The sequence below is a fragment of the Notechis scutatus genome, chromosome 11 (genome assembly GCF_049901735.1).
Source record: "Notechis scutatus isolate UNSWTSFEM ecotype Mainland chromosome 11, rNotScu1.2, whole genome shotgun sequence".
NCBI classification, from domain to species: Eukaryota; Metazoa; Chordata; class Lepidosauria; order Squamata; family Elapidae; genus Notechis; species Notechis scutatus.
The window spans coordinates 12,974,679-13,118,857 of record NC_142019.1 but is presented as its reverse complement, the minus strand read 5'-3'; the positions used below and the strand labels follow the sequence as shown (position 1 = coordinate 13,118,857).

At 39.3% G+C, this 144,179-nt stretch overlaps 2 protein-coding genes and 1 long non-coding RNA gene across 15 annotated transcripts; 1 reads left to right on the top strand and 2 right to left on the bottom strand.

Annotated features, from left to right (window-relative positions):
• The first annotated feature begins 46,436 nt into the window (after positions 1-46,436).
• On the top strand, positions 46,437-123,290 carry MEF2A (myocyte enhancer factor 2A). 10 transcript variants are annotated; one of them, XM_087972802.1, is made up of 11 exons: positions 46,437-46,552; positions 68,233-68,425; positions 75,544-75,747; positions 93,402-93,539; positions 95,431-95,650; positions 95,767-95,826; positions 109,322-109,512; positions 112,772-112,795; positions 116,888-117,014; positions 119,051-119,177; positions 122,024-123,290. In XM_087972802.1, the coding sequence occupies exons 2-11, from the start codon at positions 68,372-68,374 to the stop codon at positions 122,376-122,378; spliced, it is 1,500 nt and encodes a 499-aa protein (XP_087828928.1). In that variant the 5' UTR covers positions 46,437-46,552; positions 68,233-68,371; the 3' UTR covers positions 122,379-123,290. The 10 variants fall into 10 exon arrangements, with proteins under 10 accessions (XP_087828928.1, XP_087828925.1, XP_087828930.1 ...); XM_087972799.1 differs by having other exon boundaries at positions 112,772-112,816; XM_087972803.1 differs by lacking the exon at positions 93,402-93,539 and adding an exon at positions 93,206-93,337 and having other exon boundaries at positions 46,448-46,552.
• A 4,332-nt stretch (positions 123,291-127,622) lies between these two features.
• LOC148129705 (uncharacterized) lies at positions 127,623-129,101 on the bottom strand. The gene is made up of 2 exons (XR_015750800.1): positions 128,971-129,101; positions 127,623-127,810 (listed from the first exon to the last, which is right to left on the bottom strand). It is a non-coding gene; the product is annotated as an uncharacterized LOC148129705 (long non-coding RNA).
• A 138-nt stretch (positions 129,102-129,239) lies between these two features.
• Positions 129,240-141,423, bottom strand: LYSMD4 (LysM domain containing 4). 4 transcript variants are annotated; one of them, XM_026673075.2, is made up of 3 exons: positions 141,262-141,423; positions 135,314-135,606; positions 129,240-131,905 (listed from the first exon to the last, which is right to left on the bottom strand). In XM_026673075.2, the coding sequence occupies exons 2-3, from the start codon at positions 135,587-135,589 to the stop codon at positions 131,327-131,329; spliced, it is 855 nt and encodes a 284-aa protein (XP_026528860.1). In that variant the 5' UTR covers positions 135,590-135,606; positions 141,262-141,423; the 3' UTR covers positions 129,240-131,326. The 4 variants fall into 4 exon arrangements, with proteins under 4 accessions (XP_026528860.1, XP_087828938.1, XP_087828939.1 ...); XM_087972812.1 differs by lacking the exon at positions 141,262-141,423 and adding an exon at positions 140,135-140,269; XM_087972813.1 differs by lacking the exon at positions 141,262-141,423 and adding an exon at positions 139,558-139,615.
• Between the last annotated feature and the right edge of the window lie 2,756 nt (positions 141,424-144,179).

Below are 144,179 nucleotides of genomic sequence, written 5' to 3'. Positions count from 1 at the left end.
CTTCACTTTTCTTGGCAAGATTTTAGGAAATGATTTATCCTTGCCTCCTTTCTTTGGCCGAGAGAGAGAATGACTGTCATTCGGTTGGCTTTATCCCTAACACAGGAATCGAACTCCAACACCTTCACCCTTAGACCAAACTGGCTGTCAATACGTCAAGTCTCTGAAGCTTTCTAGGCAGCATTTTCAGGAGTGGCCGTCTATTGCCTGCTTTGTAGAGCTGAGAGAGAGAAAGAGATTGGCCCAAAGTCACCCAGCTGGTTTTGTGTCAATGGTGGGAATAGATCTGACACTCTCCCACATTCTAGCCTGATGCCCTAACCATTCTCCCAAACTGTCTCTAACCTTAATTAATAGTACTAGAATAATAGCAATAACGCTTAGATTTATACACCGCTTCCCAGTGCTTTTACAGCCCTCTAAGCGGTTTACAGAGTCAGCCCATTGCCCCCAACCATCTGGGTCTTCATTTTACCCACCTTGGAAGGATGGAAAGCTTAGTCAACCTTGAGCCAATCAGGATTGAATTCCTGACTATGGGCAGAGTTTGCTTGCAATTCTGTGTTGAAACAGGAAGGAAGGAAAAGGAAGGAAGGAAGGAAGGAAAAGGAAGGAAGGAAGGAAGGAAGGAAGGAAGGAAGGAAGGAAGGAAGGAAAATAGCAATAGCACTTAGACTTATATACCACTTTACAGTGCTTTTCAGCCCTCTCTAAGCAGTTTACAGAGTCAGCCTCTTGCCCCCAACCATCTGGATCCTCGTTTTACCCACCTTGGAAGGATGGAAAGTTGAGTCAACCTTGAGCCAATCAGGATTGAAATCCTGACTATGGGCAGAGTTTGCTTGCAATTCTGCGTTGAAACAGGAAGGGAAGGGAAGGGAAGGGAAGGGAAGGGAAGGGAAGGGAAGGGAAGGGAAGGGAAGGGAAAGGAAGGAAGGAAGGAAGGAAGGAAGGAAGGAAGGAAGGAAGGAAGGAAGGAAGGAAGGAAGGAAGGAAAATAGCAATAACACTCAGACTTATATACCGCTTCATGGTGCTTTCCAGCCCTCTCTAAGCGGTTTACAGAGTCAGCCTCTTGCCCCTAACCATCTGGGTCCTCGTTTTACCCACCTTGGAAGGATGGAAAGCTGAGCCAACCTTAAGCCAATCAGGATCAAACTCCTGACTATGGGCAGAGTTTGCTTGCAATTCTGCATTGTAACAGGAAGGAAGGAAGGAAGGGAGGGAGGGAGGGAGGGAGGAAGGAGGGAGGGAGGGGGAGGGAAGGAAGGAAGGAAGGGAGGGAGGGAGGGAGGGAGGGAGGGAGGGAGGGAGGGAGGGAGGAAGGAAAATAGTACTCAGACTTATATGCTGCTTCATAGTGCTTTACAGCCCTCTCTAAGCGGTTTACAGAGTCAGCCTCTTGCCCCCAACCATCTGGGTCCTCATTTTAACCCACCTCGGAAGGATGGAAGGCTGAGTCAACCTGGAGCCTGGTGAGATTCAAACTGCCAAATTGCAGTCAGCCGGCAGTCAGCAGAAGTAGCCTGCAGTACTGCACTCCAACTACTCTGCCACCGAGGCTCTTAACAACATCACGTGATCCTTTTTGCGACCTTCCGACAAGCCAAGTCAATGGGGAAGCCGGGTTCATTTAACCACCAGGTCACTAACTTAACCACTGCCGTAATTCACTTAACAACCATACCACACATTTAACAACTGCAGTGATCCACTTAACAACTGTGGCAAGGAAGCTTGTACAATGGGGCAAAATCCACTTATCCAATGTCTAGCTTAGCGACAGAATTTTGTGGGCTCATTTGGGGTCGTACGTTGAGGACTGTCTTCTTAAAAAAACACGTTGGTCTCTGCCAGTGGATGTTTGGCAGCATATTTTGCTTTGTTTTGCATCTGGCGGCCGCCTTTCCCCTTCTGCCTTGTCTTTCCCGCATGCTTTTCTTGGATCAGGAAGCAAACCATCGAGATGGAATGCAACCGGAAAGCTGCTTGACAACAGGAGAGAGGAGGAATTGCCTTTACAGTACAATGGCCCACTTTTCTCTCCCCCACTCCCGCTCCTCTCTTTCTCTCCCTGCTCCCCAGTGTATTCTCCAACTCTTTTAATGAAAAGAATGAAGGATGGAAAGTGCCAGCAGCTCCAGCTATTTTCACAGAGTGTTCAAACATTTAAGTACACAAGTGGGACTTTCCTCTCAGCTGTCTCTATCAAAGGAGGCACTTTAAATCTTTCCACCCTTGTGCAATGCAACTTGCTTGGATATATTTTTAAAATGCAAAGGGGGAAGGAGAGGTGGCAGGAGGAGGAGGAGGAAAGGAGGAAAAGGGGGAAGGGGAAGATGAGAAGGAGGAGAGGAGGAAGAAGGTGAGGGAGAAGGAGAAGAGGAGGAGGAGGAGGAGGAGGAGGAGGAGGAGGAGGAGGAGGAGGAGGAGGAGGAAAAGGAGGGAGAAAAAAAGAAAAAGAAGAAAAAGGAGAGGGCGAAGGAGAAGGAAGGGGAAAAGGAGGAGGAGGAAGAGGAGGAAGAAGAAGGCAAGGGAAAAGGAGAATAAGAAGAAAAGGAGAAGGAGAAGCAGAGGGAGAAGAGGAGGAGGAGGAGGAGGAGGAGGAGGAGGAGGAGGAGGAGGAGGAGGAGGAGGAGGAGGAGGAGGAGGAGGAGGAGAAACAACAACAACTTGAGGGTGGGATTGAAAAACAAAGTGCCTTGCAAAAAAAAAAAAATCAGGCGCTTTTTCCAACGTAATTCTTCCCAGGATGTAGATAAATTGTCCTTTCTTTTTTGCCACTGATAAAGGATTACATCCTGCTTGGAAATAAAGGGGGAGCAGAGAGCAATCCCTGGGAATGGCGCTTCCAGAAAAAGAACTCAGACTGTGTTGCAATAGTTAGTGTGTGTGACCTACATTTTGGCTCTTTTTAATCTCGTCCTCAGCCTGATCTAGCTATGCTGTTTGTTTTCCTTCGGAGAGATGGATGGCAGAGAGCCATTCTGCAGCTCCTTTTGGTCAAGTTTTGTCTGTCCTTCCTCTTTTCTTCTGCCACGCGCATTGACAGACATAAAACAGGACTTTTCTGTCATTTCCTCCTAGTCAGGAGAGAGCTGAAGGCTGAGGGTTTATAGGTTTAAAATCGAAGAGCAAATCCTCGATGTTAAACCTATAAATGTAAAATCTTAAGAAACCTTGCTGAGAACGTCACCTGCATTACTGCATTACCAGAATAACAGAGTTGGAAGGGACCTTGGAGGTCTTCTAGTCCACTCCCTGCTCAAGCAGGAGACCCTAAACCAGAGGTCTCCAAACTTAGCAACTTTAAGACTTGTGGACTTCAACTCCCAGAATTCATTCTGGGAGCTGAAATCCACAAGTCTTAAAGTTGCCAAGTTTGGGGACCCCTGGCCTAAACCATTTCAGACAAATGGCTATCCAATTTCTTCTTAGCTCTGGGATAGGGTTAGAAGTGGCTGGGCAAAAGCTTCTTTTAGTCAAGAAAAAAGTAGCGATGAGAAATAAAGTCCATATGGGCCAGGTTCCCCATAAGGAGCGTCTCCAGGCACGGCTGGCCAATGTATTATAGGTAATCCTCAAGTTATGACCGTAATGGAACCTGCCCATTCTCTGGAAAACGGCAGACTACAAGAACCATTTGCACTACTCAGGTGACCCTGAGGACACACATAAACCTCCAAATCTTCAACGACCCTCTAAAAGGATGCAAATGACCAGCTGTCTGCAAGGAGTGTAAATCCTTCCATTCTTCACTATGCTGAAGAAGCTTCTTGGATTAGAAGCGAAACGTCTTCAAAGAAAAACAAAAACGTCCAATTGCCTCCTGAAAAAGCACTTTTGGGGCAACCATGACCTGGATGAGTGAGAGTCTCTACAGACTTTTAGCTATACAATTTGGGATGGACACTCTTCGAATGGGGTGGGAAAGAATTTCCAGAGGGGGGAAAAAACAGCAGTCTACAGGAACCAGGAGCACCACTCAGTGACCCTGAGGACATAGATAAACCTCCAAGTGGGCTCAATGACTCACCAAAAAAAAATGTAAATGACCAGCAGGAGTCTTCTCCAGCACCAGAGTTAATAGTTGTACGTTGAGGTCTACCTATTTCCTAATCTTGCAGCTTTATTCTGTTTTATATCAATCCTGGTTTTTTTTTTTTAAAAAAATCTTCATTTATTTATTATCCTGCATTGAGTACAATTTGGGTGGGGGTGGTGAGTCAATAGCAATCACTCCAAAGGCACAGAACCAAATGCATTTCCAGTGGAAAATGGCAATGCAGTACACTTTGTATTCAATGCCTCTATGGGGAGAGCACTCTTCTCCTATGCATCAGTTTCACAGTATTCCCACCGTTGCAATTAGCCTAGCATTGTATTAAGTAAAACATTTCCAGTTTGGGACTGAGCAGTTGTTGTTTTTTCTTGTTGTTGTTGTTGTTATTTTTCTGTGGTGCTACAGACAAAAAAAAAAAAAAAACAGGCCAGATTTAAACTGGGAAGCTGAAGCAAAACACAAAAATTGAAGACAACAACCCTGTCATACAGACCTGCATTTTTGTAGCAGTGGCTGGAGAAAACAAGGGGCTGCCCCAAAGAAGAGGGGGTCAAACTCATTCTCCAAAGCACCTGAAGGCAGGACAAGAAGCAACGGATGGAAACTAACCAAGGAGAGAAGCAACCTAGAACTAAGGAGAAACTCTGACGTGAGAACAATCAACCAGTGGAAAGGCTTGCCTTCAGAAATTGTGCGTGCTCCATCACTGGAGATTTTAAATAAGAGATTGGACAGCCTTTTGCCCAGAGTGGTATAGGGCAGGGGTCGGCAACTTAAAACACTTAAAGAGCCATTTGGACCCATTTCCCACAGCAAAAAAACTACAGGGAGCCATAAAAGTCCTAACTGGAAGCTCCGCGTTCAATTCTGGAGCCGACTGGAAGTCCAGTTCCCCCACCATAGAGTCTCCCCCTAGTGCAGCGTCCTTTTTTCCTCCGCTGACCAGAAGTCCGGTTCCCCCACCATAGAGTCTCCTCCTAGCGCCGCATCCTTTTTCCTCTACCTGTCCTAACCAAAAGGCCTATCAATTGTGCAGCGGACCAGAAAACCCACCCCTTGCCATAGAGTCTCCTCCTGCTGCACTGTGCAAGTTTCCCCCACAACCTCAAACCAGAAGCTCCACTCAAAATTGTGGTGCTGACCGGCAACAGGGAGCCTCAGCAGAGGGATGAAAAGAGCCACACGTGGTTCCAGAGCCACAGGTTGCTGACTCCCTGGTATAGAGTCTCCTTCCTGAGCAGGGGGTTCGACTAGAAGACCTCCAAGGTCCCTTCCAGCTCTGTTATTCTGTTATGTGTGATGGCTCAGCCCATCCTTTCCGATATATTCTTTGGCCAAATCATCACAGCGGTTAAATCAGAGGTCTCATTCTCGCGGCCCGCGGGCCAATTGCGGCCCGCGGGACGATATCCTGTGGCCCCCACCGTGATATGAAAGTATAATATTAATGCGTTCTCCATGTGTCGCTAGCTGGCTAAACACTTCTATGTGCGGCTCAGCCTCACCCAGACTCTGCCTCCAGTGGCCCCCAGGTAAATTGTGTTTGAGACCCCTGGGTTAAATAGAACAAGCTCTCGGCCATCGCTGAATCGCTAGGCATTTTGGGGAGGGTAAGTTAGAGAAGATCATTGGCAGACAGGACTCATTTTCCTTCGTTTGAAGTGATTCCTTGGGAACGTCAGGAAATGACCTTGGAGGATACTGGAGGACAGAGTGTCGCTCAGCCAGGGGCCAGTATTGCACCCAGAGCCCCAGTGGCTTCAGTTGGCCACCTGGAGATTGAGCGAGGATCTCTGATCCGGGGCAATTATTCCTCCAGAGCAATAAGTAATAAGAACTATCCAGGCCTCCAGGAGACCCTCCACCAATGCATCTAAGATGCAACCTGGAAGGCTTTCAGCGAATGGTGTTCTAGGTCTGACATTGTCCCCACTGGGGCCTCGATTGCACAGGTGCTGGAGAAATTGACTCAGTCAGCTAGCTGGACGACGTGTTAATTTCTTCTCCTAAAGAACCAAAAATTGAAGTAATTTAATTCGACAAATAGGGAGGAATAATAATAATCACCAATCCTGAATACTATTTCAACAGACAACGGATCGGCTAAGGGTGATGGGAGGAAGGTCACAGGTGGACAGGGGGAAAAAAATTGGTCCCCAAAGCAAAGTCATTACAGGCGTTGCAAAATGCAGAGATCCGGATTATCTCTCAGGGGGTTTAAAACACCAAGTCTGGAAACTGGTTTTCTTAGTCTGCGATAAGCATCCACTCTGGGACAAGGTCCATCCAGGTAGTCCTTGACTTACATCAACAATTGAGCCCACCTCTGTGGCTAAGTGAGGCAGTTGCTAAGGGAGCTTTGCCCCATTTTATGACCTTTCTTGCCACTGTTGTTAAGCAGATCGCTGCGGTTCCATTAGAAACACGGTTGTTAAGTGAAATCTGGCTTCCCCGTTGATTTGGTTTGTCAGAAGGTCACAAGAGGGGATCCCGTGATTGCAACCATCATAAATATGAGTCGGTGGCTAAGCACCTGACTTTTTCGATCATAAATGTGACAAATGGTCCTAACTCACTTTGTTCAGTGCCGTTAGAACTGCAAACAGTCACTAAACAAACTGTTGTACATCAAGAACTACCTGTATACCTTTCAGTATTTCTGATCAGTTCTATTTTGGGCATATTATGTTCATCCTCAACTCATTTGCATAATTATTTGTGCATGCAATATTTTATTTTCATTTTCATTTTGTTTGTCAAACCTGCACAAGATAACAAGTATAGGTATGAACATAAACAAGAACAAAGGGAGTAAATACAGATACATGGGGACAGTAAGACAGGGACGTTAGGCAGGCTGGTGCGCTTATGCACGGCCCCTTTAAGGACCTCTTAGGAATGGGGTGAGGTCCACGGTAGACAGTTTGAGGTGGAAGCTGTGAGGAGTTGACGCTGTAACAACGCAGTCGGGTAGGCCGTTCCAGGCGTTGATCACTCCGTTCCTGAAGCCGTATTTTCTGCAATCGAGTTTGGAGCGGTTTACCTTGAGTTTGTATCGATTGTTTGCCCATGTGTTATTGTGGTTGAAGCTGAAGAAGGCATTGACAGGCAAGATGTTATAGCAGACAATTTTGTGAGCTATGCCACTAAATGCAACAGGTAATATACATTATATGGAAGAGAGCCAGTTTGGTGCAGTGGTTAAGGTACCAAGCTAGAAACTGGGAGATCGGGAGTTCCAGTTGCCAACTGGGTGACCCTGCGCCAGTCCTTCTCTCTCAGCCTTAGGAAGATGAAGGCAAAGGGAAAGCACTTCTGAAAAACCTTCCCAAGAAAACTGCAGGATCTACTATAGGTAATTGCCAGGAGTAAACAAGAAACAATTGATTTGAAGGCACAAACACACATACAAACATACACATGCGTTGATATATTTACCGCACCATACTGCATTTGTATTTGGCTTTTCAAAATATGGACATTTCCAAATCATTTTAAGAAGTAAATAACATTTGGGTAGAATATTCTTTTCCACTACCTACCTAATGGCACCAGTGATGGGTCCGGTGTTACCTCCTTACTTTCTAAATGAGCTATGGATAAGGTACGACCTTGTTGTGAATTCCCAACAACAAGGGACTCTCTCTTGAACTGGGGTGGGAAGTAAGTCTCTGGGCCAGAGAGACAATGGCTGAGTTGGGCTCTTAGTTCATACTGTAATGATGATGTAAGAAACAGTCACTGTTGTTTGTAGATCACATTTGTGATTGTTTGTTTGTTTGTTTGTGGAATTTATATTGCCGCCTATTCACCCATGGCAACTGAAGGCAGCTTACAGAATATAAAACCTCACAAAGGTAAAGATTCCCCTTGCACATAATATGTGCTAGTTGTTCCTGGCTTTAGGGGGTGCTGCTCATCTCCGTTACAAAGCCGAAGAGCCAGTGCTGTCTGAAGACGTCTCTGTGGTCATGTGGCTGGCAGGACTAAACGCCAAAGGTGCACGGAATGGTGTTACCTTCCCACCAAAGGGGTTCCTATTTTTCTACTTGCATTTTTTACATGCTTTCGAACTGCTCAGTTGGCAGAAGCTGGGACAAGTAACGGGAGCTCAGTCCGTTATGCAGCGCTAGGGATTCGAACCGCCGAACTGATCCACAAGCTCAGCGTCTTAGCCACTGAGCCACTGCATCCCTTTTTAAAACCTCATATAAAAACAATAAAACTAATAAAAGAAGAGTCATATAATAAATTAATATAATAAAATGTATGACTTCGTCTGTTCTCCAGACCCGCCCATGCTGCTCTTAACTTCTTTAACCGTTACTTATTACATGAGCCAAAAATGCACCTTTAATTAACAGTTAGAATGGAGAGTTTTCTAAATAATTTCACAAGCAGTTGAAGGCCAAGCCACCATTACGTCACTTGGGGGCAAATTCTGTAGTGTACCAAATAGAAAGTTTGGTGCCCTGTTCCCATCAGTTTTTACTGAAGAAGACCAAGCAATTAATAAGGCACCATCAAAAGTTTTCGGGCATGGTGAGAGACCTAATTATTTGATGTTTATCAGGATAGAAACAGGTGCTGGCTTTGCAGTTCATAGACTGCAGACTGTTTCAACTGCTGCTGCTTCCTTTAATTAAAAAATTTCCCTGGGCATTCAGATGTATTTTTTTTTCTAAATTATCAGCTAACAGACAAAAACCCTAAAATCTTTTATCAGGTGGCAAAATTTTGCATCAGAATTTATAATGGTGTGCTGTAACATTGAGGTGAAGACTGACGAATGACTATAAAAGTAGATCAAATTATATGGATGTGTATTATTGCGTGGAACGATGTTTGTTTTGTTTAATTCAATCAATCAGTAATATTTATTCAGTCAACGACCAGCAAAATCTAAAAGAGCAAGAAAAACCAGAGCAAAGCAAACAAATGCAAAAATATACTAACAGCTAAATTAAATAAAAATAACATAATTGGAAAGGACCTTGGAGTCTTCTAGTCCAACCTGTAGTCAAGTAGGAGACAATTTCAGGCAAATGGTTGTCCAATCTCTTCTTAAAAACCTCCAGTTGGAACACTTCTAGAAGCAATTAATTCCACTGATTAATTGTTCTAACTCTCAGGAAATTTATCCTTAGTTCTAGATTGCTTCTCTTCTTGATTAGTTTCCATCCGTTGCTTCTTCTCCTGCCTTCTGGTGCTTTACAGAATAGCTTGACTCCCTCTTCTTTGGGGCAGCCCCTGAGATATTGGAACACTGCTATCATGTCACCCCCAGTTCTTCTTTTCATTAAACTAGACACGCCCAATTACGGCAACTGCTCTTCAGGTGTTTTAGCCTCCAGTTCCCTAATCACCTTGGCTCCTCTTCTCTGCACTTTTTCTCATGATTTCTCAACGTCTTTTTTTAACATCATGGCGGCCAAAACTGGATGCAATATTCCAAGTGTGGTCTTATCAAGGCACATGAAAGTAAGCCTTACTCATTTTTAATGTGTGTGTGCTTTTAATAACCCTATTGTCAGGTCTCCAACAAATCCACCCCCATTCAAATCATAAGTCTCTAGCCGCATCTCTCAGAGTAAAAAAATTGATTTATTAGGAATGGCCATGTCGGCATTAGCTGGGTGCAGCCAACACTAAAATACATCATTCATTTCCCCCTTGACCCTTGTCTTCCCCTCACCCCCTGGATGTATATTCCCCAATGGGACACATCCATAGCCAAGAGTCATCAATCATGCTCTCCAGTTATATTCTTGCCTGCCGACAGCTTTGGGCTACCTAGCAATTATCTGAAGCATTTCAGGAATGCACTCCCTTTCTCCCAACTCCCTTTCTGCTGGCAATTAAAAAGACCAAAGAAAAGTATTTTTTTTAGTTGACACCTATGCTAGTGGAGTGTGGGGTTTTTTTGTTTTTTGAACCAAGTACAAACTGGAGGGGAGATTAGATTTTCTTTCCCCAAACACAATTTGAATCTGTACTCTGGATTAGCCTGTGCTTACATCGTATATCAGGACCTGACAGAGATGGCACGAAACACGGCTGACATATATCAAGTTAAGCCTAAAGATGGTTGTGGCTAAGCAGAAACCCTTTCAGCATACATCACAAACCAGTATTTTTTTTTTTAAAAAGAAATGTTTGCATAGAGCTTCTAGCATTTTGTGTATAGTATTTGTCATTTGGGCACTTGGCCAGAATTTTACTGCTAGGATAATGGATCTGTCCCTTCAGCAAACAGCATTTGCGAATGCTACGGCCTTTTGAGTGAGAGCTTAAAAGGCCTTAGATCAGAGTGTTAGAGTATTTCTCAACCTTGGCAATTTGAAAAAGTATAGACTTCCAGAATTGCTTAACCAGCTTGGCTGTGATGATTGGGGAATTCTGGGACTTGAAGTCCGCACCTCTTCAACTTGGCAAGGTTAAGAAACATTGGAAGCTCAAACATATGAAGAACGGTTACCGGAATTAGGTATGTCTAGTTTGATGAAAAGAAGGACTGGGGGTGGGGCATGATAGCAGTGTTCCAATATTTGAGGGGCTCCTACAAAGGAGGGGGAGGATGTTAAACTATTACCCAAAGCACTGAAAGGCAAGATGAGAAACAATGGATGGAAACTAACTTGGGAGAAACTTCCTAACAGTGAGAAAAATCAACCAATGGAACAGCTTGCCTTCAGAAGTTATGAGTGCTCCATCTAGAGCAACAACTCTGTTATTTTCATTTTATTTTTATTTTTTTAATTTAGCTGTTAGTATATTTGTTTGCTTTTCTCTGGTTTTGTGTTGCTCTTTTCGATTTTGCTGGTCGTTGACTGAATAAATATTACTGATTTATTGAATTGAACAAACAGCTTTCCAAGGTCCTTTCCCATTCTGTTATTCTGTAAAATCTGAATTTGCTTTTAAAGAAAGGGGCTAAAGTAAAAATTAGATTTTCTCCCCTCTTCTCCTGGATAGCGATTCCAATCCAGCCTGCGTTATTTATTATTATGCAAATAAATTAAAACATTTAAACCTAGCTAAATACATTCATGGGTATTTTTAACCAAGTAAAAACTTCTGTTGAGTAATTTTGCTCCAAACTTTAATGAGAAAGGCAACATGTCGATGATAGGGTTAGGGTTAGGATCCCTTCCAACTCTACTATTCTATGTTCTATGATCTAGGGAATAAGTTTCATGCTAAGTAATTATTCCCCTAAAGTGTTCTCGGTGTGTGATTCCATGACATCACCAATCCACGCTGAGTGCGCTTATGGGTCTTGGAAAGCAAAGAGCACAGCTGGGAAACGTGAAGCAGCATCTGCCAACCCTGAGTCCTGCGGGTACCAGAATACACAACAAATGCCAGTCCAAACAACAGCAATGAACGCACTCGCAATAGTCCTAGAGGAACCCTTGGGTCTGGGGAAACAAAACAGCTGCAAGGGGGAAAACAGGAGAAATTCTCAGTAGCTGTTCTGGAAAGGACATTCGCAGCCTGGCCACCTGTGTGTTTGCTTTATATATTTGTGTATTTGAGGGCCCCATGAATCATTTTTATGAAAATACAGGACCTCCGCAGAAGGCTTTCCAGACTTCCATCTCAAGGCTGGAAAACATCCTGCTACGTGCAGGGAGAAATCGAAGGAGATCAAAGTCTGTTTCCCAATAACCTGGATTCTGTTTCCTGCCCGTATGTCATGTAGGGTAGGTCTGATCCCTTCTCCCATCTAGTCCTCTGCATCTTTTCCTACATCCTGACTGAATTAAAGTTTTTACTTCTTGCTTTCTTTCCTCCGCGTCTGCTGTACGTTAGAGGATTCAGCTTGAAGAGGGTTCCAATCGCTTTTGCTATAGAGGTAGTCCTTCATTTAATGATCGTTCGAAGTTACAAGGATACTGGGGGGGGGAAGTGACTGTTATAACCATTCTTCACACATATGACCATCGCAGCATCCCTGTGGTCATGTGATCAAACCTCAGATTAGGAATAATGACAGAAGGTCACAGCAAAGGCACAACATATTTAATAATACACATACTGATCGCGGCGAGAATGGTCTATGCACAGGATAGGAAGAATGAAAATACACCACTAGAAAGAGAGATAATAAGAAAAATACTGTCTTGTGCAGAACTGGATAGGCTAACTCTAGAACTGAAAAATAAGGGGGAATCAGAATATTAGGATACTTGGAATAAGTTTTATCAATGGTTGCAGAAGAGAGGGGAAGGTCGGAACAATCTAGGACAAATAGACCTAGATTGTGAATATTGTACTAATAATATGAATGTTAATGGCCTAGTAATATATTTGTATTAGATTAGATTAGAATTCTTTATTGGCCAAGTGTGATTGGACACACAAGGAATTTGTCTTGGTGCAAATGCTTTCAGTGTACATAAAAGAAAAGATACATTCATCAAGAGTCAAAAATCATAAGGTACAACACTTAATAGTAGTCATAGGGTACAATAAGCAATCGAATCATACTAGGAAACAGTCAATATAAATCGTAAGGATACAAGCAACAAAGTTACACTCATACAGTCACAGTGGGAGGGGATGGGTGATAAGGAGTGATGAGAAGATTAATAGTAATAGTAGTGCAGACCTTGTAAATAGTTGGACAGTGTTGAGGGAATTATTTGTTTAGCAGAGTGATGGCGTTTGGAGGAAAAACTGTCCTTGTGTCTAGTTGTTCTGGTGTGCAGTGCCCTATAGTGTCGTTTTGAGGGTGGGACTTGAAGCTGTTTATGGCCAAGATGTGAGGAGTCTGTAATGTTTGGCAGAATGATGCCAGAATGGTCGCACTGTGTTTGATATTTATAGTTGTAAACAATAAAAATATATTTTTTTAAAAAAAACCTCCAGACGCTTGGCAATGGGCATGTAGTTATGACCCAAGGGACATGTGATCCCCTTTTGTGAACTTCTCAAAAGCCAAGTGCATGTGTTGCTAACGTAATGACTGCAGTATTTGCTTAACAGCTGTGCCAAAACATGTTGTAAAACCAGGCAAAATTCACTTAACAACTGTAACTTGAGACTTGGAGACTTCATAAGGCTTCACAGATAGATAGGCAACCCTGAAGGGTGAGCAAGAGACTTTCAGACTATTAATGTGTCATCATCTGATTCCTCAACACACTGGAGATGCTTTCACTGCCTGGGAATTGACTTGTCTATGTGCAGAATGGATGCCCTGTCAGGTGTGGATGCATAGGTGTGATGGTGAGACCAACCAAAAGTCACTTCTTGGAGTGAACTAGTAAGTTGGCCCCCAGCAATGAAAGGAGTCTTTCAACCAGCTCAGCTCAACTATGCCTTCTTTTAGTTATCTTCTTTTGGGCATCTCGGCTTACTTCCAAACAAGTATTCGACTGAAGCTATCTTCCATATTTATTTTTCTATCTCAGTGCGGCATCCCACTATCTTAGAGATCAAAGCAGAGCTGGGATGGGAAAGTCACCAAGTTGTCTTCTTTCTTCTTCCTTGTCCTCCTTCTTCTTCATCTCCTCTTGCTCTGCCTCCTCTTCCTCCTTCTCTTTCTCCTCTTGCTCCTCCTTCATCTCCTCCTTCATCTCCTCCTCCTCTTCCTCCTCTTTCTCCTCCATCTCTTCCTTCTCCTTCATCTCCTCCTCCTCCTTCATCTCCTCTTCCTCCTTTGGGGAAAACTTTGGCCTTTTTCTTAAAACAGAATGATCTCTATTTAAAAACACACATACACCCAAAGAAACTCCACCAGACTCAGCCACACCAATGTGGAGTGCAGCTCTCAAACTTTTGGTGGATCTTGGTCCTCTCCCCCATGTGTAAAGGACAGCAGCCCTCAAAAGATGACCCAGTCAAGGCTAGAGGATGCTATTCTGGTTGCTGCAGCCTGTTTCCTTTTTTTTTTAAAAAAAAAAAACACAATATAAAACTCAAGCAAAAATTCAAGTCAAGTGGAGCAGGAATCTGGGCACTTGGCAGAGAGGTGACCATGGAGACACTGGTTTCCATAGGCACCATGATATTACTTCTGCTGCATTTTATGGGGGCCTGCATGTGTAGACTGCATTGCGTAATAATATAGCAGAAGAACATTTCTTACCCTGCCCCTGCCTCTGTACAGGCTCTGCAGTATTTTCAAATAAAGAAAAGGAAACGAGCAGACCGTTGATTCTGATTCTTCAGCCAGCATCGAGAAATGCTGTGAACATCTGTGGACTGTTCAACTTTCCTAAGTATGATTGAACGAGTCCAGAGGTATTTCACGAGAAGAGTCCTCCTCTCCTCAGCTTGCAATAGAATACCTTATGCCTACACCAGGCTTGAAATTTTGGACCTGGAGAACTTAGAGCTATGCCGCCTACAGTTTAATCTAAGCTTAGTACACAAAATTGTCTGCTACAACGTCCTACCTGTCAATGACTACATCAGCTTCAACCACAATAACACATGGGCAAACAATAGATATAAACTCAAAGTAAACAGCTCCAAACTCGATTGCAGAAAATACAACTTCGGCCAACAGAGTAGTCAGTGCCTGGAACGCACTACCTGACTCTGTTGTTATATCCTCAAGCCCCAAAAACTTTAACCTTAAACTTAAACCTTTAAAACTTTAACCTTAACTGCCTACCGTGGACCTCACTCCATTCCTAAGAGGTCTGTAAGGGGGCGTGCATAACCGCACCAGCATACCTACCATTCCTGTCCTATTGTTCCTATTTATTCATACTAATTTATTATCTATATACTTATACCTGTTTATACATATATGTTTATATGTTATGTTCATACTTGTTTTCTCATACATGCTTGACAAACTAAACTAAATAAAATAAAAATAAATAAATAAGTCCTAGCAGGCCATCACAACAGCAGGAACAAAATGGAATTTCCCCGCCCCCTCTTCCACCACCCAGATGCTGACCATATTTATTTAAGGATAAGCACAGTTTCTGCTTAAAAAGATAACATGTTTTAAAGGTAAAATGAAATTAACAGAATAACAGAGTTGGAAGTCTTCTAGTCTAACCCCCTTCTCAAGCAGGCAACCCTACACTGTTTCAGACAAATGGCAGTCCAGTTTTCTTAAAAGCTTCCAGGGTTGGAGCACCCACAACTTCTGAAGATAAGCTATTCCACCGATTCATTGTTCTGTCAGGAAATTTCTCCATAGTCCTAGGTTGCTTCTGTTCTTGATTAGTTTCCATTCATTGCTTCTTGTCCTGCCTTCAGGTGCTTTGGAGAATAGGTTGTTAGATATTGGAACTGTTATCATGTCACCTCTACTTCTTCTTTTCATTAAACTAGACATTCCCAATTCCAGCAACCATTCTTCGTATGTTAGATCCGTTAGTATTCAGCAGGACACTAGATGCAAGCTCTAAGATCCTTTCTTAAACTTAGTGGAATGGGATTATTTCCAACCAACTTTTCACAAGCTAGTGCTAAATTTTGGTTTAGGAATGTTTCTCAATTCCTGGCTGCACTTTTGTGTTTGAGATGGTGGTATCTTGATATGACTATATTCAATGCCACGTTTGATGTTTTATCCTTCTTTCTTGTCTTTCTCTCTGGCTTCTTTTAATAATCTCTCATGTCCATCCTTCAATTTTTTTTAAAATGTCGTCTAAAGTATTTGAAACCTGGATTCATATGTGGCATGGTAAGAATGCCAAGGAAACCCAAAGCAGTTTTCTCCATGATTTTAAAGGCAAGATGTTGGAGCTTTCCAGAAAATTACATGAAGGACATTTGCGAGATATTAAAACAGATACAGAGGAAGAAAGTTACCCAAGCTGCAGCCAACGAGCCAATACAAGAAGAAAAAAAGGGAGGGAAAAAGAGAGAAAGACTCCAAGGATTTGCAATGAATTGTTTTCAGTGCCCAGGCACAATTCTGTGATCAACATCTGCTCCTGGAATCTTCTAACTACCTGGCCTGGAAAGAATAAAGGAAACAAACTATACCTGCTACACTTTTATAAGTGGGTTTTTATTTTATTCTTCGTGCTGGATGGTGGTTTATATGGGAGGGAGGGAGGGAGGGAGGGAAAGAAGGAAAGAAGGAAATTGAGAGATGTTGTTGAAGAAAGGGAGAGAGAAACTAAGAAGGAGAGAAGGAATGAGGAAAGGAAGGAGGAAGGGAGAGAAGGAAGGAAGGGAGAGAAGGAAGGAAGGAAGGAAGGAAGGAAATTTACAGGGGCTCCTTTGACCCAGGAGAAAAAGAAGCATGATTGTAAATTCTTCAACTTCTTATGATGCTAAAAAAATTCTGATTGTGACTTTCTCATCACACTGGAAAGCATGGAACCAAGATCTAGCGCCCGAGCACAAACTACCAAATGAAGGCAGGGGAAAGCTTGCAAAAACCTCTGAGCAGAATTTGGGGCCGCCAGATGAGCGGCTGCACGGGGACATCTCTACCACAGAAAGGATGTCATGAAGACTGAATCAGAAGATCCATCTCTCCCCCACCCCCACCCCCCCAGCCCAAACAACAATTTCACAGAGCCTCTTTGATGCTGGCTCATTGATTCCACTTCGGGGTTCATTAACAGTGATTGCTTTCCTTTAATTTTGCTGGTGCAGTTATTTAATGGAGAGAGCTCTTGCTCTGGGACTGCTGATGAGGAGCCATGGCTGGAGCCATTTCACCAAGAAAGAAAATGAATTACCTGTTTGCAGGTGATGAGCTTGTAGAGCAACTAGCAGCCAACCCACATCCTCCACCTTCTGGAATTCTCCAAGATCTATATTGAGGTTGACTTGAGACCTTTCTGTAGATAGGCTGGCCCAGTCTTTCTCAAGGGGCACCAAAATATCTGCTGGGGCCAGGGAGCTGGAGCTCTGAGTTTATGTCTCCCTTAGGATTTTTCCCCCCTCTTCTAGGGGGAATATTTTATCCTGCCTTTTTAATATTTCTCAAAATATTTAATTCTTCTGGAGTGGGCTGGGCAGCTTACCACAACATGAAGTCAGCTGTGTGACCTTGAGCCAGCCATTCTCTCTCAGCCCTTGGAAGGAGGCATTTCAAAATCTTGCCAAGAAAACTTCAGGGACTTGTCCAGACTGTTGCCAGGAACTAAGACTGGCTCAAACACACACACACACACACACACACACACACAAATTGTAAGACAACTTTCTTCACAATTACACTGAAAAACCTGGGATTTGGTTGGTGTTGGGGGAAGCTCATTTGCTTCCAGCTTCCTATTGGACATGAAAATAAAGTCTGTATGATGGAGACATGCAAACAACAACAATAACAACAACAACAATAAATAAATAAAGGATTGTTTAAAAATGCTGGAAACATCTGAAATAAATTAAGATCAGTGGATAACAGCTTGTACAATATTGGAAATGTTCCCCAAAAGCACAGGTACATAGAATGACGTAATAAACAATGTGGTGTTATATTCTCCTCTGTATGTTTATGACCTGAGTATGAGGCACACATCTTCCAGTTGTGAGATAAGCAGGGGGGTGTTAAAAGGGACCAAATGCTTTGGGTGATCAATATAAACCACATCTTCCATGATTGTCTGCATTTTGGGAGAAATCCAGCTTTACATTTGCAATTTACCCAATTTTTTTTTCTTGGGCCTTTGTAATTTTGTTTTTAAATCAGTTAATTTGCAATCTTTTCCCCAGCCAATTTAGCTTATCTCTGGTGAAATTCATAAATGGATCTGATCAGAATGTGATCTTCTTCCTCCTTTCTGTTCATCTTCCTCTATTTCCTCTGCTTTCCCCCCTCTCCTTCCCCTCTCACTCCTCTAACTTTTTTGCAGATGATCTGTTGGACTTTATATTTCAACCTTTGAGTTGGTCTAATAAGGATAAGGAGAGACCCAACCTAGAAGAAAGGAGAACTTTCCTGACAGAACAATTAATCAGTGGAACAGCTTGTTTTAGAAGTTGTGGGCGCTCCATCACTGGAAGCTTTTAAGAAGAGATTGAGCAGTCATTTGACTGAAATGGTTTAGGATCTCCTACTTCAGGAAGAGATCTCTAAGGTCCCTTCTAATTCTGTTATCCCATTATTCTGTAAGAGTTTTCTAATTAATTCATAGACATTAACCAACATGGCTACTTTGTTTGTCATTTAAAAAAAACCTGTAGCTTTAGTTTTTCTTGGATATGCATGGCTGCTCCATAACAGAGAATAAGGAACAGTTTGTCTAAGATGATGCTTAAAAATATTGTTTTATTGTTATTAATCCCCTACCCACTAACATTGCACATATTTAATCAATAACACATGACTAATAAAATGTTTTTTTAATTGACTGGCCATCTCAGAAATATTTTTATAGCTCTTTGGAATCATAAATTTATTTTCTAACTAGCACAGAATTCTTTGGCAGAGGCAAACGTAAATTTGTCCTTTTAATAAAAACAAAACAACTACTTCAAGTCAATTTGGTGTTTTCTGTTTTTTTAAAAAGAGATGTCGGTTAGATTTAGTAAGAAGATGAGGCTAAATTGCTGGAGGACAGCTGGACCTTTTACAGCTGGCATTTTGGTTGCTGCTTTTATCACCTTCTTTTCACCCACTTTGTTGTTTCTTCATTTTTTTTATAAATACAAGTACATTTTTCTTTCAGAATAATAAAGTATCCCAGGGAGGACAGACTTTACAGAACTATTATTTAGAATTTCTGATGACACTTAAAACTCATTGAGAGCAAGTGCAGTAATTGAAGACCAAGTCAAGTGTGATTTGTATTCTAAATAGGGTCATTGCATTCAGGCTGCAAAAAGTAAATGACCAGTAGAGGGCAGCAAATATAATTTTGGCTTCTCATTCCTCCCATCTGGTGGTTATCTGGATTTTTGCAGCCATTAAATTAGCAAATTAAAATAATGAGAGAAGGCCAGGGTGGGTTTTTTGTTTGTTTTTAATTTAATAGCATGGAAAAAAATTAGGAAAAAATCTACTATAACTTGTCGTTTATGTTGTTTTTGGAGTCGGGTTTCTTTGAGGTTGTATGTAAACTTAATGGAACATCATGGCATTGGCATGAACAGCACAATAAATCTTTTAATTGCCAACAGGTGGTGCTATTTCTTAACTCTTATTTTTTTTAAAAAAAATGATTAAATGAGCAAGTTAGAAGTGGAAATTCTCCTGGTTGGGAGATATTGGGAGTGGGTGGAACAGGACTAAGAACTCAAAGAAAGGAAAAACATAGTCAGCAATTGAGAATTTCCAGGGCAAAACCTATGGTTATTCGAAACCAAAACCCACAACCAAGTCTATATTTGTAACTAGTATGTCTTTTCCAATTTTAGTTGTGGCTAACATGGTTGATTTTCTTAATTTCATAGGAAATATGTGCTGTGGCCACATGAAAAGGAGGCTTCAAATGTTTTTTTCTCCCCCCTCAAATCTGAGACTTTGTCACCAACTTTATCGCAAGCGATTTTGTTTCATTTTTACTTTGTAGGCTCCACGTCTCACTGAAGACTCTTTTTTTGTGTGTGTATTCTGTTGATTGATCTAAAATGGAAGTTCTTTATTTCTGTCATAAGCCAATAAACGAATCTCTCCCCCACCTCCACACCCACTGCTGTATGCTGAGCACTGAATGTGAAATGAGGAGGCTTATGTATTCATGTTTTTGCAAAACTAATCCTTCACCTCTGTGGGAGTTGAAAAGCAGAACTTGGCACATGGACACCTCACCTGTTTTCTGCTGTCACTGGATGATAAATAGGCCTCCAGATCCCGCTGTTAGGTTCAGGACAAGCCTTTTCAGATGGCATCAAGGTAATATCCACCTGCACGCATCATTAAAGGTAGAAAGTGTGTCAGCCCCCCCAAACAAAGAATGTTCAGTTAAAGAGAACTCGAGTTACGAATGAAGAAAAACATGGGAACAAGGACAAACATTCAGTTTTGCAGCTACTAAGATTGTTGGCTGAGCAGGTACAAAGATAGCCAGGGAAATGATTGAAGCCTGGGAAACAGGCCCTTTATCAATCAACAGGAGTGCTGATTTACTACCAGCTTATTAGATACGTAAGAGCTGAGCGCTTGGTAGCGCAAGGAAACAACAGCCAATAGCCAGCCATCAACACATCAATCAACCAATAGGGAGGCATCACCCCTTTCCTAAGAGGTCTGTAGGGGGCGTGCATAAGCGCACCAACGTGCCTACCGTCCCTGTCCTATTGTTTCTCTTATTCTTCTTTTATTTTTCTTATATGTACCCATTTCATGTATTCACAACTATGTATACACTTATACTTATTATCTTGTAAACAATTGGCAAATCAAATAAATAAATAAATAAATAAATACTTATATGTTTATATGTGATGTTCATACTTATACTTGTTTTCTCATATATGCTTGATAAATTAAACTAAATAAATAAAATATAAATAAATACATAAACCTCCAGTCTCGGTGAACAACCCAGATGGGATCTTGCAGAGCTCAGGTTAGTTGGTCAAACATCTCATTGTCTTCTCATTGGGTCCCTGTTGGTGTAGAGGTGGTGGTAGGCGTTATCAGATTGAAAATGTCCACTCTAACTGCTGGTGACCTTCTACCACTGCACCATAGAGAGTATCTTAACTTACTGCACCTGTGTCTGGTTTGCCAATTGCACAGTGGCAGATAGGAAAGCACTCCAGAGGGTTAATGTCATTGCCTAGAAGATCATTGATTGCCCTCTCCCCTCTTTGGAAGAGCTTTATAGCTCCCTCTGCCTTAAGAAAGTTCAAAACATTCTCAAAGATACATCTCATCCTGGAAACTCTTTTTTTGAACTATTACCATCTGGCAGACGGTACAGGACAATAAAAACAAGGGCAAATAGGCTGAAAAACAGCTTCTATCCCAGGGCAGTAGCTGTGTTGAATTCTACTGTATAGTGCAGTGTTGTTGCGATGTCGGGGTTTTCAGTTCAATGTGTGGAGGGTGAAAGATGTGTGTTTGTGTTTATTTTCATGGTCATGATGTGCACTGAAGATGGTGTGTACGAGGGTGCAATGGCAATAAAGTAAACTAAATAAAGTGTCTGCATCTGGTTTTTAAATTTATTCTATTTTGCAAGCCTTGAGGATTCTCCAGACATGGTTCTTAATTTTCTGTTAAGGAGACTACATCTCTTTGGATTCTTTTGCCAGGTTTGTGGGCCTCAGTTCGAGGTTTACATTAGGAAGAAGCAGAAGGGAGGATCACAGAAGGGAAAATCAGATAGAAAAGGGAACAAAAAGGGGAGGGAGAAGAAGAGGGGGAAGATGGAAAGGAAAAGAAGTTATAAAGAACAGAAACAAAATATAGAGAAACAGGAAAACATACAATAATTAAAGGTATAAGCCTATTTAAAAGACACAGAGACAATGGTTAAAAATTTAATTTAAAGAGAGGATTCTGCAAGGGTACATGAGATAGCATTGTTATATTAGAAATATATGATAGATGATTAAAGTGACAGATAACATTTGCATTGTTATGTAATGGAATATTTGTTAGTAATTAAATGAAACAAAGAGGATAAGAGAATAAGGCTCTCAATGTTTTTTTTTAAGTATATAATTGAAAAGAAACATGAAAGATTTTTAATGAAACTAATATCAGTTGACAGGATGAATTTGAATAAGAAGAATAATTTTATTGATGACTGTTAATTATTTTTTTTGTTTTCTGTTTAAAGATAGTAATGAGTAAAATATGAAATATAGGTGATTAAAGTGAATGACAACTGATATTATTAGGTAATGAAATGTTTCTTAAAAGATGGAAATGTTCTAAATAGAAATGTAAATGATTGTTATCAATATTAATGGTCGAGCTGAACTTGAATAGAATAATTATTTCATTTACTATTGTTATACATATATTTCATATATACATATATACATTTACATACACACACACAGACACACAGACACACACACAGACACACAGACACACACAGACACACATATATATAGGAGGAAATAAACAGCCAGACCAAAACTTACGAGAAGCTGGAAGTTAAAAGAGCAGGAATACTATGTGACCTCAAATTCCTACGCAGCTGCAGAGACAACAATGCAACACCAACCTGCTTCAAATTAACATTTCATCACAGCACAGCAGCTACTAAACGTATCCTGAAAAGAACTGAAATGGCTCTACTCAGGAATGTGCTCCACAGAAAGAGATTCCAACTTGATCAGCTAAACAAAGATCTTCTAATTCTACACCTGGAATTGAGCAACAAAATCCACCCTCTACTTTGGAACAAGATAAAACAACTTACAACTTGGAGAGCTGAAACTGAAACCACTTACAAAAATGACAAACTCCTGAAGAAACTAAAGAAATTAGAACATGGCAAGAAAGCCCCCAACAATTCACAACAACACCTGAAACAATTAGTATACAACATTTCCAACAGAGAACTCACCAGAACAGAAACAGATGTCCTAACCAAAGGATTCAATTATGCTATAGCACCCAAAAAAATCCCCACAGAATCCATCATATATGGACTGGAATCCAGCCTAACTAAATTAAATACAGATGAAGCTGACAGAATAAGACACCAAGTCACTAACATCCTATGCACAAGCAAACCACCCAAAAGCAACTTGCACAAAGAGGAACTAAAAGCCCTGCAAGCCTTAAGGAATGACAGCAGCATAATCATACTTCCAGCAGATAAAGGTAATGCCACAGTAGTAATGGATAGAAAAGACTACGAAACAAAATTGACAGACCTACTCCAAGACTCCACATACAAACCCATAAACACGGACCCAACCACATATCTGGAAAAAATAACCAAGAAGAAAATTATAACCAGCCACATGAGCAAAGAGGTCCAACAGACGATCATCCCAAGAGAAAAATCTTCCAGATGCCCCAAACTATACGGCCTCCCAAAAATACACAAAGAAGGCATACCTCTCAGACCCATAGTCAGCTCCAGAGGAGCACCACTACAAAACCTAGCTAAACACTTAGCAAAGCAGCTACAGCCCCATGCTGAAGCAGCAGCTTCACATGTACAAAACTCATACCACCTCTTGGAAATGATCAAAGATCTACACATGGAACAAGAAGATCTGCTTGTAAGTTTTGACGTGGTTTCACTATTCACTCAAGTCCCGATAAAAGAAACTCTTGAAATCATCAAAAATAAATACCAACCACCCAAACACCTCATGGAACTAACAGAACACTGCTTAACCAACACATATTTCATATACAAAGGACAAAGATACAAGCAAATTGAAGGAGCCCCTATGGGATCACCACTGTCACCTATCATTGCAAACCTGTTCATGGAAGAATTCGAATCCAGAGCTCTAGCCAATGCTACCCACAAACCCAAACTATGGTTAAGATACATCGATGACACATTTGTTATTTGGCCCCATGAAAAAGAAAACCTAAACAATTTCCTAACACACCTAAACAGCACACACCCCAAAATCAAATTCACCATGGAAACGGAAACAAGCGAACAACTACCATTCCTAGATGTACTAATCTACAAAAAAACAGATGGCACACTAGGGCACACCATATACCAGAAGAAAATACACACCAACCGCTACCTCAACGCCCAATCCCACCACCACCCAGCACAGATAAACTCCGTGGCCAAAACACTAATTTCCAGAACCAACCGCCTGGCAGACAAGACACACATAAAGACTGAACTGTGCATCCTGACTAAAGTACTGACAGCCAACGGCTTCCACAAAAGCAAAATCACTGGCTTGATCCACAAAAACACACTGAGACATAATGGAGACCTAGAAGATGAACAGACCTATGGAACAGCTGTCCTACCCTACATAAGAGGTACTACAGACAAAATCAGCAAGATACTACACAGGCATCACATCAAGACTGCCTTCAAAACAGACAGAAAAATAGCAGCCATCCTAAGAAACCCCAAAGATAAAATTGAAAACCAAGGCATATATGAAGTCCCCTGTGCATCATGCCCTGCCACATACATTGGACAGACCAATAGAAGAATAAGTACCGCCTAGATGAACACAAAAATGCAGTCAAAAAGCTGGAACACACTTCCTCACTAGTCCAACACATGAAAGCCACAGGTCATAGCATCGACTTCAATGGCACCAAAACCCTAGCCACCATAGAAAACTCCAGCTACAGAATTATCAGAGAAGCCATAGAGATTGAAAAAAAGACTTGAAAGCATGAATAGAAGAGATGACTCCACCAGACTGTCAATTATCTGGAAGCCTGCACTCTCAAACAAAAAAAATCTCCACACCACAAGCCAGGCAAACACCTGGCCACAAACAGACTTCCCCTGATACCTCCAGCTCAAACACACCCCAACCAGGCACCCAGATGAAACCTGGCTTCCTAATAAATGATAGCCGTCCGTTTACTCGGAGCCAAGCCGCACTAAAAGCCTCCAATACAGGAAACACAATGTTGCCAGCCAATCAAAACAAAAAAAAAGCTACAAAACAGACAGAAGATATTAGAAACACCAATCAAGCAGAACACAGCAAACTCCAAGACCAATAAACACAGACCAAGACTCCCAACCAATCAGGATGAAGAAAAAACCATTCTGGCACAGCAGTAGGCTAGCACCAAATTTAAAACAGAAACGGCTGTGAAAGTCTGACTCACAGACGAACACAATACAGAAACCTGATGATGGCAGATGAGATTCTGCCGAAACGTTGCTACAACTTTAAAAGCACAACTATAATGACGTGGGAAAATACCCGAACAAAGCTGAATACCATACATGTAAGTACCCGCAAAAACTTAAGAAAATTCTGCTTGGTACATTTCCTTAAAAATACACACTAAGTTCTTGAAAAAAAATGTATGGATGGATGGATGGATGGATGGATGGATGGATGGATGGATGGATGGATGGATGGATAGATAGATAGATAGATAGATAGATAGATAGATAGATAGATAGATAGATGATAGATAGATAGATAGATAGATAGATACATTTTTTTTCAAGAACTTAGTGTGTATTTTTAAGGAAATGTACCAAGCAGAATTTGGTTAATAATAGTTATGTGTTATAAAATAGAGGTTAGAAAATGAATGTTATAACTGTAAAAGCATACTTTAAACTTTAAACAAGATTTGAATGGATAATAATTAAAAGATACAAAAGATACTCCAGTTTAGTAACTAAAGGGGAAAATTTGTTTTATGAGAAAAGAAAATATGAAATTGTAAACAGGACAGACAAAAGTATAATATACTGAAAATTAGAAAATTAGAAAAAGATATGTAATTGAACTTAGAAAGGAATGAGATAATTAAAAATAAGGTTACAGAAAGCAAGGGAAGGGAAAAACTATTGAGAAAATTGCGAAAATAGTTATAAGATATAGATTAGAATACGTAAGAGGAATATGTAATTGAGTTTATGTCTGTATGGAGAAGTGATAATCCGGGAGCATGCTGTTCTCAAAAAAAGATATTTTATTTGTACTTGTATGTTTTGTGAAAACCCAAATAAAACTTTTAATAAAAAAAGAAGAAGGATGGAAGGCTGAGTCAACCTTGAGCCTGGTGTCAAATTGCAGGCAGTCAGCAGAAGTAGCCTGCAGTACTACACTCTTAACCACTGCACCACCATGGCTAAATGTTGAGGCTAGTCCTAAAATCAGATTAAACAGAGGTCTCCAATTGTACCTTTCATGGGTATCTGGAGAAGAGGAGGCAAGGAAGACCATTTTGTAGTCATGCGCAACATGAGATATTCCTACACTTCTATTGACAGTGATGGGGCCCTTCTGGCATCACCTGTCCTTGCTCTTATCGGAATGGGCGCCTTGCTTTTCAACTCCTCTTTGATGAATTTGAGGACTGTGACAAATATCCTTGACAGACCCACAGATCGTTGGTTGCCATTTGTTTGTTGGAATTAAGCCTCCATCTGGCAAGTTTTGCAGTGTGAAATCTGTCCCAGCCTTCTGGTATGAAATGTTTAAACAGGTTTCTCATCACCACATGGATTCAGAAAATAAAGCTGCACAATCTTAGGGGATAATATTTAAAAGACATAGCAAAGGGAGGAGAAACACACTTCTTGTAAATATATAGTGGCCAAAGCAATCCAACAATAAACAATGTCCTCTTCTCTCTCTCTCTCTCTCTCTCTTTCTTTTGTTTCTCTTTCTCCTTTTCTCTTTCATTTCTCTCTTTTTCTCTTCCATGTTCTTTCATTTTCTCTTTCTCTATTGTTTCTGTCTTTTCTCTTTCATTTCTCTCTTTTTCTCTTTCATTTTCTTTCATTTCTCTCTCATTTCTTTTTCTCTTTTCTCTCTTTCTTTCTTGTTTCTCTCTCTCTCCCCCATCACTATTTATTTTTTTCTTTTCTCTCTCTCTGTGTATGTGTGTGTTTGTGTTGCCCAAATTAGTATTGATAGCTTTTGATGACCGCAGTTGATAATGCGGGAAAAAAAATTGTTTGGACAGTGACTAGACAGGAATTGTCCAAATGGGAAGAGACATCATCAGAAAGGCACAAATCCTTGTTGTTGGTGGTAATTGACTCCAAGTACATATTATTTGCTTTGAGGGAACAGGTGCTGCTTTACAAATCCCTAAATTTGATTGCCTCAAGGTTAATCCACTGATAACTTCATACAGCTCAGGGAAGGCATCAGCATCAACCCTGTTTTCCTGGCCTTCACTTTTTGAGTTGCAAACATGTCTTTTATTAGGTGCGTGGCAGTCATTGGATCTTTTTAGCTTTCGTTTTACATGCAAACAGAAGTGTGCAATAAAATGCAAGTGGAGGCAAAACATTATCAAACAAACCTCCTTGGAAGTCAGACTTTCACTGTCCAGTGTGCATCCCAATTTTTCATCTCTACTTCCAGTGTATGCAAGTGTGAAAGTGTATGACTTTTGCCCTCTGCACATGGCTATAATCAGAATAGAACTGGAAGGGACCTTGGAGGTCATCTAGCCCAACCCCCTGCTCAAGCAGGAGACCCTATCCCATTTGGCACTGCACACCAGAACAACTAGACACAAGGACAGGTTTTCCCCCCGAATGCCATCACTCTGCTAAACAAGTAATTCCCACAATACTGTCAAACTACTTCGTAAGACTGTATTACTATTCTTCTTCTCATCCTTCCTATTACCTATCTCTTCCCACTTATGACTATAACCGTGTTGCTTGTATCTTTACAATTTATATATTGTTGCATTAGTTTCCTAGTATGATTTGATTGCTTATTAGTAACCTTATTAGTAACTATCACTAAGTATTGTATCTTATGATTCTCAATGAATGTATTTTATTTTTTCTTTATGTACACTGAGAGCTTCTGCACCAAAGACAAATTCCTTGTGTGTCAATCACTCAATTGGCCAATAAGGAATTCTATTCTATTCTATTCTATTCTATTCTATTCTATTCTATTCTATTCTATTCTATTCTATTCTATTCAGACAGATGGCTTTCCTGTCTATTTTTTAAAAACCTCCAGTGATGGAGCACCTACAACTTATGGAGTCTAGTTGTTCCACTGGTTAATTGTCCGCATTGTTAGAAAGTTTCTCCTTCATTCCATGTTGCTTCTCTCCTTGATTAGTTTCCATCCATTGTTTCTTGTCTTTTAGACTTTAGGATAGCTGATTTGTAACTCCCAAAGGGTTCACTCTAGACTCTTATTTGTAACTGCCAAATGGTTCACTCTAGAGTCTAGCGATTTAAAAAGTTCAGTTATTGGTCAGGTGTCACAACATTTTGTTCAAAGGAGGAGTTCTAAGAAACCACTACAATGTAAGTTCTCCTATTTGGGCTTTCAACCAACCAGAAAAGCTTTTATCCATGATGCCAGCTAACTAGCCCTCCTGGTTGATCCCCCTCTTCCAGAATCAGAATCCATACCCATGAACCTTGAAGATGCTTTGTAGTTCTTTCAAGCGTGGGCTTTCTCCACAGATGCTACCAGCACAGCTGATGCTACATTTTGGGTGATATGCAGACTGGGATGTTCCAACGTTTGGTATTTGCCAGGGGTGGGCTGCTGGGGATTCGCAGTGGTTTGGGAGAGCCCCTAGATAAGATTCTGTGCCGTTTGGAGAACCCCCAAATTTCACTCCTGTCTGACCCCGCCCACCCTGCCCCTCCCCTCCCGGGAGTCACCACACAGGCTGTTTTGGATGCAGGTAAGTGCAGGATGTGCATGGAGGCTCAGGGAGGGTGAAAACGGGCCTCCTGGAAGTTCAGGAAGGCCGGAAATGGGCCCGTTTCTAGCCTCCGGAGAGCCTCCAGAGCGTGGGGAGTGATGCCTCCACCGTGATGCAGGAGGATGACTAGGCCACGCCCACCCAGCAACTGGCCAGAGAACCCTTTGCTAAAACCTTTGAAACCCACCCCTAGTATTTGCTACTGATATATCTGTGCACTTTTTGTATCAAAAGATCTCAATGTGGAAGAGAAAGAAGCTTGAGAAAGCCACTCGAAGCCACCTTGATTTTATTAAGCAAGAAATGGGACAAGAAAAGGAGAATGCTCATTCCTAGAATCCGTGCCCTGCCTGTTTAACCCGACTTGTTGGTATCAGCTCTGTTCTGGTTTCCCTCTCTTTCACATTGTATTAAACCTGCTTCCTGATTTTCAGGGCTGTGTCATCTCTTCTTTTTTTAACAATTTGTTCCCTCCTTTCCCAAGATCAGTTCTCGTTCCTTTACAACCAGTGTTTTTCAGAGTTGACAACTTTGAAGACGTGTGGACATCAACTCCCAGCATGCTGGCTGGGGGATTCTGGGAGTTGATGTCTACACATTTTTAAAGTTGTCAACTCTGAAAAAACATTGCTTGGCACCAGTGGTGGGATTCAAGTAATTCAACAACCAGTTCTCTGCCCTAATGATTTCTTCCAACAACCAGTTCACCAAACGGCTCAGGAAGTTAACAACCAGTTCTCCCAAAGTGGTGCCAACTGGCTGAATCCAGTGGTGGGGTTCAGCCAGTTCACATCAGTTCAAGAGAACTGGTTGTTAAACTTTCCGAGGCATTTGGTGAATTGGTTGTTGGAAGAAATCATTAGGGCAGAGAACCAGTTATTTAATTATTTGAATCCCACCACTGGCTGAATCCTACCACTGCTTGGCACACGATTGGAATTAGCACTGGGGAGGTGATTTCATTGGAATATTTTTATGATTGGGTGACTCTGTCTACACTTCACTTTGCATCGCTTTTGAGGAAGTGTCGATCATAGTTTTAAATTCATTGGTTTATTTATTCTAAAGAGCCAGCAGTGGACTGCATGGAACCACTTGCGAGATTCAAATAACCTCAATTAGTCGTGAGCCACCCAGAGCCAAGCTGGTTGAGATGGGCAGCCATAATTGTAACTAAATAATTTAGGCGTGGGAACTACCACTATTACCATCACACCCATTTCCAATGGGCTGCATGGAAAAATAAAATCCAAGGGCTTGTGTCATGGCTAAACAGAATACAGATTGTCCTTGATTTACAACAGTTCATTTAGTGACCTTTTGAAGTTACAATAGCACTGAAAAAAAGTGACCGGTGACCATTTTTCCATACTTACGACCGTTGCCATATCCCCATGGTCACGTCATTTATATTCAGATGCTTGACAACTGACTCCTATTTATGACAGTTACAATGTCTCAGGGCCACATGATCCAGAGGTGGTATTCAGCTGATTCTGACTGGTTTTGGAGAACCAGTAGCGGAAAGTTCGGAGAACCAGAAAATCCCACCTCTGACTGGCCCCGCCCCCATTAATTCTCTGCCTCCAAAGTCCCAGCTGATTGGCTGGGTCTCCTTTGGTTGCCCCTGCACAGGAGAACGGGGCTGGAAAGCAGGTTAGTGGGGTTGGGGAGGGAATGGGGATTTTGCAGTATCCTTCCCCCGCCACGCCCACCAAGCCACGCCCACAGAACCAGTAGTAAAAATGTTTGAATCCCACTACTGACATGATCCCCTTTTGCGACCTTCCGATGAGCAAAGTCAATGGGGAAGCCAGATTCACTTAACAGCCGTGTTACTAATTGAAGAACCGCAGTGACTAGCAACAGCACTTAGCACTTAGACTTATATACCACTTCACAGTGCTTAAGAACTCTCTCTAAGCGGTTTACAGAGTCAGCCTCTTGCCCCCCAACAATCTGGGTCCTCATTTTACCCACCTCGGAAGGAGGGAAGGCTGAGTCAACCTTGAGCTGGTCAGGCTCGAACTCTTGGCACTGGGCAGAGTTAGCTTGTACTACGCCATTCTAACCACCAGGAAGGAAGGGAGGGAGAAGGGAGGGAGGAAGGGAGGGAGGGAGGAAGGAAGGGAGGACATGGAAGGAAGGAATAGCACTTATATACCACTTCACCGTGCTTTACAGCCCTCTCTAAGTGGTTTACAGAGTCAGTATATTGCCTCCAACCATCTGGGTCCTCATTTTACCGACTTCAGAAGGATGGAAGGCTAAGTCAACCTTGAGCATGGCAGAATCGAACGGCTGGCAGTGGGCAGTTTGCCTGCCATTCTAACCACTGTACCCCAAGGGCTCCTAATGGCAATAGCAATGTCATGCCCCTGTCTGAGTCTGAATCCGAGGAGGAAGACGAACAGCTGTCAGGGAGTGGGAGTGTGTCTCCGTGGGGAAGGGCAAAGTCTGGCTGGGCAGAGCAGGGGAGAGGTAGAGCAAGGGAGAGGGGGTTCAGGGGAAGACCCAGGCCATCCTAGGGCACACAGGGAGGAATGGAGAAGAGAGCAACATGAGTTTATCTTGTGTTGACTTTGGTTATCTTTGTTCCTGGTGTTTTCCCAACCATGTTGTTATTGCTGTACCTTCATGTCTGGAATTCCTTCTCTTGCCCTGCCAGACTAATCACCTCATTTTGCCTTGATTGGACTTATAGTTACAGTTTTTGTTGACCACATTTTGGACTTGATTCTCTGCAGCCAAAGGCTGTTCCAGCCAGAAGGTAACCAGGACATTGGGGGCAAAATTGGAGCTAATAAAGGGACTGCTACTGATTATCTGACGGTGTTGCCTTTGTGCCACATCCCGGGTCATCACAGCAACAGCACTTAATTGCTTACACCAGTTGCTTTCCAGCCCTCTCTAAGCGTTTACAGTCAGCCTCTTCCCCACAACAATCTGGGTCTTCATTTTACCGACCTCAGAAAGACAGAAGGCTGAGCCAACCAAGTCATAAAATGGGGCAAAACTCACTTAACCCATTTCTCACTTAGCCACATAAATTTTAGACTCAATTGCGATTGTAAGTCAAGGACTACCTGCATTCTAATTTTAACAAGGAGACTCAAAAGTGACGTAAGCAATACTGCCTATGGCAAAGCAAGTCCTGGCATTTTTCCCCCCCAAATGCATCAAAAAACAAAACAAAACAAAACAACCCATGTGTCTGCCCCAAAGGGCAGAGTTATGCCACAACATCATTTTCAGCTTTCTAATGAAGGCAGGGAGTTATTATGAATGCAGCTCTTCCAGCCGTAACCTTAAATATAATGCAACTTCTCTGGAAACGATATTCTGGCAGCTGGATGTCTGTCTTTTTACTTACCTGAAACAACAAGTTTATCATTTCTGCATGCCCACGATCTTATCTACGAAGTCATTACACCCTTCTGAAACTGATACACATGCTAAGATAACAGAAGAAAGAATATAATTCTTCTGAAAAGCTTGGAAGATGGATTTCCCTCCCCCCTCTTTTTAAAAAATATTCTTTAAACACTCCGGGATCGACCGATCACTGAAAATTAAAAACAATACAGCGCAACAATCCAAAGAATTTTTTTTTAAAAAATGATACTAACAAGAAAGAATTCAACCAGCCATGTTTGACACCTTTCTCTTCACAAAATTTGGGTAATTTATAAGGCGTAATTGGCCCCAGGAATAAGCAGCTCTGATTATTCAATAATAAATAATTCTGATTTATTCTCCATTTCAGATTCAATATGCAGACTCTGCAATTATGTTATTTGGTTTTAGCTGACATGCAGGCTGTGGTGTTTCAGACATATTTGTACAGTTTATTAATGTACATGACCCTAGTAGCTTGTGTTACATTTTTATTATTAAGACTTTCTGCTAGGTTGGTATTTTGCTTCATTCATTTGATCCATAGCGTATACTTCGTTAATTTTGTTAGTAATTTCCTGAATAAATGTTACTACTTCCACAGTATTTCTCTCCTAAATAAATCTGTATACAGGTAGTCCTTGGCTTACAACTACAATTCAGCCTAACATTTCACTTAACAGTTAAGTAAATTTTGTCCCATTTTATGACCTTTCTTGCCACAGTTGTTAAGTGAATCACTACAGTTGTTAAATCAGTAGAATAGAATAGAATTCTTTATTGGCCAAGTGTGATTGGATGCACAAGGAAATTTGTCTTGGTGCAAATACTCTCAGTATACATAAAAGAAAAGATACATGTTTATTAAGTGGATTTGGCTTCCTCATTGACTTTGTTTGTCAGAAGGTTGCAAACAGGGATCGAGTGATCCCAGGACACTCTGCGACCATCATAAATATGAGATGGTTCCCAAGTGGTTGGTCATAAGTGTGAAAAATTATATAAGTCACTTTTTTCAGTGCCGTTGAAACTTTGAACAGTTGAACAGTTGAACACTAAATGAACTGTTGTAAGTCATGAATATAATCATGAATATAATGTACATGAAAATAATCTATTAGAAACTATTTTGATGGTATTGACTCAAAAAAGAAAAAGTGAACAAAATAATTTAATCATAGGACTCTTCATTTCTCTTTGCTATTTAGTAATTTTTTGGCCGACACTATTTCTCACGCTACTAAATTGATTCAAAGATTGAAGTATTTCATTTTTTTCCAATGTTTTGTTTTGTTGTGTTGAATTTGACAGGCAACAACAAAAACGTTAACCTCTTCTGTTATACCATTTTATACATTTTATACAGACAATAGGGAAAATGGATAATAAAAATGGATAATAAAGGCATACCAGCATTAAATATCAAAACCTGTCATATACTTTTTTTTTATTTTCTCAACATAATTTAATGAAAATTAGAAATTAAATGCTAAAAAAAGAAGTACTTCTAAAAAGTATCTTTCAAGTTGATTCTCTAACAACTGTCTAAAAAGACTTTGATTAATACAATGCTATGTGAAGAATATATATCATTATCTATTCTATAGTATACATTATTGAAATGTTTGATTCTTGATTACGTGCTGAAAATAGATTAAAAGAAGGCTATACACAAAGTCTTTTTAAATAAAACTATTAAGTTTCAACAAAAAATAAAGAAATGGAAAAAGCATTAGAAAAAGATCAGAAAAAGAGCAAAATTGACGGTGCAGAAAAGAAAAAAAAGTAGAAAAAGAGCAACTTTGACTTCTTCAGTATAGATATAAATATAAAACATATTAATCTTTTTCATCTAACAATAATACAAAATATCTCTGTAATTATAAACAGATCTAATCTTCAAATCCCAAAATTAAAGTAGAAACTAAGCTGGATGAAGTCTTTTCTTTAATTAAAGAAGATAATTTCACCATCTCAGTCAGTTTTGTTAATTTCACCATCCATTCTTGAAAGAATTTGTATTCTTTCACCTATATTATATGAATTTCCTTCCGCCTCCCTGCATACAGAAGTCTCACTGTTGTTATCATATATAGAAATAAAGATCTGTTTTTTTTCTTTCAAAGTGTTTCATTCATCAACCCTAAAGGGACATTATCTATCTTTCTGAACTGACTCATCAAATTCATCTCCCTTATTCTGGGCTTTTTCAAGACTTTTAGGAGAAACTGATATGTCATACATGAGTTTCGTATAACACTGGGAAAGCTTCCTTCGATTGTAAATGACAACCACACACACGACTGTCTTTAAACATTATTCAAAGCAGTATTTGGAAAGAACTTATAAGCAGAGGGACTTTTTTTTAAAAAAAAAAAAAAAAACTCTGCTGGCCTTTTAAACGAAGGTGGCGAGCAGAAGGATGTGAAAATTTAAAATTACTCCAAGGAAATGAATGAAAATGCTCTGGTTGAGCTCCCAGTCCAAAAACCTCAAGCTACGTTATGTCAGAAAGTTTAACTTGAACGCTGCAGTTTAATGAATGGAAAGATAGGGTGGAAAGCAGGAAGCAGAGGGAGCTTGTGAAAATAAAATCCCCATGGCTGGAGTGGAAACAGAGTCCTCAGCTCATATCTCTGTGTGTACAGTATATACGATTACAAGGAGACATTCAGAGAGTCACATTCCCTGGGCATGAACCAGTTACCACTTAATGCCAGTGATTAATTTCTAAAATTGGGAGATGTATTGCTCACACTGTAAAGGCCTGTTTTTGAGGGCAGAGTTGCTCAGCAGTGGGGAATCCACTGTGCATATGGCATGCCCAGACATACTTTCCTTTAGCTATCGTTTCTTGTTTTCTTGCAAGACATGGCTTGAATGAAGTCAGCCTCGCTTGTCAAGGTCTAGGAGCCTCAGGAGAGAGTTGGCCACCATCTCCATCTCCTTCTTCACCAACCGGGTGATGGAGCGAGAAGAAAGAGTAGTTGGCTCAGTGGACCAGCTGAGCTCCAAAGGATGGAGTGGAGGAGTCAACAGCCCGGGTTGAGGTTCTCAAGAATTGGGGGCTGCTGAATTCCTAATCACTGGTTATGCCAGGTAGGGATTCTGGAAACATCCTACTGACAGCCTTGGAGGGTGCCAAGATCAACCAAAGAGAAGTGGTAAGTAGCAATGCAGTGACAAATGTCAGGCGCAAGCAACCAGAACCACTCATGAATAGGTCCAAGTAGATACTTTATTGTTTGTTCACCTACATTACAAGAATTTTATCAGACTGTCCCTTAGGAGGCAGCAGGTACAGGCAGTCCTCTTACTTACAATAGTTCATTTAATGACCACTCAAAGTTACAAGGCATCAATGCCATGCTGCGTTTTTATATCAGCATATTGGGAGATTGGCTGATCTCGGAAAATTAAATGGAACAGCTTGCCTTCAGAAGTTCTCCATTATTGGAGTCCTCCATTACTGGAGGCTTTCAAGAAGAGACTGGACAGCCACTTGTCTGGGTCTCCTGCTTGAGTAGGGGGTTGGACTAGAAGACCTCGAGGGTCCCTTCTGTTGAAAGGCTGTCAAAATGCCTTTCTTCTGAGGATTCGATTTTCCCGCTGGGAGAGCTCCGGCGCAAGGATACGGACAACTGCTTGAAAGCTGGATCTTTTTATTTTTCAGGAAGGCGGGAGATAGCGAGAAGTCTGCGTTCCTGGGCTAGCTACCTTCGAATGGTAAGTCCCTGATTTTTATACCCTTTTCTCCTTTTGTGTGAGTGCTTGTGTTTGTGTTTCTTAATGTTTTAAATCCTGTCAGGGGTGGTCTTTCTTCCCGCCGGAGGGTAACCTCCGCGGGGTGCAGAAGGCAAACTTTGCGGGGTGGTTTGATTGTTTTATCGGTTTCGTCCTAATCTTTTTTAGCTTAATGGTTTCTTATATTTGTTTTATGGCAATCTCCTGTCTGTCTCCTTTGTAATATATTTTGTGTCTTTTGTCTGTTTGTTTTGCTGATTTGGCATGTCTTGTGTTTGTAAGGGTTTTCTTTTCTTGTTCCCTAGTTTTCTTAATTATTTGGGCTTTTGTCTAAGGGGCTTCTTTAATACCTTTTATTTGATTCCTTTTCCTATGCAAGTTTGTTTTATGGCTGGCCTGATGTTCCCTTTTTGGCTTTTCCTGCTTGGGTGACACCACTGTCCTCGTGAAGTTCCCTTTCCACACTTCCAACTCTGTTATTCTGTTAAACATGGTCAGGCTTGGTTTGGTTTTGGATGTGAAAAACCTGGGAACTGAAGCAAACAAAATTTATTTATTACTTTTATATCACCGGACAATAAGTGACTCTGGGCACTGTAGGACAAGCACGAAAACAGCAAATATATATTTTAAAAATCATGATTAAAAATGCAAAAAAAACAACACTAAAAAACACCAACCGTACTAACTGGTTGTTTATTAATCACAGTTGAGAAAGAAGGCAATTTCAGAAAGATGTCACTGTGGGAGGAAGGCTGAGTTACATAGGCCTGCCTTGAACTCCTCTGTGTAATGCACATTATAGAAATCTTATAGTTGAATAAACAAACGAAGCATCTCCACAGATTTGCCAAGAAAATTGTGTTGGCATGTGTCAAGGACAGCTGTCATTTATTACAGAAGAAAGAAAGAAAACCGCATAGCATTATTCGGAGGAGGGAAAGGGATCCTGTCACTGCTTAGGGGGCCACAATCACTGGGGAGGGTTGGTTAAGGTTGCGGCAGTTTCTGGGGCGGGAAAACGAACTGCTCTCATTGCCCTACTTCACACAAACACACACACACAATTGTTCAAAGCTGGGTAAGAGATTCTGGGGTTGCCTTTATTTATTAATTTATTTTATTTATTTATTGATTTGATTTGTCAATTGCTTACAAGATAATTGGAATAAGTATAAACCTGAGTAAGAATACAGAAAATAGTACTAATAAATGGGGACAATAGGACAGGGACGGTAGGCACGATGGTGCACTTATGCACGCCCCTTACAGACCTCTTAGGAATGGGGTGCGGTCAACAGTGGCTAGTTTGAGGTTAAAAGAGTGGGGTTAGAGGATGTAATAATAAGAGTCAGGAAGTGCATTCCAGGCATTGACCACTCTGTTGCTGAAGTCATACTTTCTGCAATCAAGTTTGAAGCGGATTACATTGAGTTTGTATCTGTTGTGTGCTCTTGTATTGTTGCGGTTGAAGCTGAAGTAGTCATTGACTAGTAGGGCTGATAGGACAGTCTTGTAGGGTATTAAGAGTGGAAATGGAGTAGGAGACCTCCTTCCAGTGGTAGGATTCAATTTTTTTTACTACCAGTTCTGTGGGCATGGTTTGGTGGGCATGGCTTGGTGGGCGTGGCAGGGGAAAGATACTGCAAAATCCCCATTCCCTCCCCACCCCATTAACCTGTTTTCCAGCTCCATTCTCCTGTGCAGGGCAACCAAACAAGACCCAGCTCATCAGCTAGGACTTGGGAGGCAGAGAATAGGTGGGGGCAGGGCCAGTCAGAGGTGGTATTTGCTGGTTCTCTGAACTATTCAAAGTTTCTGCTACCATTTCTCCAGAACTGGTCACAACCTGCTGAATATACCACCTCTGCCTCCTTCCATTTCCATCCTTAGTTCTAAAAACCAAACAAAAACCTGTATCTTTAAAAAAAAGAAAAAGAAAAATGCCAAATCCTATTTTGCAGCCAAATTTCACCTTCCCTTGCTTCCCCTTCCCTTCCTAAAATATCAGCAACTCTACTTGAATGCAACCCAGTCTGTAAGGCAGATAACAACAGGAGTACAAATACTTCACTGTGGTTTAACAGCAGGTGATCGAAGAAAACATATAGGAAGATGAGTCCAAAAATCTGACCTACGCTCTGCATTTGGAAGTGTTCAAAGAAGGTATTTTCTCCCCCCCAACTGTTTGATTCCAATCTAGGAAATCAGTGCTTCCCATGCCAACATTTTTATCCAAGCAGTGTCTGATTTAATCTTACGTACTTTGGCCATTTGTCTTAGAAAAGCAAACATTCCCAAAGCAAGTGATATATTGAATGCCATATATAAAAATGTTATGTTCAATGTTCTGAATGCCATACGTAACATTCATGTAGCAGTCCAGAACTAGGAATTTATGAAGTGGAGTTTCTATTTAGCCAAAATGACATTTTTTTCACCATAATTTTGGAATTTAAATATGTTTTTATTCAATAAGCCACAATTAGATAGCTAAACAATAAAACTTTAATACAATGAATATGTTTCTGTAGGTTTTATATGTCAAGAAGCAGAATAGGAAGCACCTTGATGCTTGTGAATTTTGATACTGGAGAAGATCCATAATACTATGGACAGCCAAGAAACCTAATCAAAGGATCTATCTATGAAGATTCTCAATCGTCCAGGTCATGGTTGTCCCAAAGGTGCTTTTTTCAGAAGGCAACTGGACTTTGTGTTTCCTTGATGACTTTTCACCTGTCATCCAAGAAGCTTCTTCAGTTCAGAAGCTGAAGAACTGAAGAAGCTTCTTGGATGAGAAGTGAAACATCTTCAAGGAAAAACAAAGTCCAGTTGCCTTCTGAAAAAAGCCCATTTGAGACAACCAAGGAATCATCATACAAATCAAAGCAGATTTATCACTTGAGGTACAAATGACCAGGCACAAAGTATTCTGCTTTGGACAAAGTTATGCAAAGTCTCAGCTCTCTGGACAAGGTTCTAATGCAGGGAAAGGTGGAAGAAAAGAGAAGAAGGGGATGACCAACAGGGATGTGGATGCACTCAGAGTAGCCATGTGAACACTGTTGGCTTGGTCCTGAAGGACCAAATTAGAAGCAGGTCATCATGGAGAAGTTCTATTAAGCGGGTTGCTAAGACTCAATACCAATGACCTTTAATAAATTGTTCCAAAGCTGTTTAAATCTTAAATATTTTCAACCCACATTGAAGATGGCTAAGAAGAAATGAATACACAACAAATCAGAATGAAGTGGGCTTTTTAAAAGACATGAAGAGACGGTGCAATAGATAATTATAATACCAGTGTGTGTGTGGGTAGAGGCAATTCTGTTAATTCTTGTAAGGAGCTCAAGTGGTTTGGGCAACTATCACTTTAAACCAATGTGAAGCCATCCTGCAAAGTCACAGAAACTCTGTCATACTCGGGGAATTCCTTAATTCTATATAAATGTTTATGTATGCACACTTTCAAAGAAATGGCTCTTTCCTCATGACAACTTTGGAAAAGTGGTTAAAGATGGAATGCATCATACTGGCTTGTTTACAGACATTAGGTTATCTTAAAAGCAGAGTCTAAGAAAGGAAGGGTGGAAGGAGATATATTTGGTGGTACTTTTCCATTTCTGAAACCTGCACATTTCTGAGATCTACAGAGTTCTATCACAAAGTTCTTGCACTCTGAACATAGTTGTTTGCTTATAGACCTTTCGTTATCAGACTAGGTAAGAACTTCAGTGTTGGAAGGGAATGGGGTTGCTCTCTGTTTATGTACAGTAGCTTGCTCTATCAAGAGTTGGTGGGAGTATTGTTTTCTTTTTGATAGTTCCACAATTAGCCTGTTGTTTACTGCTTGGTTGTTTGTTTGAGTTAGTAGCTCTTTGATTAGGGGTATTGCTTACTGCTTGATTATTTGATATTAATTTTTTTTAATAAAACAAGTTTTATTAATTTTAAAAAACAATACACAAACAAACAAAACGTAGAATAATAATAACATAAAACATCTTTTCTAAAAAACAAAAACAAATAAAACATCTTATTTAAAGACAGGATAATTCCAAATTATCACATTTCCATACCAACACAGTTTAATATGTATATTCATCTTATCTGTTCAACTTCGTATCTTTTCCCAACTTCTCTTTATTTCTCCCTTTCCTTCTATTCAATTATATTTCTTTTACCTTAAATTGTATATATTCATTATATCCATCTGTCTTATTTAAAATTGTTATCTTCCAACATTCTTCTAACGTTTTCATAAACAAACAAGACACAAAACATAAATACATAAAACTTCTTTTTGGAAAGCGGCTTACCCCGGGTAACATCTTTTTGTACAGACATAAATCAAATTCATGCTCACTAATATACTATTTCATATCTTATTTAACATTCTATATTTTCTATATATTTTCTCTCTTCAATCACTCCCTTAATTCTATTTTATTTATTTCATCTCAGTTTAAATACTTATACTTGCATCTTTTGTCCATTCTCTTTCAATTATCTATTTTTCTTTTCTTTCTAATATAATATTTCTCCTGTAATAACTGGTTGAAGTATGACAACTTTTTATCTTTCCCCTAAATTTAACACTTTAAATAATACATACTTTCCATACTGATTCTGCTTAGTACATTCTAAGTATCACATTTTAGAATAGTAAAACAAAAAGAAAAAAAGAGAATTAAGTTTATATAATAGTAAAGACAATATTCCATAGAAAGTTAAACTCTATTGTTAAATCTTAAACATTTTTATACGTTCCCTTTAATGCATTATTAACTCATATAATATTTCAGTTTTCTAACTCAATTTCAAATACTAATATCTACAATACAATCTTATGTACTTTTGCAGAATCATTTTTAAAATTATAGTTTACTCTTTGTCTCTGAAAAAAACCTGTTTTTTAACATCTTGTTTTAAACCTTTATGACTTCTCTTTCCCTTTTCCCTTCCTTTCTTATCAATTCTAGCCTTTTTACCCCCCCCCCCTCATCTCTCAAACTCCACTCTCTTAATCTTCCCTCTCTGTTGTATTTCTCTTTTCTGTTGCTTTTTTGTTGTATCGATTTTTCATCTTATTTTTCCCTTTCTTGGTTGCTTTTTTAGGTTCTGAATTCTCCATTTTATTTCCCTCCTTTCTCTTTTCTTCCTCAATTATCTGTCCATTAAAAATGGCTTCTTCTCCATCCCAGCTTCCTTGTTGTTATTTCCTGGTAGGTAGAAATCGCCATTTCTAAAAAATGAAAAATAGATCCAGAAGAGCCCTTGCCTTCTTGTTCCTCTTCTTTTAGCTTTTGAAATTCCATTTGTAATTCTTCAACTGATAATGCCATTTTTTCCCCTTAAAAACAACCCAAATGTTTTTAGTCTTTCAAGAAATAGTTCCCAAAAATCCCAAAGTCACAAAGCAATCCAAATCAGAACCAATTGTTTCATTTAGCACTTTCTTCTTTTTATATTTTTTCTTCTTGGGGTAGAATTCAATTACACAGTTCCAAAGTAAATTTTTAGAAGTCTAATTGCCACTTATTTCTGATCTTATAAACTCCAAGCAGTCTCCTTCAATACAATCTTAAAATAGGTTCTTTACCTCTTCCCTCCCACTTATAGCAGAATTCCAATATTCAGAAATCTTTAATCCCCTTGGCTTTAAATTTCAGGTTTAGTTACCTTCTGTGCCCAAGCAGATTTTTCCAATTTCCATCAGCTATTTCCATGGGGAGGGAGAGTGAGAAAAAATAACTTTCCCTTTTAGATTCTCTTCCACCGCTTTCACAGTCTCCTTGGGAAACAATGTGGCATTTAAACAATTAAATTTCCAGGGTGTTTCAAGGTTCCTTGCTGTCCCGGTTCAGCCAAAAAACTTTCACTTTCTCCAACTTCCTCCTGCACAATCTTACCCGGCTGCAGGCTTCTTTCTGGCGGCCATTACTGACCGCCGCTCCACCGCCTTGGGAAAAAGGAGTTTTGCCGGCTGAGGAGGGGGTTTGCGATACCCCCAAGCTCCTATCCGGATCCCCTCTCTCTTCGGCTGCCTCTATGGGGCAACCATATCCTCCAGGTCCAAATGGATCGGAGGCACTTCGGCGGCAAGCGCAGCAGGGACCGCGCACGATTGCGGATTCCTGCCGCTGCCGAAGCCTTGCAAACCAGAAACCGATTATTTGATATTAATTTTGATGTTAATCCTTGCTTATTTAGGTGCTGATTGCTGGCTGACAAGAAGATATTCTAGTCTTTTTCTTTCCTTTATAACCTTTTCTAATTTTCTGTTTCAAATGATGTGTATGTGTCATCTATCTCTATGTGCCTGTTGATGGCTGATTTTCTGAGTGCCAGGCTTCCAGAAATCCCTTAGTATTTTGGGGATTCAGCTGCTCACAGTTTCCCAGTTGAAGCTACAGTTTGTCTGCCATGTGTCGTGAAATGAAGGAGCTTCCATTGTGCCTTCTGAGGCTAGTTGGTGTTCATTGATGTGCTCTGCTAATCTTCTGTTTTAGATCGTAGCTGTTAGAATCTTTGATGACTCTTTTTTGACTTCTTGGTCTTTTAGCTTAGTTTTGTTTACTTTATTATCATTGCACCTTGTACAAATTAAATGCCATCTTCATTGTACATTATAACTATAAAAATAAAACACAAACACACATCCTTCACATTCTATACAACTGAATTGAAAACTCCTGATATTGCATTAATATTGTACTATACAGTAGAATTCAAAAGAGCTACTGCCCTGGGATAGGAGCTGTTTTTCAGCCTATTTGTCCTTGTTTTTATTATTCTGTACCATCTGCCAGATGGTAATAGTTCAAAAAAAGGGTGCCCGGGATGAGATGGATCTTTGAGAAAGTTTGAACTTTCTTAAGACAGCGGGAGCTATAAAGCTCTTCCGAAGAGGGGAGAGGGCAACCAGTGATCCTCTGGGCAATGATGTTCACCCTCTGGAGTGCTTTCCTATCTGCCACAGTGCAATTGGCAAACCATACAGAGGTGCAGTAAGTTAAAATGCTCTCTATGGTGCAGTGGTAGAAGATCACCAGCAGTTTTTCATTCACTTTTCATTTACTTAAGATGTTTTGGAGGGCTTTAGTCAGTGACTCCGAATCTTTTTGGGCACCAGGAACTGTTTCCATGGAGAAAGGTGGACCGTGGACCAGAAGGGACATGGTTTTGCATGCTGCCTGCATCCCTTGGGGCTTCACTTGTTTGGGCATCCTGATTGCTGGCATGTCACGGACTGGTGCTGGTGAATGGATGGGGGGTTGGGCACTCCTGCTTTAGTTAGTTTGAATGCTATGGTGTCATTATGTCCCTCCCAGTATCCACACTGGACCCAAGAATGCAGCTCAGACTCGCTTCATCTATTATGAGCACAGAAGGGAACACACCCACTTCAAACATTACTTGAATGGGAGTGTTTACTGAGGGTGACTCAGAAAAATTGTTTCTAAGGGGAGTGCAATGGGAAATACCCAGATTATAATATTGCCAGGAGCTTTCTTGACAGAATTCATTAAAAATATTCACATCTGGTAGAAAACTCACTAGAAGAAACCTTAGGGGAGAACGGTAATATCATCCAGGTAGAAACGGAGCCTAATATTATTATTTGATTGATTGGCTAATCCTCTGGGTATTACATCTGGAGATATTAAGGATAGTCATATTAATCCCTTAACAGCATTGCTATTGTTGGAAGAATTATCCTTCTGGATTCAGTTCCAAGTGGGGAAAAAGACAGTGGAATCATGGAGGCTGTTTGGAAAGATAGTTTAACGGTGGACAAGACCACATGGCTTGGAGCTCCAAAGAAGGAAGGATGATCACATACTTCAAGGTGAGGGAGGAGATCAAGAAGAAGGAGGAGGGCTGAAAGTGTCTGGTTTTATACCCTCTGTTGGCATTTGAATTTGAGCTTGTTTTCTGATTGGTTGTCAGACTTCCATGGGGCCATGCAGGGGCAACTCTGTAGGCTGTCCTGAGTCCCAGGCTTGGTTGAGCCTTGCTGGATGATGATGTAATGAAAGGGCTTTTGGCAATTCCTATAGCTGTACTGGAGATCTTTGTTAAGGCCCACCCATTAACAAAGGTGCGGGGTGAGCTTCTACTTCTCTTTTTAGGGGAAATATTCTGCCTTTTTATTATTTCCTAGGATATTTCATTTTTCTAGGAGAGGGGTGGGTTTAATTCCCAACACTATGATATAGAAAAGAAGGCAGGACAAAAAATGCGAAAACATTAGATAAAACCATGGGGCCAAGTAATTCTTGGATATTAAAGAGATCTCAAAAGAAGGACCAAATATAGGGACTATGAGTAGAATAATAGGACTTGAAGGGACCTTGGAGGTCCAACCCCCCTCCACCCCACCACAGCAGGAATTCTCATACCATTGCAGAGAAATGGTTGTCCAATCTTTTCTTGAAAACATCCGCCAATGGAGCACCCACAATTCTGAGAGGCAAGCTGTTCCATTGATTAATCATTCTCACTGTCAGGAAATCCTTCCTTATTTCCTGATTGGGTTTTCCTCTGATGAACTTCCACCCATTGCTTCTTGTCCTACCCTCAGGGAGAATAAATTGACATCTTCTTCCTGATGACAGCCCTTCAAGTATTGGAAGATTGCTATGCTATCTCCCCTCCTCAGCCTCATTTACATTAAGCTAAGACCATGATGGCAAACCTATGGTACGCGTGCCAGAAGTGGCATGCAGAGCCACTTCTGCCGGCATGTAAGAGGTCACCCAGAAAAGCCCCACTGTGCATACGTGCACACCAGAGGTGGTATTCAGCCAGTTCTGACCAGTTCAGGAGAATTGGTAGCGGAAATTTTGAGTAGTTCGGAGAACCGGCAAATCCCACCTCTGACTGGAGATTTTACAGTATCCTTCCCTGCTGCACCCACCAAGCCACGCCCACAGAACCGGTAGTAATAAAAGTTTGAATCCCACCACTGGCGCCCCCAGCCAGCCGATTGTCCGGTATCTGCTGCGCATGCGCAGTGAATGTAATGTATAAAAAATAAATACATTAAAGGTCAGCTTTTGGAAATAAAGGACTACTCTTTATAATAAAGGGTATATGATCAGTGTAAATATAGGTCATGTTGTCAATTCAACTGCAAGTCAGTCAAGAGTCAGAGAGAGAAACAAAATTCCACCTGGCAAGGTCAAGATTTAGCAATGTTGCATGCAACTCTGGGAGTTCCCAGGAATTCTTCACAGTTGTTGGAAACTCAGACCTCCACCTGAAGTTTGATGGCAGGAGAAAAGTATTGCTTCCGTGTGGAATTGGCATTGCAATTTTTCCATCCTTAACAGCTGCATCAGCATTTACACATTGGTGCTCTTAAGAATCCCTCTAGAGTGGGAGGGGCTGTTTTTACTGGGACTTATGAATAATCAATTGGAAACTTGACGGAAGATTGATTTTATTTATGGTAAGATTATAAGGATAGAGAAATATTGAAATACAGTACCCACAATGGTGGCATAGGTTGTGAAGAGAACAGAATTAGCACTTTTTTTCACCATGTGTAGGTATAAATTCGAACTAGACTTTGATGTTTCTCTGTGCCATATATATGTGAGTATATTCATAATGGTTATCTTTTGAGAGCTGAATGCAATGAAATGTCATTTTAATGTATGCTGATTAGTGTACATTTAAAGTTACAATAAAATTCTATTCTATCCTATTCTACTCTATTTCTACATTCTGTTCTGTTCTATTCTAATTCTACATTCTATTCTACATTCTGTTGTTCTATTCTATGGCAAAATTGATCTGTTTGATCAGGGATTAAGCAGTATGTACTTTTACAAAAGATTGGAAATCTTTTATGGACTCTTTCCTGAAGAAAAGAAAAAGAGTGAAATGTTGAGTTCTGGATTTGCAGACTGAAACGAGTTAAATATGGGATAGAAATAATCTCTGTACAAAAATTTAACTTTTAAAGAGAAAGGACGGATAGTTTATTCCTAACTGTTGCAAATAATTCATGAAATCATTTATTTATTTTTGCTCTCTGATTGTTGCTTTTTGCACTTTTTATTTTATTTCCTTTCCCTAAACTTTCCTGTGTAGTTTTCATTTAACCATTATTTAGATATAAGTGGGCGGGACTGATAGAACGCGTGCTCATAGGAGGACCGTGATTGGCTGGAGTCCTCCTGACAGTGGCTTCTTAAGACGCCTTTCAACCAATCACGTTTCTTCTCTCCCAGCGGCCGCTTTCCGTACCTCCCTAAGGCGTGCGTATGGTGCACGGGTGAAAGAGTGAGTTTTAACGGTGCTGTACAAAAAGAAAACGCTGGCAACAAATTGGTGCCCGCAAAGGAGGCCTCTTCCGTAGGGAAGAGACTCCTAAGGGAGGACGAGTAACTTCTGCGCATGCGCGAATCCCTTCTCGCTTCTGCGTCATTCGTTCCCTTAAGGAAAAGGAAGGTAGGCGCTTTGGGCGCATGCGCCCGATCATTTCCATTGGGTATCGCTGTCAAGGTCTCTACGAGCAGGACCCGCTTCCTAGTTCTGATTGGTCTACTCTTATCCGGTTTACGGGACTCTGATTGGTGCTGCGTCCTGTCAAGCAAAGGAAAGGGGATCCACCTATCAACATTTCCACGATTGGCCCACCGCCCCTCTCTCCCCTACGTCACCCCTGGATTGGATCCTTGCTGCCTCCTCTCCCGCCCACCGCCCTATCCGCTCGGGTCTTCGCGCCCTGACGTCATGAGCAACATCACGGCCCCAGCCGCTCCCCTACTGTTAAGTAAAATATAGTTCCAAGCCGGGGAAAGGGGGAAAAACTTTCAAAAAGAGAGACAGGAAAAAATAAAAAGTCACCCCAAAAGCCACTTCGGCCTCTTTCAAAATACTTCCTCCCAGCCTCAGGATGTCAAGTAGGCGAGAAAGACCCGCGGAAGAACACGAACGAGAAAGAGGGCAGTGAGACGTCCCAGCCCGCTCCAAGCGAACGGGAGGGTGAAGGGGAGGGGGGGGGGGAGGACCGAAAGCAGTTCCGGCCGCGTCGCCTAAAAATAGCGCCCCGTGCATATCCGTGCGCCCGTGTCAGTGTCTCCGGAGGAGACGGCGGCGAGGAGGCGGAGGCAGAAGCGGCTGGAAGCGGTGGCGGCCGATGGGTGAGTCTGGCCGCTTTCCCGGGAAGGAAGGAGGCCGGGTCCCAAAAGGCGAGGGGTCTACGCAAAGTCAGGGCTGCCAAACCCCTCAGAAAGGGGGCCGGTCGGTGGGTGAGCACGGGGGGGGGGGCTGGGCAAAGATGGTCCTTGCCTCCCTTCAAGTCTCCCCGAGTTAGGAAGGAGTCGCATTTGGGGGGAGAAGGGACGCGCGATCGTCAAGCGAGGAGCGAGCCAGCAAGTTATGCCTCTTCCAACTTAGGCTTGGGGAAGAGGAGGAGGGGCTGCTGCTGCTGCTTCTGCTGCTTCGATGGAAAACAAGACGCTTTTAGGCGCCTCCATCCGGAGAGCGCGGCGTAAGGAACGTGAGGATGGCCAGACCCGTGTCTAGGGGGAGGTGGGGGGGAGGGAGTCTCCACCGACATGGGTCGTCTCGTTTCCTCCCCCCTACGCCCGGGGAAGATAATAAGAGAGCGTGAGAGGATGCTCTGGGCATGTCAGAAAGGCACATGCGTGCATGGCATGGCACACGCGTGTCCCGGGGGAGGGCAATCGGCTGAAAAGGACCTTGGAATTAGGGTCAGGGAGGTTTAGGGCCCCTTATTGGTAAGAGGAATGGGGGGAGGGGAATCCATCGGGGACAGGTTTCCAGGTTTGTAAACAGCTGGGATATCTTGGGGTAATCCAAATGCCTCCATCGAAATGCCTGTTTGTGTGAATGTGGGTTGCGTTTAAGGTGCCTTTTCCAGGCAGTCCTCGACTTACAGCCATTCCTTTCGGGGACCCAAAGTTGCGACATCACTGAGAGAAGTGACCGAACGACCGTTTTTGCACACTTGACACAACCGTTGGAGCCTCCCTGCGGTCACGTGATTGACGTGGCCATGCGTGGACCACCGACTTGCCTTTGTGATGGTTTGCAGGAGTTGTGGGATCACCTTTTGCGACCTTCTGACAAGCAAAAGTCAATTGGAGAGGGAGGGGGGAACCAGATTCGCTGAAGGACCTGTCTTATTGATTTAATGGCTGCTGTGATTCGCTTAACAAAGGTGGTGAGAAAGTTCGTAAAGCGGGGCAAAACTCAGATTTCTCACTTAGCAACCTAAACGATAAGGCTCCTTTGTGGTTGTAAGTCGAGGACTTATCTGTATTTGATTCTCTATAGAAGACGTGGGGTTTTTTTTTCTATTCTGGATTGCAGTTGAATTGACCTGTATTCAGGATTTTTCACACATTGGGGGGAAATGTTCTGTTTTTGTATGGTTACCAGAATGTGGAGTTGCAAGAATAAGGGCTGAAATGTGCTTCTCCAGAGGGTGTGTGTTTTGTGTATATCCAACCAGAGAGGTGGTTTTTTTTTTTACACTTTTACCCAAATCATCTTCAGTAGGATCTCTTAGAGATTGGGAAGATCGTTTTCCTCATCTCTTTATTTCTTGTTTTACTGTCCAGGACAAGATGTTCAAGGCAGTTTACAAGGATATTGAGATGTCAGAAACAGGCTTCGGGTTTGTTTGTTTTTTAAATTCTTGCCATCTTGTGTGATTTTTCAGGTTTTTTTTTTAGGAAGTAGTGAGGTTGCCAAGTAAGAGAAATATGGAAGGAATAAGTTATATAAATGGCAATCTTCCTAGTATTAGCTCTTTAGGAAAAATGTGGTGGGGGAAGGATGTCTTTTTCTTGGTATACTCTTGCTCCTTCTCACAGGCTGTTAATTCCTCCATATACTTTCTTGAGGATACCCTTATTTTTTTTCCACTTTACTCCCACCCTCAATTGTCTATGAAGTTGAGAAAAGTCACACACAAAAACTTTGTAATGGCCAAAGACCAGCCCCTATTCCATAATGTAAAAAAAGGTATGGAAGTGTAAAACTATAATATAAAAAGCAAATGGTGATACAGTTTGGGAAGGGCCTGTTTTGAAATGATGTTATTATGATGGTATGATATTTGGGAGTAATGTACCAGCTGTTTTTTTTTCTTTTAACTTCTTGAAATTTTTATTGTCCAATAGAAGTATTGGATGCTGAGACCAAGTTTGGGATGTTTTGAATTCTTAGTCTGCATGTTTGCAGAAATAAGGAGGGAACCAGTTAATGGATTGAGCAGGAAAATCTTTTTCGAGTTTAGGGCTTAGGCTTTCAAGAGCTACTACATTATGGCAGATGTAATGGAAGGGATGCTTTCTCATCAAATAAACAGAGGAGTACATTGCTCTTTTTGTTTTTATTAAAAATTTTGAGCTGGCCTTGAGTGGCAAACTCTAGCTGGAAATATTTATCCACATTCTGTAACATCAATAGAGATACCTGTTTTGGTCTACTGGGAGAAGACAACCATGGAAACATTTTCTCATGCTTGCCAAACAATTTCATTTTTTCAATTTTACTGTCAGTACTTAAAAAACAAAACAAAAGCAAACAATGTTATACTAAGATCTTTAAAAAAAAAAAAAAGGCTTGATTTTTCTGCCAGGAAAAATACATGACAAAATAATAGTTACTTTTATTTCATTTTAAAACGTTCCTACTTATGTAGATGCCCTGTTGGTGATGGAAGAACCCACGTGTTTAGAAATCTATATTAAGTGTTTAATGAGTGGCAGTAGGCGTTTTCTTTCAATGGGTGTTGATAGTTTGGTATTGTCTTTCTGGTTTAGTATATAAAAATGGTGTAAAACTTGTAAGCCTTGCCACGGGTGGTGTTTAGCTCACAGGTTTTCCTTGTGAAACACTTAGCTCTAGGAAGTGAATAGAAGGGAATATTCTTTTTCCAGAATTGCAACAATGTCCCTTCCCAGATAATACTAGTTCTTCCAAACAAGAGATTTTTGTTTCCTTTCAATGTGTTCAACTTCAAAACCTAAACAAGTGAAACAATGTGTCTAATATGTGGCAGTTTTAAGAATAAAATCAACCTTGTGTTGAATAAGAATATAAAACACTTCCAGACTATGGTATTGATAGATATTGGTGTATTTTGAATCATCAATTGGTGATGCAAAGGTTGCCATATTTCTTAAGAAAATTTAAAAGTATATTTTAATGGTAATTTGTTTTTTTATATGAAGCTTACAAGAAATGGCAGCATTTTTAAAAATTAACCAAAATTGTCCAAAAGTGTTCGCCTTTTTTCTGTGTTGAAAATTACATGATTTCTTTTTTACTCATTTTCAGGCTAGTTGCTGTTCATATCAAAGAAAAATAAAAATGATTTAATTTAGTATTATAAGCCAGCAACAATAGTTTTGTATTTATTTTAGGCTATGGTTATGATAGAATTGTAACATCTAAAGTTTAATAATAGTGGGATTAACATATATTTGTTGCTATGAATAATGGGAACACTTATAGGTTTGGGGAAGATAACCAATATTAAAGCAAGTGGCTTGGGGAAGATTATAAAGTAAAAATGCGATGGCTCTAAGATTAATTTTGCATATCTATTGGTGAGTGAAGTATGAGTAAAATAAAAGAATGGTTATCCTATGATTTTGAATGTCTTGGAAATATCTAACATGGATGTAATAAGATGAGCCCTGGAAGCAAATGTGTTGTACTACTTGGCAAATGACTTTTCAAAGTGGATTTGCTCAGTGTAAAATGTTTATAAGGATACAAATGTTTTGCTTGCTGCTATTGGCTACTGTTTGTTCTGCAATTGAAATAATGTGGGGGGAAAAGGGTAGGGAAGAGCAGACAAGTGGCATATGGAAATGAAAATAGGTGAGGTGACATGATGAGATATGTTCAATAGCATTTTTAATTTGGATCCGTGTAGCAGATGGATTAAATATAGAAGGTGGGTGTGATTTTTTTTTTTGAGTACTTGAGAGTCTGATCTGAGAGTCATATTTTAACACTGCTTTCATTACTGCTATCTGTCTGAAACTCTTAACTGTTTAAGAAATTTAGGCTTATGATCTAAATGAAGTTCCTTGTTCTCCAGTCAGTTATTTAAGGATTGAAGACTTGTCTTTTCTTTCAGTATAATACTACAGCATTCAGATCTATAGTTTCTTCATTACTATTGTCCACTATTTCTGAAAAACTGACAATGACATGTGAATGTTTAAGCATTAGAATGATTACAGCATGGCACATAGCATAAAGTTTCATACTTCTTGTGCCTGAAACCTTTGAAGTATTAATATTTACATAATTCTATTAGTTTATTCTTAATGATTCTATATATCATAGCTATTATATCAAATGTATATAGTTTGTCACTGACTTGAGGATGTCTTTGGTCATGAGGCTAAATACTCTATTGGCCATTCTGCTGGGATATTAGGGGTGGCAACCTGTTGTTATGGAAAGCCCCTGGTTATTTAGTGAGAATTCTTCCATTTGTTCTTGCAGAGGAGCAGTATTACAATGTTATATTAACTTGTTACAGTATGTTGTTTAATTCTAGCAAATGCTGCTTAACTGCAATTATTAATGGAAATATGCTTGCTTCAAAATCATAATTTGAAGTTGGCTTATTCTCATTAACCAATTAACCAGAAAGGAAGATGTAGAGAACTTAAGACACTAATTCTTAATATCATGAGTCTTAAAATAGCCAGCATGGAAATATGCTGATCACAATTAAAAGATAGGTGCTGTGCTACAACTTCAGATACTAATGACCTTGAGTAAACAATACAGTGGTTTAAATTATCACCTAAATCTAAAATGCAGCTAAACATCTGTCTTATTACTAAGATCATGGCAACAAACTGCAAGTCGTTTTAATTCCTGCTACTGCAGGTAAAGCTGAAGTGACCTCTATCGCTGGTAGACCAGCTGCTATTTATATGGCAGTTGCTTCAAATGAGTTCCTTCAAAAGAGGCCTGGGCTAGCTGATAAAAATGACAGCAAAAATTGTAACAGTTACTCCTCTGTTGTTGCTTCTCTCCTTTCAATCCTCCATTTTTATAACAAGCTGGAAAATGTCGGGAACTGCAAGATTAATTGTTGCTTCACGTGATTTACTTTTAGTTGAATATGCCTTTATTTATACCTCCATTACAAATTACTCTGAAATAGTTCTCTTTCCTCAAATTTCCATCTTTGTCCAATTTCTTCATTCCTCATGTCCATTCCCTATACATTTCTTGTCTTCCTAGGCTTTTTTCTTGGTGCTGATTGTACTGATAGCAGTTGATAATTTATGTCTACATTATGGCTCAAGTGTATAACAAAATGTTCTGAATTTTTGAAACTTCCACAGCATATGTGCTGAAACTTGAAGACTATGGGGGGGAAGTTAATTTTTCTTATATTAGCCTCCCTGTTTTATACAAAATTATGTTTTCAGTCTGATGGCTGCTGTTGACAAAATTGGAGATTAATGAATAAAAAAACACATGCCAAGATTTGGGATTCTTTAGGAAATTATGGATAGTCCATCAAAACTTTAGCAGCAATATTCTGCTATTTTTAATGATTCAGTAACATGAATGTAAACTTCAGTGCAAAAGGATAGGAAAGGACAGTTTGAATTAGCTGGAATAAATTGTATTCCAATAAATATTTACAAATGACAATCCACTGTCATATGAATAGTTGTTCTGCAGTAACTTGAGTGGAAGAAGTTTGTGCCTTTATCAAGTGTTGTAGTACTACTGCCTGACCTTTGGGCCTTTGAAAATATGAGTGTTCCTAGCAGTGGGGAGGAAGAAGAGGCAGAATTCTGGGCTCTGGGAAGTCAGCCACAAAGAACACAATACAGAGAGCTTACTGGTCATGTATGTTGCTGCTAAAGTTCTTGCTTTGCAGGAGGACTTGCTATTCATATGTCCAATTGTTAGAGCTGTATAAAGTGTGATTCTCTCTTACAATAATTACTTGTTACTTGTCATCCCAGGCGTTTGACTTTTTTTATTTAGGAGATAGATAAACATATACACGATGCTTCCTCCTTCTGTTTTTCCCCAATAGCTTATCTGATAAATCATAACTGACCCAAACTCAGTAACACAGATTTTCTGTAGCTAAGAGTAGAGTAGTACAAGAGCCTAGGTGTCTTCTAAAGCCTTAACTTGGAATGATCCACTTAACAGCTGATGCCATGATGCAGATAACTAGGTGCTCTGCTCTATGCTTCTACTCCAAGTAGGTGAGGAGAATGCCTGGAGGACAGCAAAGCTGTGTTTTACATGACACAGATGTCCTCATGTGATGCTCAGAGTGAAGTGCTACTTCACTTTCCATAGCACATCTCAAGGGGGTGGTGCATCGGGGAAGCATTGATTGAAAATCCACTGCCTCTTGAGACTTCACAGAAGCCTACATACTGTGGTTTTGATATGAGCTGTGATAAAGTCCAGGCAGTTCCCCGATTCAAAGAAAGTTCTTTGAACAGATCAATGGCTGGAATAGATTAACTGACAGTAAACATAGTGTTAAAGGTATAAATGAAACCTATTTTCTCCCTATTCTATGGAAACTCTGTAAATTTATCAGTTGATAAGATTATCTTGATACCAAGACAAATTCCTTGTGTGTCCAATCACACTTGGCCAATAAAGAATTCTATTCTAATTCTAATTCTATTCTAATTCTTGCTAATGATTGGAACAAGCTTGTTATGAGATATTATTGCTTCCTGAGTTTTCCTTAAATAACACTTGCTGAAATGTACTACATGTGGTTGACTGTCTGATTTAGAAGTGTATCTGGCATAGTATCCAATTAATGAGTAAAATATAGTGGCAGTTGAAAACAAACATGGAAGTACAGCAATCTTACGCCTACTGTGTGGGAGAATTTTTAATATGCTCCCAGAATTTGAGTAAGTGTCTGCATAACTACCTGCTTGTTGTAAGTAAGCTTAACAAGTTATGAAACAATTCATCATATATCATCGTATATTTCTAGTTATTTATGAGATTCAACCCTAGAGTGCTAAAAATTCTGGCAAAAGTGACTGAAAGCCCAGTCATATTACTATACCTTTCTTTGTTTCATTTTCAATCATATTTCCTTGTACAGAGATAAATGGAAGATTTGTTATGGTGTTAAAACTCTTACAGAAATGAAATCATTAAGTCGGACTTACTTAGAATTTCATAATACTTGATGCATGATGGTGTTTGCCTTGTGAAGCAAATAATAGTAATTTATCCCTTTGTGATATGCATTGAATAGAATATTTCAACCATAATGATCTGAAAGGTATGGTATAGTTGGGTTGCAAACTGACTTTTTTTTTTTTTACAAACAACTGTTGATAATTTTAAATTGGATCTGTCTTCTATGCCCAGAGCTCTGCTGGATCAGATGAGGGTCTGTCCTAGTCCTGCATTTATTGATTTTATTAAATTTATATGCTGCCCATTTCACTACCCATGACTCTGGGTGGCTTACAAATGTAAAAACGGAAGTCAAGCATTGAATATTCATTTCATTTCACATATTAGAGCAGCTGTGATGGTGCCTTTGGAATGCTTTTAGTCAGGCAGTGGAGAAATAAATTCCACTTGTACCATGGGACCCCCAACTTGTCTTCCATCACAGTACCTCTTGATAGACTCGTCCTCCATGAATTTATTGAATAATATTTTAAAGCCTTTGAAGTTAGTAGATATCACCATATCCTGTGTAATTAATTGCATGGCTCTTTGAACAGAGGTCTCCAACCTTGGCAACTTTAAGACTTGTGGACTTCAACTCCCAGAATTCTCCAGCCAGCTCTGCTGAGTTGAGTTCAACTCTGGGACTTGAAGTCCACAAGTCTTAAAGTTGCCAAGGTTGGAGACCTCTGTCTTTGAATAGGTACTTTTTCAGCTGTTGTGAGCTCCCTTATACAAGTTGCCCTGGATTGAAGTGACTTATGTCCAGTTTTCACACTTATGATGGTTGCAGCATCTGTATGGTCATGTGATCAAAAGTCAAGCAGTTTGCAACCAGTATGTACTGTATTTATGATGGTTGCAGTGTCCTGGAATTACATGCTCACCATTCATAACCTTCCCATCTGGCTTTTGACAAACAAATTCAATGGGGAAAGCCAGATTCGCTTAACAATGGCATGATTCACTTAATAACTGCAGTGACTCTCTTAACAATTGTGGCAGAAAAGAATATAAAACGGGGCACAACTCACTTAGCAACTGCCTTGTTTAGCAGCATAAATTTTGGGCTGCATTGTAGTCATACAAGGACTACCTATAATTAGCTTTATTCATCGAATTCTAGTGCTAAACATTTTGAGAAAGGGCAACAATTTCTTCCTATTCACTTTCCCTATTGTTGTGTATGATCTTACATGTCTTGATCAGATGTTCTTTCAGAAGCTTAAAAAATAAACCAATATATATTTGGCTTTATAAATGTAGCCAAATGCTAGATACAGTTGGCATGGATTGTGATTAACATCACTCAGCTTAGTAGGAAGAAACAAGTAGAAGTAACAAGTCAGATGTTTTGGCAGAGAACAGAGAATGTAAAGTTATGAATCTCTATTTCTAATGGCTTCTTGCATGTGAGTCAAAGTCTGCCAGCTGGGTTTGTGCTAACATAGGATTAAAACTCACAACCTCTCATTTTTAGCCCAGTCCCTTTAACAACTACACCTAACTGGTGCTCAGAAGATTCCTGTAGAGATAAAATAAACCCCCCCAAATTTGTGCACTTGCTACATTTTTAAAGTTCCAAAACATGAAAAAACAAGCATTGCAAGAAAGATTTAGGAACAAACCATCCAAATGTCTTAAGCAGTTATTTGTAATATACCTCACTGTGAAGTTCACATTAGTCTGGGTATGTATGTGTATATGTATAATAATTTGTGTGTTTGCAAACGTGTATGCATATACACAGTTTTTAATTAACCCAAATCACGGTTGATGAAAGCCTCTTCAATGAAAGTTATGGATTATAATCTAGCACACTGGTTGAATGCAGGTTGGTAATGTTTCTCATTTTCCTAGTCTAGCATACTCACAACAGCCAGTAGGAAGAAGTTGATCTTGCTATATCTGTAAGTGGAAAATAAGTCATTTTTCTAATTTATTCTCTTGAAAGATTGAACCTTCATACAGGAACTAACAACCTGAAACCACAAAAGAATGTGTGGTAAGTAGTTACCTCCTCAAAATTCAAGCCTTGTTACAGCTAAGAGGCAAAAACTTTAGGTGAAAAGGGCACTTTATCTCCCTTCCACAAAACACCAGAAAACTGTAAGCAAGCGTTTAATAAAAAGTTATCCATACCACCAATTTAAGACACTACGCACCTAAAATAATCAGGAGAGATTTAAATAATATTGCTCTGTACAATTTTGGCAGCATAAGCATTAAAACACATTATAAATTAGACTAGATTACCTGGTTTTATATCATTTGCTAGGTGAGAAGTGCATACAGTTGTCCAGCATGGACTCCCAATAAATGAAAAGCAGCATGGAACATGGTTTTAAAAAAAAACCTGTTTCTTGGGTTAGAAATAAAACTACATTGCTTTCTTGTGCTTTCTTTGCCTATAGATCTGTAAATGACAACCATTACCATATAAAAGATTCCATTTACATTTTCCACCAGTAATAGTAAGGGGGTATCCACTTCAGATTTACTGTTTATATGTCAAATATTCTGTTACTGGCAGTGGGTGTCAATAAACTCATATACTATTTATTTAATAGTATTTATTTGTAGTAGTAATATTAATGGACTTTGACAAATTTCAGAGTAACAAAGATTTTAACCATAAAAAAAGGAGGTGGAAAATAATTTTTCATCACCAGCAGTCATACCAATAAAATGGTCTCAAATGTGATGTTGAAAAATCAGGACTGTAGGTGAATTCCACAAACGATTCCATAATAAATACGCTATCATTGAGAATACAGTATGCATTTTCTACACTGACACAAAGGAGCCCTATTTGAATTCCCTGTGCATTGTGCTGGTGAGAGAAAAGATATTTGCTAGGGCAGCCTTAACATAAGTAATTTAGGGCTTTAAATACTTTTTAAAAATGGAGACAAAATATTTTAGCATGAGTGCAGTATGCTCCTTCCAATAATTTATTAGCATGAAATGATATTTTCATTTGAAGATTCTAGAACAGGAGTGTTAAACTTGTGGCCCATGGCCCGGGTGTATCACATGCTGACCCCTCCCCCGCCCAGTTTAGCAAAGGGGGAAAAAGTCCCAATACATCACGTGACGCTGCCGTGATAATGCGAGTTTGACACCCCTGTTCTAGAAGATAACCAGAAGTGTATAAAACACGTGGCCTTTCTAGTATGAATTTAGATACACAGTGCTGATTTTTTTCCTTAGTTGAAATGCCCTAGTTTTCATATTAATAACACAAAGTTAGCTGCAGTGAAATTGTTAATGAACATTTTGGAATTTATAACTTTCTGTTATCTTAAGATATGATAGGCTGATTTGAGCATTAGACACATCTTAAATTCTGTGTAGATGTTTTATTTTTCTGTAACTGCAACAAGTGCTTGCACAAAATATTGATTAAGATAGATATTCAGAAAACTAAGAAGGCAATCATACTGTAATAATAATATATAATATAATTATAATATATATATATATATATACATATAATATATATAATAATAAATATAATATAATTTATTATACAAACCATCACAATAACCAGGTTCATTCCCTATGTTAAGCCAGAATCAAGCAAAACCCAGCATACAAATATTGGGATTGTGTTTCCAGTTCATGTATGGAATGATATATGACAGTAGGTTTTAATGGACTAATGAAAAATTAATATCTGCTTCAGTGTTACTCATTTTAGTGAGGTTTTGTTTGTTGTATTAATTGTGGAAAATAATGTTTCACTTTTTACTGATTATATGTTAGTTGAAGATTATGGAAGAAAAAGAGAAGCTATTAACTGGTAAGAAAAAAGAATAGATTGCTAAAATTTTGTCACTATATTGATACAGCAAGCACTTGATTTAGAACGCCGATCAAAGGCATGCTGTGAATTAACAATACCAAAAAAAATTAAAAATGAATAACACTTTCAAGGGATGCTGATCCTCACCAGCCCCCACTTTTTGCTGATGCAAGTTGAAATAGGAGATCAGTGTGGTTGTTGGTATTTCAGCTGTTGCCAGCCGATCATAAGCAGACATTGCTTCAGCTGCTATGGTTCTTCAGGCAAGGAGATAGTGAAAGACTTGAGGATGTACTGCCAACTTTGAATTATTTGGCAGGAACTCCTCCTTCTGCTTGCAGAAGCATCTGGCATGCACTGTAACTCCACTATTACCAGTTTGTAGCGTCTGCTCACATAAAACACGATCTTAGAAAATACAGTCATCATCACCTTTTAGTTTTAATGTATCTGGAGGTGGGTTTCAGAGGGGCCTGAATTGTTGCCACTGGTATCTCTGAAAGACCATTTCAAATTGTGGTTTAGATTTTGGCTTATTCTGAAGCTTCCAAACAGCTTAACTGTTGTTTTTATACAGTTAAGACTGTAAAACAACAAGATCAACTTTAAAACGGAATGTTTAAGTGAGGTAGAGAAATACAGTGCTATACATGCAACAGCACCCTACATTTTGAATACCTTTGGAGACAAATATCTAAATATCTCTAAATACATTTAGAGACAATGTCTCTAAAATTTATTTTATCTAAAATAAAGTGATAAAATGTCCCATGAAACGAGGGTTGGTTTTTTTTATTTAAAATGTATTCAATGTTAATTGGTTGATTTCTTACAATCTAGCTTGAGACAAAGACAAAAGGGAAAATACAGAAAAGTAAAGGAGTAAAAAAGCTAATTTTTATTTCTTATGCACTCCACCTTCCTGTCGCTCCTTTCTTTTGTGCTCTGCGATCTAGTAAGCCAGGAAGTCTTCATCTAAACTAAAAGCGGAAAGCATTGTGTTTTAACTGGGATAGACTTTTTCCATTTTTTTCCTCAGTGTAATTTTTCCACTCAGAATCTGCAGAGAGGTAATTTTGACAATTGTATCTAGGAGCGCCTACATTTTGACAGCACTGTCAGAAATCCATCATAATTAAAGCAAACTATTTATTGCCCATATAATTAGAGCCTGTAAAGTTACATTTTATTGAGCTAGTGTGTGTAGCAGTCAAGGCGTCAAATGTCTTGAGTCTTGTTCTGCCTTGGACATGAAGCCAGATGGGTGATCTTGGGCCAGTCATTCTCTTTCAGCCCTAGGAAGGACGCAATGGCATGCAAAACTGTGCCCCCCCCTCTTTCTGTGTGTGTGTGTATATATATATATATTGTGTGTGTGTGTGTATGAAAGAGAGAGAGAGAGAGAGAGAGAGAGATTTAAGACTTGTGGACTTCAACTCCCAGAATTCCTCATCCAGCAAAACTGGCAAGGAATTCTGGGAGTTGAAGTCCACAAGTTTTAAAGTTGCCAAGGTTGGAGACCCCTGCCTTAAAACATGGTGGAGCAAGGGTTACAATGATAGAGAGATAAAATATGTGTACTTAAGTGTATCATGCATTACAAGGCCTTTTTCCTAAAGCTCATTATGACCTGTTAACAAAGTACGCAGACTAACAGTTGAATTGTAAAGATAAATTAGTTTTCCTAGGTGTTCTGACAAGCTATAATATTTGGTCAGAAATATTGCTGCTTAAAGAATTTGGGGATACAATGCACGCTGCCCTTGGAGGCATCCATCTATACATAACCTTAGATTAGCATTTCAAAATTAAATAGAAGAGGTGGAAGATACAGGACATTTCAGAGGGAATGCCTTTTTGCAATAAAATAATGTGGGACACAGAATAGCATACCGTATTTGCCGGCGTATAAGACGACTGGGCGTATAAGACGAGCCCCCAACATTTCCACTCAAAATATAGTTTTTGTTATATACTCGCCGTATAAGACGACCCCCCCACTTGGAGGCATGTTTTTCAGGGCAAAAAAGTCATCTCATACGCCAGCAAATACGGTAAGTTGTAACACTTGGGGTATTCTGGATATAATTCTTGATTGACACCCCCGCCCCTTTCCCCCAAACTTACAAAGCCACCAAAATGCTTTAGAGAGGCAGCTTCGCCTTTCTCAGGCTGGCACTCAATTCCTCTCCCTTTCTTTGTGACAGCCCCCGCGTGCGTGCCATCGGGACTCCAAGGGTGGGGGATGGACAGCTGCCAACTCTCTCTCTCTCTCTCTCTCTGTGTGTGTGTGTGTGGTGTGGAGGGTAATTCCGGCTATCTCTGGCCTCCGCTCGGTTTTAAAGTCGCTTGGCCGGTTCCCAAGTCGCAAGCGCGCGCTGGCCGGGAGACGCGGCGCCGGGTGGCAGCTCGGTGCAGAGGAGGCGGATCTTTCTCTCTTAAGCGAGGAGGGGACAAGAGGAGGGACGGGACGGGACAGGGGGCGGGAGGAGGTCCCTCGCCTTCTTCCACCGCCCACCGGACCCTTTTCTTCTCAAGGGGACCCTGGAAAGCAGCTCGGGAGCCGGGTGGCCCTGCCCAGCGGGGTCCCATCAGGAACTTCCCGAGGACACCCCCCCTGCCCCAAGCACAGCCCTCCCGGTCTTTCAAAGAGAGAGGGAGAAGCGGGAGGAGCAAATTGCCGCCCCCCGCCCCGCTGCCCAGAAGGAGGGCGCCACAGTCCACCCCCACCACCTTCTCCTCCCACTCCCCGGGCCATTACGCGGCTCGGGCTGGCTGGGCGAGCGGCCCGCCAGAGACCTTCCCGCTCCACCCCACCCCACCTCCAGATTGGCCTCCGCAAGCGCCCGAGCCGGGCGGAGGGGGGGAGGAGGAGGAAGAGAGACTCGGCTGGGCTTGAAGGGGCTTCGCAAGTTGCGGAGCCCCGCTCCCGTCGCTCTTGCACCGAGTGACAACGTATTTACCGGCGTATAAGACGACCCCCCCCACTTGGAGGCATGTTTTTCAGGGCAAAAAAGTCGTCTTATACGCCGGCAAATACGGTACTTGAAAATCTTGGTTGTGAGTATGATCCTGTCGGCCCAATCTACTCGTTACACAGAGCTGCATTAGATTGTAAGTGAACTTGCCCACCTAAAAATGGGGTCACTTGGGGTGCATTTTTTTCCAAGGGTGATGCATTTGAGGAAGGTAACTATAGACTCTTCATTTTCACTCCATCACGTTGATTTCTTGTAGACTTTCATTTGCTTTTTTTGTTAAGGTGTGTAGGCACTTTTCAAAGACCCACTGCTGTTGCATACATGTTAATACAATGTTATCTCAAACTAGTCATGATCAGAAGATAGTATAATTTCTAACAATTTTGTACTTGGGGCACATACCCAGCTTTAGGTAAAACACAATGGCAAATAACTTGTGAAATCTTGCCAGGGAAATTTGTCCAGGCAATCACCAGGAGGCAATACTGACTAGAAAGCACAAATAAATAAATGTACAAACTGTAATATTATATAGTATGCATGTAAAACTAAAAACTGCACAGCCTGAAACTGCGTTCTTGAAAATTTGACAACTCTTCGCTGTAGTATTCTAAACCTGACTGTCTGTTTTATACCTCTTTCCCTGCCCTGTGCCTAATCATTTAGATAAGATTAGAAGGCAGGAGATACATCTCCTATTTTTAGACTTAAAAGGAATTTTTGGTAGGAGCATTTAAGTTGTGGCTGTGCCTCTGGAGAAAGTGAGATTAATCGCCTTTTCCACATGTTAGCTTTCATGGAAACTTCAGATGAGCTACTGAAAGAGACCCCCCCCCCCCAAAAAAAAAATATTTTAGTTTCCTTAATAGGGAAAACAATAGCTTTGTGGAATTTAAATAACACAGTGACTTATCTCCTGCTTCTTACAGTACATAAAACATTTTATCAGGGCCTGGCTGGTTGTTCATATGAAGAGCTGGGTTGGAATCCTAATTTGGATTTTCACAGTAGCCAACTTTCAGCTATTGCTATAGCTTCTGGTGCATATATATATAATGCATATCTGCTTTTGCTGTTGGCATACCATAATTATTATAGGTAATTCATAGTGATAATCTTCTTGTCTGCTCTTCTAAAAATATGTAAGTTTAGTAGCCATTATATATTATGCACCATAAGTCAGTAACTTCATTTATTGTATTCTAAGTTCCATGAAGAATTCTCTTTGTAAAACTAGATAAGCTAGCATTAAGCAAATAAACAGAATAACACAATTGGACCTTGGAAGTCTTCTAGTAAAACCTCCTGCTCAAGCAGAAAACCCTATACCAGGGGTCTTCAAACTTGGCAGCTTTAAGACTTGTGGACTTCAACCCCCAGAATTCCTCCTCCAGTCATGTTAGCTTAGGAATTCTGGAAGTCCACAAGTCTTAAACTTGCCAAGTTTGAAGACCCTTGCCGTACACCATTCCAGACAAATGGCTGTCAAATCTTTTCTTAAAAACCTCCAGGGATGGAGCGCCAATAAATTCTGAAGATAAGCTGTCCCACTGATTAATTATTCTCACTGTCAGGAAAATATAGATATGTAAGGAGTTACAGCAGAAGCTATGAACTCACTAACTTAGAAAGATGGATCACTGTGTGATTCAGGAAGCAAAACTTAGGTGGCAAGGTATAGGATTCAAGGCAATTTCCCCTGGAAATGCTTTTTCTTGAACATATTTAATTACACTTCTATAACATTTCTTATTATTTTATCTCAAGGAGGATATTGCTGAATTGAAAAAAGTGGTAACACCCCCCCCCCCCCAAAAAAAAAAGATTATGGTAAAAGTTCATAGCATTTAGGGCTTTTGAAAAATAAATTCAAAAGAGGGATGTCATAAGTTGTATCAAATTATGTAGGATATGTTGCAAATGCATAGTTCTCCTCTCTGCTTTTAGAATAATGGGAGTTTCAGAATAAAAAGGAAATGTAAGATTCATGTAAGAACTGTCTTTTGTCTTGTTTGATATTCCATGCTTGGGTGTTGAAGGTTCTTGAAAAATAACTAATATGTGTTTTTTTTTAAATATTTAAGGTTATACATATTCTTATATATTAGAATACATGACCTATGTATTGAGCCTTAAAACAGCAGCATCATTTTCAGAGCTTGGGTAGTAATTAAGTGATGCTAAGAAATGACAGTCACTTTAAAGAGTTGCTATGTTTGCACTCCTGTATGGACTAAAGTAACCGTTCTAAACAATTTCTGAAGTCCTGCATGGTTGCTCCATTACTGGAGGCTTTCAAAAAGAGACTGCACAACTGTTTGTCTGAAGTGGTGTGGGGTCTTCTGCTCGAGCAGGGGGTTGGGCTAGAAGACCTCCAAGATCCCATCGAATTCTGTGTTCTACTGCATATTTCTGCTTGATACCAGTGAGGCCTTTACAGGAAACCTTAGTTGCTGATTTTGATTGAATAAATATTTGCGCTGCAGACAGGAGTAGCTCTCTGAACCGAGTTGTCCTTGAAAAGGTGAACAAGGTGGTTAGCACTGGAATGGATGGACACCAGGATACTGCAGGACTCCGGGTTACAGTGGGAAATCAAAGAAACATCCTTGAAGGAAAGAATGATAGGTCTGTCCATGTACTAACCAGGTACAAAGCCTTCTTGCTGTTTAAGAAGCAAATAACAAAGTGTTTTATATGTTTTCAGACATTTCATCAGTCAGAGCAGAGGCATTCAGTCTTTATTCTGTGGCATCAACTGTGGATTAAAACTGCTTGTAAAATATCCCAAAATGGCTTTTGCCAGAGGACAGCAGTTATTGCAAGATCCATATGTAGTCCGATGTCTATTCTATGTAATATGTGCAGTTACTCCTTTTCAAGAGTTGGTGGTGTTCCCAGTCCTTCAGAACTTAGCAATCAGCATTGAAACACTGAAATATTTTTGGCAGAGTACAGTAGCTATTTAGCAGGAAATCAAACTGTCTTGGAAGAAATACAACTCACATTTTTTTGTCTTCAAACTATACCAGTGAAACTTGTGAGTTGCATTTTTAGAGCGATTATTGATTGGAAGTTCTGCCATTATCAAGTCAATGTTGTAGAATTATTTCCATGTATGTTTGCAAATTGGAAACATGTTGATAAACTGTGTGTATTCTAGGGAAGTAAAGTTGACTAGTCCCTGCTTTAAAACATAGTTTTAATCCAATTGCAGAATAAATTCCCAGTGGATCATACCAGGGCATGCCATGCTTGTAGAAACGTTGATAGAAAAGCTGCAGTCTTCACTTTTTCACTCCTGGTATGCTTTCTTAATTACTAAATTGGAAATACACACCCACTCACATTTCAGTAGGCCTCCAACTTCCTGTAAGAAGAAAAATAAAAACCCATTGCTGTAGTTAACTTTTAGCAAATATAAGAAATGTTAGTTGGATAGCAATGATGATAGCAATAGCACTTAGACTTATATATTGCTTTATAGTGCTTTACAGCCCTCTCTCTAAGCAGTTTTACAGAGTCAGCCTATTGCCTCCAAAAGTTTGGGTCCTCATTTTACCCACCTCGGAAGGATGGAAGGCTGAGTCAACATTGAGCCTGGTGAGATTCGATCTGCCAAATTGCAGGCAGCTGGCTGCAGCAAAAGCAGCCTGCAGTACTGCACTCTAACCACTGCGCCACCGAGGCTCTTGGATCATGAACCCAGGGGCACAAATAAGTTTTTCAGATTGCCATGGATGGTCAAAACATAATTGTATAAGACAGGGGTCCTCAACCACCGGGCCGCGGACCGGTACCGGGCCGTGGAGCACTCTCTACCGGGCCGCAAAGAATTTTTTTTTTAAAAAAAATGGCGGCTTTCTTCACCTTCGGTGAATGCTGCTGGGATCGGGGATCAAGGACACAAATGAAAGAAGGGGAGGGAGGAAGCAACCGAAGCCTGTCCTTCTCTCTGGGTCAGCTCTCTCAGTCGCTCTCTCGCTCCTCCACCAGCCCAGGAAGAAACTGCTTCAAAGAAGGGGGGGGCTTTTCCTGTCGCCGCGCCCCGAGCACCCGTTTCTCCCCCACCCCCACCCCGTCCGCCCGCCCGCCCGCGCGCGCGCGCGGGGGGTTTACCCAGTGCTCCGTTCTGCCTGCCTGCCTGCCTGCCTTCGTTAATGGTTGAATCGGAACAGCTTCGGCTGAGTAAAAGAGGCGAATAGTTATTATTCTCAGCCGAAGCTGCTCCCAAACAACCAGAAACTAAGGCAGGCAGGCAGGCAGGCAGAACGGGACACTGTGGATTGAAGCGCGCGGCGGGTGGGGTGGGGGTGGGGGTGAAACGGGCGCTCGGAATAGCTGCGGCGACAGGAAAAGCCCCCCTGGGCTGGTGGAGCAGCGAGCGCGAAGCCTCCTTCTCTTCTCTCCCCCCGGTCCTTGCAAAATTTTCTGCTTGAAACCGGTCCCTGGTACAAAAAAGGTTGGGGACCACTGGTATAAGATTATAATAATAATATAATTTGATATAATCGTAAAGCTTGCCAAATACTTTGGAGTCTACTAAATGTCATGAATCTCCAAAGAATCTGAAAGGAACGAGAACTTTTGTTGTTTCCCGAATACCTTGCCTACTTTGAATATCAATATCTTTTAGGCAATCCCTTTGTCTGATTCTGCATTGAGGATTGAGGTTAATCCAATCAGGAGAATTGTGAAAGAGGCATTTCCAGGCTGACTTCAAAAGAACAAGTCATCCTGTGAAAGTTTTTCTCATTCTTTATGAACTGTTTGCAAATTACTTTCTGTAGGACCAGATAAGTGTTGCAGCTAATAGGAAGGAAGGATATGTTCAAATTAGTGATACACTGTAGGTTCTTATTCTAATCCATGCTTTTGAAGATAATGGCCAATTTGGTCCATAAATTGTGATCGGTGTTTGCTTATTTTTCTCCATAGTTGTTACATCTACTGTGTACTATGCTATGCACCTTGATACTACAGTTTTCAAAGGAATGGAAAACCCTAGATTCTTGAACTGCTGTTGAAGTTAACTCCTGTCACTTTAACTCTCCTTTGTAACTTCTTTTCCTTTCCTTCTTCCCTCTCTTCTTCTCTCTCCCCTTTTTACCCCCTTGTCTCTCTACCTCTATTTCTCTCTTCTGTATTCCCCTTTTCTGTTGCTTTCTGGTATTATACTTATTTTTCGAATTATTTTTTTTTCCTTTGGTTGTTTTTTTAAGTCTTAAATTCTCCATTTTCTTTCCCCCCTTTCCTTTTTCTTCCCCACATAAAATTACTTGTTCATTAAAGATGGCTTCTTCTTTGTCCCAGTCTTCTTGTTTTGCAGTCTTGTTGTTTCTCATAGTTCCAAATCTCCATTTCTAAGAATTGAAAAACAAAGCCCAAAGGACCCTTCCCTTCTTGTGCATCTTCTTTGTACTTTTTAAGTTCCATTTTCAATTCATCCAGAAGTGATGCCATTGTATAAATTTTTAAACAACCACCCGATTGATTTTAGTCATTCAAATATAATAACCAAAAATCCAAAGATCACCAAATAATCCAAAATGTACATGCAAGCTGTTTCTTTTTTGCTCTTTTTTTTCACTTTCTCTTCCTGGGGTTACTATTTAGTTGCAAAGTTTCAGTTAAAATGTATCTTTTAGAACAGGGGTCCCCAACCACTGGTCCGCGGACCGGTACCGGTCCGTGGAACAAGTCCTACCGGGCCGCTGGTTTGCTGGGCGCCGCCATCTTTTTTTGATGAAAAAGTGCTTCTGGTGAGCTTTTCCGGGTAGAAAGCTCACCGGAAGCACTTTTTCATCAAAAAAAGATGGTGGCGCCCAGCTAATGCCGGTACCGGGCCGCGCCATAAAAAAGGTTGGGGATACCGGGCCGCGGCATAAGAAAGGTCGGGGATCACTGTTTTAGAAGTCTTGCTGAAGTTTTACTTTAGATTCTTTTTAATTCCAGGCAGTCTCCTTCCTTTTCCAGATCCTGCCCTTATTCTTTTTCTCTCCCTTCCTGCTTATGAAAAAGAAAGTTTTTAATGTCAGAAATCTTTATTATCCCTTTGGCATTTTGTTTTATTTTCAGCTTAATTGCCTATTGATGTCAAAGCGGATTTTTCCGATCTCTTATTTAAGTCTCTTAGTTGTCAGTATAGGGAAGGAGAGAGAAGGGAAAAAAAAGGCAAACCTTTCCCTTTTCACTTTCCTTTGCTGCTTCCAACTCTTCTTTGAGAGCGATGTTATTTTTTGTAAGTTTAAATTCCAGGGTACCTTGGTTGTTGCTTTTACAATTTAACCCAGTCAGCCAAAACTTTCACTTCTTATCTTCCCCCTGCACATTCTTTTCTGGTCGAGTTCTTTGTGGTGGCCATTTCTGACCACTGCTGCAACCGCCTTCGGGAAAGGGAGTAATGGCCAGCTGTGGAGGAGAGATGCGGCTTTCCTCGACCCTGCTGGCAGTCTCCTCCCTCTTCACCACCTCTACGGGGTGGCTTAGCCCCGAAACCAGCCGGCTCGGGGCACTCCAGCGGCGAGCCCAGACAGAAACCGTGCACGATCACGGATTTCTGTCTGTCGCCGAAGCCCTTCAAACCGGAAGTCCCTGTCACTTTAACCCTCATAGCCCATAGTGAAAGATACCTGGAAGGTGAAGCTCTGTAATAATTAAAGGACTACTGGTTCTCTTATTCTTGCCATGAATGAGTTCTATTTCCCATTTTCTCTATTTTATGCTTTCTTAAGCATTACCATAGTTTGCTAGATAACAATGTCCTGATTCTGCTGTATAATTTGTACACTTGTCTATTAAAAAAAACTTTTTTTCATTATGAATGGCTAATTTGAAAGTTGTTCATGTTTGCTGCTTCATCATAATGTATTGCACAGGTCCTTTTTTAAGGTATAGGTCATCTTTTAATAAATTTACAAGCCTTTGGTTCCATTTCTGTGGCCAATGACGTCGTGTTACAGTTGGAAAAATGTTGAAGCAGAAAAGAAATGTTCCGATTGGTAATTGGCTTGTTAGTGATGTGTGAAAACTTACAAGTTTTACAGTAATGAATATAACCTTGAATTTCTCAGCTATTTGTCAATCCTTATGTTCCTGTGAAATAGCCTTTTGGGAAAAGGAAGTGCTGCATAAAAAGTCTCAAATGGATTTATTTTTAAACAGCATTCAAAAGTTGTTAGTTCTTGAATAGTATCTTATATGTGAGCCTACACCATTGTTGGAGAAGAAGGTACAGAAAAATGCTGAATATGGAACAAGGCCCAGAAATTTTGGTCTTCAATTTGACTTCTTTTGTGGGAAGTTATTGGAATGACACTTCCTTCTAATACTGGAAGGAATTTTATCCTGTTGACAGTAAAACAGAAAGGCTACATATTTTGATTTAATGTAAAGTATAGAAGTTAAATAAATTTCTCTTTAAAATATATATATATCTCACAATAAATAATGAATATATTTTGCCTTACAATATACTTTATTATATGTTTAAAAAGGATCTGTTATTTTTTTTTACATAAAGCATTGAAAGATTACTGCAACATCGATATGGCTTTTGTGGCTGAATTACACCTATGTGATGTGAGTGCTTTAATATTTAACCATTAAAGGACTGAATTCACAAGGCAATATAATAGACTTGTCTAATGCTTTGCACTTAATTTGGAAATAGAGCTTTTCAACATACATAAATGAGAATGCAACACATTAAAACAGGCAAGTCCTATTCCAGGTTCACCTGATTGTTGAGGAAAGATGCATAGCACTAATGTTAGAAACATTACTGATATGAAATACGTGTTTTAAACTGTTTTTCTTCTTTTCTTAATTCTAGATTTCTAAATCAACACCGTGCATGGTTCTGTGTTTGGGCTTTAGTTGTAGAAGAGAAATGCCTACCATGTGCTAGGATACAAGGTTGTGGATCCTTTTATTTCCGTGGTTCTGGAATATAAAGAGAGAAACAGGACAAAATGGGGAGGAAGAAAATACAAATTACAAGAATAATGGATGAGCGGAACAGACAGGTGAGAAACGATACTTCTTTGGTAATATACTTAGCTGGCATTCACTTTTGTAAATGTTTTGGGAAGGACTACTTTTCCAAGCTTTCCCCCTACAACCTCACCCTGATAGCCATCATGGACAGGAGCTACAAAAGAAAGTATGATGAAAGTATTTTTATTTGGTGATATATTTATTTCTTATTATCCTAAGCCTAACGTTATTATTAACTTTATTTGTGAGGATTGCACAAACTCATTCATCATTTTTTTTTAGGTTCAAAGTATTGCAAAAGTTTGAGAACCCCTGTGTTAACCTATCTATAATGTATTCGGATTTAAGACTTCTTTTTCCCTGTATGATATAGAATACTCAGTGGGTTTATAATGATATTTCCAATGCACTGGAATGGAATGGAATGTGCTTAGAAGAGCTACACGTGACAGGCTTTTACTCAATAACACAGATTTATATATAAAAGTTTGTCAATTACTTGAAGCAGGCATTCAATCATAGATTTCTCTGAGCAGTGTTAGAAGTTGTAGCTCTTTCTTTAACCTACATCTCTTTGTTTAAAGCTCTTTGATAATCATAGCTTGGACACACAGTCTCTTTTTGCTTAGTTTGGGAAGCTTTGCAGCATCCCATTCTATTACTGTGATGGCCAATTATGTCATTCACTTCCCTTTCATAAGAAAGGCAAAAATGCAATTATAATCCAGGGAGAGAGTAACCTACTGCCTTGTGCAAAATGGTGCCAACAAATGGTGTAGCCATGCTCATCCTTTACTATTTGGCAATTTTAGCCACTTACTGGGTCCTTCCCAAGGACCTGGGATACGGAGTTATTGTTTGATGTTGTTAAATGTATTGACACAGGATTTAAGCTGTTTCAAGTAAGGCTGCCTTTTACAAATGACTAATGGTGAGGTTGTCAACGCCAATGGTGATGTTCCAGATTGCACTGAAGTCTGTTTTTCTGTTGTTACTATGTTTGCTTTCTTTTGCCTCAGTTGTTCTATTTTGATTGGCAGGTTTTTGATTTTGCTATTTTCTCTAGTTCTTTCTCTTCTCTTCTGCTGTCTTCAGGTATTACAGTTTCTATTACCCAGACTTTTTTGTCTGTCTTATCAACAGTTATTAAGTCTGCAGTGTTTATCTCTTTGAATTCTGATATTCTTTGGAAAGGAAAAAAGCCCCAGAGCTGCACTTTTGTTACTTCATTTTCTGTTACTTTGTCTATTTTGTGATCCCAACATTTCTTGCTTGCAGGCAAATGGTATTTCTTGCAGATATTCCAGTGTACCATTGTTGCCACTATATCATGCCGTGGTTTGTAATCAGTCTGTGTGATCTTGCAGCAGCTAACTAGATGGTCCATTGTTTCTTTAGCTTCTTTGCAGAGGCGGCATTCATTATCTGTTGTTATCTTCTCAATTCTGATTTTCTATGTGTTTGTTCTTAAAACAGCCAGAATTAGCCCTTCTGTCTCTTTCTTTAACTTTCCTACTTTTATCCATTGTATCCATTGCCAGGTCTTGTTATCTGCTTTGCCTTCTTCTTTTTTTAATGGACTGGCCATGTAATATGCCTTTCCATGTCTCTATTCTTCTTTTGGACTTTCTCGTAAGCCAGTTTGATCTCTCTGGCATTCAGTAAACTTTCATAGTGTGCTAGCTTTGGTCCATTTTTCCCCACTTTTCTTCAGATACTCTTCCAATACCTTTTTCCCCCCCTAAAGGTTTGGTGTACTTTCAACATTCCATATCCACCTATTTTCATAAGTAGTAGAATCTGGATAAAAGGGCATGATTCATTGTCCTTGTTTTCTGATCTTCCTGACATCACAGCCGGTTTATGCCATAATCTTTCAATTCTGAATTTCATACCATGAATACTTATGATCTTATCTAATTCTTTACAGTATCTTCTGTTCTACTCTTCCCTGCCCATTACCATATTAATTATCCATACTTACTACTTTTCAACCACAGTTAAATCTGTTGTGCTATGAGCTAAGATTTTGTACTTGAAAACCCCACACGATCTCGTTTTGACTACTTTTTCAGTAAGTTAATTATTGATTTTTTTTTACAGATGTTCCAGTGAATCATTTTGGCAACTGTGTTGTGTTCTGGTTTATGATCAGTTTGTGCAATCTTCTTGCACAATTATTGCATTATTATTATTAAATTGTAAGCTTGTGTTCAATGACTACATTATTTTTCATTGGTCTATCTAGAGAGCAGGTTCATACTATCTTAAAATTAATAATTGTACCATTAAAATGATAGAAACTTGATTTAATAGTATCTGGTTCCTTCCACATACTCCTTTGTTGACAGAGCAGATGTGGGTGGGTGTTGCAGAATATTGTGTTCTATAGGGAAAAAAAGAAATAAAGTAGCAAAAAATAAAGTGTTAAAAATCATGTGGCAGCAGCCAACTAAGTCATTTGTTTCTGTGTATCCTTTAGAACTATTGTTCTGGCAAACAGTTCTAACAAGTAAAGGCAGCTAAGGATACTAGGCTTAGTAAAGCTATAGAAAAGGAAGAACTAGTAATTGTATCTATCTTCACTCTTCCTAATGGCCACAGTTGCCTGTTGGGAAATTAGGAGTTGCGTGTGACAGACAGCACTTTCTGTGGGATGGAACTATAAAAGAGATTAGTTAGTTGATTTTTCATTTGTAGTACTTGACTTCTAACATTTGAAATCTTCCATTTCTATTCCAAATGTATATCCAATAATATTTCTGGTCATTTTTGGAAAAAATATTTGATTGGGTAGAAAGGTATGATGAACTATGCAACAATCTCTCTTTCATTTCTCTTTCATTACAGACTATGATGATTTTATACTGTGATAGGAACCCTGTTGTGTTGTTCTTGCCCAGATATTTTTAAAAGGTTTCTAGTCTGTTTCATCAATTTCTGTGATGTGTGTATTATTTATGTATAATATTAACCCACTTTATTAATTCTATATTAACCTATTGTCTTTAAGCTGGCTATTGGCCTTTTAAATAAGATGAGTATTTCAACTGAAATGTTTCCAAAGCTGAGTATCAAACCACCAAATCTCAGATTTATCAGATCATATACTTTGCTTTATTAAGATTTCATCTTCATACATTAATCTATCTAAGCACTGAATGGTATTCCTTCAAACACTTGTGCAATTCACAGTCCCTAAATTGAATAAATGCATTTACAATTTCTGCACCCCCACTATATATCGAGAAGTATTGAGAGAAAGATGCATTGCCCCATTAGGAGTGATTAATTTAATGTTTACTTTGGCTTGTAGACCTCCTAATAAAATCTTTTAATTATCTTTAATACACGTGGCATATCAGCTCTCTAGAGATAGACTTTAGAACCAGTGGGAATTTCCAGGAATTGAAAATTGAGTGATCACTTTTCTGAAAGTGAGAATTAGAGATCACTATCAGTTTATGTAGTGGACCAAAAAATTTTTATTAGTCTCATAATATTTGAAAACATTTCTAAAGGTGTTGTAATCTGTTTTTAAACCTTTGTTTTTTTCCCTACTGTGTAGATTTCATGTGTTTTCATTGCAACAGAGCTTGCACTGACCATGCTTACAATTATGTTGGAAAGTTTGGTGATCTAAATTTACAGATTAGTCCAATGTGATGTGCAGGGACCTGTCTTAGAATTAAATTAATCGCTGGACAGCATAAACAGAATGCTTTGACTTACTGTTTTCAAGAAAGCTACTTCTTGGCCATCCTTGCAAATTATCCCAATTTATTGTTGTTTACTCCCTTTCCTGTGCTCTTTGTCTCCCAATCCTAACCCTGTTCCTAGAACAATGAGTCTTGTTTTATCTTACAATTACTAAAAGATTGCCAGTAATCATATTTTATCATTGTTTCTATCTTTTATCTCTAAAGCTCCAAAACAAAATTGTCTCTAGGTATTTGCATGTGTTTCTCATAGACCGGTTTATTTTAATGTCATTTCTAAGTAAGTGTTTTTTAGTTCCATTTTTAACTGGATCAGATATAAGTGACTGTGGAAAACTATATTTTTAGTATGTTTGGTAAAAAACAAAGCGAAGCATAAACAAAGTCCTGGGGAGTTTTCAATCTGTTAAAAAAGTTTCAATCTGATAAAACACAAAGGAACAACAGTTTCAATCTGAGAAATTTACTTTCTTGTCATTATGTAGCATTTCAAGGAGTTACTTCTGTATCTGGTTACAGTTAATTAAATAATCAAATCAATTATGATATGATACAGTTGCTTTCGGGAAAGTAAACTGGAAGCAGAGGTTCTGTGCACCATCACCTGAGCTATTTGGAGGAAGGTCTGTACACTATAAAAATATTATAATTCTATATCTCTGAACAATATTTGGACATTAAAACTCTGGTGACATTTTTGTAATGTTTCTGAGAAGCAAGCAAGAAAATGGCTATTGGAACAGATCCACTGTGAACATGTAAACCTCTTAACTATAACTGGAGTATGTTTAGACTTTGGTTTATGTGGGAGATGCACAACCAATTAAATGTCCCTGAAAAGCACCAATTTTCAGATGCTTAGAATCCTTTTGCTTGGTGACTTGTTCAGTTTTGCAAAGGCTAATTTCTCATCCTAGCCCTTTCCTACTTACATTGAGAAATTACAAAGATCCCAGTATCTTTTCTTTTGTAGGTAAAAAGTAACTTGAGGAAGGTAGAAAGATGGTAGATTGGGAACAAACACGCAGCCTATGCACAATTGTGCTGAAATGGCTGCCGCCTTTTTAGTTTAAACGTCAAGTAGTTGGAGATGGGATTTTGACTGATGACTCAAAAGAAAACCCATAACTGGGAACTTGAATAAGATACTAAACAGTCCTGCAGGCTTGCTGGCAGGAATTCTGTCTGGCGCATACTTTATCTATCCATCTATCCATCCATTTTGGAGTTCATTTCTATTATCTTAAATTATACAGACGAATTCACCAACAGGACAAATGCTTTAACTATGTCCTTAAATTGTTTTTACTTGTTAAAGTATTTGGTTGACAAGACTTCCTATCTGGTGCAATTTGCAGCGAAATAATCTCTTCTAGGAATGTTTTCCTGACAGAGCTGTGTGAACTCACTTTTGGGACAACTGCCAGATATGTGTATATCTGTGTGCTTTATTTGACTCTTGATCTCACTTATTACACATGTTTGGCCAGTATCCCAGAAGGAAGTAAGAATGAGCAAATGGATGGCTTTACATGAAAAACTGCTTTATCATTCTGAAACTCGTATTCTTGCATTAAACGTTCTGTAGTCCTATGGGAATTGCCGAGCTTTATTTGTCCCTGGAGCAGTCCCACGTACCTGCTTTTACATTAGAGTAGCATTTAATAATTATTACAGGTGATCCTTGCCTTACAATCACAATTGAGCCTCAAATTTCTGTTGCTAAGTGAGACACTTGTTAAGTGACTATCGCGTCACTCTTCTACCTTTATTGCCACAGTTGTTAAGTGAATCACTGCAGATGTTAAGTTAGTAACCCAGTTATTAAATGAATTTGGCTTCCCCAATGACTTTGCTGGTTAGAAGATCGCAAAAGGGGATCAAATGACACCAAGACATGGCAACCATCATAATAATATCAAGATAATGTGAATGTATAAATATGAACCCATTGCCAAGCATCCGAATTTTAATCCTATGATCATTAACATGCTGCAATGGTTGTAAGTATGAAAAACGGTCATAAACCACTTTTTTCAGTGCTGCTATAAGTTTGAATGGTCACTGCATGAACTGTTACTCTGTAGCTGTACTGTTCATTAAAGCAATCTGTCACTGTTAGATAATGGGCATCCTTCCAAAAACAGATGGAGCAGCTTCTTTGCTTTAAAGTACTGAGCCATATTGTTCCTGGTTTTTTTTAAAAAAAATCAAATATGACAACAAGTAAGAAGGAAATGTTGTGGTTTTTCTTCTCAAATACACTGCCTTGGAGTTGCACAGCCAATTATGCAATTTTACTTATGGAAACCTAAAATCTGTTGAAGTCATTGCTTGAGGCCAAGTATGATATTCCCAGTGATTTTGCAGGTCTAGTCTATAACTAATTGTTCCATTACAGTATTTATATGTGTGTTAATTTGCTGGACTATCCTTAGAGAAATAGACAACACAGAAAGTCAGAGGCTTTCTTCCTTGCCTTTGTGTAACATTATGTTCTTTCTGTGCTGTTCATGCATATATATGTTTTCAGTGTTTTTTTTATAAGTAATAAATTGTTTAATATGTTTATCTGATTATATGTTATCCCCCCCCCCCCCAAACAAACAAGCTTCTTGGCATGGGAAACACAGCAGAAAATACCAGAGGAATGAAAAATATTTGTAGAGGTCAAGTAGATCCTTCCCGTTTAGAGAATATGCTTTCAAATTATGTATTTCTTCCAGGGGGCAGCACAAATTAACATTGGATGATGGTGAGAACAAGTGGTTATCCAATCTCTTCTTAAAAATCTCCAGTGATGGAGCACCCACAACTTCTGAAGGATGATATTTTTTGCCTAATGATAATAATAATAATAATCATCATCATCATTAATCAATCATCAATCATAATATTTTGCCTAATAATATTTTATGGTCTATTTTGGGAAGAACATCCTAAGTTCATGGTTGACTTTGTGTCTATGTGTATTCACTTATTTCTGTTTTTAATCAATTTCTCTGTTGATAAAAATAATAGATATATAGAATAAACTATCTCGGCAATGATAAGATAATCTTGATTTTCACTTTCTTTTGTGAACACCATTAAAAAAGTACCATTAAAAAAAGAAATTCTGATGCCTGCTCTCAAAAAAGAATATATATATATATAAACACACCTGTACACACACATACATACACATATGCTAAAAGACAGTTTGTTCATATTTTTCTGGAATATTAAGACTATATAATACAAGAATTGTACAGTTTTGAAACATAGATTCCAAACTGCAATTTTGTGATATCCTGTAAAGATGCTCTGTTAACATGAAAAAAGGTAACCTGAAAAGTCTGGTGGGCCCAGCTGTTCTGGAAACTTATTCAGACCTTTGCCATTAAATACATCCAGTTGAAATATTTCTTCCCCCCTTTTGTGTTTAGGTGACTTTCACGAAAAGAAAGTTCGGGTTAATGAAGAAAGCCTATGAACTAAGCGTGCTTTGCGACTGTGAAATAGCACTCATAATTTTCAACAGTTCTAACAAGCTGTTTCAATACGCCAGCACTGATATGGACAAAGTTCTTCTCAAATACACAGAATACAATGAACCCCATGAGAGCAGAACTAACTCGGATATCGTGGAGGTAACAGATTACCCATTCCCTACTTCATGTATAATAATTGTATTAAATATTAAATTAATAAGTGGTATTTATTTCAAGATAGATCATTGTTCTCTTCAGTTCTCATTGCTAGTTTGGTGTAGTGGTTAAAGTGTTGAATTAGTTGGGTGGAAACCCTGATTCTAGTCTATTCTGAGGTAAAACCTCATTGGATAAATTTGGGCCACTCTGTCTCTCTCAGCCCCACCTAGCTACAGAGTTGTGGGATAAATGGAAGTGCTATCTATGCTGCTGTCACCTTCTGAATGAAAGGTGGCATATAAAAAGACAAATCATTGTCATTATCATCATCATCATCTTGAACACCCCCTAAATAAACAATCCAGGAGATGAGTCAGGTACATTAGCCTTTAGATTTAGATTTATTTGGCCAGGTTCAAGTTACTGAAAGCAGAGTTTAAGTAAGTAGAGACTTTTAGTGGTTCTTTAACAATATTCACTTGGGGTAACAAATTGGACTTTTGGAGATAGGGGAGATTTAAGGAAGCTCAAAACCTGAACAGTCCGATATAATTCCACAGATCTGGGGAATCTCTTCTCTAGTTCCAATTCTTTCATTCTTGGTGATAAAAAACTATAATAAGTTGAGTTTTTAATTCTGGCTACATCCTTTAACTGCCAGTACTTCAAAGCAGAATTTCCAAATAATTCGAGGTCCATTTTTTAATTCTTGCAAGTGATAATAGCGCAGTTTGCCTACTACAATACAGCAAAGAAAATGCATTATGTTCCATATTCAAGTATGTGTGTAATTAGATGGATTTTACTCTTCCTTTAAAAAAAGACACCCCACAACATCTTGAACTAAGATGTTTCTACAAAAATTAGACTAGATTTTTCTTGAGATTTAAGAAGCACTGATTGATATTTAATCTGTTTCCTGTCTCCAAGAAAGGCCTGTTTAAAGTACATAAAAAAAGGAAGCTTCTCAGGACATATTACCATATTTTGTGTTGTCCTCCAATTTGTCAGTTTTTCAAACTTCCTTTTTGCAGGAATACTTCTGCCACAATATATTTAATGACACATTCCTTCTATAGTGATTGAAATAGCTTATTTGCTATGGTGTACATACTAGGCATGATTTCATGATTTAAAAGTAATATTCAGTACTTTGGGGCATGTGATAATTCTCTATATGTAGTCTTACATTATGTAATGGTTTTGGCTGATCAAAACTTTTGTGTTCATAAATTAAAGGCCATTTTATTAACTGAATGGGAGATTGGGTAGGACATCCTTCTCCATCTGTAAAGAAAAAAGCGAATCCACACCCCACTGCTAGTCCTGCTTGCTAGAGGTCTGGACCCAGCAGATAGAAAGTCAAAATCAGTGCTGGTCTTTAGAATACTGAGCTGAGCAAAGAAAGGTTCGTTCCTTTCTTCATATCTGCAGGACTTTAAAAAAAAACCATCAAACTTGTTTTGCTTCCAGTGGTCTCTTATGTATGGTGAGCGTGAGTTTCTGCATAAGATTCTCTTTGTATATTACTTAAACAGAATCCCAGTCATGATGAAAAAAAATAATCAGAGATCTTTTGTAGGCCCCACAGATCAGCTGTTCTCTTTATGGTGTAACTAAAACAAAAACCGATTTAATTCTTATGATCATTCTGAAATGGATTCTTTTTTTCTTATTAATAATCCTATTTACAAATCAACCAAACATTCATTATTTTTAAATTAGAAAAGCTACTTGTGTAGCAGTAAAATGTTTTTGTTCAGGCTGTTAAAAACTCCTCGGCCTTGTGTCCTCTCCCTTTCAGGTTTCTCTCCCCCATTCCCCCCTCCCCCCCATAAGGGTTTCCTCTCCTCCTGGCCTCCCCGTTGTGGATTGGTGAGATAGCTTTTTAAAGGTAATGCTGTGGAAAATGACACATCTATAAGATGTGAGCATGTGATTGAATGGAGCAGATGGCAGCAGTTGGCTAACCTTGTTTGGTATAAGCATCTAAGCCCAATCAGTCCTGGCTAATACTTCAGCAGGAGATTTTCAGAGGATACTATAGGTACTACTCTCTATAGGCTCTGCTGAGAAGATGAAAAAAAATCTTCCCAGAAGAAGACAGTGACAAATTACTTCTGTATTGCTGCCAAGAAAACTTCAGATCTATGAAGTCACTAGTAGTTGAGCTTGATTTTAAGGAGGCTTAACCTTAAAAACCATGTAGAACTGGGAACATGTTGGATGATATGCAGGGATTAACTTCTTAGTTAAGGATGTAAATCTTGTTCAGGAAAACAATTCACTCATGTGAATTTCTTCTTGAAGAAAGAATAGCTGTTAGATGTCTGAAAGGCTCTTATGAACATTAATCTTTCTTCCTAGCTTACAAAAGTGTTAACATTATTGAATGTATTCATATTAAATTTTCAGCAGTCGTTGACTTAATTTGGGAAGATATTGTAAATTCCCCCCCCCCCCCCAAAAAAAAAAATTATAAAGTTTTGAGTAGAGTGGGATGCATTTAGTATAAACATTTGAAAAATGTTTATTTATACTAAATCAACATATTTTGGTTCATTTGTGTATTAGAAGTTAATATTCTTTCATAGTAGGTTTAGCTACAATTAGAAATGGCAAGGGGTAAAAATAGGTCTAGCAAAGCACCACTCTTGTTATTGTTTAGGAAGGCCAATCTGTTACACACTTAATATTTCCAGAAAATGTTGAGAACTTCTCACAAAGACATTTCCTCCCTGAAAATCGGTGAGTGTAGTGAACAGTTGGTACGGATTCTGTGTTTGTTCCAAACAAATTATAGTGAGTGGATTAAAATGAAATGAAATGCAACACTTTACTGACCTTCGACAAACCTTATTTTATATAACTTTGTAATTACATTTCCCAGTGGCTGGGATTTTGCCAGCATCATGAAAAATCTGGGATATGAAGGACTCCATCCATTGGATCATTTACAAGGTTGCTTGGATAGTTGATGTTGTTAGATGAAGGATGGATGTCAGAGTTCCAAGCAGCTGTGCAACTATAAATCAAAAGTTTTTAAGCACAAAAGAAAATGGTATTCAAAGAATGGGACTATTTCTTTGGATTCCAGTATAGCAAGATCAGAATCATGGTTTCAGTTTTGCTGCCAGGTTGCAGGATACTGTTTACTTTCCTACCTAGACTGATAGAAAAAGGATATGACATAATTATGTTTTTAGCAAACAATAATATACAATTACAATAACTGGTCAATTGGGAAGAGTTAGGGTTTTCAGATTTTTACTAAGTGATCTGCTAAACAAGTTGTTTGTTGGGAGATGTTTGAATTTCATGTCACTGCAATCCTTTTATGTCATTGCAATCCTAGAAATATTAGGTGAAATGAGGTTTAATTTTATAATGAGGTTTAATTTGTAGGAGAGCCTTTTTAATCTCACTGAAAATTCTTGATGTTTTCATGTTTGTTGCCTCCTATAATTGAGTTGAATAAAACATATCCAATGTATCAAAATTTCAGAAATTAAGACTAGTGTATAGCATTTTAATTTAAATACACTCAGCAGTGTTACCATTCATCCATAATGGAATTTAACTGCTGTATTTTGGAAATGCCCTAGATAACGTATTGTAGTAATCGAGTTCGTTTGTGACTAGAATATGAATCAAGATAGCCAGATCTGTTCTTTCAAAGCAGAATTCATTGTCCATGAGAAAGTGTTTTATTAGATATATTATTTTGGGGATCTTTTTATTATTTTAGAGTTTTGAAATTGATTCAAGAATGCATGATGCATTTTAAGAATAATGCTGTGAAGCTATGTTTATAATTTATTTTTATTCCTGGTGAGTAGCAGTCTAGTTAGGAAGTGCTATAATTATGTCATTTTCTGCTAGAAGCTTATCTTCTGTGAAGAGATGACAAATTCAGTATAACTCCTTAACTTAATTTAAATTGACACAATTCAGGTAATTATCTAAACATTATCCTACTTCCTTGTTTGGACATACAACTCTAAAAAAACTGCTACTCACATATGAAAGAATGAGCTTTACTGTGACTTATTTATTTATTTATTTTAAAAAAACCTTGAATGCTTTAGAGGTTGTCATTCTGCTACTTCCAGTGTATTTCCGCCCCCCAATATGTGAATATATTTGCATAAGCTTGTGAGCAAAGAATTCTGTAATGAATTCTAGTTTACTGTGAGTATATTGGGCACACTGTAGGATTCGGCTATTCCTGCTTGACTTTTTTAATCGCTAAAATAAAAAGATTGACAGCAATGACTTCATGGACATGTTCATGCAGTTTTCTTGGCACAGTATACAAGTGGCTTGTTATTGCCTTCTTGAGAAATGCGTTCCTGCCTAACTCTAATAGTTCTGGGATGCTCTGATAGGCTCTTATCCAGACAGTAGCCTCTCTTGATTTCCTTAGCTTCTGAGCCTAGATTAGGTACATTAAGTCCTGCTGCCTGCAAAATATGCCTCCTGCCTATTTCTATCTTCAGTAGAAAGAAATTTTCAGATCCGAGCAGGTGAACAAGCTGTGGAAGCTCCTCCTGTTATTTGTTCTGGGCAAACCTTGCCTCTTCCCTCCATTGCACCTTTGGCTTGTTGGTTCTTGGCATCCTTGGATAGGACACCCGGTGGCATCTGTAAACACAGGCAAGGGGTCAGAGGGCAGCCTAGCTAAAGCGGCATTGCCAGATCAGCCCTGCCCTTTTCTGTTTGAGTTGCAACCTTGCATACAGGGCAATGGAAGGGCAGAACTTGTGGAACAGATCAGTTGATACATGTTTCATCATTCTGATAAAAGCAGCAAGATCCTTTTAACACTGCTAAGAACACTGTTTTGTGAATGCATAGCTTTAGGTTATGATATTGGAGTTAATTTTCACATGCAAAGTTTGCAGCACCAGAAGAAAGGAAAAGAAAAGAAAAGAGGGAGGGAGGGAGGAAAGGAAAGAAGGAAGGAAAGGAGTATTTTTACCAACTAAGGTAGACTGTTGTTCCTGGGGAACATGGATTAAGTAGAATCCAGATTCTAGAGACATTCATCAGATTTGTTGCCTTAGCTTTCCAGATCAGCTGCCTTTCCCCATTTTTACAACAGGGCACACATTTGAGTGAAAGGAGAATCCACATATACAGTAGAGGTAGCCCTCATTTCCCGGCCACTAATGCAGCAGCCATTCGAAGTTACATTGGCACTGTGGTACTCACAACCAGCCTTTGAAATTCCAGCTATTACACCACCCCCGCAACAGCTGATTATGATTCAGTTCTTGGCAACTGTCTCAAACTGATCGCGATGGTCGCAGTGGTTATCAACACCCAGGGTGCTGTACCCAAAATACCTTGGACAGCACTTAGGAAATCTGTGCATTGACAAAATTTCCATCTGTCAATTACAAAAGGCCACATTGCTTGGATCAGCACATGTTCTGGGCCAGTATATTATAACATCCTAGGTTCTTGGATAGAAGTCGATACCTAAGAATTGGGAGCTGTGATTTCACATTGTTGTATACATAATAATGTTAACCCAGAGACAAAAAAGTTTGCATAGTGGATGTTGCGGTGGCTGGAGACAGCACAATAGAAAAGAAAGAACTGAAAAAAAAAATAGCAAAATCCACAGACCTGCGAATAAAAGTAGAATGTCTGTGGCAAAAGATAGCAAAGATAGCACAATGGTCATGGGTGGCTTAGGTGCAATTCCATAACATCTGGAACACCACTTGAACATCATCAGCATTAACAAAATCACCATTAGTCAATTGCAAAAATTACTTCATACTGCATCCTGCAGTGATTCCTTTAATACCATCAAATAGCATCTACTTATTGCCAGGTCCTTGGAATGGATTCCATAGGTGGATAGAAAGACTGGCCAAATCCAGTCTAAACATCTGGTTGATTATATGTGCAACCATAATAATTTATTGAACTTGCTGACTCAGCAGCGCACACCAATCAAAGAAATTACAATTAAATCAACAAAGCATAAAAAGATAAACAATAAGAGATGGCTAGTGCAATGAAATGAGAGGTCTCACTCTTCTTTTGCCAAAGTCTTAGGTGGAGAGCCAGGTTTTCGTGGCTCTCCTAAACAGCAGCAGAATCAGATCATCCAGATCTGAAAACTCTAGGAGTTTTCTCAGGGGGGAGGGACTCGTTCTAGAGCATAGGTCTGCTATAGAATAGGCAGGCTTTCAGGGTCCCAAAATATGACATTGTTTAATGAAAGAAGCCCAGAGTGCAGTACCCCTACCAGGTTGAATCAACCAGTCAGATGTTATGGGAGATAGGCAACCCTTAAGTTCTACATTTGAGGCTTGATAGGTAACAACCAGCACCTTGAATTGTACCTGGAAGTAAATTAGCAAAACTACAGCTCACAAAACAAGAGATATTACATGGGCATGCAGGGGTATACCTGTTACTGCTCATGCTGTAGCCACGTCTTGGATCAGTTGAAGCTTGGTGGGTGGTGTTCAAGGACAACCCCATGTAGAAGGTGTTGCATCCACTAGGTCACCAGGGCATGAGTAAATTGCACCATCAACAGAGGATCAAAAACTGGGTTGTTTTTTTTTAACATGCTTTTAATTGAATGCCAAGTGCAGAGAACATTTTAACTTGAATGCAAAAACGGTGGCCCTTGACTTATAAATCAAGTATTACTACAGTCAAACTGAACGTTTATTTGCCTTACCAACTAAAAAAATGTATGCTGGTCAAAACATTTCTCCCTCTCATCACACATCCATTTGCCGTCTTCATTTGACGCTTCAGCTTGAAAAAAAAATGGTATTCACCAGGGCTTTTCCCAGTTGGGCCAGGTATGCCCACTTGTGTCATATTGTGTGGGAGGAGAGGTGGGCTTAATGCTTTACTGTTCCAATATAAGCCACCCATTTGCAAATTACCCCTTGAGAAAAGTTTCAGTTCATATTGGCTGAAATATGAATTTTCCAAGCATACTTACTATGTGTGTGCATGAATTTTCAGGTTATTATGTGCAGGAAATGGAGGGCTAATCCTGCCCCAGAAGTGCCTCCCACAAATTGCTTCCCCAGGTGACAACCTATGTTAGAAACTACTTGGCAAGAGTGTAAGTTCATTTTAAAAAGAAGCTAATTTATGTGTGAAAGGAGGGAAGAGGGATGCATCTTACCTACTGAAGAAGCAAGGGACTGGAAATGCTTGCTCTTGGGAAAAGTGCTGATACAATGCACTTCAAATATGGGGTGGGAGGGGGAAACACTCAGAAGGTCTCTGTTATCCCATGGTGCAGAACATGGAGTAGTAGCCGTAAAGAACAGGATAATAGATTCTGGTGGGATAGCAGGAAAAACACTCAACAATAAGTGACAGGGCAACCAATTCTCTTGAGAAATGGTCCCTGTTCTTGCACCTATGCAAGCTCTGGTTGGAATTTCCTGAATTTCGATTCCATCAATGAGGAAGGAGTTAAACTCAATGACCTAAATGATAGTTTCCAATTTTCTATTTTTTTTTTGATGATCAAATATAATATAGTAATGATCCTTTTATGGTTTTATAGAATTGAATACTTATTTAATACATGTCTTGCAAGTTCTACATAAACTGCAGTCTTTTATAGGCCTGGGTGATGTTTATGATCATTCAGGCAGCTACAATTCTTTTGTCCTAATAAGATATTCTCAGGGCAGAAATAAATAGGAATATGTTAGGATTAATTTACTTATCTCAGTGAGCAACCAGTGACATGTAACGGGTTTTGCTCAAACTACAAAGTTGAAATTTAATTCCAGGGGTCCAAAACTGCTGAGATGATATGTAGGGAATCTTCCATGACTTTGTAAGTTGGATATGCAATAGCTATCTGGTAATTCCTAATTATGTTATGATTTAAAATAACTGATGTTGTTTTCTTCAAAACTGTAGTAAGGATTGCCCTGCTGACTTTGTATAATTGCCTTTTGGGTAGCACAGTGATGTATTCATTTGATTATAAGCCACCAATTACATTTAAGAGTCAACCTTACATGTGGTTTGATAGAGATAGAGAATTTAGGATTTTTTAAAAATAAGTTTTAATTGAGTTGGCTGTTAAAAAAGAATATACAAGTTTTGTCTTTAGCACATCTTATAGTAAACACCATTCTGCCCAATCAAGCTTTCTCAATGCTGGAAAGAAAGAAAGGAAAATAATTTTATGAGGCTGCTGAAAGTATAAATAGATTTTTTAATTTGTTTAATACTGAATATTGTAATTAGGAGAATGCTGAATATCATGTTCCTTAAAAAAGAAAAAAGAAAAATGGTTTAAATTCACACATTGCATTTTATTAATAGCTAAGCAAAAATAAGTATTCTGTAACTCAGTTTAACCAGTTCAAGTCAGAAAGTCTTGCCATGTAAGCAGCAGCAACAAACTTTTTCCTCAATGTCACACTTGTGACATTGTGTTAAAATAGACGTCTGCTTGTGGTAAGATGACTTGTTTGAACATACAATTTTATGCCATTTGACTTTCACACAGTTTGATGTATGTGGTATAAAAATTCATACTGATTTGCGCACCATTGATTATGTATGCTGTATAAGACAGGTATCAATGATGCAACATTGGGAATAGAGTTCATGTTAATATTGGGTGTTTCATTTCTATTTGTAATGTCTAGATAATTAATATGTGCATAAAAAATAGCCTTTAAATACATATTTCTGAAATATGACAATATATGGGCATTCCCACCATGCTGAATAAACAGCAATTTTTGTTAATATATACTATTTATATAAACTAGTATTTTCATTTAAATGCTTGATAAAATTTGGTTGTGCCACCTTCTTGATTTTCTTGATTTTCTTCATAAAATAATGGCCTAGAAAAGGAACTGTGAATGATTCTTTTAAGTGCAGTGTTTTGAGAATAAAAATGGCTTCCTGCATTGTACAGTTTTTCACCCAATAACCACTTATACATTTTGAAAAATCTGTAAAACTATGAAATGCTATATTCCTTATCTGGTCTTATCCATGGAATTTTTTGCATAATTCTAATTTCTTTGTGCTTGAAGCCAAACAGCTTGACTGTAATTTCAGTCGTATCATACCCCTTCAAAATGTTTCTGGACTTAATCATTATTTTTTATAGTATAACACCAGGTTGATTTAAAATCCCTTTGTACTTGATCATTGCATTTGTATGAAATTAAAGCAGTAGTGTTTTCCAAAAATAAATCCTACCTTCTGTATATTATAAGTCTGAACACTTTTCAAATATACATCATACAATAATGGAATTCTTGATAGCAGAACATTTATCAACATTACTAGTAGCTTTAGCCAGGTAAATGCAGAGTAATATCTTAAGTGCATGAGTGGTCTGTTAAGTACTACAACTACTATAAGTGCAGTAAGTAATATTTTGACAAATCTCACTTGTTTAAGTGATTTGGGAATTTTACTTTAGGACTGCAGTCTTGAAAATCAGTATATGCATGCTAGTGCAATATGAATATTTAATACAGTATATTTTTCAGTACAAAGATACTTTTTTCCTACATTTGCTAATGAATATCACTAGTTCTTGGAAAAGTATGCCATCTTGAATGTATCAAAAATAAAACTCATTGTGGAATGAAATTGTGAAACGCTACCCTTTATGTCATAATTTCAGCCAAACTTCAGAGTGTTGTTCTTTGGATGATAATATGCACTCCAGGTGTGGACTATGGCTGTGGTAGTCTAATGGGCCGTGAGGTCAGCAATATAGTACCTTTCATCATCCTAACTCAAGGAGACTGACCTTCATCCCTCCGTCCCTTCACCATCTTGTTAGAGAGGGTTTAAAGCAGGGCTGTCCAACCTTGGCCCCTTGAAGCCTGGCGGACTTCAACTTTGCTGGCTGGGGAATTCTGGAGTTGAAGTCCGCCAGGCTTCAAGGGGCCAAGGTTGGACAACCCTGGTTTAAAGTACTGCTTTGTATTATTGTATTATTGAATTTAGAATGTCCTTAACAAGTGTCATTAATGCTTATTAAAGGCATTTTAAAGTGCAATAATAACAGGATATCTGTAAATCTGTTAATGTTTATGTTTGGGGGAGAAGTGATTTTTTTAATATAATTGTGAGACACAAATTTCTTGATAGAGAAATTTGTAGGGGATGAGATAGGAAAAGATGAGAAGCTCTGTTGTTAGAAAAAAATATTGTATCAGGAATTAGGTATTATGGCCAGACATAAATTTAACAACAGAATTTGAAGGTTAAGCTTCTACATTGTTTTTATTCTTAAAACAATTAGAAAACTAAGCTGTTTTGGTGAGTGAAGGTAGGTTAAATTCCAATAGGTTGCTTTTGTGATGAGTCAAATTCTTGCCTGATAATTAGGGATTACAAAATAGTGCAACACATTTGTTTCTCTTAAAAATGTGTTTGTATTTGTATAGGCAGCATGATGACTTTGGAGTGGTGCTAAGATGGAGAAATCCTTTGGAAGTGTGCCGGTGTACTTAAAAATTCCATAGAATGATTACTTATTTTTGGTCTTAAATATGACTGGAATTAATTCTGCCTTTTGTTCCTAATTGTAAATGGTATAATGCAAACTGGTATATAATCAGTTTGCCATCTAATGCGTTTCCCAGCAGAATAGGATAGGATAGGATAGGATAGAATAGAATAGAATAGAATAGAATAGAATAGAATAGAATAGAATAGAATAGAATAGAATAGAATTGTGTTTCACCATGCCTTGGATCATTGCTTTTAATGTATATGTATGTGCAACTGTTCGCTTAATGACCATTCAAAGTTACAACAGCACTGAAAAAAGTGACTTGACCATTTTTCACACTTAACAACCATTGCAGCATCCCCATAATCATGTAATCAAAACTTGGATGCTTGGCATCTGGTTCATATTTACGATGGTTGCAGTGTCCCAGGGTTATTGTGCAGATTGTATTTAGAACTAGGTCTACTTCCAACATAATAATTCCAATAGTAGTATTCGTAATTCCAGAAAGACACTTGCTATTATCGAGTGGTATTGGCATCAGCACTTTCACTGATGGTTAACTCGTAGTTTTTAAAAGCAGACCTCTGGAGATCCTCAGAGGTCTTGTGACTCTGCTGATAAAATGTGACTTTGAGTACAAGTTGACCTGGACTTTTGCCATGCCAAAGAGAAGCTGCTTCATTGCTGTCAATGGACACATGTTCATCTTTTTGAAGTGATGCCCTAAAGTTGTTTTGGTTTGCAATGTCCACAAGATAAGTAACTCCTTCAGGGTAATATCTCAATAAGTTCATGATTGAATTGGATGAGATATAAGCACAAAAATATCCATTGAAGAGCAGTAAATACCCTTTCCCCTTTGTTTGCAGAATTTTAGGCATCACATTTGGTGTTTCTTCAGATATGTACATAGTTTCTTCAGGTATACACACACAGCTGGATGTTTTCAGTCAGGAATACCCTGATTCAGATCACGTATACCCCCCAATTATTTGCAAAGTGTAACGGTAGTAATTGTTCACCTCTAAAAGTTTAGCTGCATGGTAATTTAATAACAATCAGCTACTCTTTGTAATTATAACTGTACAAGTGTATTAACGCCATAATTATCCTGTTGCAGAGCCTGAAGTTCTGCATCGGTTGGCGGGAGGAAAGCTAATGATTTTTCTGTGCCACAGTGTAACTTGTCTGTGGCAATAATATCCTGAAGAATATGACTGGTATGCCTTATTTGCAACAGGAATAGCCCAGTCCCATCGAATTTTAGTTGTTGAGCAAGTTATGTAATTGAATGTTTTCTTACCATTCAAGCCCTATGTGGAGACAGCGATTGGAATAAAAAGCCACGACTTCGTTTTTAGTTGGATCTCCGCATGGCGCAGAGGAACAATCCGGATATCTCAGAGCTTGACTATTATATCCCAGAGGAAGAAATTTGTTGGGATGGGACATTTCTCCTCCTCTGGTGGGGGCTGTTGGACCCTGAAGAAGTAGCACATGTGCCAGCTTACTCTACTCACCCCAACTTGAATATAAATGAGCAGTGAGGAAGAAGCTCATCCCTGTGTGCACATGCTGTTGTGGACCAGCCTGAAGTAAACACAGTTTTAGGTTACTTTCATGTCATTGCACTTCACGCGACAAAATTAAATACCATCTTCAGTGTACATTATGGCTATGAAAATAAACACAAACACACATCCTTCACATTCTATACAATTGAATTGAAAACTCCTGATATTGCATTAATATTGCTCCATACACTAGAATTCAATAAAGTTACTGTCCTGGGATAGAAGCTGCTTTTCAGCCTATTTGTCCTTGTTTTTATTATTCTGTACCATCTGCCAGATGGTAATAAATCAAAAAAAAGGGTGCCCAGGATGAGATGGATCTTTGAGAATGTTTTGAACTTTCTTAAGGCACCGGGAGCTAGAAAGCTCTTCCAAAGAGGGGAGAGGGCAACCAATGATCTTCTGGGCAATGACATTAATCCTCTGGAGTGCTTTTCTATCTGTCATTGTGCAATTGGCAAACCCTACAGTAAGGTGCAGTAAGTTAAGATACTCTCGGTGCAGTGGTAGAAGGTCACGAGCAGTTTTTCATTCAGTTGTTGTTTTCTGAGAAGCCTCAGGGTAGTATAATCTCTGCTGGGCCCCTTTGACCAGGGCTGCAATGTGAGCACCCCAGGTCAGGTCCTCTTTTATGATAACATCCAGAAACTTAAAACTGGCCACTTGCTCCACTCGGTCTCCATTGATAAACAAGGGCTGGATGTCTGATCTGTTCCTTCTATAGTCCACTATAAGCTCCTTGGTCTTATTGGTTATGTTGAAAGTGTCACAGAACGATGCAGTTAAACCAGTGGTTCTCAACCTGGGCCCACACAAAGGCTTGAAGAAATATTACAATTTAAATCTTGAGTTATACTTGGTGTTCCGTGGCCCCAAAAGGTATTTAAAGGGGGTCCATAGTGAGGAAAAGGTTGAGAACCACCGAGTTAAACAAAAAGAAAAGCTAGCTTTCCTGATACTGCTGAGCTGTATAAAGTCCTTTCCTGTCAAATAGCCACTGAGTTTTATATCTGGTGAGATTGCAGGCATCCAAACAATGGCATCCTGGGAGAGAGGTTGGCAGAAGTTGGACCAGGATTTTTATGCCCTAAGAGATTACAAAAGAGGAAAACAAACCTTGCATTTTGGGTTTCCCTTCCAGTTCCTCAGAAAAAGGCAACAGGGTGGCTAGATACACCACTGTTTAAGGAGAATAAAACATGAAGGAATGCTGGGATTTAACTACTCAATTTTTTAACATTGCATATACCAATAAAGAGCACAGTGTCTCCTGCACACAGTATTAATCTGGATTGCTGTGGATATAGTGGATTGTCTAAAGTATAAAGAGGTGGAAGGAATATCCTCTACTTAAAAAGTATTAGAAGGGCTTGGTTTTTTTTAGGTGTGCGCAGATTTCATTAGTATCACTACATGAAGAACCATGGAAATTACACATTGAAAGAAAAGAACATTTCATGTAACATATTGTATAAGCTTCAGTCAAGTTTCAAAACAAAGAGTGTCCTGTTGCTGAAAAATACTATGTATCACTCTATTCATGAAATTGAAAATGAGAAACCTCCATTATTACTTTAGATATGCAGTTAAATAAAAATAACCATCTTAATTTTATAACCCCAAACGAGTGATGCAAATATTATGACTTGCAATTAGATAAAAAAAACAAAGCAATAGTAAAAGTTAAAATCACTACAGTTTAATCAAATATAATTTTAATTGCCTTTACTTATTAGGAGTCGAGAAAGCACTGTGCTAATTACCTTTCAACTAGCTTTTTTCATGTAACAATGTGAGAGTTTATGAGAAACGAAGCATTTAGTGACAGTATATGAGTTTGTGAAATGGTCATTTGGAATGTGGAATGCTGGTGCTCTTTGTTGTTTCTTGTGACCTGGGGATCCTATTAAATGACCCTATTAAAATGATAACATTCTGTGAGACACATATTGAGATGGCTGTTATCTTCTGGTTTCTTGGAGGCAGTATGGCCATAAGGTTGGAGCAATATGTGGTTGAGTGGGACCTCATCAAGCTTATGAACCTACTAAGCTGTTAACCAATTCATCTGTAATCAGTGTTACATTATTTTAGCTTGGACACCAGTTCTGATCTTACACTGGGCTTGGAAGCCCTTGGAATTGTACAGTGGTGTGAGGCTAGTGGCTAATTCTGTGTATTTGAAAGTGTTTGGAAGCAGCATTAGCAGGACTAACTTTAATGATGCAATTTAAGAAAATATTCTCCCAAAGAATCTGTTTCTTGCTTTATGAGTCGAGGGAAGGGCTCTGGCATGGCATATATAGGCCTTCCTTGGGCAGTCAATCCATTCTGATAACAAATCTTAATTACTTGTAAGTGTCCCTGACACAGTATAGCATTTCATAGGAAGGTCATTTTTCTGTGCTTAGCTGAGAAATGGTTGGGATAACTTGTCTTTCTATCGAGACTGGCAAAAAGAAACATTCATTTACCTAGTTATTACACTGTGTTTTCTTTAAGAGAGAAGAAAACTTGAAAAGGAGCGCAAGTAGGCTGCTTTCCAGGAAATAGGACCCTTCTCTGTTATGGATGAGAATCTGTTATCTCTGACAAATTGCCTTAGAGAGAACTGGTCTGGCTTATCTCTCACATTCTGTTGGATTTTTGCTTCTAGATGTTAGCTGTCCCATTGCTTTCCATTGACGTATAGGAGTAACAGTTTTGCTCTTACATTACTCAATAGTGATAAAATGTGACATTTCTATCTGAATTAAGCCTCCAGGACAGCTTTGTGAAAGAGATTAGAAGAGCAAACTTTTAAATATCACAAAATTAGTATCTAAGACACCCCAGAACCTGACTGGAAAGGAAAGTGCCCAGATTCAGAAGTGGAAGATAAATAAGATTTTTCCTTTCCTACTGAGTTACGGGTTAATTTTCTTCTGAAAACAACTGTTAACAGAAGGCAATTATCTTTTGTTCAGAAATTATGCTTCAGCCAAATTGGTGAATTTCACAATTCACAATACCTCTAGATTCTAGGGCAGTCATGTATTGCATGCAATACAATGAGATTGGAATGTGTCTTGGGGAATAATGAAGAACGCAGTGGCAGTGTTACAGTAGTAGTATATAAACTCTGCCTTATATAAACTTTTTTTTTTTTTAAAAAAAAACTTATTTGCAGTCTGTAACATCAATAACTTCCTTTTTCTCAGTATGCAGTTTTGGAGCGTCAGGTCATGTTGGGCAAAATGTATTCATTCCTTTATGAATGCCAGAAGCTTTCTGAGTCTATTTATAGTATTCAATAATTTGCAAAGGTTAAATGTAATCCAGACTGTAGTGTTAGCATTTTCCCTGCTGATATCACAGAGTAAAAGACTGGCAGCCAACCCTTGTTGGAGGTTTGGGAGGGCTAGCAGCTTTCAGAGTCTTAGACTGCAGGACCATGTATGGTTAAGGCCATATAAGTATCCACCTGATTGGTTAGACAGTCAAGATAAGTACTGTGACAGGTGTTGGTGAAAGCTACACCTGTTTTCTCAATGTGGGCTGATTTAGTGGGAGTTCAAGGCACTGAGAAGGGCGGGGGAGAGGGGCAGAATATTATGCCAAGTAACCCGAGAAGGAATTATTTCCTAACGGGTGCCTTCTGATCTTTACATGAATTTGATTGTGTTATGTGAAATGCTGAGAGCACTTTGATGCTGCTTGAGGGTGGGGAACAAAAACAACCCAAGCCAAATGTTGCTTAAATGTACTGTAGCTTCTAAAGTTTAAAAGTTGTTATGGAAGTGCAACAGTCCCACAAAGTGAATAGGTTTTTGTTGTTTTACTTGTCTTGAAGAAGTACCATAAGGTTATGAAGCAGGGGTATTATTTACACACACACACACACACACACACACACACACACACACACTTTTTAGATTTTAAAACTGTTTTAATAGTTTTAAATTTGTTTCAACAAAATTGAAGATTTTTTTAAAAGTCAAGATATTTAATCCCTGCTATATTATTGGTAAGAATTGCAAGCTATAGTGAAATGAGAACTATGGGTTTTGCTCTAAAATGTAAAAAAATGGAAATTTTTCTGCTAGCAGTGTCCCAAAAACTTTGTCTTGAATGTGCAAGCACACTGTGTGTACCTTTCAAAATAAAAAAGATTGAGGTTTCCTTTTTAAAGGTGAATAGAATGGACATACTGTGTTCCTTTCAGACTCCTCTTTGTACTTGCAATGAAATGCATTTGACAATGCATTTTGGTTTGTAAACTAAGTTGCTGGACTCACAGAACAGGACAAAAAAAGAGGTCTGAGATCAGAATGTACTGTCATATCTTTGAGATGTTAAGCTTGTAGCTCTTCTGGCAACAAGCTTTTAACCAGTGCTTAGAAAGTGATTTCCAAGCTGACAACTGCCTTTTCACAATGATTGTCTTCTGAGGAACAATTGCATTTTGCAGGACATTGTGGAGAATGTGGGACAGAAGCTACCTTTAGTGTATGAGAACATACATAATTTTAATGAAAAGATTATTACAAATGTTTGAATGGTCAATATAATAGTGATTCTGTAGACTTGTAAACTATAGAGGTTTACACGGAGAAAGAACCTGGAGTTTAAGCTGCTTCATTCTTTCTGTTGAGTGTATTATAGCTCAGAAATCACCTATTTACCTATTCAGAAGCGAGGAGAAGCCTCATTTACCTATTAAGAAGAATAGCTTGTTCCATTTCTCTAAGAGTTTGCATTATGAATGGTGAGGTGAACAGCAGGTAGGAAGGGGTTAAGAGCCTCTTTCTCTTGCTGTTTTTCCATTCCAGTTCTCAGACTTATTTGGCATTAAAATAAACAAAAGCAGAGGGAAAAGTAACACAGAATGTCTTGTAACAAGCTGTTTGATGCTTGAGATCTCCTGAAGCTAAAATCATAGCACAGAAAGCACAATGATCCTTCGTGTACCTGCCTGATAAAGGGCAGGCAATCTCCTGCCCACTCTTGTTCTAGGACATGGGTTCAATTGCATAGGGAACACCTGGAAATGCTCATCACTCATTGGTGATTTAAATCACAGATTAATACCACTACTACTAATGAAATGCATTACTCCTAATTTCCCATTAAATGAGTTTAAACTTTTTTGTGTGTGTAAAGCATGCCGGAAATTTGAAAAAAAAAATATGGGGTGATTACACAAAGGAGATGGGGAATTATAGTTCTGTTGCAAATGTTGAAAAGTTGCAGTGTGTTAAGAAATCAGTATTGGCTGTTCAACAGTCGCTGTGCAACAGTCGGTGCCGTCTTAATGCAGCTTTGCAGTTGAAATGACGACAAGATGGCACGTGTAGTATTTCCTGTGTGTGTGAATTTTCCAATTGTATTTCAGACTTTAAGAAAGAAAGGCCTTAATGGTTGTGAGAGCCCCGATCCTGACGATTACTTTGAGCACAGCCCTCTCTCGGATGACAGATTCAGCAAACTAAGTGAAGATAGTGATTTTATTTTCAAGCGAGGCCCTGTAAGTACTTCTCTTGGCTCCTACTTTTTATTTGTTGATTCTTTTTATTAACTTCATTATTTAGGCTCTGAACAAGAAGGAAAACAGAGGGTGCGACAGCCCAGACCCTGACACTTCCTATGTGCTCACGCCACATACAGAAGAAAAATATAAAAAAATTAATGAAGAGTTTGATAATATGATGCGGAATCATAAAATCGCAGTGAGTACTGTGGTATGCCTTGTGCTCTTGTTACGTGCATGAGAAGAATTTGTGATGCCACCTTCTGTGGCTACTTCGGCTTGGAAAGCAGAAGTACCTGTTCGAGTGTGTCCATCCGAGGTAGAAACCTTAAATGGTTATCATTATAATCCTATTGATGTAAATTCTGCTGAGCGATGCAGTTTGAGTGGTTACCAGTGGTGGTACTCTACTGATTCGGCCCTGTTCTGCTGAGCCGGTAGCGGCGATGAGCGGCAGAGACAGAACTGGCTCTCTCCGACACTCTGTGTCGGGCCTGCCCACCTGGGCTCCCATACTAACCTTGATGTCCTGCTTTTGAAACGCAGCTGCAGGGAGAGTGCAGGATCACAGGGGGTGAATCAAAACGCCCCTGCGCCTGCGCACAGTGCATGTTTGGCGGCGTGCGCAAAGTGTATGCGTGTGTGCAAAGTGCGCTCACCAAGCCATACCCACCAAACCGGTGGTAACAATTTTTGAAACGCACCACTGAGGGGTACATCTTCTTTGGTGCAGAATGCAGCAAGGAAAGCCTGTTAGAGACTAAGGAAATTAATTGTACATTTCAGTAAGAAGCTTCCGGCCCTCACGAGAACTTAGAAATATGTAAACCTTTGTGGTATATCTCCTGGCGAACCTGGAGCCATAGACAGATGAAAACCAATTCTCTCTCTCTTTTTTTTTCTTCCCAAGAGAGTATCCATAACACTGTTTTAGTTTAAGGAACTGTTTACGTTAAGGAGTGTCACTTCGTAAAATATGTATGTTTAAAAACACGATGTCACAGGTCTGTCCTTAGTCACTTTGGTGGGCTGCTTTTAGTGAGATGGTTGGCTGTACAAATATGATCAATCAATCAATCAATAAAACTGACAAAACTGTTAACAGAGGAGGAGGCTCTCTAATGCACCTTGTAGGGTAAATTCCTTATTCATGTACTTACGTAATTATCCAAATTGTACCTATTAAATCATTAGTTAGTTAGTTTCATCATCATACATGGTACCTTTCAAATGCATAACACCTAACAGACTACAGGAAGAAAAATGGCTGTCCTAAGAGCCTTAAAATGCCAAAAATCCCATATAGCATAGGAAAAATATGGGAAACTTGATTGTTATATGCTTGGCTGCACTTAGAGCAAAATATATAAACTAAAAGGACTAAAAGCTTCATGCAAAAGATGAGTTTTGAGGAAGAATTTGAAAGCCATAAGGGAGCATTATAAATAGAGGGGCTTATAAACTTTATCTATGTGTAGATGACTTTAGTGTAACATTCTTTCAAATACATTCCTTCCACAAGCTAATAAGTTTGCTCTCTCCCACCTCTCTCTCTCTCACACACACACGCACACAAATACTGTTACAATATCATAACACACACTAACAGTTTATTAGCCCCCAGCAACTTTTAAACTTTCAATGTATGAAATCAAATTTATGTTCAACTGTTAAAAAAACATTAGAGAATTTTTATGACTAGCCTACTTTTATCCGCATGGTATTTCTGATCGTAGCAGTATAACTTACTGTTTGTGGGTTCTTTTTTTCTTTTTAAGCCAATATGTTTTCATTGAACATTTGCTTGAATGTAACATGTGAATATCAATTAACCTGTTTCATGTCCTACTTGCAATGTTGAATAAGCCATTTCTAAACTGATGAATTTGAAGGAAGTAAAAAGCTCTTAACTAATTTTGAAACGTTTGAGTAGTCTGTGACAGATGCCAATACTTTGCATTAAACAAGAATTATAATCTGTGTATTTTATAAATATCAAAGCTAGTATTTTAACACTTGATTACAATTTAAGATTTCAAAAGTTGTACTTTTCTTTCTCACTTAATTCCCCTCCCCCTCCCCATTTCCAGCCTGGGTTGCCTCCGCAGAACTTCTCAATGTCGGTCACTGTTCCTGTATCCAGCCCCAATTCTCTAAACTATAGTAGCCCTGGGAGCTCTCTTGTATCCTCAGCCTTGGCAGCAAGCTCTACCTTGACAGATCCCACACTGCTAACTCCTCCTCAAGCTTCATTGCATCGAAATGTGTCACCTGGAGGTCCTCAGAGACCCCCAAGTACAGGTAGCGCAGGTAAGACTTATTCTATAAGTCTATAAACTCTTTCCAACAAATACCACCTTGTGCTACCCTCGTTCGGTATATAAGATGGAATGTAATACATATTTTTTTTTCCATTCTTTAACTAGGTGGGATGTTGACTACCACCGATCTCTCAGTGCCAAATGGAACTGGCTCTAGTCCAGTGGGTAAGTTTTAAAACTTTGTATTTTCACTATCACAAAAGGCCTAATTGGTTACCTGGTACTTTCATGCTTTTTAAAGAAAGCAAATCTTTAACATACAACAAAATTGCTTCTTTCCTGTGAAGACCTTTGCTTATTCTAGGACTAGCTCAATACCTGTGCTTCGCTACGAAACTGTGGTCGGGCTTAGTTTTTGGGGAAGAAAATAAGGGGAAAAGATTCTGCCTCTTCCTATCAGCATGCCTTGGCATTCATCTGGCTAGCATCCTCTCAGTGTGTGAAAGAGTAGAGGGCTGTTTGGAAACTGAAACATGGAAACTGAAAGAGTATTTGCTGTGTGAGCAAGAAGGAGACAGCAAGGAGCCTGGGTGTGGCTTAGCTCAACTGTTCTATACTAAAGCTGGTTGCTGCTGTGAAACTAAAACTGAAACTCCTCTGCTTGTGTTTTGCATTTGGAACAGATTTCTTTTCAGGCAGGGTAGAACTCCTTAGCATCAGAAATACTAATGTTCTGATGGTCATTTCGAAAAATCCTTTCTTAGTGAGTACCTAGAAGCCAAGAAGAACGTACGTGCCAAATTTCAAGTTTGCAGGCTTTACATATATAGATTGCCTTGGACTTGCAAGTTTTTGGGTACCTGAGCCAAAATAAATATCTGTGTGTAGAAAATAGGTAGCTTAAAATTTAGCCCACTGACTTTTGTAAGACATTGCCCTATCTTCATTTTGATAGTTTAGCGCTTCTTGTGGGCCAGTGGCTTTTTTTTTGTTTTTGTCACGCTACGGGATGCATAACTTTGTACATATGAATTAAGGAGAGCAGCGATCAGCAAAGGGAAACAGAGAATCTGTGATCTTTCATGTGAGCTTGACTTTGAAGGGTGATCATTTTTTTCCCTTGATACTTTGTTGACAGTGGGGAGGTGTGCTGTTTGCTTCAGTCAGAGTGGAGGCATCTGTGTTCCAATTCTCCAATTACCGGAAGATGGCACGAACACCTGCTGCCAATATTACTTGCCTACTCCTAGTATCCCTTGGTGGTGAATGATCCGCTAGCCCGGAATGAAGAGCGTAGAATCTCTCTCCAGGGAAGGAGGTTGATCCTTCCTGCCACTGATATTCAGAAATGGGCCTTTCGGTGTATTTACTGTAGGTCATGTATAGGATTGGAAGTCCTTTGAAAAATATATATATATATGTAAAACTGAGGTTATGTTTGACCCATCAGATGTGGGAAATGGAATTCTGTAAACGCTTGTTCCGGCATTTTATAAAACTGGTTGATTTTACTAACGTTTTGGATATCTGAAGCTGTACTTCATTAAATGGTTATGCAATGATTTGTTAATTCAAGCATCAAAAGCAATCAGGCCTTGAGTATTTGCATACGCTTTGGGTAATTTTTACAACAACTTTAAATATATAGTAGAATTATTCTCAGATAGGAATTAGACATGGAGGGGTAATAGTTTATTTTAGGTAGTTTAATCCTTGTGTAACAGGTGAGATTTCAATCAGAGCATCTACAGTTGCTGTAGTCTTTTGCAGAAGATAGCGGCTGTGTTAATACATGTTGATAAGTCTCAACATGGCTGGTTTGAGTCTAGCATGAATCCAGCCATTATTGTTTGCGCTATACCCTGGATTACAATTACATCAGTGACGATTTGCCATGAAATAAATGTTTTATTCAGCAAAGTCTGAACATAAATTTTGGCTTGGTATGATATGACAACCAGGCAACATGATGCAGGTGGCCGTGATACAAACCAGGAAGACGTATCAGGCCTATATGCTCACATTTCTTTTACCATCCATATTGCACAAGCTATCACTTCCTGTTGGGTTCAAAATTGTAGCTTAAAATTTAAACAACATTCCAGACACTACAGAGCTGAACTTTATGCTAATCTGAAAAATCACAGTGATCAAAGAAGGAGAAGAAGAGAATGTTCTTTATGGGAGTCTGTTGTGAGTTCTTAGTTGCACTATTCATTAGCCAGTCACACTTCTGAATCGGACTGATAATTCTACTAGCTTTTGTAGCTCATTAAAAGTGCAGTTCTTCCCCTTTTAAATAGTTAAAGTTGGACCCAGAACAAAACTGGCAACCAATGAACAATGACTGCCAACATCACTGGCATCCAGCTGTTGGGAGTGAGTTGGGTAGAAAGGAAGGAGGCACTGCCACATTCGAAAGACAAATTGGTTCTAATATTATAGAGAACTAACCCAGCCTTTCATATGGTTGCTGTGTAAAATAACAATAATAATACCACAAAAGGAAAAGGAATCCCACTCTATACTCAGACATCCATTTCCCGGTTCCATTTAGCTATTGATCCTATCTGAATGTTACCCTGATAGTAAATAATGCTTAAAATCCACTTCATGGTATGAAATGCTCTTACTTTTTATTTATGATGAACCCTAAAACAGGAGTAGGGAGCACGTACTACTCCTATCCCTCCCCAGCTATTGCCAATTTACAGCTATCATCATTCACCTTGCTGCCTGGAAGGTTATATTATTCCTTGATCATTTGGATGAAGGGTAATTTTAATTTGCTTTAAAAAAGTGCTCAGGCCCTGGTACCCTGCCAGCCTCTTTGCCCTCAGAAAAATCAGCATAAACATTTACATCAGTCTTGTGAATGAAGTAAAGGAGTTAATTGTGATTGTAAGGTTTGAGGAAGAAAAATAATTTTAAAATCAGGTGAAATGAAGTACTTACTTGAAGATAAACTGGCAAATTCCATAGAGATAGTACTCAAACTGAGCCCCAAATTTCTATTACTGAGCAAGAGAGTTGTTTCATGCCCCATTTTACGACCCATTAAATGGATAGTTTAAGTTGAGGACTACCTGTATAAAGATGTTTTGTACTGTTATGTTTTACTTGGTTATATCTGTGTCTTTGCTTGGAACGTAAAGCAGCAGGAACAGTTTTCAGCCATTTCATATGAAAAAGACCTAGCTCGATAAATAGATAGTTTAGGCAAGGTCAGTCTGGCTCATATATATCCCCCTAGACTTCCCTCCCGGGGCAATTATGCCACTGGAGTTTGATAATAGATGTAGAAATATGTTGGCAAAATGAGGGAGATTGTAGTTAAACCAAAACAAGCCTCTAATAAGAAATCAGCTAGAATTAATACATCTATTTTACATTAACAGAAAATATTTTCATTGCAGGATCTAATCTGGGTGGGTTACCAGGACCAAAAGTTTAGTTTTCCAAGACTCATGCTGGACTCCATCCTCAGGGAACCTCTAACTAGCACACACACCGCTAGAGAGAAGTTCCTTGTGAATGAGCTGCTGCACGAGTTCAAAAGTTCGCAAAACAAAACCTGTGGTCCTAGTGAGTGACCCAGATAGCAATAGCACTTAGACATATATACATAGTCAGCCTCTTGCCCCCAACGATCTGGGCCCTCATTTTACCCACCTCAGAAGGAGGGAAGGCTGAGTCGACCTTGAGCCTGGTGAGACTCGAACTGCCAAATCGCAGTCAGCAGAAATAGCCTGCAGTACTGCACTCTAACCACTGTGCCACCACAGCACAAGGATCCTGCAACCTTATTCTGGAATTGGTATATATGCCTTCATTTGTAATACCTTCGTTTCCCATAACTGAAAGGACAAGAACATCATTTCCTCTTATATCATTAACATATACTTTACAACCCTTTGGAAGGGGAGCAACATACTCAAAAGCTGTAAAATGTTTCCCCTCTCTTAGCAATAGCTCTTTCGTGCCAGGGCAACTTAGAAGAGCTCTGTGTTTGAAGGATTCTCTTGCCACTCATTCTTTGGCTTGAATTGGCAGAAGGAGCAAAGCTTCTGTGTTTGTAGAATAATGTATCTACACCCACCCACCCCAAGAAACAATCCATCACGATTAATATCAACCACAGAGTAGTAAAAGGTGCCATATGCTATGTCTAAACAACACAGCTTAAGAAACAGCCATTTCATTTGGAACTTCATGACATGAGAAATCTTTTCCCAACAAATGGATAAAACAGCTTTTGAAGTCGCTCTGATTTAACCTGTTTTTTCATTGCTAGAGATAAGCTATTCAGGCAAATGTGTGTTTATGTGATGCTGATATTTTGTTCTGGTCCTTAGCACAAATTGCTTTCAGGAGCCTGTTTTTTTTTTTTTTTTTTTAATCAGAGAAGCAGTTTAATGATACATACCATTTAATTATCAGTTTTAACTGTGGGTATATTTGTAAACTGTAAAAGCATTCTTTTCTATAATTTTATATTTCATAGATTATACTATATATGCCTGGGGGGTGTTGTCAAATTTTAATTCATTTTCAAAGAAACACTAAAAGCTGAAGAGCTCTCCAGTCAGGTTTCTTTATTGTAGCAATATATTGCAATTTTATTGTGAAATACTGGGCTGGGTTATAGAATTTTATGTTACTTTAATAACGGATTATTAAATAAGAAAGGCCATATTAAAAAGATTGAAGATAATAGTGACTTCTAGTTTGAACTTCTTCAGCGACAGACCAAAACCTCGTCTCTGCGAGGCTTCGATCCGTGCGCACTGCTGGAGCGCCCCGAGCCGGCTGGTTTCGGGGCTAAGCCACCCCGTAGAGGTGGTGAAGAGGGGGGAGACTGCCTGCAGGGTTGAGGAGAGCTGCATCTCTCCTCCTCAGCTGGCCATTACTCCCTTTCCTGAAGGCGGTTGCAGTAGTGGTCAGAAATGGCCACCACAAAGAAGAACTCGACTGGAAAAGAATGTGCAGGAGGAAGATAAGAAGAGAAAGTTTTGGTTGACCGGGTCAAACAGCAAATGCAACAAATAAGGTACCCTGGAATTGAAACTATTAAAAAACAATAACATTGTTCCCTAAGAAGATTTTTAAGCTGCGAAGGAGAGAGAAAAGGGAAAAGATTTGGTTTTCTCCTTTTCCTATACTGACAGCTAAGAGACTTAAGCAAGAAATTGGAAAAAAATCCACTTTGACATCAATAAGCATTTAATGCTGAAAATAAAAAGTCAAAGGGATAATAAAGATTTCTGGATAATTAAAAGCTTTTAAAAACAGGAAAGGAGAGAAAAGGAATAAAAGGGCAGGATCTGGAAGGGAGGAGACTGCCTGGAATTAAAAAAGAACTTACAGCAAAATCTCAACAAGACTTCCAAAAGATACATTCTAACTGAAATATTGTAACAAAAACCCCAGGAAGAGAAAATCAAAAAAGAAATAAGAAGATATAACTCGGGACTATCTGGATTACTTGATGATTTCTGGATTCTTGGTTATTGTTTTGAACGACTAAATTCAATCGGTGGTTGTTTAAAACTGTTTAAAATGGCTCCACTTTTAGAAGAACTGAAAATGGAACTTAAAAAGTACAAAGAAGATGCACAAGAAGGGAGAGGTTCTTTTGGCTTCATATTTCAGTTTTTAGAAATGGAGATTTGGAATTATGAGAAACAACAAGAAATGCCTGCAGAACAAGAAGATTGCGACAAAGAAGAAGCCACCTTTAATGAACAAGTAATCTTAGATGGGGGGGAAAAAGGAAAGGGGGGAAAGAGAATGGAAAGTTTAAGATTGGGAAAAACAACTCCCCCCAAAAAAATAGAGTGAAAAAAATAAGTATAAAATCAGAAAGCAACAGAAGAGGGAAATGCAGAAGAGAGAATTAGAAATAGAGAGACAAGGGGGTAAAAAGGGGAGGGAGAAGATGAGAGGGAAGAAAGAAAGGAAAAGAAGTTATAAAGGACAGAAGCAAAATATAGAGAAACAGGGCCTATTTAGAGATAATGGGTGAGAACTTAATAGAAAAAGGGATTCTGCAAAGGTACATAAGATAGTATTGTTCTATTAGAAGCAGAAATAATTTTAGAAAATATGAAACAATGTATGATTAAAATGTCTGATAAAATAGCTATTGTAATTCAGTGGAATGCTTGTCAATAAATGTAACTTAACATTTGTAATGTAATTTAACATTTTGTTAAATGTAACAAAAAGTATATTTAATGATTTATAAAACATATGTGAAGAGAAATAAGGGAAAAATTAATTATGGAGATTATATGTGTTTTTAAGGAAGTATGATATTTAATTGAAAAGAAGTGTTAAAGATGTTAAGATTTTAATGATTATTATTGATAGAACTGAACTGGAATGGAATGAGGTTTTATAATTACATATATTTACAATCTTTCTTTTTTCTTTTTAAAGAATATAGTGTGTATTATAAGAATGTATCAAGCAGAATTCGATTGGAAGTTATGTATTATGTATTATATTGAAGGTCATAAACTTAAGGTATATATTGAAGTTTAAATAAGAGTTGAATGGATGTAATTAAAAGATATAAAGGTGTCATACTCCAATTAGTAACTATAGGAGAAAATTTGTTTAATGAGAAAAGATAATATGAAATTGAAACAGAACAGACAAAAGATAAATATAATGATTTGAATTGAGATGAGATTCAAAATAAAATTGAGAAAATTAAAAGAGGGGAAAAACTATATAGAAAATGTAAAATAGTATAAGATATGGAATAGAATACAAAAAGGAGCATGAGTTTTGTGTCTGTATAAAGAAGTTCAACCCGGGACCATGCTGTTTTCAAAAACGATGTTTAACTTGTATTTTGTGTGTGAAAACCCAAATAAAACTTTATTAAAAAAATAAAAAGATTGAAGATAATAAATAGTTGACGCTCTTCCTATTTTTGGCTTGGGATTTTAGAGGCCAACACCTCTTTCTGGGATAACTAATAACTGGTAGCAATTTGGTTTAACCTGGTGGACAAGTTTCTTTGAGAAGAAGTATTTTTCTTATATTTGTAGAAATGCTATGCATCCAGTAGAGTTATTTTTAATACAAACATACTTTTGTTAAAAGCACATTTTGGGGGAATGATTAAGCTTGTCTCTCTGCATTTTCCAAATAGTTATCCAGATGTGCAGTTTGTGTTCTTCTCGTTCTTCCTTTTTTGCACTTATACTTTAAAGGTGCAGATTATTGGCCTTGGCTTGTGTGCAAGACAGAGCTGGCATGGAAAGGATTACTGCAGTTTCCTTTGAAAAAGCTCTCTGACAATTACATCATCTTACAATCATTATCTGCCTCTGGACCCCAACCTTAAGCAGAAAAATCCCATGCTTTGTTCTTCCGATTCAACTTATAACTGGATATTTTTGTTTTTAACAACACGTGCCTCTGTTTAAAGCATCTTGTCAGGTACTGAAAAACTGAGACTTTTCTGTCTCCAAGCAGATTCTTGTGTGGTGAGGAAGTTGCTGCAACTGAAGCAATTCACAAAGTCCGTGCACCACGAGAGAGAAAAGAGAATCCCTGCAAATCTTGAGTCTTCAGGATAAATTGTATTCGGAGTCCTTCCTGTGATGATGCCTTATCTAGAAAATGGCTGTGGTTTTCTGGCAGCCTGTCAGATGAATCTGCCTGCCTGACTCAAAGCTCTGCACAGAATATTCAGTCGAGAAAGGTCTTCTGTCTTACAGGGCCATGAAAGGGTATAAAATGTTCTCTTCCACTGACAGTCCCTTGTAAGAAGGGCTTCAGGAAATGATTGCGCTGGGTGTGGAAGCAAAAGCAGAACAGCTTTAACTCGTGAGCTGCCTGCATACTCATGGAAAGAGTGAGGCGGGTGTAGTGTGAAAGAAAGGGGGGGGGGCGGTGCAGAAGAAAGATTAGCTCTGTGCACTGATGTAATCCTTGCGATAAACCAAACTAAATATAAATATTCATGAGCACTCTTGCTTCAAAGAAATCCCTCCTGCAATTAATGGGAGATTGCTTCAGGTATTGGTCAGGCTTCTGAATAATACACACGCTCCAGGCAATTGTTTACATTGGATGTATCCATTGCTGTCAAATTCTCTTTCTAATGTACTCCCCTGTATAAACAGATTTGTGATGTTAGCTGAAAATTGTAATGGACAATTAACCTCGTTGGTAGATGCCTGAGTGAGTTAGGGCTATAATATTAGTGATTTTGAGTGCTGTATTGAATTAGTTTTGGTTTTAAACAGGTTGGCTGAGAAAAGTAAGCATGTGATGTATTGGCCTTTTAAATGGAAAGGCAGGCCATTACTCTACTTTCTTGCAAGCGTTTCCATTCTGGGTAGAGTACTGTATTTTGATCCTCAAATAATAACACATTGTGAGAGGATGTTTGATGGATTTTTGGTGATTCCTATTGCTGGAGGACAGCTGTGACACACACACACACAGTGCTCAGTACTGTGAAGGGTACTTGTCTTTATTTTCTCCCCCTGTTAATTGTCAACTCTCATGAGAACTAGAAGTCCATCAGTTTCTCTGCAGAAGTTCTCTTAGTGCCCGCTCTTCTCCATCCATTATATCACGTGCATATCAGCTTCATAAAAACTGGGAAGCTGGCGTGGTACAAAGCAAGTGTCCGCCTTTGGAATCTCAAGAGGGTCTTATAAGCTTTCTTAAGAAGCAGAATTAATAGATGTCTATGGAAGTTCTCCATCATCCAGGTCATGGTGTCCCATGAGTGCTTTCCCAAAAGGAAACAACCAGATGACTGCAAAGAATATAATGTTGAGACTCTAGAAAGAGTTCAGAGAAGAGCAACAAAGATGATTAGGGGACTGGAGGCTAAAACATAGATCGGTTGCTAGAATTGAGTATGTCTAGTTTAATTAAAAGAAGAACTGGGGGTGACATGATAGCAGTCTTCCAGTATCTTAGGGAATGCCACAAAGAAGAGGGGAGTCAAGCTATTCTCCAAAGCACCTGAGGGCAGGACAAGAACCAATGGGTGGAAACTAATCAAGGAGACAAGCAATCTGGAACTAAGGAGAAATTTCCTGACAGTGAGAACAATTAATCAGTGGAACTACTTGCCTCCAGAAGTTGTAAATGCTCCAACACTGGAAGTTTTTAAGAAGAGATTGGACAACCATTTGTCTGAAATGGTATAAAGTTTCCTGCCTAAGCGGGAGATGGACTAGAAGACCTCTGAAGTCCCTTCCAACTCTGTGATTCTATCTAACTTTTTATTCCCTACCATTCATCAGAGCTAAGGAAGCTTCTTGGATGAGAAGTGAAATGTTTTCAAGAAAAACAAAAAATGAAAGAAGTCCAAATGTCTTTTGGAAATGCACCTTTGGAAGAAACAATGGATGGATGGCTCATTTTCAAATCTGCCCCAAAAGATGAACTGAGCTAATAAGGAGAGTTCAGGGGTGGGGTGGGGGCTAGATAGAACAAGGGGGAAAGTAGCATCCTGGTAATCCATGCTTTGCAGTTGATTGCAGCCCTTGTGCAAACGCACACATCACGCGCCTTCAAAATTCAGAAGTTGAAATGTAGTCATACTGCAAAATTTCAGAGAGCTGATGTTCGCCTCCATTTCATGAAAAAAAAAAAAAGACTATAAATTAGTAGGTGGCTCCATATGTTCTGTTTACAAAATTTCTAAGTAAAAACCCTAAAGGAAGTGCTCACCGATAGACTAGTCTCTCTTGTCCTTATGAAAGACAGCAGCGCACCTGAAGGGTGCTATGATGAGACAATTTAATTTAAGGAACGATATGTAAAAACTGCACTGTTGGATGCAGTAGCTCAATCTATATGGAATTTTCTAAGCTGCCCACATCAACTAATTTTATAACAAACAGAGAGCACAGATGGGGGTTAGATGCTTAGCATCAATTTCTTAAAAATCAGTTGCATGTGTTATGTAAACACTGCCTATCAGTTGATTGTGTGTGCCAACCAGTCTTGTATGACTCTTCATTTTTGTCTCAGGTCCAACCATCTCTGTGTCTGTGCGTGAGTGTTTGTGTTTGTGTGGCCAGAAACAAATGTTTGACCAGATTCCCATCTTTTTTAGACTAGTGTGAGAATTACTGTGTGTTCTTCCACATGGTAGATTATTTACAATTTGTACAATGCCGTTGCTAAGTTACAGGCACAGTGCAGTTGTTCAGACATTTAAAATTGTGGTTCTTTGTACATTGCTTTTAGAAAGATGAAATGGTAGCCTTATGGTTAAGATGTTTATATGCACGAAATTGAAAATAGGATTAATAATAATGAATCCATAAAGTTAAACAGTGTAAAGGTTTGTACATAATTTAGAAGCACAAGATATGAATGGAATTACGGAAGAGATTGGCTGGGGAGAATGATCCAGTAACATTATGTTGCGTAAGTTTGCTTATTGTTTTTTCACTTCCTCTGACCCTTGCAGAATCTGGAATGTATTGTGATAAGTTCTTTAAAATTCATACTAAAATAGAAAAATACTAATGTTACAAAGAAACCTACATAAAAAAGAAGGGTTGGGCTAGGGAGTAAGGTTTACATTGTAAGCAACAGCTTAGGTGCAAAAATATAGATTTGCCTTTCTCTAACTGCAGCCACAAAAAAGCCTTTCTGGGTATTTGTTCTGTTTTGAATTAACCATAGTTACTTGTAATAGCCATATACAGACAAATGTGTAGATCAGGGGTCGCCAACCTTTTGGACCTCAGGGACCACCAGACTCATAATTTTAGATCCCAGGGACCACTAACCAGTTCTGTGGGCATGGCCTAATTTGTGGGTGTGGCTTGGTGGTCATGTGACTGGCTGGGCGTGGCTTGTATGTAAATATAAAAAATATTTATATAAATATTGAATTTTTTATAAAAAAGAGCAACTTTTACCCAAAATCAGGCAGGCAGGCAGATTGAGCTGCTCACAGAATCACAGATTCATTCAGAAATCTATCTATCTGCCATTGGCTAGTTCAGTGTGTCACATAAAATTTGCTTGCAAGAAAACTCATAATATAAAATTAACTCACAATACACCATGTATGTAAATATTGAATTTTTTTTATGAGGCAATTTTTACCCAAAATCAGGCAAAGCAGGCAGATTGAGTTGCTCACAGAATCATTCAGTGATCTATCTATCTGCCATCGGCTAACTCAGTCTCTCAAATTTGCTTCCTGTGAGTCTGCCCTGAATTTGCTTGCAAGCAAACCTTCAGTCCTAAGGAAAGCAGAGCCGAAGATCTAAAGACTAGCTAGAAAGCAAGAAATCCAACCATTTCCTGCTTCCTAGCTAATCTAAATCTCCAGGCACAACAGAATAGATGATGGTCAGAAAAAAGAAAAATAGCAATTTTAGCAGGCAAGTTTGCTGGGTAAGGATTGAGTGGGTGGGGAGGGTTCCCGCGGGCCATGTGGGCATCACAGCCTTGTGTTTCTGTGCAGCCTGGATTAATTGCTTTGGGGGAGGGGGTGCTCTGGGGGTGAGATTTCTCTGCGGCCCACCAAAATTGTTGGCTACTGCTGGTGTAGATAACTACGGTTTGCTCAGATAAGCTAGTTTAAGGCCATAGGTTGAATTCACCGTAAAATTATGAGGCCAAAGTTCAACAGCTTGGGCTCATCTTCTGTCTCCTTTTTTCCACTGTTGGCTCCAACTTGCTACTGCTTGGTATTACCCCTGAATCCTAAAATGAAGTTAATCTTAACTGTAATCTGTTAAAACCATTAAGATTCATGTGACATTACACATCATGTTGAACAAGCTATGGCAAGTGTGTGATTCACACAAATAGCTAAGTCATGAACTTTCCATTGTGGCCACATTCTTACATGCCACTAAACAAAATAAGCCATATTAGAGCATTGTGTGTGTGTGAGACATTGTGTTCAGACATGGGACAGCTGTGGTTCAATATAATGATAATACAGTATAGGACAAGCATCTCCAACCTTGTGTTTGTCCAGCTTTTGGAAATGATTTGAATCTGTGAATTTGGTATGACTTCATTTTTTAAGGTGATAATTGCAAGGCACCATATTAGAGAATACTTTTATAACACTCAGAATTTGGATTACTGCTGTAACAAGGATCTATGAATATAAAAGTGCCTAGGGCATACATGTTTCTTAATGCAGCCCTAATCCTGGAAAACTGTTTCAAAACCACAGAACACTTGCCCGCATTGGATTGCATGTGCAAGATTAAATAAAATATAGTCCCAGAATGCTTGCATATCACACTGTACAAAAAAAAAATTATCTTTCTCGATTTTATTTGGATGCATAGATAGGGAAGATTCACACAGTACCATGTTACAGAAAGTTGTTGTTTTTTCCCTATCAGCCAATATTTTTAAACATCAAAAATCTGAAACCAACTTTTTCTGGACCTATATTTGTTAGTAAGTGACAGGGATTTTTATTTATCCAAGTACCCAAAGTAATATTTGCAGGTCAAGGATCCAATATAGTGCATACATATGTATAAATGTACCATGGCAACTTGGAGTGCTCCGTTTTCTAATCAGCATAGTCAACCTTTTCCAGGTTACTGTAATCTGTACTTTTCCCCCTAAACTTCGATGTTTTCACTTAGCAACAGTTAGTACTTTTTAGTCTCTAATCCAGGGGTGTCCAACCTTGGCAACTTTAAGACTTGTGGACTTCAACTCCCAGAATTCCTCAGCCAGCTTTGCTGGCTGAGGAATTCTGGGAGTTGAAGTCCACAAGTCTTAAAGTTGCCAAGGTTGGACACCCCTGCTCTAATCAGTCACATTCTTCAAGGCTTGTTTTGGAGCTGCTGCCCTTGTTTTTCTCCCCTTTCCCCAAATTAAACCAGAATAAACAACAATAACAAGCCTTCAACCATTGAATAATTGGCGATGGGGGGGAAGCATGGCAGAAGTTAGTTTATTTTCTGAGCAGGAAAGTTGGTATCTTCAAAGAGAACAGTTTTTGTGATTTGGTGACCACATTTATTCAACAATTATTCTTGTGTGTTGTGCTGCCGTGTGTAAACATCCCAGGGGAGGCAAGCATTTTCCCACACCCACCCTTTTGTATATCTCCCATTCTGTCTATCAGCCTCCTTGACCCATTCGACTTTTTAAAATTTCTTTCATTAGAGGGGATTTTCAGAAAGTTGGCAAACTGCAAAGTGACGTCCCAAGACTTGCACATTGGCAAGCCTTTATTGGCAGCAGTGCCTAGGAGTCAGAGGTAATATAAGCCAAGATCTAACTGATAATAATTCTACTACCAGCAGGAATGTTGGCCTGTGGTTGTGTGAGAGTGTGAAAGATCATTTGTTAGGCAAGGCTAATAAAGAATCTTTAAATACTGTGTTTTAAAAAAATAGAAGTAGGATATCCTCCTCACCCACTGTTCCACCTCCTTGAACTGATGTATCATTTCCTGGTTCTCCTTACTTACTGATATTTTTGGCACTTAGTTTTTCCTTTATTATTACTCCTGTGAGTTGCAGATTTGAAGTTTTGAAGGATGTGCAGTTGTAGGTCCTGGGCTGTTACAACCTGTTACAAGTTTTCAAAGTTAACCTCTAAAGTTGTATCTTTGCTAAGCTCTCACAAAGCAACAATTACAAGGATCACCTGTTTGTATATTTATTGACAAAAGCACCAGTATAGTTCTTTCATACCTTTTCCCTTTTTTCTTTACCTCTCGCCTTAGGAAACGGTTTTGTGAACTCACGAGCATCCCCAGGCCTGCTTAGCAGCACCGGTGGCGGGAACAGTTTAAGCAAAGTGATGCCTACAAAATCTCCCCCACCTCCGGGTGGGGGCAATCTTGGAATGAACAGTCGCAAACCAGATCTCCGGGTTGTCATTCCTCCATCTAGCAAAGGCATGATGCCTCCATTGGTAAGGTGTTCCTTTGACTACTTGTGCATGGGCTGTATTCTTAGAGGGCTTAAAAAGTACAGTTCTACAGACAAAAACGTCTCAAATGCTGCTTTGATCCCGTATTCGAGGGTACCTTCAACAGCAAACCACGAACCATCATGAGCCGTAGTAGCACAGTGGTTAGAAGGCAGCACTGCAGCCTATTTCTGCCGGCTGCTGGCTACCTGCAGTTTGGCAGTTTGATCCTGACCAGCTCAAGGTTAACTAAGCCTTCCATCCTTCCGAGGTTGGTAAAATGAGGACCCAGATTGTTGGGGGCAAGAGGCTGACTCAGTAAACCGCTTAGAGAGGGCTGGAAAGCGCTGTGAAGCGGTATATAAGTCTAAGTGCTGTTGCTATATTGCTATTAAGAATTAGTACTTCTTTGCAGGGAGAAATGGCCATGCTAGTCGGTGTGCTTTCTCCCTCCTTTTCTTTATTCATCCATATAAAGCTTTCAAACTACAGGTAGTCCTCAACTTACGACCACAATTGAGCCCAGAATTTCTGTTGCTAAGCACATTTGTTGTGAGTTTTGCCCCATGTTATGATCTTTCTTGCCACCGTTGTTAAGTGAATCTGGATTCCCCATTGACTTTGCTTGTCCGAAGGGCACAAACGCCGATCACATGACCCCGAGACACCGCAACTGTCATAAATATGAACCAGTTGCCAAGCTTCTGAAGTTTGATCATGTGGCCATGGAGATCTGCCACAGTCATAGTGTGAAAAATAGTCACAAGTCACCTTTTTCAGTGCCATTGTAATTTCACTAAACAAACTGTTGTAAGTTGAGGACTACCTGTAGTTAGAACATACAATAATACGGGTGGAAGGGACCTTGGAGGTCTTCTAATCCAACCCCCTTTTTGTTGTAGGCAAGAAGTCTTTTTACTCTAGACTTCTGCAATCTGTCCCCTTATCATAATGGTTGAGAATTCTGGGAACACCTTATATGGGGAAGGTGCTCTTAGTAGTAAACATGGGTACGACTTGCTAGTGGTTGCTCTGAGATCTGCCATATTTTTGTATTATTCATGCCATTCTTTATGGGCTGACCTCGATAAGTATCGTGTTTCAAAAATATTTCAGGGTCTTAATTTTTTCAGAATCCAAGCACTCTGGTCCTTTGTTTTGTTTGTGCGAATTGCTCGCGAATTACTGCTAATTGCTCATTTTCTTGGCTGTTCATTTGCCTTTTATAAAAGGGGACTTGAATTGATTAACTTCAAAGGCAGAATCCAGCCTAGGCTGTTTTCTTTGTTCAATCCAGTGAAACATAGTATGAATATATTAAAATAAAAACATGCACTAACATTTCTTAATCCAGCTCTATTAAATTATCCCCACACTTCACCCCCCTCTCTTCGTTTGTATTAATTAATTTGCTTGTCCCCTTGAAGTTCCTTTTAAATTCACAAAACTACAAAGAAAACCCCTGCCAGTACAGATCAGATTTATCTGCAGCCCTGCTTTTTTCTTGTTTCACACTACAGCCAACTCGCTGCTTCTCAGACTCACAGTCAGGACTTTATGAAAACCAGAGCCCTCCCCAATTTCCCATCTCCAATTCCCAGCACTTAATCTTGAAGAACGCTGCTGTCAGTTAGACAGAAGCAACACAGATTTGTTCAATTCTTAAAAATTCTATTGGATAAGCCAGTGGTCATCTCTTGTGGGAAGAAGTTTGCCACAACTTATTCTAACCCAAGAACAATTTGATGGATATAATCAAGGTTATAGCTATTAGGGACCTTTCTCAGGTCTGCACTGAGACAAGCCGATTGCTTTTATCAGCATAAATGCGGTTGCTTTGCATATATAACATTTTCACTCCCAGGAAAAAGTGAAGAATTATGCAAGGCATTGGAATGTTGGCATAGCATCTGAGCTAGAACCAAGAACTGACTCATAACTTCAAGCTTTACTTTCTCAAGGGGTAGACAGATGACAAGGGGGGCGTTGGGGGGCGTTGAAGCTTAACTTTTGACCTTGAGCCATCTGGTCTGTGAAAGGGTGCCATTTGTCTGGCGTTTTCATTGGCTTTTCTCATTCTCACCAAGCAGGCTCCAAACTTTCCAATTGTTGCTATTCATCCCCGTTTGATTAAAGTTTGAAGTAGAACTTTAGTTGATCCACTAATATATATATATTTTTCTTTTTTTAAAGCACTCCCTGCAATCTGGGATTGCCAGCTGCCAAATTGGCTTAACATGAATTAACATAAATTATTCTAACCATAATAAATTAAGTGTTCCGTATCAGAATAGCACCAGAGATAGTCCTCGACTTGCGACTGCAATTGGGAACAGAGTTTCTGTTGCTAAACGAGGCAGTTGTTAAGCGAGTCACATATCCGATTTTATGACCTTCCTTTTGCCACAGTTTTTAAAGCGAATCAACGTGCTGGTTAAGCGAATCTGGCTTCTCCCATTGATTTCGCTTGTCAGAAGCCAGCTGGGGAGGTTGCAAATGGTGATTAGAGATAGTCCTTGACTTACGACAGTTCATTTAGTGGCCGTTTGAAATTACAGCAGCACTGAAAAAAGTGACTTTTTCACACTTACGACCATTGCAGCATCCCCCCATGGTCATGTGAGTTACCTTCAGATGCTTGACAACGGGTTCCTATTTATGACGGTCACAGAGTGTGATCCCCTTTTGCAACCTTCCGACAAGCAAAGTCCATGGGGAAGCCAGATTCACTCAAACAACCGTGTTGCTAATTGAACATCTGCAGTGATTCCCTTAACAAACGTGGCGAGAAAAGTCAAATAAAATGGGGCAAAACTCACTTAGCAGACTTCTCACTTAGCAAGGTAAAATCTGTCCTCAGTTGCAGGTTGTAAGTCGAGGACTACCTGTACACGATGCCGAAACCATTGTAACTACATGCCAGTTTCCAATACCCAAATTTGGATTATGTGACTGTAGCTATGATGTAACGGTTGTAAGGGCGAGGATGAGTCATTGGCCGCTATTTTTGGTGCTGTTGTAACTTTGAACGGCTGGTAAAGGAATGCTGAGTTGAGGACTGTAGTTTGCTTAGGTAAAATCTTTGTCAACCTGGCTAATTTAGGCTTCTTAAATTATGCTGTTATGCCTGATACTCTGTGTAAATTTAAAATACTAGCAAGGCTAAATATAGCCAGCTTTTCAAGCCCAAACATGACTCTTTCATTCTGAAACACAATCTATTCTTAATAATGTTATTATTCCTCTTATTTGCTGAGTACAGTCGGAGGAGGATGAATTGGAGTTGGTGAGTCTGGGTTCTTACTTGGTATGAAACATCAAAATCCGAAGAACTTTCATGTCCACTATGTATGTAACCATACCAATGTTCCCTTTGTCTTGGAGGGGGAGGAAAAAAAAACATTTTAAGGGGAAATCAATAAACTTCAGACAAAAAGCTTTTTCTTGTCCTTTTAATTGAAAGGGGAACATTGGAACCAAACCTCTAACAGCAACATCAGGGAAATATACCTTAAATGATTATTTGCATGACGGCTCAGATGCGTTGGTGTTTCGAGAGAGCGATTTGGCCTACCAAGTTCTACAAATATTGAAACAGATTCTTGTGGCTGCTGCTTTCCTTCTTGGAGATTACATCACTCCTGATGAGCTCACCATGCTGGAGATAAAGTTAATTTCATGCTCTACAAGAGGAGGAAGCCACAAGGGGATTCCCTGTTTACCAAAAGAAACTACAATTGCAAGCTGTCTGTTTCTAGTGGAAAAGGCTTCCTCTTAAGAAGGCTTTTACAAAACACATATGATGTAATTTCTTTTGTTTAGCCTTTAAAAAAAAAAAAAGTCCTAAAATAATACTTCTCAGCATTATGGCAAATCTGCCTCTTGATAAACTTGTGTAAAGGACACAGAGAGGAAGAATTTTGATGCTTTTTATCAATTAATTTAAACCCAATGAGTTGCTGATATGGGGCTTTTTATGCATGACAGCATGGGTTTTTGTGTGTGTGAGTGTGAGTGTGTGTGTTTGTGTCTCTGTGTCTTGTGAATGCATCCAGTTACGTAGTACATTTACATTTTTAGACAATAGTATCATGTCTAATATATCCAGTGTGCTAATTTTCCTACATAATTGTTTCCACATATATTTGAAAAGCTAAAGCGTTAAACACCTATTTCATTCAATTAATTATATTGAAGTGACTTACCAAGATTAGCGCTTTAAAAATAAATGCAGGAAAATTCAATATGAACCCTTAAAGTAGCATACAAAAAAATCTTAGGGAACACTCTGGCAACGAAGGATTGTACTTCCCTTCCCTTTGCCAGTTATTCCATAATGTGGGACCCATTATTAGAAAGCTGAATTTATCATAGAGGCCAAAACATCTCAATTGAGAGACCCATATAAACAAGGTGCTACATGTGATGATGACCCATAAATTGTGGAGCAGACTATTTGGGCGTAGGTGGTCCTGTAAGTAGCTTGGTCATAAGCCTTATAAAGCTTTATAGATGACCATAAGCTGCTTTCAGGTGACCTCGGAGATTCAGGCAGTCGGTAGTTTCAACCCAGGGGTAAATGTAGGGCACGAGAAGGCCCAAGTGACCGTTGCTGGTTCTGCTGCTTTCTGGGCCAGCTGTGATTCCAACCCTTTTTGTGTATATAGTCCTTTGAAGTTGAACCATCTTGAATTTGAAATGCCTGGCTGGATTCTGAGACAGTTGTTTCAAGGTCAAAGCAGTTGTTCTGAATGTAACCGGCTGTTCTTTTGGAAAGCCTTTCAAGCTTGGAAACACTCTGTTCTGAGCTTGAAACACTTCCGGGTATCAAGACTCACCTACCTCCATCTGACCAGTCCAAACCACTCTTGCTTCAGATGAAAGAGGAGAATATAAGGGGAACGTTGATGGCTCTAAATCAGAGGTCCCCAAACTTGGCAACTTTAAGACTTGTGGACTTCAACTCTCAGAATTCTGGCTGGAGAATTTTGGGAGTTGAAGTCCACAAGTCTTAAAGTTGCAAAATTTGGGGACCCCTGCTCTAAATCTTCTGCTGACTGTACCCGGCGGTTTCATACAGGAATTAAATAGCTCTGGATACAAGTTTTTCCTGAGGCACTTTTCAATAAGATTGTTAGTGAGCTGAGCTACAGTCTTTCGGTGTCTTTTTTTTTTTTTTTCTATAGATATGAGTGGAACCACTACATGATCCAAAGCTATTTCAGGAGAATATTGTGATTTTACAGGAGAACAACAATTGCCATTATCTCCTAATAAAAAGTTGTCCTTCAGGACAACCCAGGAAAATTCTGACCCCTAATCACCAGAAACTAAACTGAGTGTAGATAATGATGAGAACAGAACAGAACAGAACAGAATAGAATACTTTATTGACTAAGTGTGATTGGACACACAAGGAATTTTTCTTCGTGCATATACTCTCAGTGTACATAAAAAGAAAAGTTACATTTGTCAAGAATCATAAGGTATCACACTTAATAGTGTTGTAAAAGCATCTTGTAAGAACATCTGTAGTAAGATGATCTTGATGATTACATTTAAAAAAATAATAATTGGATGTCTTCAATTAATTGAGGTCTTTTGTTTGAGGTCTTTTGTTTTCTGTCAAAGTATACTTTTTTTTTTTTTTTTGCAAAACTTAGGGATAAGAAACACTTTCCACATTTTTCATCTCTACAGCTTCCCATTTTGTCAGCCTTTTAAGACATTCCCATTTTACAGATGGAATCTGAAAAGCTCAAGTGTTTTGCTAGCAAGTCACAAATGTTGCTGAATTGTAGGATTATAAGTAGGGATCTCCAACCTTGGCAACTTTTAAGACTTGTGGGCGTCAACTCCCAGCTGAGGAATTCTGGGAATTGAAGTCACAAGTCTTAAAGTTGCCCAGGTTGGAGAGCCCTGTTTACACAGTTCCACATGGTTTCCAGTTTAAATTCACTGCACTGTAGTTCAAGCATTATGAGTTGCTTATACAAACACAAAATGGACACCCGTGGGTTTGCAGTGATTCATTCAAATGATGCCTGCGTAGATTTACATTTCTCTTCTCCAGAAACAGCGTCCTAATTATTGTTTGCATGCAAATTCCATTTGTTGTAAGTTAAAGGGCATGTCTGCTGAGGTTTTTTCAGTGTGTCAAAATGTATTTTGAAGCAGCTCTCAGTTTTCCTATACAAGGGTAAAACATCCATTTGTATTTTAGCATTTTACAGGAGGAGAGTGCCCTCTGGTGGCATCACCGCTTCTTAATATCAAGCCAAGAAAAAAAGGACGACCCCGCCCCCTCCAGACAATTAGATGATTTAGCATTGCAACTAACCCCCCCAAAAAAAAAAAAAAAAAAACACTGGTTCAAGCTTTGTTGTTTGCCCAGAAAAGAGAGATTTTAAGTATTGTGGAGCCTTGTTTTATGAATGTGGCAAGCTTGGTCTACCATGGACCAATTTTCCATGTCAGTTTATCCTATTGAATATAGTATAGTATAATTTATATAATATATATATATATATATATATATATATATATATATATATATATATATATATATATATATATACACACACACACACACACACACACACACACACACACACACACACATATATATATACATACATACATATATATACATACATACATACACATATATACATACATACACATACACATATACATACATACATGCATATATATATACACACACACACACACACACACACACACACACACACACACACACAGAGTATAGCAATTTGAAAGGACTGGAATTTAAAAAAAAGTAAACTGTGGAGAGGATAGGATTTGAAATTCATTTAATTAGATGCTTTTATCTACATATAGATACATTTCATCAGCAATCTTTCCCCCCAGAACTGGATGTGACAACATGATCCCAATAATTCTGGGAAGGCAAAGTTTATAGGAATGAGTCCAAAGGCAGCTTTTTCTCTTCCTGTCTTGACTAAATTGCCATTATAATCATTAAATCACTATGGTTTAATTAATCCCTGAAACACATTCAACTGTTATTCTGGTTGAATGTTAAGAAAATATATTTGATTCCAGTTCCTTTAATGGATGTGCTCAAACAGAAGCTGGACAGCCGGGATGAGTGCTTTAATCTGGATTCATTCATCAAGGTGGTTCCAATGTTCAGCCAAATGGTCCCTTTCAATTCTATGACTCTATCACAGTTAATTAAAGAAAATGTGCTGCTTGATTACCTCAGTGGCAATATAAACAATGCACTAGAAGAAAAGAACCTCAGAGTTTGTATTTGGCCAATGCATGTCTGAATTCACTTCAGTGCATCTTTATTTTCTTTGACCACTTTCGTTTTTCTGGTCACCATTCACAGAACACACAGCGGTTAAGTAGTTCTCAGTCCACGCAACCTCTTGCAACACCAGTTGTATCTGTGACAACTCCAAGCTTGCCGCCACAAGGACTGGTCTATTCTGCCATGCCTACAGCTTACAATACTGGTAAGTTACACATTTGTTGGCTCTTCATCTCTCCTGTTTTCTTAATGGTTGCCGCATTCAAAGGATTCTAAGTCTTTAGGCCAGGGGTCTTCAACCTTGGCAACTTTAAGCCTGATGGACAAAGCTGGCTGGGGAATTCTGGGAGTTGAAGTCCATCAGGCTTAAAGTTGCCAAGGTTGGAGACCCCTGCTTGAGGCAAACCTGTCTTTGCAACATTCAGTTGTGGCCAACAAAAGTCACGAATATTGAATTATTGCTCAAAATTATGTGCTGCTCTTCATAGAATAGTTTATTATAATATAAATCTTTTAAACTAAGTGATCCACAGTTTAACCCATAACAAATAATACAAATATTTTAAAAACATCACAACAGCGTAAAACTAGTCATGTATGGCAGAGTAGTATATGGGAGAGGTTTGGTAAATACTGCAGATGGAAATTATGATAGAAGAAGAACCAGTTTGTTGTGATGAGGCTAAAGACTGGGGAGACTGTGAATTTGAGTCCTGTCTTAGGCATGGAACTAGCCTGGTGACCTTGAGCCAGTCACTTTCTCTCAGCCCTAGGAAGGTGGCAATGGCAAACCACCTCTGAAAAACCTTGCTAAGAAAACTGCAGGGACTTGTTCAAGCATTCTCTGAGGATTGGGCACAATTAAACAGAAGAGGGAAAAATATGAGACAGGTTTGGTAAATTTTAGAGAACGATTCATTTGGGGGACTTTGTCTGAAAATTTATATAGAAGAATTAGTGACATGAGCTTCCCTCTGAAACAGGGAAATGAAGCAATGGTGTTTTCATCCCACAGTCACTCTTCCTGACGTGAAACAATGCCTGGTTTACATGCTCAGAAATCTCTTATGTGCCCATGGAAAAAAATGTCTAGCCAACATCAACTAATAATAGATAGGGGAAAAAAAAACCTAACAACGCTGCAGCATAAATCATTGCTCTTTCACATGAACCCATTTTTATCCCTATCTTTCCCCAAGAGGCAAAGGAATATATTAAGAGAACAGTATTAGAAAGTGATTAAGTGCTGAAAAGCATTTGCAGCTCCCTCTCCTTCCATATGTGAGAGAAAAAGCAGTGACAATCATGAAGTGAAATAACTTCCTGCATGTTAATCAGAAGTGGCAGCTATTTAAGCCCTGATTTTAAAAACCTAATATTTAAGTTCCTGAATCAAACCCTGGAGACATCTGTTCCATAAGGCTGCAGGGAGTCCCCACCTGCAAAAGTGAGGTGGAGGAATCATTTCTCCATTACTTCTGGAACAATAATCAGACAACAGCTTTAAGTACTCTTCAATTTACTTACCATTAATCTTCAGATGGGGCTTCCTGAACTGCTTGCGTCTTAACTGGTATTCTTTTGAGTTGGTTTCCAGTCTGTTCCCTTCTCACGTCCTCCATATCCTCCCTCCCTCCCTCCTTTCAAAAGCAGCAGAGACTAATTTTATTTCTGAGCTTTGTAAGCTATTTGGAGAGCTTTTTGAAGGCTTAATTGCAGAGTAAACGATACTTTCATTTACTGAAAGTTGCTGATAAGATTTGAATCCTTGGCTGCTTTGCAATTCATAAAACTGTATGTAGATATAAACAGAAATTGGATCGTGTGATCCCTCCGGGTTTGCTCTTAAAGGAATTAACAGGGACCCTGTTACTCCTTGGAATAATCTTGGTTTTTCTCCTGGGAGTCCACTTGAATTTCTTGTGTAAGAGTTGTGTCAAGGACTCTACTCTCTGCTTATAAGGGAAAGGTGGTCTTAACAGACTTCCTGTGTTTCAGCATCTCAAGTAACCTGCCCATATACTTTCCTTGAGCAAAAATATAAAAAATGAACTTGAGAGTTAATCCTTAGAGATGGGGGACAAATTAGTTTGGCTGGCATCTTTGTACCAATTTACCTAATCTAAAGCGGAAAATAGGACCTCTCAATTGTTTTAGCTGTTAGCAATCAGTCTGAGATGTCACTTTGCCTTATGACTTTGCCACGAATGCTTAATATTGTATTTTTCTCTCCTGTTTCAGATTACTCCTTGACTAGTGCCGACCTGTCAGCCCTGCAGGGGTTTAACTCCCCAGGAATGCTGTCATTAGGACAAGTTTCTGCCTGGCAACAGCATCATCTAGGACAGGCGGCTCTCAGCTCTCTTGTGTAAGTAGGAGGCCGTTCTTGCAGCTTCCTTGGATTTGCCGCCTAATTCCCAGTGGGAACCCCACAACCTCCGATTGTGTTTGAGTTGATTCAATTCAGGGCAGTTTTCTTTACTTTCTAGCTTTTGGATGCGCATGGTTATTTTCTTGGGAGGAAAGCCGATGTATGACTTGCAAAACTCCTGCATTTTTGCAGGTTTAAGGGGAAAAAAAATCATGTCACCACACCACAAAAAAGATGTTGAGACTCTGAAAGAGTGCAGAGAAAAGCAGCAAAAATGATTAGGGAACTGGAGTCTAAAGCACGTGAAGAACGGTTGCAGGAACTGGGCATGGCTAGTCTAGTGAAGAGAAGGACCAGGGGAGATAGGATAACAGTCTTCCAATATTTGAGGGGCTGCCACAGAGAGGAGGAAGGGGTCAAGCTATTCTCCAAGGCACCTGAAGGCCAGACAAGGAATAATGGATGGAAGCTGATGAAGGAGAGATTTAACCTAGAAGGAAATTTTTTCTGACAGTGAGGACAATCAACCAAGGGAACAGAAGTTGCCTTCGGAAGTTGTGGGAGCTTCATCACTGGAAGCTTTCAAGAAGAGGCTGGAGTGCCATCTGTCAGAAATGGCGTAGGGCAGCGGTTGCCAACTAGTAGGCCATGGCCCACTGGTGGGCCGTGAGAAAATTTTGGTGGGCCACAGAGAAATCTTAGCCCCAGAGCACTCCCCCCAAAGCAATTACTCCAGGCTGTACAGAAACACAAGGCTGCGCTGCCCACATGGCCCACGGGAACCCTCCCCACCCACTTACTCCTTACCTGGCAAACTTGCCTGCTAAGTTGCTATTTTTCCTTTTTTCCCCCCCAACCATCATCTGTTCTGCTGTGCTGGGAGATTTAGATTAGCTAGGAAGCAGAAAATGGTTGGATTTCTTGCTTTCTAGCTAGTCTTTAGATCTTCGGCTCTGCTTTCCTTAAGACTGAAGGTTTGCTTGCAAGCAAATTCAGTGCAGACACATGGCAAGCAAATTTGAGAGACCGAGCTAGCCGATGGCAGATAGATAGATCACTGAATGATTCTGTGAGCAACTCAATCTGCCTTCTTTGCCTGATTTTGGGTAAAAGTTGCTCTTTTTTTAAAATAAAAAATTCAATATTTACATGCATGGTGTGTTGTGAGTTAATTTTATGAGTTTGCTTGCAAGCAAATTTTATGTGACACACTGAGCTAGCCAATGGCAGATAGATTTCTGAATGAATGTGATTCTGTGAGCAACTCATTCTGCCTGTTTTGCCTGATTTTGGGTAAAAGTTCCTCTTTTTTTATAAAAAAAATTCAATATTTATATAAATATTTATATAAATATTTATGATATTTACATACAAGCCATGCCCAGCCAGTCACATGACCACCAAGCCACACCACAAATTAGGCCACACCCACAGAACCAGTTAGTGGTCTCTGGGATCTAAAATTATGAGTTTGGTGGTCCCTAAGGTCCAAAAGGTTGGCAACCCCTGGTGTAGGGTCTTCTGCCTTGGGCAGGGGACTAGATGGACTAGATGACCTACAAAGTCCCTTCCAACTCTGTTATTCTGTTCTAAAAATTTCAAAGGAAATCTTGTATTCCCCTCTCACACCCTGTCATTCTCCAGTATTTTTCTCTTCCTTTCAAAAAACATCCAAGAGAAATGGAACAGCCTATAATAATTTTTTTTTTGTAAATTGCCAGAAGCCATGAAAAACAAGACTCGGTTTAATTTCGTTACAATTTCCTATAACTGGGTTAAAATCAAAATTCTTAACACACTTCTTTTGACTCAAAAGACTAAAGAGTGGTTTTGAAAATTACAGTTAGTCCTCAATTTACAACCATCCATTTACTATCTGTTCAAAGTGATTAAAAATGCAAGTACATAATTTTCCAATTACTCTTTTAATTCATTTAATTTCATTTAATCCATTTTAATTCATTTGAAATATAAGAAATACACGTGATATTAATATGTGGCAGTAAAAGCTGGTTACTAATAGAACTCCTCTCATTTTTGAATGAACAAGCTTCCCACACTGCCCTAAATCATAATCTGATTTATTTCCTTTGGCTTAAGGGATAAGTCCACCCAACCTGGTGTAGTATATTCAGCCAATTCTGCTGATGAATGTTAATTGATCAATATGACATGCAAACAAGTTGATTTTTTTTTTTAAAGACTGGGTCTCCCTGCTCGAAATATTTGGAGAATACCACAAATAATACAGCTGAATTTTAGAGGAACTGGGCTTGTTGTCTCCATGTTGTCACATTTGCCCTTCATCTTCACTAGTAATGCACAAACACGCACACGCACACACCACATACCCTCCCGATTTCCATTGGCTTGACTAAACAAGGTTGAGCCTTGGTGGCGCAGTGGTTCGAATGCAGTACTGCAGGCTACTTCTGCTGACTGCAGGCTGCTGCCTGCAATTTGGCAGTTCAGATCTCACCAAGCTCACCATCCTTCCATCCTTCCGAGGTCAGTAAAACAAGGACCCAAATTGCTGGGGGGGGAAAGGCTGACTTTGTAAACCACTTAGAGAGGGCTGTAAAGCGGTATATAAGTCTAAGTGCTATTGCTCTTGTTGTGGGGAAAATAAGAGGATGGAGGGGTGTAGGATATTTTTGTCACCTGGAGTTACTTGTAAAAAAATAACACAGATGGGATATAAACCAAACAAACATCCCATTCTAATTTCTTGGATGCAAAGTTGGGTTTCCTAAACGTTGGCTCCAGAAAACCATGATTTTTCTTCTCTCTTTCTCTCTCTCTCTCTCTCCCCGCCTTATACTCCCCACCCTGGCTTTAATTAGAACGGGAAGCCAGTTATCCCAGGGTTCCAGTTTATCCATCAACACCAATCAAAATCTTAACATTAAGTCCGAACCAATTTCACCTCCTCGAGAAAGGGTAACCTCGTCCACGTTCCAGTCGCAGCCGCAGGCATCTCAACCGCCGCAGCCGCCACCTCTCCAACCGTCGCGGCAGGAAATGGGCCGCTCCCCGGTGGATAGCCTGAGTAGCTCCAGCAGTTCCTACGACGGCAGTGACCGGGAAGACCCCCGGGGCGACTTCCATTCTCCGGTGGGGCTGGGGAGGCCCCCCACTTCAGAAGATCGCGAGAGCCCGACGGTCAAACGGATGAGAATGGATGCCTGGGTGACCTAAACCTGCTGTTTCTCCACATCGGGTGTCCGCTTTCGAGTGACCCCCAACCCCCAACCCCCCCAATGAACAGTCCTAACATATCTAAATTTATAAATAAGGACCTCAATAAATATTTATATGTGTATATATATATATATATATTATATTATATATATATACATGCATATATATATCTTTGTATACATATATATGTGTGTGAATGTGTAGCAAGACACAAGAAGAGAAAACGGGCACTTAACACCAATGTTTTTATATGGTTGCAGATGCCCTTGTGGGTTAAACAAGTATAACAGAAGATTCCCCCCCCCTTACCCCCCCCCCCCCTTCTCGTAGGCCTTGGCCTCAACCTGGCACTTAACTTTGCTGGACTTTGTACTTGGTGGTGCAAAAGAAATATCTTCCCCTTATATCAACTATCCACTTAGATGGCTGAACCGTCAGGGCCTGCCTCTAGTAGTGTTCCTGTGTGTGTTTTTTTTAACAATTGTGTGGTTTCCTGTAATTAAAATTATGCTTTGTAGCAGCAGAGCAGTAGAAAAAAGAAAGCAATACTGTACATAGGATGACCTCTCTCTAACCCAGTCTAGCATGGGTCTCCCTTGCAAAGAATGCATGGAGAAGGGCTGGTATTATTTAAAAAAGAAAAAGAAAAAACACACACACTCAAACTCCTGTTTTTGCACGTGCAAAACAGTGCTGGGTTCTGATAAGATTTTTTTTTTCTGGGCGGGGGGGGAGAACCACATGAGACAGACTCATGAAAAATACGCATGAAATCTTCAGAAGATGTTAGCCTATGAGATATCTTTAAAGAAAAAAAAAGAATTAATATATTAAGTTATAATTGGAATATGTTTTAAAAGCTTTCTTATGTTAATCGTACCTTTTTTAAAATATAGAGAACCAATTTTAGCTCGTGTATATTTTTTATTAAAGAAAACCATACGTCCCTTGAAGACTATATAGAAAGTTATATATGTACTTTTGAACACATTCTGCTATGAATTATTTATACAAGCCAAAGTTGAATGGTGTAGCTTTTTTTTTTTTTTTTTTTAATTTGTAGAGTATACTTCTAACTTGATTTTTGACTGTATTGTTTTTATTTTCGGGGAGGAAGGAAAAAAAATTGCAGGCAGAACCTTAGGGAAAAATAAGCCATGAATATTCTTTATGTAAATTAAAATTTGAGCCAAATTTTGTGTATATAGCATCTTAAATATATGATCACCTTTTGGTGTAAGTACGTATGTACTGTACGTTCACCAGATTAAAAAGTATATTTTTGTGGATTGACGCCAACTTGAAGAAAAAAGAAGAAAAGGCGAGGTCCTTATTAGTAGAGTATTCACTGTTTAATATTTACTATTTTGTTCAATATACTGTACTTTCTTTTGGATTTAATTAATATTCAGATTTTTTCAAAGGGTGTTTTTAAAAGGGGTTGTCCCCTTCACTGGTGGTGAATGTGTTTGTTCAAATTGTACTCTTTTTTTTGTGCTGTATAGTAAAGCTTCCCTTACACGTTTTATAAATATATACACACAGAGACACACACACACACACACACACACACACACATATATATATATGAATGGTATTCAGCTTTGTTCGGGTATTTTCCCACGTCATTATAGTTGTGCTTTTAAAGTTGTAGCAACGTTAACTGAAACAACTGTAAAAGTCTGACTCACAGAGGAACACAATACAGAGGCCTGATGATGGCAGATGAGATTCTGCCGAAACGTTGCTACAACTTTAAAAGCACAACTATAATGACGTGGGAAAATACCCGAACAAAGCTGAATACCATACATGTAAGTACCTGCGAAAACTTAAGAAAACAAATATATATATGTATGTATGTATGTATGTATGTATGTGTGTATATTTGTGTGTGCATGTGTGTGTGTATATATCTATATCTATATATCAATATTTATATATATATGAAAATATATATGTATATAGATAGTAAAGTGATAAATCCTTCCCTAATCCCTCTTATAGAAATCTGATATTGAATTCATCCTGCATAAATAGAAGAAGATTATTGCAACATGGTTTTTAAAGGCAAATTATTCACAAATGTCTCTTCTGAGGTTGAGGGAACTATCACATTGTTCATGTAATGAAAACATGCACAGAGAAGCAAAAAAGAAACGGGGATTTTGAAGTGGTTTGTGTTAGTTTTGGACAAGCATTTTGCTAAGTTATTTAGAAAGTGAGTTTACACTTTGAGGGGGGCGGGCAGCTATTTAGGAGTTTGCTCTAGTGTGTTCAGATATCCGACCTGTATTTTTGAGCCCATGTTAGAATATTTACATCTCTGGACCCTTGCAAGGGCTGCTCCGTGGCTTTCATTTGCACTAATTTAGATTTAAAGACAGCCTCGCGCCAGGTCTAAATTTGGCCTTATTGTGTACAATACGGGTGCATTTGTCAGTATCCCACAACGTGGAGCATAGAAGAACGTAATATTCACTTTTAGCCCTTTCATTTCAGTGGATTCTCTTCCGCCGTCTAAGGAAGTCATCCCTCCCCTTGGCAAAAATGGCCGGGTTTGATCAGCAAGCCATGCGAACCATCCTACAGTACAATTCACGTACAATTCATTTCCGTGGATCCGTTCACATTTGACACTGCAAAAACTGCTTTCAACTTGGGATTCTGGCAGGACAAACGTAGGGGAGCCAGTTGTGAGAATCAGTAACCCTCTGGACTTCAGTTGTGTGTAACCTCATATAGTATATCTGAACATGTGATTTATACTGTAAATGTGAGCCAGTCACTGGCTGTTTTCTTTGGACTTTTCCTTTGAGTGGAATAGCAATTCTGTTTCATATCTAAACTAGATAGCATTTGGGAACACCTGCAGTTGAATTCTGGAATGCTGATAAATTTGTTTTAAGGTCAAGTTTTGACTTGCATTCCTTCTTAACTTACAACCTTCTAAACCTCTTAAGCATGGCTCGCTGGAAATCTCCCAACTGAACAAAAATGAAAGATGTTTCCTTTTTTTAACACATGACCTATTCTTGTTCTCTTCTTCTATCATATGAATAATCGTGTATACCAGTGGTGGAGCGTGTGCCCCCTTCTTATTGTTTTTCAGTTTGCAAAAAAGTACCCGTTGTCCTCCTTCTTTGTGATTGATTTATCAGTGTTTTGAGGCACTAAAAAGAGCTGGAATTTAGCTACTTCAGACCTTCTTAGGGTAGAGCAGAAAATGCTGTCAAACTTCCTTGCTCCCCCGAGAACAACACAGCCACTTCAGTGATCCTTCTGGTGCTTCAAATGAGCATGTTTCCCTGGCACTACATGGACCTTCCCACAGATTCAAACGGGAGTTGTTGTTTTTTCATTTCACAATTACTGTCTCATTTCTTGTGTGCCTTAATGCAAATGGCTGTGCTGACTGTATCTCAATAGTCTTTATTCCTATGCAGGTCTCTAAGGAGTTACATCATCATGCATCTTTTTAAAAACCATGCAAACTAGAAAGTCTTGGGCTTTGTACATTAAGCCAGCCCAACTGTGGGTTTTTTGGTTTTGTTTTAAGAATCCTTTCTGGAAATCAGACTGTTAATTCTCGGCCCAACAGGTTGTTCTAGGATCTCTCCCTTTCCTCCCATGGAAGAATTACACATCATGAAAATAAAAGTGATTTTTTTTTTTTTTTTTTTTTACAATTAGTGTATAACTCTAGGTGGGTTTTTTTTTGGACATACCCTTTTTGACCCTGTTGATAAAGTTGCAACGGCAGGTTAGGGTTGTTGATGCTAAGTTAGTTTTAGCTGCATATCCTGTACTTTGGCATTTGAGTGAGTTGGTGTTTCCGTGCTGTCATTTGCTGTTCCTTTGTACCAAATATAAACTTTTGCACTGACGTTGCTGCAGTGACGCAAAACTTTTTTTTACAGGGGGGTGCTTTTGTGAATCATCACCCTCCCTTCCAGCAGGAATTGTGCAATTATTCCGTAACAGAAACTTCTGGGGCCCCGAGCTGGTCAGGCATCCAAAGGGCCCTTCAGTTAGCTGCACATGCCTCACCGACCTGAATTTTTTTTCCTTTTTGAATAATTCAGGTAGTCTTTGTTTAGCAACCAACAATTGGAACCAGCCACCGTTAAGTGAAGATAAAGCGACTGTCCTTACGATCCGACTTCAGCTTTGCTTTACAGACCTGCGATGGTCATAAACGGAAAGACTGGTCACAAAATGAGCTTTTCATTTGTAACTACAAATGGCCATTGCCCAAGGCTGTCGGTAAACAAGGACTGCCTGCAGTCCCTGTTATGGTATGAAGAACCAATTTTGAAACTTTAGAGGAATTTGTATTATATCAGTGAAGATCTGGCTGGACAAAAGAACTACTCTAAAATGCTGAAATATTATTCTTGTTATTTGCAAAACCCTCAGCTTAAAGCATGCCTGAAGTCATTCTTTGTTTTGATCCTGGTTCTCAGACCCAGTCTCTAGGATTTTAGCAACACTCTGAAAATTCATTCAGAAGGATATAGAGAAGTATATTGGGTGGTTTCTGACCTGATAAATTTCCATTAAGGAAATGGCTTGAAATATCCTCAATACAAACCCTGTGCTGAAAACAAGAACTTCAGGTAAGTTAGGTGTGCAAGGATCCTTGGCCAAAGGATTGCTAGAGGCTTACCAGCTTGACAGAGGACTAAATCCTCCTAGAATGACTTTCATTAATTAATCAGCCATTCTTAATAAGGCTGTTTGAATACTCCCTCTTTTAAGCTAATGAATGAGTTTCAACATGAGTAGATGGTGTAAAATAGTTTTAATGCATTTATGATACAATTTTAGCAAGACTGCATAGCACACAAATCTTTCCAGAAAGGAGCTGCAAAGAATCATAGACTTATTAATAACTTTTTCTTTTAAAAAAAAAAGCATATAAAGAAAGGAGGCTGTGCAGCACTTTGGAACAGTTCCAGAAAGGTGTTTTGGAATGTGTAAGGATGCGGATGCATCAGCTGCATGCAACTCTTTAAAGCAGCTGCATCTTTTCCTGGGGATTGCATAGCAAAATCCTAGCAGGGAATGCTTTAAGCCTTTTACCTATTGTAGGACATTAATGCATAGGCAAGTGTACTGTGTGCACAAGAAATATATAGTAAATAAGGAACAAATGACTCCTCCCAGATATCAACCATGGGGAAAAATAAAGTTTGAAATTTAGAATGTGAAAGACTTTTAAAAAGAGAGAATTTTTCCCCTCACTTTGTTGTGCAAGAAAACACTGCTTTGCTATATTTAAAAAAGAAAAGCTTTTTTTAAAAAGAAATAAAAAATATATATGTACTTAGTAATTGTTTGTAGTCGACAGTTCACAGACGAAGCTGTTTGCGGTTAAAGCCGCCTGGCGGCACAAGCTGGACTTTGTTGCCATCTTTAAGATGAATCTTTAAGAGAAAAAAAAATTAAGTTAATCTTTTTCCCTGAATGTGGTGTTTTTTTCTTCATTATACAATAAATAATCTAGTGAACTTTTTATCAAATGGTTAAGAAAATGCTAGAAGTTGTTGTAAAATATTTGTATCTTGCATTCACTAAAGTAAAAATACTGGCTTTTACTGTGTACATCAGACTCACTCCTATTTAGAATGCCTGGTTATTCTGCCTTCCCTGGTTTCTGCGTCCTTCCTAAGCTTTGATTCATCTTTTTGTCCCGTCACAATGCCTGCTGTGTTGTATGCACTTGAAAGTGGAGCTGTCCAACTTCATCAGGCTTTCCATTTTAAAAAAAGTGGGTGGTGGTGGTTTGATTTCTTCTCTGTCTAAATCTAACATATCCAACTTCACCCCCCTTTCTCCACACGCACACACACACGAAAGGTTGAGCTGCATCATCACGGACGGTCACGAAGATTTTGGCTCAGCATTGCTAATTTTACTCCAGCTTAGCCAATCGGACTTAAAAACTTGCCCCATTTTGAAGAATGAACCCATTTTCATTGCAGGCAAGATCCAGAACCTTGCTAACTTTTTCGAACCCGGCCCTCCTATAGAAGACTCCCCGTTGAAACAATTAGGTTTTCTGATTGAAGTAGTTCACAAATTTGAACTAGCCAACAAATGCTCTTTTTGGAAATGTATTAAGAGTTGAAGGCATTTGTTACATGTGATACAAGTTTTGAAAAAATCACAGCTGACTTAGATGAATTGTCTATATACAGTCCCAAGAAATAATAGCTGAACTGGCATATCATGGGCATAGGCTGGGTTCACACTACATTGTCATGTGGCTTGTTTGAAATTGGCTTGGCGTCTTATATAAACCCGGCAAATTGTGGTTTAGTCATGGCTTAGAATAATATGTGTAAGCCAGGGACACTTCAGGTGAGCTGTTAGCAGCTGTCTCTTGATTCAAGTATCTACCCTGGGCCCATTTGCTTTGTTCAACCGATGATGAAAAACAAATATTTGGAAAGGCCTCATTTAAACTCTCCTGCTGACATCCAAAAACAACATTTTCTTTGGATTGAAATGTGTTGAAAAAGCAGGATCGTTTTCAGAGAATTTAACAAAAAACTCTCCACATCTTCCCATCTTGTACTATTACTTTGAGTTGTTCTGTGCTCTGGCTGATGTCGTCTTTGATGGTGTCCAGCAACCATGTTCTTTGGCCAGGTTTCCTTCTACCCTTGGAATATAGCTAGGGTTTAAAATAAGTATGTTTTTTTTCTTTTTATCTGTTAAATGCCTCAATGTCAGTTTCTTTTTGCATCTAAAACCTGATGTGTAAGAGAGAGAAAAGTGTTTCTGTTACTGAGAATTAGTAAGATCCCCAAAGGAACATGCGGCAAATAAGAGGCACACTTTGACATGTAAACTTAATACTTCAACTTTATTAAAAAAAACATATAGTCATAGCTCAAAGATGATAAGTTTAAATACTCAAAAATATTCCAAAGATTCTTAAACTACTTCAACCAAAAATCAGGTTTGCTTATGTCTTTTTATTACAATATCACATTATTTGATTTGTAGAAGTGGGAAATACTTTTATTTTTTTAATGACAGCAATGGAGGACAGGGTGTGAAAAAAGGGGGGCAGTTTTGCATAGGATGAGTGAAGAGGGACAAACTCCTTTCTGTTTCACCATATTCAAGTTGCTCCCATCAAAATTTTCTCCTGGCCCAATATGTGTTAAAAGAAAGAACTTCAGTGGTGCAACCAGTCCATTAAATGTTTTATTTGTCTTACATTTGACAAGATAACTGATAATGGAAGATATGGTATATGATTTGGGATCATAGGACTTTATTTGCTTGCATTACTCAGATTGGTTAACATCAATGAACAGGAATGTTCTAGATCAGGACTCTGTTGCACCACAGAATTATAAACTTTGGTAACCTGTTTCGTTATTGGATTGTCAGTTACTCAAAGAGGAAATGGAAATTAGTAAGCCAATCAGCTATGGACCTAACTAAGAAAGTCTTGTTTTATCATCTGAAAGAAATTCATTTCAAAGAATGTTAATTGAGGGGCCCGTAGTGCTCTTTGCGTTTGGTTGTCATCTTGCAGATATTTCATTATCTAACTTCATCATGTTTAAAACCTCTGCAAGAAAACAACCAAGAACAGAGCACCAAGGACCCTTCATTTCAACAAATATTCTCCTTTATTGGTAGAATGTTCATCATTTTTCATGGCATCATCTTTGTACTATTTTCCATGGGTAGACATAATTGGAAAGAAGAACTGTTTAATATCTTCCCCTTGATGATTAATACTTTATAGAGAGCAATGAGGGAAGTCCAATTATTCCACTGCTGGTTTTTTGCTCTTGCGTATTTCATCCAATTCTGATATTAGATTCACCACAATGAAAAGGGAGGGAAGCATTTTTAGAACAGTTGCCCAAGGGCCCAGACAAAAGTTCTCCACCACTGGCTGCGTCTTTACTGAAGCTATTCAGGGTTAGTCAAATAATTGGATTACCAAGCATCTGAATTTTGATCATGTGGGTATAGTTGAACAGTCACGAGCATGAGAAATGGTCATAAGTCACTTTTCTCAGTGCTGCTGTAACTTTGAACAGTCACTAAATGAATTGTTTGTAAGGACTTCCTGTATTCCAGTCACGAAGCTTAAGAGGAAGTTTTCTAGCCAGTTGTATACATCCACTCATCTATAAGTGGGGTGCTAGTCAATGAGAGACATAACATAAATGAGCATTAAAACATGCGCATTAAAAACAGGAAAAAAAGCCCTCTCCAGTTGAGGCAGATTGATGTCAAAATAGACCTGTAGCTTCCCTGGCCACAAGGTTTACAATAGATCTATACTGGCAACTTGCAAAACAAAAATAAATTATGTATGTAAACGACGCCCCCAAATTCTAATTTGCAGGTCTCAAACATGGCTTTTAATCATTTTTGCTCAACACATGCAGTGTTCTGGCTTTTGCTGTATAATTTGGATGCATCTTATTTCCTCAAAAGGGCCAGGCCTCACAAAACCCTGCACGAGGAATAGGGATATCACCCAAACTGCATTCACTGAAAAAAATCACCCTAGTTACACCGTGTTGAGAAATGTGTTTTAACAGTAAAAAGGGACTGAAGAAAGTTAAAAAGGGGTTTTGGAAGCTGAGGTCTAGTGTGGAAAACCTGGGCATCGGTAGGATGCCGCTGTAGGTTGGGGTTCTGCCCTCATTTTGGGTATTAAAAAAACGTCCCTTCTTACACAGTTGGGAGCAGGCTCACAATTGGCTAATTATCTTCCATGACTCATTTTGCCCTGTTGTTCCTCTGCCTGGCCTTCACTCAAAATTCATCAGTAACCACAAATAACAAAGATAGGCTCCACTGCTCAATACTGTACTTTGGGGGGACAGGGGGACGACGACGACCCAGAATCTGTTGTTACTTCCAGATCTTTTGGGGCAGGGAAAGCAGGCCAGGCCATGTCACCCTCCTGGTGGGATGAAAGTTTGTTTAGTAGTATGGATAGTGGGGGTACTTTCTCGCCCAACATAGTTTGATCTTCCCACCAAAGAACCGTTCACTGAGATTTTAACGGGTTCCGTCGTGTTGGAGGTACTGGGAACCACATCTAGTTGCTGGGTCTTAAAATAGACAATATAAAACACAGGCAAAACGATTCCTATCAGGAGCATAAGAAAGACTGCTTTCCACCACTGGATCCCATAATCTGCTCCGGAGCAGGTGGCTTTCTGCTCCGGAGTTGACTGGTTCGAAGGTTCAATGAAGGGATCTCTGCATGAAGGGATTTCCAGCTGTGTCACTCTTTCAATGTTTTGGTCAATCCCTCTGAAATACTGATCGATTTGTTCATGGTCACCACTCCTGCTTTCTGGATCTATGGATATGGAGTATTCGGGTCGTGGAGCAGGAGTCTGAAGGGGTAGCAGCTCATTGCTGGTCTCCGTCAGTAGTCCATTAACCTTGACTGGAATCTTGATGGATTTCAGAGCATAGAAGTCTTGTTCTTGGATAAAGTTATTAACCCTCTTGATATCTTCAACCTGGAACATTGGTAAAGGGAAATGTCTATGGAGATTTTCAGTCATTCAGGTTGTGGTTGTCCCAAAGGTGCTTTTTCAGGAGGCCACCGGACTTGCTTGTTTTTCTTTGAAGATGTTTCCTTTCTCATCCAAGAAACTTAGTCTCTTACTGGATGGTGGGGAATGGAAGGATTTATATTCCTTGCAGACAGCTGGTCATTTGCATTCTCTTTAGAAAGTCATTGAGGACACTTGGAGGTTTGTCTGTGTCCTCAGGGTCACCTGAGTAATGCAAATGTCAAACCTCCAAATGGCCTCAATGACTCTCTAAAAAGATGCAAAGGACCAGCTGTCCAGTCAAAGCTGGAGAAGCTTCTTAGATGACCAGTGAAACTTCTTCAAAGAAAAAGAAGGAAGTCCAGTTCCTCTTGAAAAAGCAGGTGCCTTTGGTTCATAAAATGAAACATTTTATTTACTGAATTTATAGGCTCACACATACCCACACACCTTTCCAAGTGATTGGGCAGTTACCAGGACATTAAAACAATCAACAAAAAGTCTTTAAAAAAAAAAACATACAATCCAATCTTCAAAGGCAGGTGGGTCTAATATTACAACCTTAAAAACTATTGGAAAAACCAGGTATGTAATAACTGCCAAATGGTTAGCAAAATTGGAGCCATTTGACACTCAGGATAGAGACCATTCTAGACAGCGGGGGCTGCTATTAAAAAGAAAAAAAGGCAGGCTTCCTACAGCATTACATGGTGTAAATATTACATGGTGTAAATATTCCTACAGATTGCATGCTGTAAATATTCCATATGTGGTGGTTCATCTGAGGCTGTATTTAATCTACTTTTAAAAACTGCTAAGGACCAGATAAATTTTGCTACTGGTATGTCCTGATATGTAAAACTCGTAGAACTCAAAAGAGCGTGCATTTCCTTTTTCACACGACTGTAGATCCAACCAGAGGACATTGGTCCAGAGAAGGGACTTGGAGCATGCCCAACCAGGAAGAGTTGCTAGATGGGAGAATATGAACCTAGACAGGGCAATGCAATGTCAACATTTTGAATGAGCACCATTTTTTCCTCTAGTACAGGTGGAAATTTGCAACTTCCTATTTGGTTCAAAAGCCCTTGCCCCAAAATTAGTTCCTTCCCTGCAGTTTGATAAGGATGGTACAGAGAGGGCCAGAAAAAGAATGATAATAATTTTTAAAAATGACACCAGAATAAATAAGGGGTAGAGTTAATGTATGCCCTCCTCCTTTTGGTCTATTTGCATATTAGATACCTCCTCCTAACAATACGCTCATGAGAATATGACTCGCTGCAGAAAAAAATCCAACCTGAATGCTTTGCTTCCACCAAACAGAACTCAAATCTAGCGGTAGCTCCTTATTCAATTGTGTTCTAGGATTATTCCTTATCTGTTCTTATCTTTGAAAATAGCTTAGCCTTTTACAGTGATAAGGTTCCAAATGGAAAACCTAGAAGATTTAACCACTATCAGGACCTTCTGAGTGTAACACACTTTGGATCCTTTTCTTCTTCACATTTCTTCGGTATCAATTTTTATATCATTTAGATAACCCATTGCAAGATCCAGCTGGTTTCTCAGAATCCAGAGGGGATCCAATCCAATTAATCCAATTACTGAAAGCTTCTAGCATTCTGAAGTATGTATCTCTGTGTCCCTGTATAAATTTGCCTTGCAAGACCTTAGAACTGCCCTTTAGAATTGGACAGTTCTTCAAAATTTAGTGAATCACAACAAAAGACTGAAAAAGAGATGGTTAGGTTAAGTATGCCTTCTAAATACTGGAAAGGAATTAACATTTCATGACAAGCTAACAACTTCCTTTCATGTAAGGCAAGAGTTATATTTTGTTAATCTTGTACTAGCAGCTGTTGCCAGCTAAACCCAGAGATAATCCTAGGATTCTGTTGCACTTCAGGAAACTTGTTTGTGAATTAGCTCTATTATTCTTGGTACTTTTTCAACAAGCTTCTTTAATGATGCTGATAACAACAGACAATTCTACGATTCAGCACCACTCTCTTCCCAACAAGACAGAATTCAACACAACTCCAGTTCAAAACTGGTATTCTTAACTCCTGCCAGTTAAATAAGCACACTGGTTGCATTTAGCAAAGTGTTCATTCAGGCATTTAAAAAAGTATTGTGGAAACATCTCTTACGGCCTGGAAGAAAGCAAGCATTTTGGGGTGTTACTCTGGACAAATCAGGCTTAATCCTAACTTTGAAACCTGAAAATACAAAAATGTCATTTTTTTTAAAACAAAGATGGTTTGGTTTTCACTACTAATTCGGGTGATATGCTCCAGTAATTACATGAAGATTGTCTTGCACTAGTTTAGTGTAAAGTTCAAGTATGACATTCAAGTATAGACATTCCTCTTATGGAGCCAAGGATTGACAAAGAGTTCTTGCACCAAACTTTCTCATTTGTTAAAGTGTTTAGTTACAAACTTTCAAAACAGCTTTGATCAGATATTACATGAGTGCAGTTAAAATACAGAATAGAATGCAGCACAGCATTCTCCACATTCTCTTTCTTTCATGTCTTTTGAGTGTTATACTGTTTCTATCCAACATGAAATATTATAGTCCCTTTGCATCTGAACTCTCCCAGTTGAGGGAGTCAACAATATTGCCTAATCAGAACTTTGTGAGTTTACAAGTAGGCTAAAGTCACACATTGTTAGGATCCAGAATCGGGAATTCTCATTCTTTTTTTTCCCTAAGACAACTTATTTCATAAACAAATGATACATTGCATAAAACTCCCCAAACAAGCTGTGCAAACGATTAGCAAAAAGAAAGCTTTCTACAATCATTTATAAAAATACAACACAACTTTCAGGTCCAAATTAATCCCTTGGGGGAGAAAAATCTATGCAAAACCCATGGAGATCCCTTAACTGTGAATCAGACCAGACTTTCTTCTATTCCAAGATCAAATTAAATCCACAGTTTAATCTTGGTCCAACTCACTCCACAGGGTCACCATGGAGAAAGGAGGAGGAGAAAGGGGTATTGGGGGCATCAACTGCTTTGGCGCCATATAAATAAAATAATAAAATCAGCCTTGATTTTCAAGTTGCACAATGTTCTTCGATCAGCTAAAAATAATCTGATGGATAGCTTACTTATTAAAGGACCGAATGCAAGCACGTAAGCTCCTAATCCACCCCGATGTGTCAAACGTGGCATCGGAGCAGGCACCTTTGCCAACCTCTCAACCAGAAAAACCAGATTTTCCCTTCCTAGTCGTTGAACATCCTGAACTGGAAATTAATTCTGTAAACAACCTTGGCTCAAAATAAAAACACCTATCAATACAGTTGGTTAGGAAACAAGAGCCATCGCTTTGCCTCCAAAGGCACCACTTCTTACTTTGCACCCGTATTGCAGAGCCAACTTGATGAGGTTGTCGTCTCCTTTAACGACCCGCTCTAGAAGCTGCACGTCCCCAACTCTCTTCTGGGAAGAACCGGATGGCTGGGGGTCTTTCCCCCTGGCACGTAATTCCGTCGCGTTGAACTCTTCCTCCGACGAGTCCTCAGAATCAGATTGTCTGCCGCTTCGGAACAAAAACACTTGACTACCTGAGAAGTTTCGGACTGTGGCAGGAGCTTGGAAGGGCCTGATCAGCCTTTCATTCAGCCTCATGTTGTACAGCAACACCTCTGGCAAGTTAAAAAAAAAAAAAAAGGAAAGTATTGTTCATCAAGTGAGCCAGATTATTTATGGGCAGAAGTTGAGCCAGTGCAAGGCAAGCTTTGAGGCAACAACTCCGAAAGAAGGTAGATAATTAATGTTGACATGCTATGTCATAAGATAAGGTCCCCCGTCCTAAAGAAAAAAGTTCCATTTTTTGTTTTTGTTTTTCATTTTTAATGTTCACATCCCATGGCATATTTTTCTTATCAATGCCTTTGGTCTTATTAGTCTCATCCCTTAGGTATAAAGCAGGGGTCTTCAAACTTGGCAAGTTTAAGACTTGGGGACTTCAATTCCCAGAATTCCTGAGCTAACATGACTGGAGGAGGATTTCTGGGAGTTGAAGTCCACAAGTCTTAAAGCTGTCAAGTTTGAAGACCCCTGGTATAAGGCCTGGGAAGGTGCTAATCTGGCACCATCCAGAGGCAGAGATGAACTTCAAGACAGTCTTGGATTTCCAAGAATGGAGAAAAATTTGCACTTTGTTGCAAAAATAGGCTTTTAGTTTTATATAACGGCTTTGAAAGTCTAACTCACAGACGAACACAATACAGAAGCCTGATGATGGCAGATGAGATTCTGCCGAAACGTTACTACAACTTTAAAAGCACAACTACAATGACATGGGAAAATATCCAAACAAAGCTGAATACCATACATGTAAGTACCCACGAAAACTTACGAAAACATTTATATTTATATTTATATATTTGTAGATTTTCATGAGTACAGGTATGCAGGTCTTGGCGTGTTTGGGTCTTTTCCCGTGTAAGATTGAGAGCATCTTGGCAACGTTTCGACGAGGTCCCACTCGCCATCTTCAGGCTAGTGCTTTCGGCTTCATGCTTGTGCGAGCAAAACATGTTCGGAGCTGCCATCTCCCTATATATACTGGTGGGGAGGTTGGTTGTGTTGTCATTTCTTGATTGGTTGATGGAGTTGATGTTTGCAGTTTGGCCGGCTTTTTTGTAAGAACATGTGTGGCTGAGGTATTGGCTGTGTGTCTATCAGCCTCCTGTCTCGTAATGACCTGGGTAATGGGCTGTGTGATGACCTTCTGAGTTCTATTGTTGTGACATCCTGGGTCTTGTGCTATAATCTCCTGGGTCGTTGGCTGTGTTGCAACATCCTGAGGTTTTGTGGTGTAACCTCCTGAGTTCTGTGATGTGATATCCTGAGCGGGTGGCTGTGATGTGACGTTCTGGGTTTTGGTTTGGGTCTGAGTTTGAGGCCTGGATATGTGTTCATGGCATGTGTCCGTTTGCTTGGTTTGGGGGTCAGGGTGTGTGGCAGCTGGTGATGCAGCTGTGGTCTGGTTTCTGGACGGTGGTTGTCTTTTGGCTATGGGATGGGTTTGGGTTTGAGTCTGGTGAGGGAGAATGGTGGTGGTGTCATGTGTTGTTTTGGGTCCGGTGTTGGTTTTCATGGCTGGGACTCATTTGTTGGTGAGGGCTAGTTTCCAGATGTCTGGTAGGTGGGAGGCATTGTCCCGTTTATTCATGTTGTGGGGGTGTTTCTCTATTTCAATGGCTTCCCTGATTATTCTCTTGTTGAAGTGTTCAGTATTGGAGATTAATTTGGTTCCCTCAAAATTAATTTCATGTCCTGTGGCTTTAAGGTGCTGGAAAAGGGAGGAAGAATTTTCTTCTTTTCTGACTGCGTTCTTGTGTTCTGCGATGCGTGCATTTATTCTCCTGTTGGCTTGTCCAATGTATGTGACTGGGCAATTGTTGCATGGTATTTCATAAACTCCTTGGTTTTCTAGCTGGATCTTGTCTTTGGGGTTTCTTAGGATGTTGGCTATTTTTTGGTCAGTGCTGAAGGCTGTCCTGATATTCTGTTTGTGAAGAATTTTGCTGATTTTATCTGTGGTACCTTTGATGTAGGGGAGGAGGGCGATACCGTTGTCCTGTTCTGTGTCTCGGTTTCTGGGGGGGTGTCTCCCTTAGGATTAGGTTGGTCATTGTGCTTCTTTGGACTCCATTGGAAATTAATATGTTTGTGAGGGTGTGTAATTCTGTTCTCAGGTGGTCTTTGTCGGAAAGGCGTTTGGTTCTGGAGATGAGGGTCTTGGTTACGGACGTCCTTGCTGGACATCCAAATTTACAAAAAACCCAATGGCTCCCAAGGACACACCATCCACCGGAAGAAAACACACACCAACTGCTACTTAAATGCACAATCCCATCAGCACCCTACACAGATCAACTCCATAGCCAAGACCCTCATCTCCAGAACCAAACGCCTTTCTGACAAAGACCGTCAGAAAAGAAGAAAATACTTCCTCCCTTTTCCAGCACCTTAAAGCCACAGAACATGAACTTAATTTTCAGGGAACCAAATTAATCTCCAATACTGAACACTTCAACAAGAGAATAATCAGGGAAGCCATTGAAATAGAGAAACACCCCCACAACATGAATAAACAGGACGATGCCTCCCACCTACCAGACATCTGGAAACTAGCCCTCACCAACAAACGAGTCCCAGCCATGAAAACCAACACCGGACCCAAAACAACACATGACACCACCACCATTCTCCCTCACCAGACTCAAACCCAAACCCATCCCATAGACGAAAGACAACCACCGTCCAGAAACCAAACCATGGCTGCATCACCAACTGCCACACACCCTGACCCTCAAACCAAGCAAACAGACACACGCCATGAACACATATCCAGGCCTCAAACTCGGAGCCAAACCAAAACCTGGAACGTCACATCACAGCCACCCGCTCAGGATATCACATCACAGAACTCAGGAGATTACACCACAAAACCTCAGGATGTTGCAACACAGCCAATGACCTAGGAGATTACAGCACAAGACCCAGGATGTCACAACAATAGAACTCAGAAGGTCATCATACAGCCCATTACCCAGGTCATTACGACACAGGAGGCTGATAGACACACAGCCAATACCTCAGCCACACATGTTCTTAGGAAAAAGCCGGCCAATCTGCAAACATCAACTCCATCAACCAATCAAGAAATGACAACACAGCCAACCTCCCCACCAGTATATATAGGGAGACGGCAGCTCCGATCACGCTTTGCTCGCACAAGCACGAAGCCGAAAGCACCAGCCTGAAGATGGCGAGTGGGACCTCGTCAAAACATTGCCAAGATGCTCTCAGTCTTACACGGGAAAAGACCCAAACACGCCACAACTTTAAAAGCACAACTATAATGATGTGTGTGTGTGTGTATACACATTATACATATATACATATATATACATATATATATACACGTACATACATACATACATACATTGCAGCTATGCATATGAGGAAGCTTTTGCCGAGCCTTCAAAGACAGTGTCGTATTCAGTTTTTCTCAATCCTTGGTGATTTACCTTAAGACACCATGAATGCCTTAGCTTAACAAGGAAGTAATACATCATTTTTTTTTCTTCCAAACGTTCATTGTGAATTCAGTATACTTCCACTGAAATTCCCACTGTTGAATCTCCCTTAATACATTCGATATCCATTTAATCATACAATATATTTGCCCTCTTGGGATTTTGTGTCATACTGGATGAACAAATTATAATAGCCCTCAAGTTATATTGAGCTATGCATTATCCAACTCTGCTATTCTATTCTAAAATCCCCAAATTCAGTGAGTTTTCTCTGTACTCCTTTTTAATTTACAATTTTTGTCAATACTAAACTATGTATTTGAAGATACTGAAATCAAGTAGCATTGTTTATGAAGTATGAACAATGTTAATAGCTTATCTTCTCTTAAAATACAACCAATGATTTGTTTTCCCCATATCTCCTCTCTTATCTACAATAGATTGGTACAACCAACCAACTTGATCTTCCTTTTTTGATTTTAAGAATCTTGATCGTTAATTCCTTCCAATAGTATCTTTCTTTCCATTTTTTTTTCTTGGTACCTTTTCACTAAATTCTCCAAAGCTTTAACAAATCTCTTTGATAAATCCCATATCGAAAAGTTATCCAAGTCACTTTCTGGATTTGTACATCCCTTCTTTAAGACACCAGAAATCTGAAAGGCGCCTCTTCCATGTCAACGTGGGATCTCCTTCTCATCGTCCTCATTCCTGAGCTTCAAATTCTGCTAATCTGATTTGGAAAGAGCAATCCAAAAGACCTGTGGCTCTGCCCACTTTTCTAGTTGATGGATGACCAGCAAATAGAAACACTTGGAGTAAAAGATTTGCTGCCTTGGTGGGGCTGCCCTTGTTCTAAGCCTTCCCAGTTAAACTCCCATCTAGTCCAGGGATGAGCAACTCTGGCCCCTTTATGACCTGTGGACTTCAAGTCCCAGAATTCCTGAGCCACCATGCTTGGAGTTGAAAGTCCACAGATCCTAAAAGGTGCCACAGAGTTGCCTATCTCTGACCTTAATCCAACATGAATGGAAATACCCTAGCATTAAGCCGCCTGCACTAGTAGGATGAAATATTGGACATGGTAGAATTTGTGGCTGCATTACTGCAGATTCTTCACATACTTGTGTCAGAAGAATATAAAATTGACTTTAGGAATATTGTCTGTAGGACAGGCAACACACATGGGGCATTTTCCTGCAATAAGAAAACTAGCACAGCCAAGCCTCGGTTCTGTTAAACACACACACACACACACACAACCACACAACTTTCCCGGACTGTCTTCCTAAGTTCTTCCCTAAGCCTTTCAAGCGATCACTTCCGTCATCTCCAAAGTAGATCCAAGAGCTGCTCCCCTCATTTCCTTTCCAAAAAGTGGGAGTTTGTAATCCCAACCTACTGCAAAGAGTTTCCAAGCATCCCCGGCTGGGGAATTCTATAAGCAGTGGAAGGCCGCGCGTCTTTTAAGGTTGCCCAGTTTGAAAAACAAGCCTGCCCCCCAAAGCTGGCTGGGAACTCTGGGAGTTGGAGTCCCCCACCTCTCAGAATTGCTAAGACCGAGAAGGAGGTGATCCCCAAATTCTGCCTCCCTCCCTCTAAAACAGGGGTCTCCAACCTTGGCAACTTTAAGACTTGTGGACTTCAACTCCCAGAATTCCTCAGCCAGCAAAGCTCAAGTTGGTTGGTTGATCAAGTTGGTTGGTTGATCAAGTTGGTTGGGGATCACCTCCTTCTCGATCTTAGCAATTCTGAGAGGTGGGGGACTCCAACTCCCAGAGTTCCCAGCCAGCTTTGGGGGGGCAGGCTTGTTTTTCAAACTGGGCAACCTTAAAAGCTGGCTGGGAACTCTGGGAGTTGGAGTCCCCCACCTCTCAGAATTGCTAAGATCGAGAAGGAGGTGATCCCCAAATTCTGCCTCCCTCCCTCTAAAACAGGGGTCTCCAACCTTGGCAACTTTAAGACTTGTGGACTTCAACTCCCAGAATTCCTCAGCCAGCGTGGCTGAGGAATTCTGGGAGTTGAAGTCCACAAGTCTTAAAGTTGCCACGGTTGGAGACCCTGCTCTAAACGTCGTGGCTCTCCTCTCCCAGGATAGAGACCCCAAGACGAATCAGGGCTTCGATCTCAGCCTCCTCGCGGATGAAGCCCCCTCCCCTATAACTTTCTCCCCTTCCTCCTCCTCCTCTTCCTCCCCCCTCTCCTCCCTCCAACAGTCCAAGTTCCTTCCCCTATTTCTTTGCTAACCTGGATTCCGGCAGCAACCCTTTTCCTTCCCTTCCTGCTTGCCCCGCTCGAGCTGGCTCTCAACTGGTCGAAATTCCTCGCTTGCTTTTTTTTTTTTTTTTTCCCCACGATTGGCCGGCAAAGCCCAGGAAGGCGAGGCCGGGCCCGCATACCAGCCAGTCCCACGCAGGGAGTGGGCGGCGGGACGGGCACGGGTGGGCAGGGCGCTTAGAAATGAGTTGGCCGGGGCGGGAGCAGAGACGCCTTGGAATTAAAGGGCGAGCGCGCCTCGAAACAAAACAGAACAAAACACCCCACCAAGGAAAAAGGAAAGAAAGAAGAATGCAAAATGCAAAGGAGAAAAAGAAAAAAAAAGAGCAATACTTAAAGAAACTAGAAGAGTTATGAATTTTGCAAAGGATAAGAAGAACCCTGTCACCTCCCCTCCTTCTTTTAACTATTCCATAAATCCCGGCAGCCTCTTACTTATTTCTCATCTTCCCCCCCCCCCAATCATTAAATAGCTAAAGCTGCTGCTGTGGAAAGCAATGGGCACGTCTTCTGTATTTTCACCTACTGCATTCAGTTTTGGTCAACACAAAGAAAAAGAAAGAAAGAAAGAAAGAAAGAAAGAAAGAAAGAAAGAAAGAAAGAAGGAGGGAGGGAGGGAGGGAGGGAGGAAGGAAGGAAGGAAGGAAGGAAGGAAGGAAAGAAAGAAAGAAAGAAAGAAAGAAAGAAAGAAAGAAAGAAAGAAAGAAAGAAAGAGTCATTCTGGCAAGGCAGAGCTATTTATTAAAATATTTATCTGTTGTTGTTTGGCAGTGGATTTTTAAATTTCAGAAATATTGGTGCAGCAGAAAATAGCGGAATCCTACTTGGCTATAAGCAATTTGCCAGTGTGGTCCCCCCTCCCAATTTATTTATTTTTATTTAGCGTATGGCAAATACATGGATTTATAGTGGTTCAAAAGTTAATCTCCAGTCCACCCAGCCATGCAAGGACAGGATGGTCTATGTTGAAAAAAATCGGATATTGGGCCGGCGTAAACTCTTTTTTTAAAATAAAAATTTTATTTGGGTTTTCACAAAACATAATACAAATTTTTTTGAGAATAGCATGGTCCCGGGTTATCACTTCTCCATACAGACACAAATTCAATTTCATATTCATCTTTGTGTTCTGTTCCATATCTTATTACTATTTTAACATTTTCTCAATAATTTTTCCTTCCCTTAGTTTTCTCAATCTTACTTTTAATTATCTAATTTCTTTCTAAATTCAATTATATATATCTTTTTCTAAATTTCAATACCTTTCTAGTCATCATATTTATACTTTTGTCTGTCCTGTTTCAATTTCATATTTTCTTTTCTCATTAAACAAAATTTTTCCCTGTAGTTACTAATTGGAGTATGACACCTTTGTATCTTTTAATTTTTATCCATTTAACTCTTATTTAAACTTTATATATATATATATATATATATATATATATATATATATATATATATATATATATATATATATATATATATATATATATATATATATTTATATTTATATATATATATATATATATATATATATATATATATATATATATATATATATATATATATATATATATATATATATATATATATATATCAATCATTAGTGTTAGTTATAATCTTTGACATCTTTAACATTTCTTTTCAATAGGATATCATACTTCTAGGAACACTTATAATATTTCCATAATTTTTTCATGTTTCTTTCATATTCCTCTTCACTTAAATTTTTATAACACATTTATAATAATTAAAACATTCCCCTCCTTTCCTAATTTCATTCTCTCATTCTCTTTATTTCATTTATTTATTTAACATTCCATTACAATACAATGAGTATTTTATCTCATTTTAATCATACTTGTTTCAAATTTTCAAAGTTCATTTCTATTTCTAATATAACAATACTATCTTATGTACCCTTGCAGAATCCCCCTTTCAATTAAGTTTTCACCCATTATCTCTGTGTCTTGTACATTTTCCCTGTTTCTCTATGTCCTGTTTCTGTCCTTTATAATTTCTTTTCCTTTCCCTCTTCTCCCTCTTCTTCTCCCTTCCCTTTTTAACCCCTTCTCTCTCTAATTCTGATTCTCTCTTCTGTAACCCTCTCTTCTGTTTCTTCCTAATGTAATTACTTTTCAAATTATTCTCTTTTTGGGTTGTTTTTTCAGATCTTAATTTTTTCACTCTCTTCCCCCTCTTTCCTTTCTTTTCCCCACATAGAAACACTTGGTCATTGAAGATGGCTTCTTCTTTGTTCCACCCTTCTTGTTCTACAGGCATTTCTTGTTGTTTCTCACAGTTCAGGATCTTCATTTCTAAAAATTGAAATATGAAGCTAAAAGAACCTCTTCCTTCTTGTGCATCTTCTTTCTGTTTTTTAAGTTCCATTCTCAGTTCTTCCAAGAGTGATACCATTTTAAAAACTTTTAAACAACCACCTGATTAATTTTAGTCCTTTAGACCCAATAGCCAAAAATCCAAAAATCACCAAGTAATCCAAATAATCCAAAGCTGTTTCTTCTGCTTCTTTTTTCCACTTTCTCTTCCTGGGGTTCTCTTATCTTGTTACAAAGTTTCAGTTAAAATGTATCATTTAGATATCTTGTGAAAGTTTCACTGTTAATTCCTTTCACTTCCAGGTGGTCTCCTCCATTATTCCAGATCCCACTTGTTTTTTTCCTTCTTTTAAAAGAAGGAAGGAAGGAAGGAAGGAAGGAAGGAAGGAAGGAAGGAAGGAAGAAAGAGGGAGGGAGAGAGAAAGAAAGAAAAAGAAAGAAAGAAAGAAAGAAAGAAAGAAAGAAAGAAAGAAAGAAAGAAAGAAAGAAAGAAAGAAAGAAAGAAAGAAAGAAAGAAAGAAAGAAAGAAGAAAGAAAAAGAAATTGAGA

Coding starts and splice junctions, on each gene's coding strand:
- MEF2A (XM_087972809.1), top strand. CDS start 68,372: ATGGGGAGGAAGAAAATACAAATTACAAGAATAATGGATGAGCGGAAC. Junction 68,426..75,543: donor TGGATGAGCGGAACAGACAG/GTGAGAAACGAT, acceptor TTTTGTGTTTAG/GTGACTTTCACGAAAAGAAA. Junction 93,540..95,430: donor TGCGGAATCATAAAATCGCA/GTGAGTACTGTG, acceptor CCCCATTTCCAG/CCTGGGTTGCCTCCGCAGAA.
- LYSMD4 (XM_026673075.2), bottom strand. CDS start 135,589: ATGAGGCTGAATGAAAGGCTGATCAGGCCCTTCCAAGCTCCTGCCACA. Junction 131,906..135,313: donor CTCTGCAATACGGGTGCAAA/GTAAGAAGTGGT, acceptor CCAATGTTCCAG/GTTGAAGATATCAAGAGGGT.